Source organism: Glycine soja, chromosome 12 (assembly GCF_004193775.1).
Source record: "Glycine soja cultivar W05 chromosome 12, ASM419377v2, whole genome shotgun sequence".
In the NCBI taxonomy this organism is placed as follows: Eukaryota; Viridiplantae; Streptophyta; class Magnoliopsida; order Fabales; family Fabaceae; genus Glycine; species Glycine soja.
Window position 1 is genome coordinate 20,224,174 of NC_041013.1, and position 144,179 is coordinate 20,368,352.

The 144,179-nt window shown below is 37.2% G+C and overlaps 1 protein-coding gene and 2 non-coding genes across 4 annotated transcripts; all 3 read left to right on the forward strand.

Moving 5' to 3' along the window:
- The first annotated feature begins 28,315 nt into the window (after positions 1-28,315).
- LOC114378437 (G-type lectin S-receptor-like serine/threonine-protein kinase At4g27290) lies at positions 28,316-92,721 on the forward strand. 2 transcript variants are annotated; one of them, XM_028337029.1, is made up of 9 exons: positions 28,316-28,525; positions 28,706-28,784; positions 89,116-90,490; positions 90,886-90,993; positions 91,113-91,270; positions 91,343-91,553; positions 91,673-91,910; positions 91,985-92,135; positions 92,219-92,721. In XM_028337029.1, the coding sequence occupies exons 3-9, from the start codon at positions 89,209-89,211 to the stop codon at positions 92,519-92,521; spliced, it is 2,451 nt and encodes an 816-aa protein (XP_028192830.1). In that variant the 5' UTR covers positions 28,316-28,525; positions 28,706-28,784; positions 89,116-89,208; the 3' UTR covers positions 92,522-92,721. The 2 variants fall into 2 exon arrangements, with proteins under 2 accessions (XP_028192830.1, XP_028192831.1); XM_028337030.1 differs by lacking the exons at positions 28,316-28,525; positions 28,706-28,784 and adding an exon at positions 48,201-48,535.
- On the forward strand, positions 70,318-70,424 carry LOC114380634. Its single transcript, XR_003659809.1, has one exon. It is a non-coding gene; the product is annotated as a small nucleolar RNA R71 (small nucleolar RNA).
- A 7,966-nt stretch (positions 92,722-100,687) lies between the features above and the next one.
- On the forward strand, positions 100,688-100,794 carry LOC114380635. The gene has a single exon (XR_003659810.1). It is a non-coding gene; the product is annotated as a small nucleolar RNA R71 (small nucleolar RNA).
- The last annotated feature ends 43,385 nt before the right edge of the window (positions 100,795-144,179 follow it).

A 144,179-nucleotide genomic window follows, 5' to 3' on the forward strand; every position in this document is an offset into this window, starting at 1 on the left:
TTGATAAAAGGCTTTAAATACACTGTGGCTAATTTCTGTATGGTTTTTTTAGGGTTATCATTTACTACTGCTAATTGGCGTTGTTGTGGAAGCGCTTTGATTATATCTTTGAAGCCTCAAAGTCAGGTATTTATATCTTTGATTCAAAAACTAATTTGAAATTGTTGTTGTATGCATTACTGGTATATTTGTAACTTATGCTATGCCTGTCTACATGACCTTTCTTTCATTGGACTAATATGTTCATGCCTCTCTACATGACCTTTCTTTCATTGGACTGATATCTTTGAAGTATTTACTATGATTTAAACTCTCAGAACTTGTTCATTGTTAGTGTTGAATGTTTTTGTAATTTTATCTGCTGCCCTTCTCTATATATATGTTGTGACTGTCACTGCCCTTCTCTCTCTCTTGTATTATCTTTTTTTTTATCAGCAAAATTATAATTTGTATTAATAACTGTGAGTACCAGAGGTACTAAATATACAAGGTAGAAACCAGCAGGTGCCAATCTAAATAGAATACAATAACCCTGCACTGCTACCCTAATCAAAAAATGTTGTTGATAAATTACTAGACCAATAGTTGTAGGGCTGGGCAAAGCCTTTCTCTAGCTGTCTTCTCCGCAAATTCCCTTTAGTTGGGATTGTATCTTTGATCAATCGCCAAGCAAATGTTGTTGGTTTTAAAGGGATTTTGAGCTTCCATAGGTCCTCTAATTTTTCAGACCATCTATGAGCTATATAACGAAGCAACACTGAGACTATGAACTCTGCAGATTATCAACCCCTTCCATTCGCTGCAAGAGTTCCAATATGCTTCAAGCTTTTATCTTAGCTCTATCAGTTCCATTTTCTGACAACTCCTGCAGTGCTTCTTCTGCACCATGTTCTTTCGCTAGTTTTAATTGCAGTGGATCTCCGGTGCATAGTGACCATAAGACAGCAGCAACATTCTCTCGATTGCATGGAGAGCCGGTTCGTATAACCTCAACAAGAATATGAATTGGCTTGGCCTGACCGATCGCTACCCTGCCTTTATGGTGGCTTGCAAGGATTGCCATAATAGCTAGTGCTTCATCTACCATTCCACCCCCAGCATCCTTCAAAAATTGTATCGGTTGGGCTACTATACCAGCTTTTACAACTCTTGCTTTATTTCCCTGATAAATAGATAGGTTGAAGATAGCAGTAGCAGCATCCTTCTTACCTGTAGGAGTACCTTCACAAAGTAACTTTATTAGAGCAGTAGCAGCATCCTCTGAAAGACTGCTGCCACCACATTTCTTTGTTCTACAGTTCCCTTGCCTCTTTGGTAGCTCAATACCGTTGCTTTCACACCACAAAGCAATCAAACTCTTCAAAACATAGTTAGAGGTAAAGGTTGTATGCACAAGTGTCTGTTGTATCTTGGGGCAGGTTCTTCAACACACACACAAAAATACACACACACACAGAAACACACACAGACACACACACACACACAGAAACACACACAGACACACACACACATAGAAACACACACACACAGAAACAAACACACATATATACACAACCACACACCCACACACACACACAGAAACACACACACAGAAACACACACACACAAAAACACACACACACACACACACATACACACACAAAAACACACCCACACACACACACAGCCACACACACACACACAAAAACACACACACACACACACACACACACACACACGCACACAAACACACACGCACACACAGCCACACACACACACACACAAAAACACACAGCCACACACCTACACACACACAGCCACACACACACACACACAGAAACACACGCACACACACAGACAAAGAAACACACACACACACACAGCCACACAGCCACACACACACAGAAACACACACACATAGACCCTCATTAGCCCTATCAGTCCTTCAACCACTAAGTCAAAGAGTAATGGAGCCAAAGGGTCTCCTTGTCTCAACCTTCACGATACACACAGACCCTCGTGATACACACACACACACACACACATATACCCAACTACAATATTAAAGCATAAGCACTCTTGAAAACCAGCATTTGAAATTAGTTACATAAACAACTGCTGATGTCTATATTTGTCTATAATTGAATTTTACCTTCTATATGTTCTTGTATGTGATCAGTGTAATTTTCTATATAAACAACAGTTGTTCATGGTGAGTGAACCTTAGATTCCCCTTTGAGACTGAATGCAATGACTCTTGCGGACAGTTTGCATTAGTCATTGTATTTAGTCTTGAATTGTCTGTTTGGATAGTTTGGGGAGACTGGTATTTTTATGTTACATTCATTCGTGAAGGTTATTATTATTTTCATTAATTTGATTAAATTTCGGTTCAATGCATTTCAAGTTGTTCTCCGAGTGCATACTTGATTATCGGGAAATTCATTTGACCGATGTCATGTCGTGTACTTGGAGACCAATGCGAAATGCTGCCTAAATTTAGTCAAATTTTTGTAAAGAATGGTAACCCTAACGTTTGAAGCTAACATAAAAGACAGTTTTCCTAAATGGGATAGGGCCACACCTATAAATAAAAAAGTGAGATTTTCATGCATGGAATTGCTTAGATGGATCGAAGTTGGATGAATGAAAGTCGCATGAGCCCAGAATATGAGGATGGCGTCAAACAGTTCTTGCAATTTGCTTCAGAAAGAGGTCGACCGAATGAAGAAGGAAAATATTATTGTCCTTGCATCAACTGTTTGAATGGAAGACGACAATTACTCGATGACATACGGGACCATCTATTGTGTGATGGGATTAAGAAGAATTACACGACGTGGATATGGCATGGTGAAGTGACAGACTTGCAGAGTGGGTCCCAATCTGAACCGTTTGATGTAGAAATGGGAGATCGGTTAGAGGACATGATTCGTGACCTTGGACAATAGTCTTTCCAGCAAGCACACACCCCTGTGCATGAAGGATTGCAGAGTGATTCTAAGAAGCCTTTGTATGCAGGGAACAATAATTCCTTAACCCTGTTGTCTGCTGTGTTAGGTCTGGTAAATGTGAAGTCCAGGTATGGGTGGAGTGACAAAAGTTTCACCTCACTGCTTGAGGTAGTGAACAGTCTGCTTCCAGAGGACAACACATTGCCTAAAAGTTACTATAAGGCGAAAAAGATATTGTGTCCGATGGGTATGGAGTATCAGAAGATTCAAGCTTGCCCCAATGATTGCATACTGTACAGGCATGAATTCCAAGAAATGTCCAAATGCCCTATCTATGGGACTTCACGGTACGAAGTGAAGGATGAAGAAGAAAGTAGTTCTGATGAAAACTCCAACAAGGGCCCCCCAACAAAGGTTTTGTGGTATCTTCCAATCATTCCAAGGTTTAAGCATCCTTTTGCTAACGAGGACGACGCAAAAGACCTTACATGGCATGCAAATGGAAGGATTTCTGATGGAATGGTCCGTCATCCGACTGATTGCTCCCAGTGGAAGAAGATTGATGGTTTGTATCCGGATTTCGGGAATGAGCCAAGAAATCTTAGACTTGGACTAGCCAGTGATGGAATGAATCCATATGGCACCTTAAGCACTCAACATAGTTCATGGCCAGTTCTGCTAGTAATTTACAATTTGCCTCCTTGGTTGTGCATGAAGAGAAAATACATGATGTTGTCTATGATGATATCGTGCCCAAGACAGCCAGGAAATGACATTGGTGTTTATCTAAGTCCGTTGGTTGAAGATCTAAGAAAGTTGTGGGATGAGGGGGTTGTAGTGTTTGATGTGTTTCGCAAGGAGACCTTTGAAATGTGTGCAATGCTTTTTTGTACCATTAATGACTTTCCAAAATATGGGAATCTCAGCTCAGGGGTTACAGTGTTAAGGGTCATCATGCATGCCCCATCTGTGAAGAAAACACAAGCTACATACAACTAACACATGGAAGAAAAATAGTCTACAGTAGGCATCGCCGTTTTCTAACACCCAATCATCCTTACAGACGACTGAAAAAAGCTTTTAATGGAAGTCAAGTGCACGATATTGCACCGATAACGTTGACTGGTGACCAGGTATACTAGCGGGTTCAACACCTGAATATTGTATTTGGAAAGACCCAAAAGAAGGATAAAAGTCAGAGTTGCATATGGAAGAAGAGGTCAATTTTCTTTGATCTTCCGTACTGGTCTGATCTTGACATTAGACATTGTATTGATGTTATGCATGTGGAGAAAAATGTATGTGACAGTGTGATTGGGGCGCTCCTTAACATTCAAGGCAAGACGAAGGATGGCTTGAATACTCGTCAAGATCTAGCTGAGATGGGGATACGATCACAGTTGCATCCAAGGTCTGATCGGAAGAAAATTTACTTGCCCCCAGCTTGTCATACTTGGTCGAAAAAGGAGAAGATAAGTTTTTGTCAGTGTCTTCACCAGGTGAAGGTTCCATAAGGATACTCTTCAAATATTAAGAGCTCATGCAACAATTGTTAGCCGTGGCTATACGAGACATCTTGCCAAACAAAGTCAGGTTAACGATAACTCGCCTGTGCTTTTTCTTCCATGCTATATGTAGCAAAGCCATTGATCTAGTCATGTTTGATGAGTTGGAAAATAAGGCCGCAATTATACTGTGCCAGTTGGAGATGTATTTTCCCCCTGCTTTCTTTGACATCATGATTCACTTGATTGTGCATCTGGTCAGAGAAATCAAATGTTGTGGTCCTGTTTATCTACGGTGGATGTACCCGGTTGAGCGATACATGAAGATTTTAAAAGGGTATACAAAGAATCTATATCGTCCAAAAGCATCTATTGTTGAGAGGTACATTGCAGAAGAAGCCATTGAATTTTGTTCAGAATACTTAGAGATGGCTAAACCTGTTGGGCTTCCTGAGTCTTGGCATGATGACAGAGTGGGTGGTAAGGGTTCAAGAGGACTACAGGTGATCACTCCAAGTGTAGAAGATTTGTTACAAGCTCACTTGTATGTCTTGAACAACAGTAATGAAGTTTTACCATACATAGTTAAGCATGAAGCTTTAGTCAAACAGAATAATCCGAAAATGTCAAAGAATTAGGTGTTGAAAAAGCATAACAAGACTTTCTGTGATTGGTTTAAAGATACAATCTTTGCATATGAGAATGCTTCAGAAACATTAAGAAAGCTAGCAGATGGGCCTAAAAGAAATGTTATAACCTGGCAAGGATACGACATAAACAGGTATTCATTTTACACAAAAGCACAAGATGAAAAAAGTACAATGCAGAACAGCGGGGTCACCCTAAGGGCTGAATCTCAACACTTTGCAAGTGTCAATGACGCCAATCCCTGTGTAGCTTCCATCCCTTACTTTGGGTTCATTGATGAAATTTGGGAGCTTAATTATGTGAAATTTACAGTATGTGTTTTCAAATGTAAATGGGTTGACAGCAACACCGGTGTGCGCACCGATGATATAGGATTTACGCTGGTAGATCTAAAGAAACTTGGTTACCACAATGACCCTTTCATCATGGCAGAACAAGCTAGACAAGTGTTTTACGTGCAAGACCCTTGTGATGAAAGGTGGTGCGTGGTTCTGCAGGGCAAAACAGTTGGTGTTAATGTAGAAGATGATGATTCATACATGGACACCTATGTTAGTCCTTTGACCGCTCATATCACTCGTAACGTTGTCGGAGAAGAAGAAGTTGACGACATTCATGCTAATCGAAATGATCATGATGAAGGAGAATTGATTAACATCGTCTAATGTAATTTTCTGCAGAGACAGAGGTCACCAAAGCAAGTAAGTGACAACCACATTTTTCTCTGATTGAGGCATCGGTTTTTTGTTTCAATTTGCCTCCTTAAGACTTCATCCAGCTGATGTTTGTCGCCAGTTTCATCATCCACCACCCTTTTCTTCTCTGTCTTCTCACATTTATTGTTGTTAAACCCATATTTATGCTTTCTTCCCTTCATGTCTTGTTTTATCACAACTTTAGTTGAATCTCCCATCTTCAGCATAGTAGAATCTCCTATCTTATTCTCCAATGACACACTTTGATGGCCTGTATCTCTTTTCTTCGTATGTTCTAGTGCTTCAGCTTCAGAATGCATAGAGCAATCAGAATTTTCCAGTCATCACCAAAGGCTTCTGCATTAGCGTTGACACTCTCCACCCTCTTTGGTTTATGCTTCTGTGTTTTCTTCCGTGCTTCCTCCTTATAATTCTCAGATTTATTGGAGGTCTCACTAGAAGGATCAGCACCAATCCGTGCCTGTTCCTCCTCTACCAGCTCAATATCTTTCCTTTCACCTTTGCTTTTGTAAACTACACTGTAATTTACAAAACAAAAGTTGAAAGGAAAGATATTGAGCTGGTAAACGAGGAAGAAGCACAGATTGGTGCTGATCGTTCTAGTGCAACCTCGAATAAAGCTGAGATTTATAACGAGGAGGCACGGAAGAAAACACATAAGCATAAACCAAAGAGGGTGGAGAGTGTCAATGATGATGCAGAAGCCTTTGGTGATCACTGGAAAATTTTGATTGCTTTATGCATTCTGAAGCTGAAGCACTAGAACATACGAATAAAAGAGATACAGGCCATCAAAGTGTGTCATTGGAGAATAAGATAGGAGATTCTACTATGCTGAAGATGGGAGATTCAACTAAAGTTGTGATAAAACAAGACATGAAGGGAAGAAAGCATAAATATGGGTTTAACAACAATAAATGTGAGAAGACAGAGAAGAAAAGGGTGGTGGATGATGAAACTGGCGACAAACATCAGCTGGATGAAGTCCTATGAAGATCCTCTTCATTCTCAAAGAGGGGAACGAGCAACAATTTGAAGGTTGTACATTCAGGAACTAAAGAATTCAAAATAGCTAGTAATAAGAGGCATTTGTTTTTGGGATTTTCTTAGCAGCAAGAGCGCCTACGCAAGAAGCTTGCACTTGAGGAGGGAAGAATATTTGCAGCTAATGGACAACTATCTTAACTATTTGTCCTTAAGATTTTACTGTTTCTTTTTGCTAATATGTAAATATAAATGGTATAAGGGTATCGCATAAAAAACATGGTCTATATTTACTTCTAAGATTTTTAGGGGTAAAAATGACCATGTCCATAAGCCATAGCCTTATATTATTTATATTTACATATTAGGAAAAAAAATAGTAAAATCCGAAGGACAAATAGTTAAGAAAGTTGTTCATTAGCTGCAAATATCTTTCCCTCCTCATGTGCAAGCTTCTTGCGTAGCCGCTGTTGGTGCTAAGAAAATCCCAAAAACAAATCCCTCTTATTACTAGCTATTTTGAATTCTTTAGTTCCTGAATGTACAACCTTCAAATTGTTGCTCGTTCCCCTCTTTCTTTTCTGCAAAAAAGAAAATCAATATCAAAGAAAACATGGATGAAGTCCTAAGGATGCCATGTACATGTGTATTTCTGAAGATATAGTATTTATATTCCATCAAACATACATTGATTGTTGATTACATGTAATAGACTTTTTATAACATGGTTGCCCCAAATCACAATTAAAAAGCACAACTACCAATCTTTCAGAGTCCTTTGGTTAATTTGTCTTGTCTTCTTATGTGGTGGGGTTTTGTTTAATAATATTATACTTTTGCCTTCCAAAAAAAACTTATGACTGATCCTCGATCTTTTCATTAATCCTATTTTGTATGTTATTGTATAAAAGATCATGGGTTCTCCACCTGCCTCCACTCCTCCTCCTCCTCCTCCTCCTCCTCCTCCTCCTTCTCCTCCTCCTCCTACTTCAGACGCATCGGCTTCGACGTCTGCCATGAAGCGGACACGCAAAGCCTCACGTCTATGATCGTTGTCCACTAGACCACCTCGTGTTGAGAGACCGGTGGTGCATGTTGATCCTGCTACCGGGAAGGCCGACGGTCCCCATAGGAAAAAATTAAGAACATATTTAGGGATTGTGGCACGTGATAAGGTGGACATCACCTACGAGAACTGGAAGGTGGTCCCTACTGCTCAGAAGGACCTGATTTGGGAGGATATTTAGGTATTTCTCTTTTCTTATTTGATTTTGTGTAATTAATAGCCAAAAAATACATTATTGTAACAAATAAACTTTATTCGATGTTGTCAAGCGGAATTTGATATCCCAGAGGCTTCTGACAGTATGACGAAAAGGAAGTTACTACAGATCGTGGGGGAGAGATAGAGGCAGTTTAAATTAGACCTCACGAGGAAATGGGCCCTTGCAGCCGATCAGGACGGTGTCGAGGACACTGTCTGTGACAAATACGGCATCGGCAAGGAAAAGTAGGCCCAGTTTTGCCAGACTCGCAGAGACCCTTCTTGGGAGGTATGTTCCTTGCAATTTAAGTTGTTTTTCATATTAAACATGATGTTGTTATTCTTCATTCTACCCATTTCAAACATTATTGTTTAATTTTTTCAGGATGTGCGCATCAAGGCACAGGCCATCCAGAAGCAGAATACTGCCCCCCACATTTTGTCTCGTGGGGGTTATGATTATTTGGAGTAGAAGCTACTGGCTGAGAAGACAAAGAAGAAGCTGTAGGAAGCTGCATAGTGAGGAAGCATTGATGGCATCATCGACCCTCCATCCCCGGTCAGACGCCACGTGAAGTGGAAGATGGCCCGCACGAAGAAGACAGGGGAGATGACGACTGAGGCCGCAAAGGAAATCACTGAGAAGAATGTAAGTCATTTTCAACTAACCATTACAATTATGTTTGAATATTTTGAGAATTCCATGTACCACTGTGTGCTTTCTGTGCAGGATTCGTTTGAGGAGCAGGCCACACAGGGATCGTTCGTCCCCTATGGACGTCAGGATGTTCTGGTCGCTGCTATTGGACGTCCAGAGCACCCTGGACGTGTCCGTGGTGCTGGAGCCGGTGTCACCATCAAGCAATACTTTGGATCGGCTCCATGGACGTCCCATAGCGCTTCCTCCCTGCCTCCTGACGAATTACAGCAGCTGACCCAGCAGATCAGGGACCAGCTAGAGGAGTCCATCACAGAGAAATTGACGAGGCAGGTCATGGCATCCTTCAGCCAGCTTCAGTCGCAGATGCAATCTCAGGGACTTGCAGTGCCTCCTGAGCCTCTGGTTGGTCCTGGTCCCTCCGGTCCTCGAGTGAGCACAAAGGGGAGTTGTGTTGATCCCTCAGGAAACGATCCTGAGACGGGTGACTCTGACAGGTGCGGCTTATACATAGAAGTAGATCCTGCCCGCCTGGTTGCCATGGGGAGAACTTATGAGGGATCCACTCTTGTTCATAACACTCCTTTGTTGCCTGGCCAAGTAAAGGTGAGTGTGGAGCAGGTTAAAGATGCAGATGCTCCAGTTCCTGTACCCACTGATGAGGTTTCCTTAGTGGGGCAGGCACTTCACACCTTCCTTGCTTGGCCGACACATCTGGTCAAGTCTTTATCACAGCAGGTACTTATTGTCCTTACTATATGTTTCTTCTTTTTAAATTAATTCATTAAGCATGCCTTAAATTTGGCTATTTAACTTTGTTTCATGAACAGGTAGTTGTGTCTCCGCCAAAACCACCTCCGAAGCCCGATCTGGAGGTCGATGATCCGCTTTATCTGATGACATTGACCATCCCAGAGCTTTTCTTGAGGCCTTATTAGGTTAGATGGGATGCCACCGTGTTCGAGGTCGTTAATCCAGATTTCCCCCTGTACATAAAGCACGAAGACCTCTCTGAAATCGCACACGGTGGTCAATGTCTCAGCTTATCAGTGTTACAGTTGTGGATTCTGTAAGTCTTTATATAAAAGGCTTTTAATTACCTAAGTTATGCCTTTCAATTCATAAATATTTAACTTTGACTTAACATAAACAGGCATCTCACTGAAACATGTATGCGAGCGGAGAATTCTGATATCTATGGATTCCTCGAGCCACAGTCCATTCAGAGGTCTGGGCAATCACAGTTTGAATCTGAAAGTTACATAAAGAGTTGGATGCAGAGTTCACAACGCGATGTGTATCTTGGAGCCTACCTAAATAGGTAAGTCACAAAATAACAAAATTTAATTAATGTTTACTAATGTACTAACCCATTTTAGGTTCCACTGCAGCGGACACTGGCAGATGGTGGTCATCCTGCCCAAGGAACACTTAGTTGTCTGGTTTTGTTCATTGCATAACAGGCCAGACAACTACCTTATGGGGATTATTAATAGGTTAGTGTTCTTTTCAATACATTTGCATTGTAATACCTCAACGTACAACACCAGTTTTTAATTGTTACTCATATGGAACAGTACTATCAAGGGTCTTGATGATGCTCCATAGCCTAAATCAAAGGCTTCTACTAGGTGGATTGTCGTCAAGGTACGTCATTTACATAAAACTTCCACTTATATATATTTCTTTATGTGTCTGTACACTAGTTGTTTAATTAATATCCAAATTTCATTATGTATTTAGTGTAATAGACAAAAAGGAAGTACTGAGTGCGGCTACTATGTGATGCACTGGATGTCCACCATCATTTTAGGAACTTTTAGAAATAATTGGGAAGCGGTAAGTTTATTTCAAAGAAAATCGATTTATTTATAATTTGTATTACATTATTAACTTATTATGATTTATTTCATCATGCAGTATTTTAACGATCATAGACCATTGGAGCCAGAGAGATTAAAAGCATTGCGGATCCAGTGGGCACAATTTTATCTCTGAGTTAGAGATCAGGCCTAGGATTTAGGGACATTTTTTAACATTTTTTACATTTTTTACATTTTCTATGTAACATGAACATTGAATTCATTTGATGATTGTTCTTTATAATAAATCAATTATTTGATGTTTATTATCATTAAAACTGCTTGGAAGCAGAATAAAATGTTTATTTGCTGTGAATTGGGCCTTTTGAAATTGCATTTGACAGGTACAATTTTGGGTTTACTGTAAAAATAGAAAGTATATATATAAAAAAAATACTTGAAAACAACATCGGTTATTAACAAAAACCAATGTTAATATCATAACCAACATTGGTTATTTACAAAAACCGATGTCGATATGAAGTTTAACATCGGTTATTATAGAAAACATAGAAAACCGATGTTAACGTTTGTATATTAACATCGGTTATTTGTGTATAACCGATGTCAGCATTTGTATTTTAACATCGGTTATCTGTAGATAACCGATGTCAACTAATGTACATTAACATCGGTTAATTATAAATAACCAATTTGAATATTTGAATATTAACATCGATTATGTACGCATAACCGATGTTATACACAAAGAATTACACCAAATAAGTGTATGCATCATCAACGTTGACATTGATTTTCTAGCAAAACCGATGTTATGGGCATACATTAACATTAGTTTTTTTAGAAAACCGATGTTAAACTAACATATTAACATCGGTTTTACTGGAAAACCGATGTCAACGTTCATCATGCGTGTACTTTTTTTGTTGTTGTTCATTGTGTTTAACATCGGGTATTTAGAGAACCGATGTTGTCATTTGTATGTTAACATCGGTTCTTCAAAACCAATGTTAACATTCATACATTCAACATCGTCACTTTCAACATCGATTTTAGAACCGATGTAGAATGTTCTAAATAATCGATGTTGAAAGTGTATTTTCTAATAGTGATTGATGAAGAAAGATTCAAGTTGAAATATGAAAATACAAGCATGTTAGACATGATTCATCTTCACAAAAGAATAAGGAAAAAGAGATGAAAGCAGGAACCTTATAGGTTTTGTATGAAATCAAGTAGAGAAATTTGCACTTAACTCACAAAAATGAGCAATTTAGCTAAAACCGCATTAACATTTCAATTATTAGGGTTAAATTAAATCTCTTTATACAAATAAATTTTTACAAAATCGTTATATATTCCTTATTTAGGGTAAAATATGTTTGGGTCCCTCAAAAATTTGAAAAGTATTAATTTCATCATAATAATTTCTTTCATAATAATTTGATCCTGGTAAACATAAAATATATTTTTGCTAGTCTTCATTTGTAACTCTATTAGATGGTTCCCTTGACGTAGCAAATAAACTTAATTACTTTCTTTTTGTGTCTTCTCAAGCACACTCAAAAGATATAAAAAGTACTATTATTTCATCTTGTCTCCTAATCTCATGAAAATTGTGAGAAAAACACCCAAATAATGACAAAAAATTACAATTCTTAGGGGTGCTTAGCCACTAGATTGTTTAATTCAAATTTTTTTGGGTAGTTAACCACAACAAATTGTTTTATTCATTTATAAAGAGAAAATTTAACAAATTATGTGTCATACAAAATTTAAATAAAAATCCTTAAATATATTGTTTACTCCATGCAACGCATGAGTCAAAATCTAGTTCTAATACAATTATTAAATTTTGTTACGATAGAAATGTCAAAATCAATTTTCATTAATAAAATATTTATATTTATTACAAATTTTCATACATGATATATACTCTATACATATTTAAATTTATTTACATCATTTTTTAAATGTAAATAAATTTTAATTTTATTAACACTTACATAATCTACCAATGTAATTTAATTATATGATTAATTAGTATAACTCATAAATCATTTTTTTACGATAATTTAACACCTCAATCATTGGAAACATTAAAAATTGTTGTTTTTAAATTGTACATTAAACTATATTAGATTTGTGATATTTTCCTCTGATTTGCATATTAGAATTTTTTTATGGTTCCTAATACTATTCCATGATTTAATTATATAACTTATTAATATAACACCCAATCATTGGAAGCATTAAAAGAAACTGTTTTTTAATGAACATAATTATATTAGATTTGTATATTTTTTTTCTTTGATTTGCACATGATAATTAGCTAATGCATTGTAATATTAGTACCAAAATCCTTGCTGAATTATTTTGTAAATCAAGCACTAGCTCTATAAATGGGGGAGGGCCTCGGAGTAAATTTAACACTTGTGACATGGATGAGAGAGTCATGCAGAATATATTGGTTATCGAGTCGGATGAATTTTAATGGTTGAACCAAATTATCGTAACATTTAATATTTATGGACTAAAAAGGTAAATTTCATAATATAAAAATGAAATTGTCAGCAAATGTAAACTACATCCACTAAACTGACTATTTATCCCAATAAAATTAACTTGTTAACAAACAAAATTCACGTTGCACGCTGGACAACTTAATTGCTTGTCCACTATAGAATATACCATAATAAACCTCAATATTAGTTGTCAAAATAAAAGTTCAATTCAAGTTTTATCAGAAAGTAACATAAAAAGCAAATACCATATTATTATAGTTCAAGTTTAGGTAAAATATGTTTTTTTTTCGTATAATATTTTTCAAATTAGATTTTAGTTCAGAAAAAAAATTCATGTTTTCCTCCTCTAATTTGGTGATACTCCAATTTTGATCCTCAAAGTGTATTTCAAAAGTGTTTTACAATTTTGATTAAAAGTTATCTATAACTATTTTAAGAATAAAAAATGGACCATTTCTAAATTAGAAAGATGAATATAAGAAAAAAAATCATAAAACTAAAGACAGGATTTTTCTTTTTTGGTCGAGCACCAAGAACGAGAATAGATCTGCTTTGACAAATTCTTCCACATAATTTATTTTCCGGTTATGATAGCCATGTGTTTAATTTGCTATCTTATTTTTTTTAATTGTTTTAATTAACTCTCTTTATTAATTCTTGAAAGTTACTTGATATATTTGATAGGATGACTATCCTTATGCCAAGTCATAGAGACTGTAGCTTGAGCAAGACCGAGGAGGATACGATTGACCTGGGATGTTGACACTTGTGGCTTTTGTGCAAGGTACTTAAATAATCTAATGGGGCACATAATGACTTTGATGGTTCTGTTTGATTGATTCAACTATCGTGGAAATATTCAAACATGAAGGACACGGTGCAGACTTGGACGATGATGTCTATGCGCATTATTTTCTTCCATCCTTTTTTTTCCCTGTCTTTTCTAGTTGATTATTGGCACAAAGAAGTCTTACGACGGATGTTAAAGGTGGCTAAAATGGTTCAGCCCAAATTTAATTTAGAAAAATATTTCATATACATTAATTTTCTTTATCCTCAAACTTTTATCTTTTTATTTTGTATTGTACCCATAAGTAAAAATAATGGATATAACATCCTTACATTAACATCAATTTTTTAGAGAATCCATGTTAAATAAAACATGGTGGCATATTGGTAAATAAATCGGGTTGATTAACATCAATTTTTTGAAAAATCGATGTTAACATGAGTTTCCAAAAACCAATATTAACGAATTTATGTTAACGTAAGTTTCTTTAAAAACTAATGTTAACCAACTCGCGTTAATGTCGGTTTTTCCAAAATCGATGTTAACGAACTCATGTGAACATCAATATTTCCAAAAACCAACGTTAATCAACTGATGTTAACATCAGTTTTTCTAGAAAAATCGATGTTGTGTTAGTTAAATTCAATCATCTGTCTCTTTCTCTTCTCGCGCTCATTTTGAACCAGTTTCTTTCTTCCTCTCTCATTCTTGCTCGCACTCCTTCTCACTCTCACGCTATCACTCTCACTCTCACGTACTCTTTGTGGCGGCGTCATCACTGTTCTCTCGTTGTTGTTCTCGCGTCTCCCATGCTATTGTTCTCGTGTTCTCACCATTTCAATTCTCGCGCTTACGAAAGGCTAGTCACTCACTCATTCACCTTAAATTTTGGTGTTGGCACTACAAGGAAAATGACTTATACCTACAGTCAAAATCTATCACTAGAAGTCTAAAATCCGTAGATAGATGTATAATGGACTTTGTCCTACAGACGTTTTTTGTGTCAACTTTGAGGGGGTATACAGTGACAACTAATAGTCTATCACTATATTTTTATCTACGGATATATTTTTACCTACAGTCAAATTTAACTATCACTATAGGTAACACCTACTATTTCAAATGTGTAGGTAAATGATATTAATTTATACCTATAATCTCTAACTGTAGGTAAAAGTCAATTTACATGTACCTACGGTCTTCTGTAGGTAAATGTCATATAATAATAATAAAACTAGTTCCTAATTATACTCTTTGTTGATTATAATTTTTAATTAAATATACATGAGCTTATTATTATGTTGCACAAAGTTAGAGATCTGCTGCAACATGGCCTTTGAAAAGTTACAACAACTTGCTACATACAATTAAATTTTTGTTAGTCTAATTTGTGATTATTGTAACTAGATTGTGTGCTTTTTAACATATTGCAGCTCTTGATCCATTGTCATTGTGAAATGATCTAGCATTAGTAGTGCTATAGAAAATTTTCCAATTCACTTTGCCTTGTTTTTTAGTACCATGTGCATAGTCCTTCCTAAGTGTATATTTTTGGTGCACCATGACCCTCTTTACATGGAGGGAATCATCACTAAAATGTAACAAGTTTCTAAATTTCTAAATGTATAAAATAGTTAATTCAAGTTGCTAGACAAATAGACAAAGTAAAAACCAAACACTTAAACATTTTGTCGCCGGCTCACATCTTCATTACCATCTAAATCATGTTCTTGAAATAACATTTTGTCGCCGGCTCGCATCTTCATTACCATCTAAATTTCAACTCACCTCTAGTTAAGATTGTTTGTAGTTTGATGGTCTTTACTGGTAGAATCATTTGTAGGTACCTAAATTAAAAGAATGTTTTTTCTTTGTAAAGTATCATATCATAGTTAAATCATTGAATAAGTAGAATTATAAATTCATACCTCTTGATCTATAGCTTCTAAGACTTGATTAATTTGTGGATCTTCTGCAAATCATACTTTAAGCACAGCTACAAGGTTTCCAAGCAAATTCTCCAACTTTTGAATTCTATTGTTTGTATAAGAGCTTTGAGATGAACTTGCTTGATGTGGAAGCTTGCCAAGACAACGCACACATCCTCTTTTTTCAAGTCCTTTGACTTTTGAATATATATCATTTGTCCAATTAGTAGAATCTTGGGTGCTTTGTAAATTTTGTGAACTCTCTGCTTCAACCATTTTCTTTTTTAGTTCATCCTACATAAATACACCTTATAAATTATTATCATACATCAATATCCTGAATACTTCAATATCACTAAACAAAACTCATCTCCACATTAGTTATTCCCCCTCACCCCATAACCTTCTATTAGAAAATTGAGCAAAACAAAGAAAAAGTATTGAAATAAAAATTAAAATTCTTACAATTACAATAGCATCCTTTTCAGTAACAATGCTTCCATCTTTTCGAGTTCGAGTGTCAATATAAATTTCTGCCCTAGAAGGTTGCACTCCCTTAGCCTTTGTAGTCTAACATTAGTTAAAAAAATCAATCATCCTATTTGTATTAAGCAATTTAATAATAAAAAATATAAAAAAAGAAAAACCATCTCATGAATCCATCTTGGAAGATTATTAGTTCCCATGCAATGCAAGTCCTCATATTTTGAGCGGTTCCTTTTGTTGATGTTGCTTATTTTCTATAACCAACAAATATAAAAAGTCAATAATAAAAATAAACATATAATATATAATTGTTATGTTAGCAAAAGGTTGGTGACATTGTCATGTATACCTGTCCTTTCTCAAAACACCAATAATGTACTAAATCACGATATTGAGAAGGATCAACCCTTGGAAATGGGATGTGAGCATTCATTTCCTCCTTAGTTTTGCTTTCATCATATCCTTTTGATTTCAGTTCATATTTAAATTGCCTCCATTTCAGACTCATGTCATCAATCAATATTTTCTTTGTTTGTTCAGTTAATTCAGGAACAAATCGAAACTTACTCTATTATGAGTACCATTAACAAACAAAAAAGATCATTTTGTTAGACATTAGAAGACATAAAATTTTACAAGCAAGATGAAACAACACTTATAAAGTTTTATACCAGACCTGAATCAATTCAACCATGTCGGTAATATAGTCCTTATGCATGTCTTTCCAGCTAAGAAAATTGATAGGAGCACATTGGTGTCTCCTTACCAAGCTCCCAATTGCATTCAGTAGAGTTTTCCCTTCCCAACCCATAGGATTGCCCCAATGATCTACTTCAACAAGTATGAATTCTCCATCTGGCAAGTCCCACACATCTAGCATATGTGTATAACCTCTGGTTCTCCTTTTACCTAAATCATTCGTGAATATGACATTTATCAAACACACACACACAGATTTGAACTATATGGAAAAAAGAAACTCACTAGTAAATTTAATCTTATCATAATCTAAAAGATATTCAACTCAAACAGAATTGTACATATAATTCTAACCCAAAAAAACATATGTGTATAAATACCTTTAGTTGAACTTTCACTTGCACTTTCAAGAGAAGTATGAGATCGAACATGACTATCTTCTTGTATGTGTTGTTATGTTTGTGATTGTTGATTTAGTTAATAAACAATCGTGTTATAAATAATTTAATATAAAATAAATAAATTAAGTTAATAAAATCTTTATACCTCCTTCAAATTGTGCATTTTCTTCAAGTATAGAGTTGCTATTTTGGTTCACTTCAGTAGAGCTTTCAATTGATTGCTCTTTTGCTTGTGATTGACCATCATTCTGAATGATATTCAACTTTCTGCGCTTTCCCATAGTATGCTGAATAAACCAATCCAAAAAATAAAATAAAATAAAAATTAGATATAACTACATTATTGACTATGGTTTTTTTAAACACCATGCCAAAAAATAAAAGAAGAATAAAGTAATTACCTAAAATGCGAATTTAGATTGCTTGTAAGCTATTTTTTCACCAATCTCCAATCACCAAGAATCAAACTATTGAGGAAACAACGACACAAATTTTGATAAAAAACGGATAACATCATTATATTGTGAGTGATTTTTATACATAACAAAAAATAAACACAAGGGTAATGAATGATAAGAACAAAAAACTAAAGAAAGGAATAAGAGTATATAAATGTGACAAAATGTTCAATACATGTATACTCAAAATATAACCAAATGTTCAAATAGAACAAATAAAAACAAATCAAAAGAAGTCTGCATCGCTCTCATCATCATCTATATAATTATCATCCTTGTCATGTGGTAAAATGTTCTCCATGGGTATTGTAACTTCAATGATATCATCACTATCATCGGCTTCTGGTCTGATCAAATCATTATGATTTATCTCTTGTAAGACTTGTTCATTCCCTTGATCTGTGTCATTGGATTGCTCATCACCCATATCATATACATCTCTGATTTTAGAATGCACAACAACAAGCCAACCATTTTGTGTTTTATTCTCCACCTAGAATACTTTCTTAGCTTGAGATGCAAAAACAAATGGATCATCACATATATCATTCCCTGTATGTTGCAAATAATTGAAATTCACTAATATCATACCGAAGTTATCAATTTTGCAACCCCTGTTTATATCAACCCAATCACACATGAAAAGTATAACCTTATATTTTCCAGAATAATCCAATTGAATTATATCTGTTAGTGCACCATAGTAGTGGATTTCTCCCTCCTTTGGGTTTTTGTCACTAGAGTGCTGTCTTGCTCTTCCAATCGAGCATCCTACCACAATTTTATTTCAAATGATTAAAATTTTAAATGAATGCAAAATTTAATATTATTGATGCTTCCTAAACTTACTCTTTCACGGAACCAATCTGGAAATTCTTTACTATGAATTTTGTCAACTTCATATGGAGATAATCGACGATTTTGTCTCTTGATAAGATCAGCATGGGCTTTATGTAAAAAAGGTTAGAAAAAGTAAGCATTATCATTGATAGAAAGATATTATACAAATATTCAATAACTAAATGAACATGAAAAAAATTGTATTACTTTCGAAAGTGGTCAACATTGTTGCTATTGAAAAGCACATATCTATGTGCTTGAACCAATGCTTTCTTATCAAGAGAAATTCGAGAAGCTCTTTTTCTCTTCTTCACATTGAATCCAACTTGCTTCTTTCTCCCCAATGGTCTACCTCTAGGATTTAAAACACTTACATTTTCCACAAAACATGAGTCATCATTTCGAGCAGATTGATTAAAATGAGTCTCCACCCTAGATAGATATCTTGAACAAAATATCAAGCATTCATGAGCTAAATATCCTTCTGCAAGAGATCCTTCTAGATGTGCTCGATTACGAACAAATGACTTTAGAGTCAAAAGGAACCTAAAAAGAAAATTTTAGGTTACAAATTAAGATAATATCATTTTACTTTATAACTCTAGAATGTTTTAAAATGATTAAAAAGTATTCATACCTTTCAATAGGATACATCCATCGGTAATGTACAGGACCTCCAACTCTTGCTTCATGTGCCAAATGGATTACCAAATGTACCATTACGGTGAAAAAAGATGGAGGAAAAATCTGTTCTAATTGGCATAATGTTAGAGCTACTTGATGCTCTAGGTGCTCTAAATTACTCTCATTAAGCACCTTGCCACACAACTCCTTGAAGAAACAACAAAGATCGGATATAGCTAAACTCACTTTGTCTGGCAAACAACCTTTCATAGCTATAGGAAGAAACTCTTGCATGAAAAGATGACAATCATAACTTTTGAGACCGGATATTTTGCGGTCCTTCACTTGCACACATCTTGAAATATTAGACAAATATTCATCAGGAGCTTTTATTGTTTTGAGAACTTCCAAAAATGTTTCTTTCTCTTTTGAAGTCATTTGGTAACAAGCTCTAGGAAAATATTGTTTGCCTTTACTTGGGTGCATCTTTGGATGTAATTGGCTTCTAATATTCATATCAACAAGATAATAGTGTGCCTTATCATTGTCCTTTGACTTACCTTCTAATTGTAACAACATCCCAATAATGTTATCACACACATTCTTTTCTATGTGCATAACATCAAGATTATGATGGAGCACACTATGTTTCCAATAAGGCAATGTGAACAAAATACTTCTCTTTTTCCATGGTGACCAATCCCCAAATCCATGATATTCCATCTGTCTCAAAGAAAAAGTTCTACTAGGTAGATCAAGTGGAGCTCTAAACTCCTGGGTTCCATCAAAATCTCTTTTATTGTATCTCCACTTATGATCGGGCTCTAACCAACGATGATGACACATATAGAAAAACTTTCTACCATAACACAACCACTTTTAGTCAATCTCAAAACCACCACATGGACAAGCATATTGGCCTCTAGTGCTCCAACCAGACATATTTTCATAAGCAGGAAAATCATTAATAGTCCACATAATTGTAGCACACATTTGGAATGACTCTTTTTTACATGCATCAAATGTTTTTACCCCAATTTCCCATAATTCCTTTAATTCTTCCACAAGAGGCTGCATATAAACATCAAGGTTCATACCTGGACCTTTTGGACCAGGAATAAGCAATGAAAATATAAAATTAGGTTGCTTCATACACATCCATGGAGGAAGATTGTACGAAATCAAGATAGCAGGCCAAGTGCTATGGGAAATTGCCATAGTTTTGAAAGGATTAAATCCATCAGTAGCCAAACCTAGTCGAACATTACGAGCGTCACAAGCAAAATCAGGATACTGACAATCAAAATCCTTCCAAGCAAATGAATCAACTGGATGCCTCAAGAGTCCATCTTTAGTTCGACCAACCTCATGCCATATCATAGAACAAGCTGTTTTTGGTGATACAAAAAGTCTTTGCAATCTACGTATAAGAGGGAACCAACGAAGAATCTTTGCTGGTATCTTTTTTCTACATTCAACATCATCAGAGTCATATTTCCATCTTGACAAATTGCATTTAGGGCAAATTTCAGCACCAGCCAAATCCTTCCTATACAATATGCATTCATTGGGACAAACATGAATTTTTTCATAAGATAGACCCAACCCTGAAATAATCTTCTTTGTATCATAAAATGATCTGGGCAAAGTATTTTCCTCTGGTAATGCATCACTTAACAACTCTAACAACATCGAAAAACTTTTATCAGTCCACCCATTTAGACACTTTAAGTGATACAAATGTACAAGGAATGACAATTTTGTAAACTTCTTACAACCTTAATAAAGACTTTGCTCTGCCTCCCTTAACATCTGATAGAACTTATCTGAATTATTATTGTCTTCAGATTGTTGAACACTAGGTCCATTCATGAATTCTCTAGAATCTCCATCCTCCATATTTATATTTGTGTCATCACTCTCATTAGTTGCATGCATTGTGAATGCATCATGAACCAATGTATCCATGTCATGATCAAACTCCCCTTCCACTTGGGATGTATCTAAAGAACTAGATGGGCCAACTTGTTCACCATGAAAGATCCAAGTAACATATCCTTTTAGAAACCCATTACTAATGATGTGCTCATAAACATTCATCCGAGAGCGCCACTTGCAATTGACACATTTGGTACAAGGGCATAAAATTTTTCCATCCTTTAACGATTTCGCAAATGCAAAATCTTGAAAATTTAAAACTCCTCTAATATACTTCTCTTTATTAAGAGAATTGTAGTCTATCCAACTTTTATCCATTTGATAAAATAAACTGAAAAAGTAGAATAAAATAGACATAATAAATTAGTGCTTAATATAACTATAAAGTAGAATGACATTTTTCACTATCACTCAATTATGCAAAACTACATCAACTACTACTCACAATTATTTCACTTTTCGTTCAATCAAGAAAAGGAACAAGTAATACCATCATTAATGATGTCATATCATGAAATGCTGACAGTGAAGCAACAAACCAAGGTTAAAAAATGGAAAAGAAAACCCTTGGTCACAAATTTACAAAGCAAGGTTCATTGGTAATCAACAGAACTTTCGTTTTGAGATATTATCCATCCAAGGTAGGTAGTTAGTGAATTGGGAGATGGAATCAGGTATATGCAATGTTATGTGTTGTTTAACTTGCGATTCGGACAGATCGCAGACCTTAATTTAAATGTGACTTATTTCAATGTGGACTTTTTAAATCTAGTCAACGTACTTAACATGCAATGATACAAAGCTCTAAAATTAAAACAATTGAACAGGAGAATAGAAGTCAAAACCATTCAATTAAGCTAATGAGAAGGTACGGGGAAGGGTCATTTACGCACCCTTATCCTTGCATATACAAAGAGGTTGTTTCCATATTCAAACCCATGACCAACCAGTCATCAAGGCCCAACTCAGAAACATTCCCATGCAGCAAGATGTACATCCAATAGAAATCAAGCAAACATTTTTTTATTTAGATGGAAAGACCATAATTTTGAAAAGTACCTGAAATATGATGAGCCCAATGAGGATTGGCTGTGTATCAAACCCAAAGCTTCGATACAGATCTGCTGAATTTCGTACTAGTGTATATCCTCCAAATTGTAGAAGTGTAAGAATCTACAACAATATATCAAAGCATTACAAATAATCTCATAGTCAAATATTGCAATGCCTTTTTCCGTTAAACATTTAATTATAATTGATTTCTTCATTGTATTGATTCAAAAATTTTATTAATGAACAATGTATAAATATATATGTAAATATTTTTTAAACCTTATGACCTGTCCTGAATCCTAATGAATCCCCGAGACTAATTGTGAATATAGGACCCAATGAGAACACTCTATTTAGAAATAAATATAACACATAATAATGAAATAGTGAATTCAAACACGAGATATAATCTAAAATTTTAAGATAAATACTTATGATTTTATTAAAACAAGAATGTGTTTATTTATCTTTACAAGAAAATATGTCAAGGGATTCAAACAAATAAAATGAAAGTGTAAAATATAAAATAATAAGATAAATACATGTTATTTTATTAAAATGAAAAGGTGAATTTATCCACTCTGGTTCATGAATAGGTCCGCTAGTGCTCTAATCCTATACAAAAATATTAATAATTTCTTTGGGGGCCTAGTAGGAGTAACCTTTTCTGATTAATTTATAACCCTTATTCCAAATTTTGGCATACACTCTGGTGTCTAATTCTTTGATTCCATCTAATTAATTAATTGAACCTCACCCGTCAATATCCCTATTCCCGAATTCATTTCATTCTCGTCCATCTAATTAATTAATTCTTTGATTCCATCTGTCAAATATTGCAATGCCTTTTTCCGTTAAACATTTAATTACAAATAATCTCATTGTCAAATAATCCTCAACAACAAGAGCTTGGATCAAGGAACTGAAGCTCAAAGAGAGAGTGTTGACCATAATTCATTCAAATTAATCTTATAAGCAGACCCTGTAATAGACTGATAGGATCCATCTATAGACAGCAGAAGGAAAGACACTTGCAGTCTATATTAATCACGCAAGGAAAAATTTATTGCACAGTATCAAGGTACTCACATCTTTTAATTCAGTATATATTGGTTCAATTAATTTTATGAACCTTTAAATAAATACAGAAGGCACTTTCTGTATGGTTTCTTTCTTTCACTATCCTGGACATGCGTGGGAACAAAAATGGAACACGCAACATCTGGTATGGAAAACAAATATTCATTAAGATGTTATGGTTTGATTATCCCAATAACAAGCACAAGATCATTAACAATGACAAATTCTTGCGTGAGCAAAGTACCAATAGGAACAACCAATCAAAAGCTATATATATTATTTAGATAACCTCAGCATAGACTTCATTATTGTTATTTTTAGAACAAAACATAGGGGCAATTTTTAAAACCTTTTATTATTATTTGTCTTTAAAAATTAAAGTTTCACTTCAATTACATATACTAATAGAGTTATAAGGTTGTTGGACCTGGTGGTTGAAGAGAAAAGCAACAAGTGAAAGCGCTAGGGGTTTGATTTTGTTTTGTGGTTCTGGAATTGACAGATGTCAATACTCCATGATATGTGGTGCCAATAAATGACTCATGTGCCTTTTCATTACTTTTCCTTTTTTAACATGCTGTAAGATGTGTTTGTTAAGAAAGAAGAACAAAAATAATAATAGTGAGCAATAAGATAGGGTATGTATGGTTTTAAACTGCTACTCATTTCGTCTAATAAATTAATACATGTGGAATTCATATCTATTTTTTCTCTCATCGTATTTTACCTCAAGCAAAGACACTCTACTCTTAACATTCCTTCATTGGTTAAAATTACTGAATTTCATATTCTATCATGATCAATCCTTTCCATCTCTATTATTCAAAAGCAGAATGGAATTTCCACTCCACAACTGCACTTTAAGTTCATATATACAAGAAACAGGTCCTTGCTTGAGATATGATGGATAAGAAGGATCTTTTGACGCTGTGTTGTAAAATTACATCAGTTCTACACAATTGAATAACATTTTATTTGTAATATTTCTTAGGAGTTACGATTAAAATCCAAAGGTTGATTTTATGACTGTTATATGTAAATCATTTCAAGGAAATCTCACACCATGACACTAATCTGAAATGGTTTTTAAATATTAGGAAATCTGGACTATTTTATTTACACCTTTATTGTTGCCAATTTTTTATTTAAAACGTTGACAAACAAAATGAACATCACAATCATAGCCAATATATATATTTCGGTGCAACAGAGTATCACTACAAGTGCTCCACTTCAGAATTTAAAAGGTCTACACACGCCAAAAGGAAGAGAAAAAAAAAGTATACCTTAACATTTGTTGCTTCTTTAATTGCAGAAATGATCTTATCTTGATCAGCTAGCTGTAGGTGTCCTACAGTAGAAATTACCACATCGACCTGCTTTATCGCACTCCCCAAACTTTGGTGATCGTATAGATCTCCCTGCATATAATTATAAGGTCAATATCAGTTTAATTGACAGTCTCAGACGTGAGAAAGCGATAGAGGATTTTATTTAACTTACGAAAACAAGATTGACACCAAGGCCTTTGAAATTGAATCAAACAAGTGTTGAACGTTGAAATTGAATCAAACAAGTGTTGAACGTTGAAAATGAATCAAACAAGTGCTGAACGTTGAAATTGCAGAGATAGATACCTGGCAAAAAATGTGAAAAGCAATGAGGAAGAGAGAGGCCCTTGCAAAGAAAGATACCAAACAATTGTGAACCCTAGTAGAGGATAAGAGTGATCTATATGAATAAAGTCATTTTTCCTTAGTAAGGAACAAAATTCAATTTGCTGCATCAGGAATTGTAGCAAGTGATAAAGAATTAGGGCGAGTTACGTACGTTATGTGAAAGGCTAACGCAGAATCGGAACAGTGAGCAAACACGGCGATAGAGTGAGTGGTCGGAGAGAGAGGAAGGGACTGTGACAAAAGATGGAGGTGGCGGCGAGCAGAGAACAAGAGGTGCGAGACTGTGATAAAAGGGTAGCGAGTCTGGTTCAGGGTTTTGAAATTCTGATTTCAACTTTCAAATTAAAAAATAGTTTTACTAAGAAAAATACCTTTTCAAAAAACAAAATAATAATATACAATATGTATGCAATACAATGAATTTCGGTGATAATTCAGATTGCGGGGATAGGTACTCTTTAAAATTTTGAACAATTATTATCTTTAAAATTAATATATTTTATCTTTAAAATTAAAATTAATATATTTTATCTTTATAATTAATATAATTTAAAATTAATATATTTCGGTGATAATTCAGATTTCGGGGATAGGTACCTCAAACATAATTTAAAATTAATATATTTTATCTTTAAAATTTTGAACAATTATTAACTAAAAATTTTGAGATTGAGTATTTACTAAAAAAAAACAAGAGACTAGTATTCAAATTCAAATAGTCTTAAAGAGTTTTACCTACACCAACAATCGTAGGTATAAGACTTTTGAGGTTATACCTACACCAACAATCGTAGGTAGTAATTCTTTTGAGTTTTACCTACACTAATCAACCATAGGCACAAGTTTTTTGGAGTTTTACCTACACAACATAGTTGTAGGTAGAAGTATTTTTAGTTTTAATGAATTTGCCTACACCAAATAATGGTTGGTACAAGTGGTTGAGTTTTACCTACATTAGTCAGTTGTAGGTAAAAGTATTTTTGAGATTTACCTACACTAGTTTATGTCTGTAGCAAAAAAGTGTCCGTAGGCATAGATTATTTTTCTTGTAGTGTGGTAATGCTTGTTTCTCACGTTCTCACTCACTCACGAGAAGCTGGGGCTCATTATTGGTTTTGATGGTGTTGGTACATTATGCTTATAGATGCTTATTTCTTTGTTTGATTTCAATTTGATGGTGTTGGTAATGCTTGTTTCTCGTGTTCTCACTCTCTCATGAAAGGTCACTCACTCATGAGAAGCTAGAGCTCTATGGTAGTTGGTAATGCTTGTTTGGTTTTGATGGTGTTGGTAATGCTTCTTTATTGTCAGGCTCATTCTTAGTTTTGCTTTGTAATTCTTGGTAATGCTTGTTTATATTGTAAATGGACATTTTTGGTTTTGTTTAGTAATGCTTGGTAATGCTTGTTTATATTGTAAGTGGACATTCTTGGTTTTGCTTGGTTTCTATTTGTGTGTGCTTGTTAATGAGACTTTGTATTGGTGTGAGAATTCTAACATAGCCTTAGGCCCCCAAAATAGGAATATCATTGGTATCATATTGTTGGTTGTAAAGATTTGATTTATTGGTATCATATAGTTATGTCAAATGTATCATGCATATTAATGTCATCTTTATATTGTAAATGGAGTTTAGAAATGATGGATGAACATCTACAGAACGGGAAGGAAATGGCTAACACAATGATGAAGATTAACAAAAAATTAGAGAAAATGTTCAACAATGTTCATGTTTTGTTCAGGTTAGAAATTATTTCAAGACTATTCTAAAATATACATGACTTTATATATAACACTTTTTCTTATATTAATTTGCTTGTTAAATGTAGCCTTACGATAAAGTGAGTAGGTCATTTGCTGTAAGATGGAAGGATGAACCTACTTGGCATCTGCTACACTCTAGTGACAGCATGCACTCTGTCACATATAACCAAGATCTAGTGAGCCCAACTCTACTTGCTGGATGGACAAAACTTAGACAGCTATATGGGCTCACTGAAAATCATCAGGTCACCTTGACCCAGTATGGATAGAGTATTTTCCTCCTCACTATTTTTAAAAGTAGCTCTGAACCAAAAGCTTACCTTAAATGACACTCCTTGTACCACCAAGCTCCTAACCTAATCACTTTTAAAGTCTTCCTGATTAAGGACAAGGTGACTTGCAACAATTTGGTAAGTAATTAAACACTCCTCTGTATGTCAAAATTTTAAAATCATATATTTATCTAATATGAATTTTATATTTTATATTAACTTCATGATGTGCCGAGTACCATGTACTCATTTATGAAAGCAGTAGGATTCACTCATCCGAACTTGGAAGGGACTATGGACTGTAGGATAGTTTATAATCATCATAGGAAGACTATAAAAATTGGAAATGGATGAAGGAGTTTTGCACAAACACATAATTTGTAATTAAAGTAAATTACTACTCTAATATATTATCAATTTGTAATTTTTTGTTTATAAGTTATTTTGTTTAGAAATATTTATAACTACTCTTGGTGCATGATATATTGATATACTTTATTTATAACTTTTGTTACATGGCTAATTTTATGTGTTTTTTTACAACTTTGAATGATAAATTGTTATATAAATTAATTACAGGTTGCTAATTTAAAAAACAAATACGATATTTAAAAATAAACCATAAAACAACATTAGGATTTAGAAATACCGCGATTTTTCTAAAAATTGATGTTGTTTACAGACAACATCGGTTAATAACTGATATTAAAAGTCCCTAATAATTGATATAAAAATCTTATTTTCTAGTAGTGACATTTTAGATTTGTTATTCTTTTTCTTTTATCTTGGAACATGGACAAAAACTAATATGTTTGTGTGTCTATGAGTTGAGGAGAATGCAATTAGCGTTTAACTTTTTTGCTCTGTCAAATAACTTTTTAGATTTACCTTGGAACATGTATTTTTCTTTGATTAATGCAGGATTTCAACGTGTTTCCAAACATATCCATAGAGTTGTTTTAGATTGACAAGTGATTTTGAGTTTAAATTTTGAATACATGATTATATTAAATGCTCAAATACAATGATCCTACCTATATGATTTAAACATTTGTCTCCTTCAAAGAATATTTAAAGTTTATACTAAAAACAATTATCACTTTTTTTTCTTTGTTTGTTTTGTCTATCTGTATATTTTTTATTTTCCTTCCACTGAATCCAGCCTACAATAAGGTGGAAGTTTATCATTGTTGTTTACCTAACCCGATCAACTAACCTTCTAGTTTGACTAGTCTTAAGAATAAAATAAATTCAGTCAACAAGCCATTTATTGTCAACAGAAATCATGTTCAGTTTCTTTCTACTTAAAGCAAATCGAGAGGGAGAGTGCTCTTAAAGTTCACCACGAAAAGTTACAAGCTGGGAGAAAGAATAGATGCTTAAAATGAAAGGAAAAAGTTAATGGCCATCATAGCCCAAAAGTTTGATTTGGTCATTTTGGTGTGCCCACGGAAGAGGTAATGTACATCTACTGACAATTATTAAAATTTCGTTATCATTTCCCTCCCAGTATTAGCTTACCAAAATGCACTAAAAAATTTTAAGTTTTGTGTTTCAAACGAAATATCATCCTGTACTATGTTTTACTCTGTTTTGTTATTGATTTGTTTGGCTTCCTACTACATCTTATTTCAAAGTGATAAGAAAGGTTTCAGAATGAGTTTGGGGTTTAGCCCGTTCATCTCAGCTTTTTTTGCTTTCCCCCTTCAGAATCAGGTTTGGATTATTAAAATTTAAATAATTCTTTCTGAAGTCTCATGCTGAAAAAAATGACTATTTTTCATAACGAGAGGAATTAGATATACACTTTAAATACAAGTTAATTTGATCCTAGTTATTGTTAATTACCTCCCTTAATTAGGAAACACAAACTAACTTTTACTAAATAAAAAATGCTATAACGGATAAAGAAAATTTTTATGGGTTAAAATAAGAACTAATATTTGTAGGCACTAAAATATTTACGTGAAACTTGTATTTTAGCAAATTTCTTTTCTCTTTAAACAATATTTTAAATAAAAATAGGATTATTTTCAGTTTTCATTATAATTTATTAATTAGAATGCATTGTTGGTACGAAGACTTATATTATAAATTTATTGACTTTCATATAGTAGCTAATCTAAATGTAATAGTAGAGATTTTTTTTTTAATTTGTTAACCGTGACCAAATTTTTATAATTATAGTACATGAAGAAACTTTTTTTTACTAACCTCAATTAATTCTCTTAATTATTCGATCAGAGAATAATGACAAATGGTGATTGAATTGCTAATCACTAAAAGCAAAGTGACATATATCTACCAACAAAAATTATCACTAAAAGTCTAAAATTTGTAAGTAGATGTAAATGACTTTGACCTACCAAAGTTTTTGGTGTCAACTTTAGGGGAGCATATAGGAACGGTTAATAGTTTGTCACAATAGGCTTTTGTTGAAAAATTACGTAAATTTCTTATAATCAGATTTGTGAGAAATAAAATAAATGCGGACTAATAACACACAAAATTGATAACGAAGTTTAACTAATTATGCCTACGTCTCCGGGCTATTCCAAACCTTTTATTGAAAAGGGAAAAATAAAATAGTGTTTACAAGCACTCAACCCACAACCCATTACACCCAGAAAATAAAAACAATGTTTTCTCTTATTAAAGCTTTTCTCTCAATAAATCCTTTCTCTCTATTACTCTATCTGTTGGAACAATTTACAAAGAAACTAATAGGTGTTATTTATATGGGAAGTAAGAACTTATCTTTCGAACATATCTTTTTCTATTATTTTGCTAACTATTTCTTAATTGGTTTTCCTACTTTTTCTCTCTAAAGAAACAATATCATTCACTTAATTTTTGGGTGGGTTGTACGATCACCTCCAATAATCTCCCACTTGAAGATTAATTTCAATTTGTGTTCAAACCTCAATCAATACAACCACCTTATCTAGTTTGTTATTCTAATATGCCAACTAAAGTTAAGCACAACTTCAACCTGTCAATGGTTACTACTTTTGTCAACATGTTTGCTAGGTTCTTACTAGGATCTTTCTAATTTTTAGCACCTAATCGTCGAGCAAAGATATGATGAAGTGATAACAGAAATGAATGTGCTTAGTTCTAGAATGAAATGTTGAATTCTTTGTTAGATGTATCACACTCGCTATGCAAAACACACTTCTCCTAGATGAATCCCAGCTCTATTAACAGTCTAACTCTTTAATGGCTTTTGTTACTATAACTTACCCAGCCTCTATAGTGGTTAAAGCAACAATCTTTTGTATTTGCGACATCCAACTAGCAACTATATATAGTACCAACAATGAAAATGTAACCAGTGGTACTTCATCTCCGAAGTCTACATCTACGTAGTCTTGTACTTTTAATTCTCCTTTACCAAAGTACAAACACTTTTGCGGTACCTCGTAGATACCTTAAAATCCACATAACTACTTTCCAATGAGTTTTTACCTGGATTTTACATAAACCTACTTACAACTCCCACTGCATGGCTCTTATCTAGCCTTGTACAAACCATCGCATACAAAAAACTTCCAAGGGCTGAAGTATACATAACCTTAGCCATGAACTCTCTTTCTCTATCTGATGTGATTGATCCTTGAATAGGCGACAATAACTAATTAACCAAAGGTGTCCTAACTAGCCTGGCATTTCCCATGTTAAATTTTTTCAAAACATGGTTGATGTACTTTGCCTAAGATAACTACAAAATCCTTTTAGCTTATCTTTAGAGATTTGCATTTCAAGGATCTATTTTGTTGGAGCCAAGTTCTTCATTTCAAATTCTTTTGACAATTATTGCTTCAAACTTTCTATCTCGTCCATATCTAGACTTGGTACGAACATATCATCAACATAAAGTAACAAAATGATATAAATTGATTTAAATCTTTTGAAGAAGCAATAGTGATCAACATTGCACTTCTTGAAACCTTCCTTGTGCATGAAACCATCAAACATCCTTTACCAATGTCTTGGAGCTTGTTTCAAACTATACAATCTTTTATTCAATTTGAACACCATATTCCTTTTCCCTTATTTTGAGAAACCTTCAAGTTGGTGCCTGTAAATCTCTTCATCTAAGTCTCTATGAAGACATCTAGTTTACCCATCCAATTGCTCAAGGTAGTGTTCTTCACTAGCAAAAATTGATGCAATCCTCCCAAGGAGGGGACCCATCACCAGAGCCATTGCTAGGGGACTCCAAGAAGACTAGGCCAGAGATGCAGGAGAAGGCTCTAGGGTTCTCATGAGCCTTAGGATAGATTTTGGACCCATGGGTTAAGGATGAGTCCACTTATATTTGAACATATTAAATTAGGGTTTCATTATTTTTGGGTCTTGTATTTTGGGCTACATAATGTAGGAAGAGTACCCTAGTAATGTAGGATTTTTCAGCCCTTATATTTTAGGGCACCTAGACTAGTTTTTGTATTGGGGGTAGTTTTGTAATTTCATATGCATGAAGTGCATTGTTTGATATGTGTGTTGGGAGAGAAATTTAATTGAATTGGTAGAAGCCCAATTCAATTAAATTTCGGACCAGCCTAAAGGGGAGGTGAGCATTTGCTTGCTACGCCTCATTGCCACATCATATAGTCATACTTTGTGCATGTTCTTCATGCTTTACATGCCTCATGACACCTAAGCACACTTAGTGGAGAATCTTGGACTTGATCTTGGATTAGTAGGCTGAACCATAGCTGAAATTCACTAATCATAATTAGTGATATTTTGGCTCCACAAATTTAAATTCAAATTCAAGTGATATTTGAATAGAAATTCAAATTTCCCTCCAATTTTGTGTGACACTTAGGCTATAAATAGAGGACTTGTGTGTGCATTTTTTCAACTTTGATCATTTGAGAAATTAGACTTCAAAGTTCAGACCTCATTTGAGGCATAAAATTCATGCCCCCCTCTCTCCCTCTCCCTCCACTCATCTTCTCCTACCTTCAAGCTCTTATCCATTGCCTTCTATGGTGGTGAGCTTGTTCTTGACTCATCTTCTCCTTGAAGTGGAGTCTCCAATCACCTTTCCTCCTTCTCCATTCTGCTGTCATTGATCTTTAAGAAGCAAAGGACTCCATTGATCAAGAAGATTCAAGGCCTACAAGCTCTAGATGAAGCTACATCAACAATGCTTATGATGGACCTAATAGTATTTAGCTTCACAACTGGAGTAAGGATTTCAGGGTAGTCAACTCCTTCATTTATTGAAATCCTTTGACAACTAGTCAAACTTTGTATCTTTTGAAGCTATCATATGCTCCTCCTTTATTTACTTCATAAACCAATTTGTTGTGAAGTGCTTTCTTTCCCATGGGTAACATAGATAGTTCCCATTTTTTATTATAGAACAAAGACTTCATCTCATCTTTCATGGCAAGCTAGCTCTTATTTGTTGGCGTGTACTATTTGACATGCTTCCTCATAGTTTCCAAGCTCCTTTCATCAGCCAACAATATATAATTTGGCTATTTCTTGTTAGGTACATAAAGAACATATTAACGCTTTGTGTCCTCCTAAGGTGGAGTTCACATTTGCCTCTGCCTTCACCTCTTGATTTGTTGATGCAATCTTGCATTGATTTTTGTAATGCTCAGTCTTTCCACAGTTCCAATAGTCAATAGTGTTTGAGTTATGGGAACTTCAATGATTCCTGGATTTGGACCTTCTATATTTTGATTTTCCACTTCCATATCCTTTGGTTGAATTTCCTCCTCTCAACTCTATGTAAAACTAAAGAGGTTGACGATTCACCCGACTCTCTTCCATATCCTTTGCTTTCTGGTTTATTTCTTGAGAGAGGTTAATACATTTTCTTTTGATACAAATAATCTTCGATTTGCCTATTCCAAAAGCTGAAGTCCACACCATTGAACTTCTTAATTTTCACCTTTCCTTCTTTTGCAGCCATTACTCCTACTCAAATTTGACTCCCTCTGGATCATTTGTAATAACAAACAAAAATAAAAACCAAGCGCCAATACCAATTGTTTAGAAATTATGCAAATTTCCTATAATCTTATTTGTGAGAAATATAAATGCAGAATAATAACACATAAAATTGATAATGGAGTTTAGCTAATTATGCCTACGACTCCAAACTGCCAAAGACCTTTTATTGAAAAGGAAAAATAAAATAGTGTTTGCAAGCACTCAACCCATAATCCAATTACACTTAGAAAATAAAAATAACATTTTATCTTACTAAAGATTTTCCCTCACTAAATCCTTTCTCTCTCTCTCTCTCTCTTTTCCTGTTAGAATAATTTACAAAGAATCTAATGCATGTTATTAATATGGAAAGGAAGAAGTTATTCTTATCACATTGATTTTCCTATTATTTTCCTAACTATTTCTTAATTGGTTTTCATATTTTTTTTTCTCTCAATGAAAAAACAATATCATTCACTCAATTTTTAGGTGGGGTTGTACAGTCATTATAGGTGGCACTTATAATTTCAAATGTGTAGTAAAATGTATTAACTTCTACCTACAACCTTTGACTGTAGGTAAAAGTCATTTACTTTGTACTTACAACCAACTATAGGTAAAAATCATATATTAAAAAAAATAGTCCCTAACTACGTTCTTTGTTCATTATAAATTGTTAATGTGGATATATTTTATTTTTTCTTTAAAAAATGTAATATAATTGAAAGAAGGATTATTGAAACTTGAAATAGAAGTACTTGAAAAACACTAGATTGGGGGGGGGGGGGGTGAATAGTGTGATGGATAAAAACTTAGTCTTTCGACAACTTAGAAAGATTTTCTCAAATAAATATCAATGGATGATGGAGTTCAAAATCACTTTGAGTTTTGAAAACTAGTTTACAAGACTTGGACACGATAGTGTAGAAGTAAACTATAGCAAATAATTAGTAAAGAAAACACAGAGGTTTTATACTGATTCATCCCAACTCTTGGGCTATGCCTGATTCTCCTTCAAAACTTGAAGGGTTCCACTAATCAATTCTTTGATTACAACCAAGTATTCCTTATGCCACTTCTAGCTACAATGAGTACTCTCTAGGCCCCTCTTGACACTACCCTTAATCCCCCCTGAGATTAAGACCCAAGTATTCTTTGTCACTAAGTCACTCCTGGCTTTCACAAACAATAGATGTTTGAAAGAAAATGTACCCTTATCACTCAAAAAGTGTTTACGCTAAGCTCGAATACAATGAAACTTGCTAACTTAGCAGAGCTAAGACTCACTCAATTCGCTCAAGTTTCTTTCGTCCAATAAAACTAATAGTGTCACAACACTTTGTTCATTTTGACTTAGATTATTCTCTTATGATTCGATAACCTTAACACGAAAAACTTCAAACTTTATAAAGATTTCAGAGCTTTGATCCACTAAGAGATCCCAGCTAGCTATTGTCTAATAGCTTGGGCACTTTACACGAGGTAACTATCATGTAGAGAGAGAGTGGGGACCATAAACACTTTCTACATCATATCTTCAGAGAAGTACAATTTTTCAGTGTTGCCTAGTGCTCAGAGCTGACTTTTAGCATACAAACCAAATATAGTGTGAACAACATAAGACAAAAGGAATTAAGAATATCAAGACAAGACAATTTAAATCTTCCCTTTTATGCATTGTGGCATGAATTGCATATTGAACCTTTGGACATTACTTTTTGGTGATTGCTTTTAGTAATTGAGGAGTGAGTAGTTGTTCTATTGCCTTTGTACCATGAGCTAACTTCTAATGCACTTGTCTTCTTAGGACTAGATATTGAGGTACTATTGTTCAATGGCTAATACTTTGGCTATCATCTAGAACCTTTATGTTCATTCTTTTTGCTTGTATCTCATAGAGATAGATCAACCTATAGCTTAAGCACGAAAGGTTGACACATAAAATTTATACTTTGTTAGCATTAAAACCTTAGGGATTTAGTTGTTTGGTATAATCCAATATGATATGGATGTAGCCAGACATAATAATCTCCCTCATTTTGATGATGACAATTAGTATAAATTTTGATATCAAGTAAAAAATAAAGAGGTTAAAGAGGTTAAAGTCAAGGTACCAAAAGTGTTTAGAGTGCACTGTCACATGCCATTTACTCTCTATTGGTGTATCTGAAGAATATAACTTTGATATACACTAAACTTGTTAAGCATAAGAACATAAAGAGATCTTTCAAAGACATAATCAGAGTAAATATTACATGATCAGAGCAAATATGTTATCATAATGAATGAGCAGATTATGTGGGGATAAATGTGACTCTCATTGAGTTTAATACTTTATGCATGTACCAGAGAATACATATTAATCAGAGCATGAAAAACATATGTGTAGGGAAATTAAAAACATGAAAACACACATACGTGACCACCAGAACACTTGTTTTATTGAAAATATAGATAAGTACAAGTGTTTTACAAATAAAAAATCCTATTCTACTTTCTCCCCCTTTATCATTATCAAAAGATGCAGGTTTGAAGAGAAAAAGAAAATGACTTTGAACATCATAGTCAACCTTTAGTGGACAAAGGTTGAGGAATAGTTGATGGTGACTTTAGTGCGAAGGTGGAGGCGAAAACACGGGATTAGCATTGATGGATGCAGGAGCTACAAGAGGAGGTTGCACAACAATGGTGGGTCGTGGCGGATGTGGTTGGACAAATGGAGGCAGCCTTTGTGGATCAACATATTGGTTTCTATGCATTCAATAAGGAACCTTATTTCCATAGTTTCTTCAGACACACCAGTTGGAGCAAAGGTGGTCAAAGAAGTTATCTTGCGAGGAGTACTGGATGTGAATGAAGATTGTTGAAAAACTCTTCAAATTTGAGCTTCTCCTACTGTTGTTTGGCTTCAAGCCTCTTTCTACATCTCCATCAATTGACAATTGAGTTTTTCTTGTTTCCTCTGAAGTTCAACTGCCATTCCTTGATTGAGAACCCAAGGGTTCTGATTAGGAAAGAATGAATGCCCTTTAACTGAAGGAAACCTTGCCAAGCAGTTACAATTGCTCTTCTCATTATAGCTTCGGAATACTTGTGCAAGTTAAAGACAAGCCAAGAGAAAAGATGAGGAGTATCATGGATGGGGAGTTGATAGAACTCATTATCTATTTGTTTCCATAGGAAGCACATTTATCAATCATTGAATATGTAAATCTTGGTTGGATGCAAGATCTGCACCATGCGCATATGATTGGAGTTATCTTCCTTGTCATATTTTGAGGTGGATACAAGATGAGAGTTTTCAAACATGTCTTTAAAATAAAAGAGAAAGGCATCACTTTTATCAAACTCAGCATCTGGTTTCAAAGCAACAATCTTCATAGTAATATCCCTTGTGAAGTACTTGTTCCAATCACAAGGAACAGGACGAAACGCAACAATGTCCTTTGGGCTTGGATGAGGCATTGGCTTTGTGTGAGGAGGGACCTTGCCTCTTTTCTTACTTAGGTCTGATGGTGGCAACCTTGGAGCAACGGGATCAGACATGAACTTTATGGTAGTGGTGGGTTTGATGTGAATGTCAAAAGGATAGCTTGGCTAATGATCAGTCAACTTGCATTGTGTCATAATCATCCCAACATTATATATGTCATCCTTAGTCAAAGGAAGCGCTTGATGGCCATAGATTAAAGGAACAAACTTGGATAGGGGAGTGAATAGTTGAATGTGCTTTGGATGCAGAAAAAGTGCCAGGAAATCATCAGAGGATGGATTGATCTGTTGGGCATCTATCTTGCGAAACCATCCAATGATATCCTTATCATAGGGTACTTTTTCTTTGCAAGCCACCAATGAAATCTTTTAGACATTCTTGCATTGAGCCACGATAGATGAAGGGTTGGATACCTTAAGGCGAAGTCGCTTCCATGTTGGTGGATCCAACTCAATTGAAGTAGAAGCAGCTTGATAATCAAGATGGGTGGCTGGAAGACATGTAACCTCTTCTTCTTCAATATCTAATGGAAACTGCATCCAATCCACTAGAGGTTGGAATTCCATGTCTAGTCTTTGTTGACTATTGTATGTATTCTAAAAAAGAAAGGCCACTGGAAAAAGCAGCTTGGCAATGTCTTCACCAATAAGGTTGTTGCGAGTGGTCCTTGATGGTGGAAGCGATCAAGGTGTATTGGAGATGGAGGTGCTTCATTCTGAACTTTGTCATCCTTATTGGTAGTGGACTCAGTTCTTTTCTTTTTCCTAATATTGATAGTCTTAGTCCTTTGTAAACTCTGTTCAAACTGGTGAATAGTTGAAGTAAATTCATGTATCGGTGGAATCTCAGATGGTGGAGGATTATTGGTAGCATCAGCAACAATGGAGGATTGCTCACTCTCTGAATGCTTAGGCCTTTGGGCTCCTATCTTCTCTCGCTTGCTAGTATGAGGTTAAGTAGGAGGAGGAACCTGTTGTGTTTGTTTCACCTTCTTCACTTGAGGCAATGAGATTTCATCTGAAGGTGGTGCAGATTTATGTTTCTTGAAGACCAAAGCCTGATCATCGTCACTATTAGTCTCACTGAGTGCCCTTAGGCATTTAATAGTGGACAATGGCTTTTGCTTCTTAGGTGTTGGCCATTTGGACAATGAGCCATGGCACCTGCTACCTTTGGAGCAATGAGAATGAGATGTGGACGTTATTGAGTAGTTGTAGCCTTGGACGAAAGAGCATCTATCTTCTTCTTGGTTCTTTGCTCAGCTTGAGAAATGGCTTCAGTAGTGTCCACTCCTTCTTCTTCTTCTTTAGTAGCTTTCTCCCAAACTATGTCCAGCTGGTCATCTCTCCCAATGTTATGTCCAAAATTTTGATGAATTTCATAGAGTACGGAATCATCCACCTAGGGAGTTTGTCACAATGAGCCATCATCTACTACCCTCATCTACGAGATGTTCTCTTGGCCGAAGGTTTTATGCTTTGGTAGAAACACCCTGTCTAGGTAGATATTGTCTTGTACATGAGCTTCAAATACCTTAGTGAGGACAACACTATGGTAGATGTCTTTCCCAATGCTCTTGTCCTACATCACTCCACTTGCAAAGTAATTGAAGAGAATCTGGGACAAGTCAAAGGGAGTGTCCTCTATAAGATGGTACAAAATAAACTTATGGGCATTGAACGAGAAATACTTTGAGCTCTATTTGTGAATAATTTCCTTGTTGACGATCTACCGAAAGATTTTGAACTTGCTCAATAGGAATTCGTATTGCCTTGGGGTCTTAGCCCAATTGGGTCCTCATAAGGAGTGCCCAATGTGGTCTTCTAGTTCATTTCCCAGTTGTTCATGAACTTTGTGCCTTGATGCTTACAGCCAATGGCTTAAGCAATGGTCTCAATAGATAGCTTTACTTGCATGCCAAGTACTCTTCCAGTAAAGTAGCCTCCAATGAATTCATTTTTGTACACCTTGGTAGTCTTCCAAAAGTGGGGGATGAGTTTAGGAGCCACCACCGTGGGGTCTTTGAAGAAGTGATGGATGCCACATAGCATGAAGTGGGCTTTGATCAAGTAGCCATCATTCTCCAAAGATTCAATGTCAAAGAAGTGTTCGACATGAACTTTGGGTTCCTTGTCCTTCATTGTGACTTCCACAACAAGGATAGTCATGGGTGCATGTCTTGTGATACGAACAAGGGATATGTTCTCGGAGGAAGCAGATGAAGGGTTTTTTTTTAAGTTAGGTATGGCTTGAACAACTTGTGGTTCATTTTGTTTCTTAGCAATTGTTAGGATTTCTGGAAATTTCTAAGTTTTTGAGAGAAAGACAAGGTGCAGAGACGTTTTTGAGAGAGAAAATGTAAAAAGTTTATAGAAGTTTTATGGTGAAAGGTCGTAATGATGGGTGATGGTGACGATTAAGTGTTTAGGTGAAGAGAGAGAAAGAAAATATAGGGTGAAGTTGAAAATAAATGGGCCTTTTCAAAAAGGATCCAACCCGCTTTAGGTGACTCAACACAAGTGCACTCAAAATGCTAAGTTTCACTAAACTTGCATCCAGGATCACAATCCATATATTGGACCCATGTGTGTAGTGCACAAGTACTGACTAAGCTCATTGAATGATAGGTCTTTTGGATGCTTAGTGATGTGTTAAGGCTTCACACATGGATTTGAGACTTTATTCCACAGGGAACATGCCCAGCCCTTCTCTTACATAGATTAGTTTGTCCTTAGTAACGAGTTTTGCAACTAAATCAGAAAGTTGATCTTCTATAGATACAGAGCGTAATTCCACAATACCCTTCTGAACATGATCCCTCATGAAGTGATGTTTTATTTCAATGTGTTTGGAACATGAATGCATGATGCGATTTTTAGAGAGATATACACTACAAAAAAACATGATGTAGTGACCAACAACTTTGCTCGAAAAAGTGTTAGCAACCAAAATAGTGACCGAATTCTCTCCATCCCAAATACCCTAGTCACCAAGGCCTTAGCCACCGAATTTCTTTTTGGCCGATGTTTAGCGACCAACATAGTCGATCCCTAGAAAATAGAAATCTGGTTACTACACATTTGGTTGCTATTTTGCTTGGGACCAATTCAAAAATTGAAACTCACAATTCCTAATTCGGTCGCTAATAAATAATCAAATTTTAAATCTAAAATAAATTAAAATAACATTTGGTCACTATCAAATAATTAATTTTAAATATTAAATAAATTTTTAAAAAATTATTTCGGTTGCTATTTTGGTGGCTAAGTTTATAATAAAATACATAAAAAAATATAATTCGGTCGCTAGTTAATAATTAATTTTAGAATAAAACTGCAGTTTAGTTGCGAATTCGATCGCTATTTAATTTTAAATTTTTAAATATAAATTTAATTAAGAATACAATTCGGTAACAAATTTGGTCGCCAAATGAAAATATGCTATATTTTTTGTTTTTTCATTTGTTAATTTTGACTTGCTTAATAATTATCGACTGTAAATATAATTTTTATTTAAATTGTATAATCAAACTTTTCAAAGTGGACATTCATAATGAGTAAATATATCTAATAACAAAGTTCTAATTTACATATTGATAAAGTGCAAATTCAAAGTTTTCAAAGTTTAATAAAATGCAATGTTAAAGTTTAATAATGTTCAAATTCATAACTAACATGGCATAATAAAACTAAAATAAAAAATAACCATGAGTCAATGGTCCTTTCAAATGTCATGAGGACGATCAACCTGAGCATCATTAACATGGTGTTCAGTTCCATCCACTATGGTAGTTGATGGACTAGGAGCTAGCATGATAGACTGAATATGCAAGTGTTGTAATATACACTGCATTTGCTCATTTTGTTGACGAATTTGCTTATTTTGTTCTTGCATTTGTTGTCGCATCTCCTAACTTTGGTGGTCATGATTCTCTATTAGCTGCAACATCTTTTCCTCAAGTGTCTTCTCCTTATCTACCTTTGCCAAAAGCTTAGCATTCAATTTATTAATTGTCTCATGTATTTCCTCTAGAATTATCCTTTAGTTAGTTTAATCATGGAATTTATTTATGTGCTTGATGAGTTAGTTCTTAAATTTATAGATTTGTAATTAGTTAGTCCTTTTAAGAAGCTAAATTGAGATAGAAAAAGGACTAACATGATGCAGGTTTAAAATAATGAGACAAGAAAAAGATGCTCAGAAAGTGTTTTGTCGCTTGTTAATGAGGCAAGGGTACAAGAGTGTGTGTGTCGCCCAGTTGAGCTTGCATATAATATAATATCTTCCTACATTTCATAAGCTTAATATTAATACATTAACAATAGTTATCCTTCAAAACCAAGCACAAGGAGATTTCTTTAAGCCATGAAGAGTCTAATAAAGTTTGCAAAATAGATCCAACACTCCTTAAGCAACAAAACTAGGAGGTTGCACTATATAGATGATAGATCTCCTGTTTGAGTTCACCATGAAGAAATACGTTAGTGTGTAGCTAAAATAAAGGCTAAGAATGCATGGCATCATGGCTAGGAGTAGATGAACAAATACAATGGGAGAAAATGTGTCAACATAGTCTTGATCATAATCTTGACTAAACCTTTGATTTAACCAAGATTCATAGTGTAAATTCTCTTACCATAAACCAATGGTTTGTGATGCAATCCTACCCCGCAAGGGCATTGGATAGAAAACTCCAAGTAGATTGGGCCAGAGATGCAAGAGAAGGCCCTAGGGTTCTTATGAGCCTTAGGGTAGATTTCGGGCCCATGGGCTAAGTACGAGTCCACTTATCTTTGTAAATATTAGATTAAGGTTTCATTATTTTTGGGCCTTGTATTTAGGGCTCCATAATGTAGGTAGGGTACCCTAGAAATATAGGATTTTTCAGCCCTTGTATTTTAGGGCACCTAGACTAGTTTTTGTATTAGGGGTAGTTTTGTAATTTCACATGCACTAAGTGGATATTTGATGTGTGTGGTTGGAAATAAATTTAATTGAATTGGTAGAAGCCTAATCCAATTAAATTTTAGAGGGGGAGGTGAGCATTTGCTTACTACACCCCATTGCCACATCATATAGTCACACTTTGTGCATGTCCTTCATGCTTTTCATGCCTCATGACACCTAAGCACACTTAGTGGAGAATCTTGGAATTGATCTTGGATTAGTGGGCTGAACCATAACTAAAATTCACTAATCATAATTAGTGAAATTTTAGCTCCAAAGTTTGGCTCCACAAATTCAATTTCAAATTCAAGTGAAATTTGAATTTCCCTCCAATTTTGTGTGACACTTAGGCTATAAATAGAGGTCATGTGTGTGAATTTTTTTCAACTTTGATCATTTGAATATTAAACTTCATATTCCAAAGCTCATTCGGAGCACAAAATTTCGTGCTCTTCTCCCCCTCTCCCTTCATTCATCTCCTTCTTCCCCCAAGCTCTTATCCATGGCCTCTTATGGTGGTGAGCTTCTTCTAGACTCATCTTCTCCTTGAAGTGGCGTCTCCTCTCTCTCTCTCTTCCTTCTCCATTCCGTTGCCATTCATTTTCCAAGAAGCAAAGGAATCCATTGATGAAGAAGATCCTAGGCCAACAAGCTTCAATGGAGCTTGCATCATGTGGTATCAGAGCATCTTCATCTAGGTGATGTTCTTTTGCATCCTCTATCTTTTTGTTCGGTGAATTCTCTTTAATTCCTTGTTCTTCATCTTATTCTCCATGTATATCCTCCATTGTCTTGTGGTTTGGTACTGTTTAGAGTAGATTCAAAAAAAATAAACCGATTAAATCTTAGATCTACACTTGTTCTTGCATTTCCATGGTTCAAATTTTGTAGATCTACTCTTGAATCTTATTTTTGTGTTGATTTTAGGTTCTATCATTTTTCATTCATAATATTCTTGTGCTGAACCTTAGATCTAAATTTTCTTCCAAAATATTGATTAGAAAAAAAAACACAAAAATCTAAGTGTTAATCACTTAATCCATGTTGTCTTAGAGTCATGTTTAGTCATAGTAATTGTCACATTATGTTCTAAGTTTGTGTTGAATTTTTATTTTGTTGATTGAATTCTAGATACATTTGTTCATGTATTCTTGTCATTCTTAGCCTATCTTTTGAATTTTGAGTCTAATTCATGCATGTTATTTAGTTCATAACATGTTCTAAATCAATTCCTAGAAGTAGTCTTGTTCTTGAACTTGTTTTTTGTTTTCTAAGTTTCCTACATGATGCCTATGATGAAGTTGAGTTGTGGTGCTGAGTTGTGGCTGGATTTGTGAATCAAATAAGTCTTAATGATGCAATCCTATCCCGCAAGGGCATTGGGTAGAAGACTCCAAGTAGATTGGGCTAGAGATCCAAGGGAAGGCCCTAGGGTTCTCATGAGCCTTAGGGTAGATTTCGAGCCCATGGGCTAAGTATAAGCCCGCTTATCTTTGTAAATATTAGAATAGGTTTTTCCTTCGTTTGGGCCTTGTATTTTGGCCATTCTAGTAGTATAGGGTTTTAGCCCTGTATTTCGGGGCATTTTGAGTAGTCTTTGTAAGAAGGACTTTTTTTTTTGTATTTTCATATTTTTTGTCATGGGGGTGAGCTTAGCTATTATAGGGGGTGTGTAGCTAAGTTCTAGCTTCTCATCTCAAGGAGGTGAGCTTAGCTATTAGAAAGGTATGTGTAGCTAAGCTCTAGCTTCTTTAGGAATCTTCTTAAGGAAGCTTCTCAAGGAGGTGAGCTTAGTTATGAGAGGTGTGTGTGTAGCTAAGCTCTAGCTTCTCAAGGAAGTTTTCTCAAAGAAGCTTCTCAAGGAAGTTTTCTCAAGAAAGCTTCTCAAGGAAGCTACCTAGTCTATAAATAGAAGCATGTGTAACACTTGTTGTAACTTTGATCAATGAGAGTCTTGTGAGACACAACTTAAAGTTCAACTTCTCTCCCTTTTTCTTCCTTCAATTTCGTGCTCCCCCCTCTCTCTTTCTCTCCCTCTTTCTTTTCCTCCATTGAAGCATCCTCTCCAAGCTTCTTATCCAAGGCTTATCTTGGTGGTGAAGCTCCTTCTTCCAAGGCTTATTCCCTAGTGGATGGCGCCTCCCCTCTCCTCTTCTCCTTTGTCTTCCGCTGCATCTCCATGGTGGAAAATCACCATTAAAGGACCTCATTAAAGCTCAAAGATCCAGCCTCCATAGAAGCCCCACAAGAAAGCTTCCATCACTTAAGCTCTCTTGAATTGTGTTATTCAAGATAATTGAGCATAAGCAAACACAAATTGTAACTATCCAAGCCTTAAGCAACATAAACACTACTCTTGATTTCTAGGTTGAAATCGCTGGTGCTGGCAGCTTGAACATACAAAATTGTATAAATTACTGGGAATTGGTCACTAAGATTTGTGAGCCGAAATTTTTACTGAATTTTCTAGACATCTGGAAAAAAATTATAAAAAAAGAACCAAGCGATTTGGATTAAAGGAAAAAATAATAAAAATCACACAAGTTGGCAGAAAAATCAGTGTCCAAGAAAAAAAAAAGTGAAAGGGAAGTGTGCATGTTGTTTTGGCTCAAAAATTTGTTCTATAATTGGTGTCTATTTTATACCAATCCTAGTTCTGAAATTTAAATTGAAAATTATTGTGAAAACAAGTGCCAAAACTAGATGTTTCTTGAGTCTTTTTTTTTTAGTTTTTCTACTCTACTCTAGAGCCATTCTAGGTTTCTCTTTGAGTCCTAGCTTGCTTTTTTGTGCTTTTCATTGCTTTAATTGTTGAATAATACTTGAAAATTTGTCTTGTTAAAACTCTATTGGTTTAGCTTTCATTTCATTTTTTTTGGTCTTTGGTTATTGCTTGTCTCTTTGTTTCCTTGTTTGTGAGTTGCCATATAGGGAATTGGAAAGGAGGATTGGTGCCATATGTTGAAGAATTTGAGTCAAGAAGAAAGGGGCCAACCACCTTAAGAGCTATTGGACTAAAAAGCACTTCAAATTGAGTGAAACACTAAAGAGAGAATAGCCACCACAATTGAGGACTTTTTTTTTTCTTTGTAATTTTGTAATTGGCAATTTGCTTTGCTTTCAAATTTTGTAACAAAAAGGCCTTTCATTGGAAGTAAGTTGGGAGCCTCCGCTAGGTCACCCTACTTCCATTTGTGTGTAATAATTTTAGGCAATTTCCCCTTAGGATAGTGAGTGTTTTGTTGGGAACCTTAAATGAGGTCATCCAAACACTCCTAGGATCCGCCTAGTTTGCATTTCTTGCACTTTAATTTCTTGTTTATTTTCATAGCTTATTTCCTTTACCCTCCATTGTCAAACCGCCTAGATAGCTTGCCTTTTACCAATTAGTTTTTACCTTATCTTTCACACCTCTTTTAGTGTTTATTTTGGCAAGTTTCAACCATAGTTTCTTTTACCTTTTTTTCAAACCCCCAACAAGAAAGAACCATAACTTAGGAACCAACATGAGTCTTCATTCTTCATCTAGTGTTAATGGTGAGGGTTCTACTCCTAAGTACCCCACTGTATAAGATATTAGATGAGTTGAGATCCCTTAAGTTGTGGAAAGAAAAACAAGAGAGAAAAGAAAAAGGTAAAAAAAAGAGTGGAAGAAATAAGTCAAGATGAAAGAAAGAAAATAAGAGAGGAAGAAAGAAGAAAAATAATGAAAGAAATGAAAAGAGAAAAACATGTCTCCTATAGTAGTCATAACTCTTGCAAGAGCCTAAGTGAAGAACTTCGTGACTATTATGAAAGAAGGCATAGGTCACATCTTAGACCTCACTCCCATAGGAGAGAAAATGAAAGAAAGCCTCAAGAGGTTAACATTAAACTCCCATACTTCCATGGGAAGGACAATGTAGAGGCTAATTTAAATTGGGAAATAAGGATAGAGCAACAACTTAAAAGGAAGTCTACTTCAAAATCTTATGGCTCTCACTCTTATCCAAAGAAAGACCAAGGTCAAGGAATCTTAGGGGTGAGACCTTCTAAGCCCAAAGATGATAAGGGGAAGACAATAGAAAAGCAACCCCTTAAGGCTAGTATGCAAGAGAAGACTAGCTCCGTGAAGTGCTTTAAATGTCTTGGAAGAGGACACATTACTTCTCAATGCCCCACCAAGAAAACCATGATTATGAGGGGCCAAGACATTTATAGTAGCCAAGATGAGGCTACTACTTCACCTTCCTCTAGTGAAAGTGAAGAAGCAAAGGGGGGAGAATCTAGTGAAGAAATCTATCCCCAAGAAGAAGGACAACCTTTAATGGTTAAGGAGGAGTGTAAGGAGGTAAGTGTCTCCTCCAAGAGGTTAGCTAAGAAGGAAAGACATTTTGATATAAAGACAAATATTAAAGAAATTTCCCTTCTTAGAAAACCTCCACATTTTCTCCTTTGTAAAAAGACACTTGTTAGCATTGCCACATCTCTTAGGTTTGAGTTTATTCCTCAAGTAAAGGAGTTGTTGGATGAGGGTTTGGTTCGCAAGAGATTAAATCCTTGTGCTTTGTTGGTGCCCAAAATAGGTATTATTAGGCACCAAATCCCTAAAATAGGTGGTGTGATAAATGTTTTGGGTGGTGCAACACTCTTTTGTAAAATCACTCGTGCACCCAACATCTTCATGATTTGTGTACATAGGGACTCATTAGGTAGGTTTGTTCTTATTTTTAGTTTCAATACAAACTTAGGCACTCATATGGGACACCTTAGGTTTGTCATACTTTTTGGTAGGAATAATAAACATGAAAATACAGAAAAAGGTATGTTCTAATGCTTTACTTTTCTTAATTTTTTAAATTGTGATCAAGGGGTTCCCGTGAACCCTAAGAGAATAAAGGTCATTCCTGAGTGGCCCGCTCCACCAAGTGTAAGAAAAATTTGGGGCTTCCAAGACTTAACAAACTTTTACAAAAGGTTTGCCCCATATTTTTCTATACTTGTAGCACCACTCATTGAGTTGGTGAGGAACCATGTTCCTTCATGGGAAGATGCCCAGGAAATGAGTTTTCAGACCTTACCTTACTTCAACATACTAAACACCACTAATACATATGTTTTTGTTCTTTTTACAGGTGTTGAGGAAAAAAGCCCAGAGTTTCAAGAACCTCGGGATTTGAGGTCAAATCCTTTTCAAGGGGGAGGGAATGATGCAATCCTACCCCGCAAGGGCATTAGATAGAAAACTCCAAGTAGATTGGGCCAGAGATGCAAGAGAAGGCCCTAGGGTTCTTATGAGCCTTAGGGTAGATTTCGGGCCCATGGGCTAAGTACGAGCCCACTTATCTTTGTAAATATTAGATTAAGGTTTCATTATTTTTGGGCCTTGTATTTAGGGTTCCATAATGTAGGTAGGGTACCCTATAAATATAGGATTTTTCAGCCCTTGTATTTTAGGGCACCTAGACTAGTTTTTGTATTAGGGGTAGTTTTGTAATTTCACATGCACTAAGTGGATATTTGATGTGTGTGGTTGGAAATAAATTTAATTGAATTGGTAGAAGCCTAATCCAATTAAATTTTAGAGGGGGAGGTGAGCATTTGCTTACTACACCCCATTGCCACATCATATAGTCACACTTTGTGCATGTCCTTCATGCTTTTCATGCCTCATGACACCTAAGCACACTTAGTGGAGAATCTTGGAATTGATCTTGGATTAGTGGGCTGAACCATAACTAAAATTCACTAATCATAATTAGTGAAATTTTAGCTCCAAAGTTTGGCTCCACAAATTCAATTTCAAATTCAAGTGAAATTTGAATTTCCCTCCAATTTTGTGTGACACTTAGGCTATAAATAGAGGTCATGTGTGTGAATTTTTTTCAACTTTGATCATTTGAATATCAAACTTCAGATTTCAAAGCTCATTTGGAGCACAAAATTTCGTGCTCTTCTCTCTCTCTCCCTTCAGTCATCTCCTTCTTCCCCCAAGCTCTTATCCATGGCCTCTTATGGTGGTGAGCTTCTTCTAGACTCATCTTCTCCTTGAAGTGGCGTCTCCTCTCTCTCTCTCTTCCTTCTCCATTCCGTTGCCATTCATTTTCCAAGAAGCAAAGGAATCCATTGATGAAGAAGATCCTAGGCCTACAAGCTTCAATGGGGCTTGCATCAGTTTGCCTAGAATGAGAGGAATTAAATGCCAAGTAACATTAGCATGAAGTGCAATAATTTGTCCATCATTTCCTGATGCCACCTTAGGAAAGTAATAAAAGAACAATATGGTGAAGACAAATGAGAAGAGAGAAAGTAGGTAACGAGTTAGTAGGAGTCTTTGCCTCTTTGGAGGAACATCATCAATAGTCTAAGTCCTCTAAGAGTGACCATGATAAACTTGTAAAGGAATAGAGGATGAAGACAACTCACATGCCCTTGGGTAACCTTTTTTATTAATAAATAATAGAACACTCTTTTATCATGTCTCTCTAATTTTTCTCTCATTATTAACATGGTATCCAAGTGTGTGTGGACCTACAGAATCTTCTTAGTATATTCTTACATTCTACAAACCTAATATAAATATGTATCAAGTTTCATAAATTCAAGGACCAACTACTACATTTAACTGCAGATAAATGTTAGCAATTTTGGGTCATACATACATACATACATATATATATATGTGTGTGTGTGTGTGTGTGTGTGTGTGTGTATCACATAGTTGAATGAGTTAGGGCCATTATATTATTAGCCAAAATATTAAAGTGGTCTAATCAATATAAAATTATGGCTAAGGGCATATATGTCATGAAAGGCTAATTGTGTAGGTACCATTAGTGATATTATAATTTGATGAGGGGCTAAATTATAATTATTAAATTTGGGGTAACTGATGGCAGTTACCAATATAAGAGGTTATGGTCCCCATTTGTAGAGAGAAGCGACAGGCGTACATTTTCACTTTCTTTTTCTCTTTATCCCCATCAGAAGAGAAAATTCAAAGAACATAAAGAGCTCTCTACATTTGAAAGATCATAAAACCAATCTTGATCCTCATCAACCTTTCATCATTCCATTATGGCTAATTCAGGTACGCTTCCACATTTAGTTTTCATCATGATTTTGAGTATGGGAACACAATGGGATTTTATTCATCTTTATGCAGTAATTTCTCTCTCTACATGGATAAAAAGCATGAGGTTAGGATTGATGATTTTCTGTTAGAATCAAATTAGGTTGATTGATTGAATCCCAAAAATAAATTCAAAGAAGACAGAGAACCAAAACAGAGTGTAAAAAGAACTTGCATTTAAAGAACTTGTGGGCTTACAACCCGCAAACAAGAACCAAAATAAATTTAATCTTCTCTAATTGGTTTAACTGGCTATACTTGTCACATGATACACTATACTTTTTAGTTTCTTTCCTCAACAACCACAAGGGATAATTAATACAACTAGGACTAGACTATATTCATGAGCTTGGTTTTTAGATTTGCATAAGGCATCAAATAAAATAAGGAAAATTAGGCATTAGAAGAAATAGCAAGCTAATTAAAACTTAAACAGCTACCAAATCAGACAAATCAAATGCTAAATTCCACAGTCAGTAAAAGAAAGAAAAAGTACCAGTTAAGCAACAAGCGAAGGTGTGGCAAGTGTGTGTGAGGGAGTTAGGGTTTTGCGAGTCAACTGGGAGAGTGTTTGGCAGCGCGAATCTTCAATGGCGTGGTCGGTAGCATAAGCACGGATCTACGATCGCGATCAAGAATGAGGGTGGATCTGCAGTTGCATGGTGGCGTGGTGGTCGCCGGCATCGTTGAACGCAAGCAAGGACTGAGAAATGTGGAGTGTTTGTGTGTTGTGGGTTTGTGTGATGTGTTTTGTTTGTGTTGTGTTTTTTTAGTGTATTTTTACTAAGTGTGTTTTTATTTTTAGTGTGTTTATGTGTTTTTATTTGTACTAAGTTTGTTTTTATTTTTATTAAGTGTTTTTTTAGTCTTTTAGGCTTGCTTTAACTTTAGTAAAATTGATTTTAAAGAAAGCCATTTGTTTTTAAAGATAAAATTACAAAAAAAAGGTGTAACTTTTAGAAAAATTAACATTTATAGGCTGTACACTCAATTATTTTGTCCAACTTTTAATTTAAAAGGAGTTTTTAAAGTATAAAAATGAAAAATAATAAACAACTTCTGCTTATTTTTAAGTTCTAATTTTTTATTTTAACTTATAAGTAGCTTTTAAGCACAAAAAAACTTAAGCCAAACAAAGCATAAGGCTATTTCGATCCCCTAAATGAAAGTTATAATTTAATTATTTTTATTAATTATTATAACTTAATTATAACTCAATTATATTTATTAATTTTTCTTAAATTATTTTATAACTTTATCAATATAATATTTAATAATTATTTTTATACAAGATAATTAAAAATTTGAGCTTAACATGTAATATATGAAATTAAAAGAAAAAAAAACTCGAGCTTAACTCTTTTACATAATCAATTGAGAGTGGTATCTCAAAAAAAAAAAGGAGGTTAACTATGCATCACACGCAAACATACACTAGTATCTTAATTGTTGAGCTTTGGTTATTGTATATGTTACACTAAAGTCATATATTAGGCCTTATTGAGTTTCAATAAATCATTAGTGCATATGCATATATTACACTAAAGTCATACAGTGGATCTTATTGGGTTTCAATTACACTAAAGTGATATTAGGCCTTGATTGAGCCTTATTGAGTTTCAATCAATCATTAGTACTTATGTTACACTAAAGTCATATTGAGAAGTGGTAAATGCATAAGTTACACATTGAACCTTAATAAATCATTATTGGCCTTGGTTAATGAATATGTTAAATTAAGACTTAATTGCAAACTTCGTTCCCCTACTTTTCCTATTTCACCAAATCGATTCCCCTATTTCTTTTCAATTCACTATTTGAGTCCCCCTATGTTTTTTAATTCACTAGTTGAATCCCCCTATATTTCAAAATTCATTATCTTAGTCCCCATAGTTGATTTTAATTGTTGACTAATTATTCACTGTTAAATTTAAACATTGTTTAGACTAGAAAGTTGACCAATATTTTCTTAAAAATTAAGAAGTTTTAAAAATGCTTGAAAGAACTAGAATTATGGTCCTTGGATTAATGACACACTCCTTTACCATTACACCCATGTGACCATTTGAATATTTGGTACAAAATACAATATTAATATAAGTTTTATGCGAAAATAGTTCAAAATCCAAAATTTATTCTTTTTTAATTTATTATATTTTAAAATATTATATATTATCTTTTAAAATATAATATATAAGATTAAAATTTTTTTTCACATAAATTAGAATATGTATACTTATATAAGCTTTATTTTATATTATATTTTAAAAGATAATATACAAGATTATAAATATAATAAATTAAAAAATAATAAACTTTAAATTTTGAACTATTTTCCCATAAAACATATATTAATAATATATTTTGTACCAAATATTCTAATGATTACTTGGATTTAGTGGGAAATGAGTGTGTTTTTTGCTTTAAGTACTACGGTTCTAGACCTTCTTCAAACTTTTTTAAAGTTATTAATTTTTAAGAAAATATTGGTCAACTTTCTAGTCTGTCAATGTTTAAAATTTAACCATCAATGATTTTGGGGACTCAGATAGTGAATTAAACAATACGGAGATCGATTTGGTGAAATAGGGAGACCAATTATTTTATTTTTGTAATTAAGCCTTAAATTAAAGTTAATTTGGGCTTTTAGTGAATTCATAAATTACATATTGCATCTTATTGGGTCTTGCTTAGCGTACATGTTGTACTAAAGTCAAATTGGGTCTTCGTTAATGCATAAATTTCACTTACACCACATTGAACCTTAATGAATAATTAGTGTTACACTTATGCTTAATATTTTAAAATACTTAATTTTACAAAATTTGATTATGGCATATTTTCATAATATAAAGGCTATTTATTTATTATAATTTTTAAATAATTATATAAAATGAACAATTATTTTGTATAAAACAAAAATTAAAAGACTAATCATAACAATGATTTATTTATCTTAATTAAATGATGTCAATTTTATTAATAATTATCAAAGTATAATTAAAGATAGTATATAATTATTATGATTTATAAAGTAATGTAAATATTGATTTGTTAATTTAAAAATATTACTAATATATATAGCGATTGAAATAGAGACCAAATTTTTCAATGACCCTTCATTTTAGTTGCAAATTCGGTCGTTGATGCAAGTTAGCCACCACTTATAAATTCGATCGCAAATTTGGTCCCAATTAGCGGCAAAATCTATCTGGTCGCTAATAGCAACCGAATATTTTCAGTTGCTAAATTGCATTTTTCTAAAAATGCTGTGGCAGCAATATTATCACAAAAAATAGGAATTTTACCTTCAAATAAGTTTCAATCCTCAAGCATACTATGCTTTTTCTATCGATAGAACTATTGTTCCTTGTTTCTTGCTCGTCCAAGAAACTAATCATCCACCAATAAAGTCACAACCTCCACTGGTGCTTTTTGTTTCCACTTTATCTCCAATAAAATCTGCATCCCAGTAACCAAGCAATATGTATTCCATTTCTCTCTTAAAACACAAACCAAGGTTAGGAGTTCTAATCAAATATCTAAATATGCGTTTAACAACAGTTAAAGGAAATTCCCTTGGTTCCTTTTAGAATCTAGCACAAAGGCATACACTACACATAAGGTTTGATGTAGTGAGATACAAAAAAGATGCTATCATTCCTCTTTATGTCTTTTTGTCCAGATGCTTTGATTATTCGTCTAATCCAAGTGTATTGGTTCGATGCATAGGGACTTTCATTTGCTTTGCATCGTCTATCTTAAACTTCATTAGAAGTTACTTCACGTACTTTTGATGTATGTATATGCCTTTGTCTCTTTTCTTGATCTGAAGTCCAAGAAATAACTTCAATTCTTTCATCATACTCATCTAAAACTCTACTTGCACAAGTTGGGAAAAATCCTAGCACAAAGAGTCATTAGTAGCACCGAATATGATATCATCCATATATATATCTAGACGATTAAGAATTGACTACCATAATCTTTGCAAAATAGAGTAGTATCTACCTTTCCTTTTATAAAGCCATTTTCAGTTAAAGACGAACTCAAATTTTCATACCAAGCTCGAGGAGCTTGTTTTAAACCATATAAAGCTTTGTTAAGATTGAAAACATAAGGAGGGTAGATAGATCTCTCAAACCTAAGGGGTTGTTCCACATAGGCTTCTTCCTTCATAAGTCCATTGAGGAACGCTCTTTTTACGTTCATTTCATACATCATACCGTGATGAGCAACAAAGGATAGTAAAATCCGTATTTGCTCGAGACAAGCAACATCATAAAAAGTTTCAGTACAGTCTATACCTTCTTGTTATGAGTAACATTTGGCTACAACCCTAGCCTTGTTCCTCACAACCTTACCTGTTTTATCCAACTTGTTTCTGAACACCCATTTTACTCCAAAAGAAAATTTTCCTTTTGGGAGTTCTACAAGCTTTCAGACATTGTTCTTTTGAAACTGGTCCAACACTTCTTGCATTGTTTTGACCCAATATTGGTTATACATAGCATCATCTATGTGCTTTAGCTCAATCTAGCATAATAGTGTTGTATGCTTGAGAGAGTTCCTGGTTTGGACTTTGTCCTTAGGATCACCAATGATCTGGGACTCTGAATGATGTTTCCTCAACAAGCATCTAGTTGGTTCTCTTACTTCTTTAGGTTGATCATCCACTGGTGAGTTGAACGCAAGTTTGAGTGAAAAAATTATGGTGGATACCATTCTGTTCACAAAATTTTTCAAAAAGATCATTTTCAAACTCTTCCCCATGGTTACTTTTGATTGAAGAGATACAAATGCCTTTTTTCATTTTGAATCCTTTTACATAATCTAGAAAAGGAATCAAAAGAATTATCCTTGTGAGTTAGGAACTTGACCCATGTCCATCTAGTGTAATCATCCACTATTACTAGACCATCTCCACATCCAAAGAGGGATGCATTCTTGGTTGGTCCAAACAAGTTAAGATGAAAGAGCTCTAAAGGCTTAGAAGTGGAAACAACATTTTTGGCTTTAAAAGAACTTTTTACTTGTTTCCCTTTCTGGAAAGCTTCATAAAGAGAATCATCTTGATATGACAACTTTGGAAGTCCTCTTACGAGACTACACTTTTGAAGCTTTAATATTAACCTCAAGCTAGCATGATCCAAGCTTCTTATGTAGTATCCAACGATGCTCTTTGATTAAGAGTAAGCATGAAACCTTTTCACTGGATAGATCACCAAGTTTAATCCTATAGAGATTACCTTGTCTTTTAGCTGAGAAGAGTGAAGATTTATCCTTGTTCTGGATGATACACATATCCTTATTAAAGGTGACATTGTATCCACTGTCATATAATTGAATTATGCTTAGCAAATTATGCTTCAAACTTTAACAAGTAAAATATTATCAATAAGAGGATAGGGAGGAATACATACTTTACCTACACCAGTTATCACACCTTCCTGATTCCCTCCGAAAGGAACCACCAGTAATTCACACACTTGAAACTCACAATATTACTTCCTATTTCTTAAGTTTGTATTTCCTATGTACTTGAATTTTACAAGTCCATAAGTTTGAAGGCATTGAAACACACTATAAGGGAGGGTTGAACAGTGTGATGGATAAAAACTTAGTCTTTTGAGAACTTTGAAAGCTTTTCTCAAACAGATATGAATGGACGATGGTGTTCATCCAAGGTGTTTGAAATCATTGAGTTTTGAAAACTAGTTCACAAGACTTGGACACAATAGTGTAGAAGAAAACTATAGAAAATAATTGGTTATATAGAAGTAGTAAAGAAAACACAAAGGTTTTATACTGCTTCACCCCAACTTTTGCGCTAAATCTAGTTATCCTTCAAAACTTGAAGGGTTCTACTAATGAATTTTTTTATTACAACCAAGTATTCTCTGTGTCACTTCTGGCTACAACAAGTACTCTCTAGGCCACTCTTGGCACTATCCTTAATCTCCCCTTAAGATTAAGACCCAAGTATTCTTTGTCACTAAGCCACTCCTGGCTTTCACCAATAATACATGTTTAACAGAAAATGTATTTTCATTACTCAAAGGGTGTTAACACAATAAGCTCGAATACAATGAAACTTGCTAACTTAGCAGAGCTAAGATTCACTTAATTCAATAAAGTTTCTTTTGTCCAATAAAATTGACAGTGTTACAACATTTTTTTTGTTTTGACTCAGATTATTCTCTTGTGATTTGAAAACCTTAACACAAACATCTTCAAGCTTTATATAGAATTCAGAGCTTTGATCCATTGAGAGATCCCAACTAGCTATTGTGTAATAGCTTTGGCACTTTACACGAGACCGTTAGTGAGTAGAGAGAGTGGGGACCATATACACTTTCTGCAACATATCTTCAAAGAAGTATAATTTTCCAATGTTGCCTAGTGTTCAGAGTTGAGTTTTAGCATGCAAATCAAATATAATGTTAACAACATAAGACAAAAGGAATTAAGAATGTCAAGACAAAATAATTTAAATATTTCCTTTTGTGCACTATGGCATTAATTGCATATTAAACCTATGGACGTTACTTTCTGATGAATGCTTTTAGTACTTGAGGACCGAGTAGTTGTTCCCTTACCATTTTACTATGAGCTAAGTGTTAAAACACTTGTCTTCTTCGGACCGGTGTTCATTTTCCCATGTGGTTCCTTTTTCTCCAATTTTCAACAAATATATTAAAGGGAAATGAAACACCGGAAAACACATCAGGTCGTCATGTATTTAATATTAAAATGGAGTGATCCGGGTATCGAACTCAGGGAACTTGCTTATTAGACATAGTTTTATTTAGAAGTAAGGCATTGTTGGAACAAACATTGATAATTGATGGTTAAAAGCAAAAATGAACTAATTCTATGGTAAAAACAATAAATGCAAGTAAGTAAAAGTTGACAACAATAGGAAAAAAGCGTTGGGTCTTTCTAACAAACAAGTTGATGCATATGAGCATATTTCTCTAATTAATCATGTTCTTGTGTTCTATGCTGTAGCCTAAAGTACTAAACCTTGATCCCTCGTAAGTTGAGACTAATTTAACTTAAGCTTCGTCCGCAGATCCCTCTTGTAAGACTAGGCTTAATTTAAACAGCATTATCATCACAACATATTTAGAAAACCAAAACCCCACAATCCATCCCTGGTAATGTAGTTATTTAGTCCTGCTTCTATCAAGTTCTAAGGCAAAACTACATTTCCCAATGCTTAGTCACCTAACAGTACACACAAATGGGTGATCAGGCCAAGAGCATGCAGTAATTAAGTATTGAAAGAAGCATTAAACACACAAAACACAACTAATTAGATATTAAAGATAATTATATCAACTTTTCCTTAGAAATCCCCAACTAAGGTGTTTAGCCAACCATACACAGAAACCCTAACACAAATGAGATAGAGAGTATTGAATAATTGTTGCTTACATAAGAAGGGGTATCCCTCCCCTTCTTCTTGGCACCTCACAATCACTCAAACACTCTCTAATCTTTCAAAGTGATGAACCCTAGCTTCTTTGCTTAGCTGCTGCCTCCAGATCATTATCTCAAATTATGTGCAAAAGTATGCAGCTCTGGTCTCCAAATTCATTGTGTCTGTGTGGTGTACCCTAATTCTGACAATTCAGGCTTAAATAGGCTCTAAAATCGCGATGCCGCGCTTAGCGCAGCTGTCGCACTTAGCGCGAGTAAGTGGATTTGGGCTTAACGCCAATGCTGCACTGAGCTTGGCAAGAGACAAACGTCTCGCTTAGTGAGCTGATCTCGTGCTTAGGGTGTGGCCTTGATTCTTGAGCTCTTCCAGATTCCCCTTGTCACGCTAAGCGCACTGAATCTGCGCTTAGCGGTGGATGCTCGCTGAGCCCACAGGGTCTGCTTAGCGTGACTGCTCCTTTTAGCACTTCAAGATTTCAGTCTCTTTTGACCTAAAATTGTGCAAATTTTATCATTAAATCACATGGGAGATACTCTAAAGACAACCATTCAAACAAAAACAAGATTTATATACAAATCCCTCCAAAATAACTATAAATTGGGGAACTGTACAAGTTTTAGAAAATGGTTTCTATACAAAAGTTAGTCGTATAAGACGACTAACAAACTCCCCCAAATTTACAGATTTTCTTGTCCTCAAGCAAAGAAAGTACAGTTCACTTGTCCTCAAGTGACAAAATATAGTGGTTAATCGAAGTGGTGTTTGTTTCACTGAAAAATTTAATCATATGAAATGAATATCATGGAATGCTTCAATCAATGTCACTTCACAAAACATGCAGCTTTTCAAAGATAGGAACATATGTACTAGAGTCACAACTGAAATAAGCTAGTAAGAATGACAAATATCAAGGAAGGATCATCAACCAAAACCTCACAGTCATTATTTCACTCAAGCACAAGTGTTTAGGCTCATTCCATCATAAACAACTAACACAAGTCCTAACTTTTGCATTTCATCTCATACCATATAGAAATAAACACACAAAGCGAATCCGAAAGGACTTTCTAGGCTTGTAATGAGGTTGGGCTGCCAACAAATCATGGTTTTTTCTTGGATTCAAAAGCTTAGATTCTAGGAGAGCATTCATCCATAGATAAACTTTTACTTTTCATTCATTCCCACCCCAATACTTGCCTCTTTTTAGGCACTTAGCTTCATTTCATTGATTTGCAACATACACACTTAAACACTTTTTTTTGTACTTCCAGTTTTTTTTATATAACGAAAACAGTGTGTATATGCTGCTCTATTTTGACCATTTTATTTCTTACCCAATCTTCGCCAAATTTGGGACAAATTTGTCTTGAACCAAGCTTTTCTGTGGATGATGCTCTCCTACAACCTAAGACAAGGTATCAGGAGATAAAAATGTATAGGCTCAAGGTTCAATCAATCAATCATTCAGCTCAAAACTAGGTGCAAGGGATACCCCACAATCAAACATGGCCTTCATCATCCTCAATTTCATGCATTCAGTCCATACTTAAGAGATTCATGCAAAAATTAGTACTAAATGATAATCGTTTCTCACAAAATTTAAGGATCACACTCTCACCAGGATATGGTTAATGCATTCCTTCATAATCAATCTGACAAACTGACTAACATTTTCAATCATACTACTAATTACATATTTTTTCTCTTCTAATGTCTGCAAGCTTGATCAAACAAAAGCTATACATTCCAATCCACTCAATTCATACAATTTCTCATTCATTTAAACACAAACACTTAATTTCATACAAAATCAAGCCACTGAATATCATATTCAATCAGTTCACAGTTCAATCATGCTTTTGCACAAGCTACTACTACAAAAAAAATAATTGAAATTTAAAGACTGAAATTTAAATAACTGAAACATAAACATAAGATAAACTAAAGTAGAATAATAATAAACTGTTCAAAATGTAAGACAAGAAGATAAAGATCATGTCAATCCACTTGTGGGTGATCCTCTGCATGCTCATTAAGATCCAACAACAGAGCAGTTGGTGGATCCTGAACAATAGGCTACTCTGGATCCGATGCTGGTGCAGATGGCTCCGGATCATCAAGAATGGTTGCTGGAGAAGTAGGCTCCTGAGCTACTGCTTCCTCCTGAGCAACTAGATCAGTCTCAAAGATAAACGGCTCAGGAGGAACAAGCTCATCCTCTGCTACTAGCACAGGCTCCTCTGCTGGCATAGGCTCTTGGGCTGCGGTGGCCTTACCCCCTCCAGAAGGAGAAGGCTGGACTCCTGGCCAAGCCACCTGAGAAAGAAACTCATCCACACTCATAATAGACTACAAGCCGGAGCTCTGTAAGCTCTGCATGATAATAACCTGGCCTTTATGAAGGCTTTACAGCATGGAAAATAATGTCTCAGATGTGAAGGAGGATGGTCCTGTAGGAGGAGCTGGAACAGACAGAGTTGGTAAGGGAGTGGGAGCTGAAGCTGGTATAGGAGGAATATCAGAAGATGAAGGAGCTGCAGAAAGGGGATCTCAAAAGATGGGAGAGCCTCTGACCTCTTCCCCTTGGCCTTGCAAGGCCCTCTGAAAGTCACAGTTAGATCATCAAGATTCCAACAGTTTTTTTTCACATAAGCTACATTAATGGCTGGACTGAAACTCTTAAAAGTAAGTGAATCTGAAGGGACTCCTCTGGCCTTGCACAAAGCAGTGATAAGTGCAGGGAAACCCAGCCTAGAAGAGTCATGTTGAGCTATCATGGAAATATGAGCTGAGATCATATAGCCAACATTCATATCCATCCTCTGGATGATGCCATATATCATCCTAGCCCTGTCAAGAGTGATGTATGAAGTATGAGAGATCGGGGCCAGGTTTAAGAATGAGAGAATGCTCCAGGTTTAAGCAAAGGTAGTCAAATTTTTCCTCAAAATCTTCAGGGGTATCCCATTAGCATTAAGCTCAAATCCCTTCCCTGCGATGCATAGTTTAGCTGCCAATTCCTGAGGATCTGGTCTCTATTCGCTTCCGGCAAGTGCACTAGATCACGCAAGTAGTATAAAACGGTAAGAACCGAGTATTGAACTCTCGGGGAACTTGTGTTACTTGGTAAAGCTATTTCAGTGAATAGGTGTCTAGTATAAACAGAGATGTGTTTACTATGAACCAGTGTGTAAACTAACTATTAAAAGGAAAATCATGTGAGTAATGATGTGTAAAGACACATAGACGACACGTTGGTCTTCCTAATAGATACCTGATGTTAAAAGGATATTCTCTAATAAACAATGCTTATGTGTTCTATGGTGTATCCTGAAATGCTAAACCCTGATTCCTCATGATAGTCTAGCCTAATCCTGATCAAGCATCATCCACCGATTCCTCTTGTTGGACTAAACTCGCCCAGGACCGCATTAAGACAAACATACAACAGCTAGGTTACCGTACCCTGATCCCTCGTGACAATACAACAAACTAGCCATGTCCTATCAAGTTCTATGAATCAGACCAGATTCCACTATTGAATGATCCTAAAAACACATGCATCTACGTAATCAAGGAAAAAGCATGGTAGAAGGAAGTTCTGATAGCACATGGAACACACAAAACATCATTAAATAGATAAAAAAATATTTACATCAAGTACCTACAAGGAAGATCCAACAGAGGATTTAGCTTTCCATAATTGGGAAGCTTCCTTTACAACAACGAAAAGAGAAAGATGAAAGATTGCAGAAATACAAGAAGTGGAGATGTCTCCTCCACCTCTAGGACCTCACAATCACTCACAAACTCATCTCAAGCTCTCAGGAAGGCTTCCACTTCAAGCTCTGGTCTTTGCAGATCTTTACACAACAAAATCTCTCAAACTCTCTGGAACTTGGACCTTTCTCTCTCTAGAACTCTTTAGACATGCAGAAGCTTCAAGAAAAGGCCAAACTCCCTTTCCAAAATCTGATTTCAGGCTTAAATAGGTGGCTTTGTTCGTGCTCGTGCGCTTAGCGCAATTCTGAACCGCTTAGCGTGCATTAGTGAATTTCAGCTTAGCGCGACTTTTCTCACTCAGCAGATGGACTGAAGCGGTGCGCTTAGTGAGAGGGTGAAAATCAGCACTTCAAAGCTTGCCTCATTATCCTGAAATTGAGAGAAAATGATTATTAAACACACAAAATGAAAGTGCTAAGTATTTACTACCTATATTTAACAAAAAGTAATTACAACACTACAAAATAACCATAAATTGGAGGGGTTTGATACAATTTACACAAGTTTTATACACAAAAGTTAGTCGTATTCACCAACTAATAACTCTCCCAAATTTATAGCTTTGCTTGTCTTCAAGCAAATAAAGAACAGTTCACTGGTCCCCAAGTGACAATAACATGCAGTGACTATGTACAAAGGTGTATACAACAAAAATTAATGATTGCATGATAAGAGAATGAAGCAAAATGCCCTCATCCCTTGTCTTTTACAAGGCATGCAGTTATCCAAAGAGAAGAATAAAATGTGACTTGTACAATTAGATGAAGTTAGGCATAAGACAGATATCAAGGAAAGTAGCTTAAACCACAGTCTCACGGCCACTGTTTCACTCACGCACAAGGGTTTAAGTTATTCATTAATAGCAACTAGCAAGAAGTCCAATCTTTGCACTTCATCTCATGCCATAAAGTCAAAAATGTATAAACAGAATCAGAAGGACTTTCCTAGGCTTGTAGTGAGGCTTGGCTACAAAAATTCATTGGTTTTTCTAGGATTCAAAGGCTTAGATTCTAAGAGAGCATAAATCCTAGACTTATCCAAGTGATCTTTTTAATATAGTTAGCTTGCTCCCTAGTTTTTCACTTTCATTTGCTTTTGACCTTATTACAACACATATTTTCTTCGATTGCTTTTTTTTAACATACAACTTATTTGTTGTGTGTTGATGCTTTACCTTCTTCTTTGAATCCCAACTAGTTCCACTCCCCCAAATTTGGGGTAAATTTGCCTTGAACCATATGCTCTCCTAGAATCTAAAGAAGGTATCTGGAGATAATTATTTAGGTTTATGGTTCAATTATTGACAACATCATTCAGCTCACAAAGGGTGCAAATGATACAATTATAATTCAAGGTAAGCTTTTTGGTCAAAAGGCTTGTATATGCACAATCATGGACTTCATCATGTCCCCACTCATACATTTCATTCTAAAATTCAGAGATTGATGCAAAGATTATTACTCAAAGCTAGTCGTTCACTCAAAGTTTAAGTTCACACTCTCATAGGTTTTGGTTCAAGCTTTTCTTTCACAATCAATTTGTCTATTGACTAATAATTCTAATTGCAAGTTCTCATTCTTGTTCTTTCTTTGTCTAACATACACACTTGCTCAAACTCATGAAAAGAAACATAAACTCCATCACAATCATGCATTCAATTCAAAATCACATCATACACCAATTTTCAAAAAAAGATAAAAGTGTTTTACTACCATATCATCAAAATCAAGTCAAACTGTTCCATATGCTTCAAAATGAGCAAACCAACTACCCATAATTAAAACTAGCAGTGTATATAAACATAAAAGAAATACTGTACTGAAACCATAATCATAATAATAATAATAATCTTAAAAGTAAAAGTAACATCAGGAATTAACAGTGTCAACAGTGTCTAAACTAGGGAATCAGTGAGAGCAACAACTTCTCCAGATGGCGACTCAGAAAGATTAGCAACTCCTCCAACTGGGGAATCAGGGGGAATAGCAGCTTCATCCGATGATGCATCGGAGATGATAATCAGAGGTGGAGATGGGGGAACTGCTTCAATCTCACGAGAAGGAGGTGGATTCACCACTGGAGATCGGGGCTCATATGGCATTGGTTCAACCCATGCCGATGCGAGCTCAGAAGGAGCAGCCTCATTGGGTCTCACCAATGGAAGTTGAGATTCAGGCCAGGCTACTTGTTCAAGAAAATGCTCCAAAGTTATGATTGGCCTGTTGTGAGCCAACTCTTGCAAGCTGTGCATGATAATAAGTTGTCCTTTGAATAAGCTCTGTAGCATAGGGACTAAGGTTTGCGGACGTTGGATATCTGGTCCTATGGCTGCTGACTGAGGAGCTAGGATGGATGATGAAGGGATGTCATCGGTTATAGCCCTCTTTCTTGATGCCATCTGTAACTAAAAAAAACTCAAAACTTCTTAGACCAAATTAATTCAAGTTTAAAGACTGAAAAATAAAACTGAAAAAGGCACTGGCGGCTTAGCGAGACATGACCCGCTTAGCTGGCCTTCACAAAAAACACACTACCGCTTAGCAACATGTGGGGTCGCTTAGCGGAAGTTGCAAAAATTCAGCTTCTGCAAAATTGGCTTAGCTGGCAAGTGCCTGCTAAGCTGAACGTCTGCCGCAAGGATTTGCGCTAAGCTCCTTAAAGGCTGCGCTTAGCGGCACCATACAGTTCAGAAAATAAACTAAGTACGGGTTTTGCCGCGACGAAATGTGCTTAGCTAAAGGAAGCTCAGGTTAGCACGTGGCTAGCAACAAAAAATTTGACTAAGTTACCTGGCTTAGCGATTTAGCCTCGCTTAGCCACAGGCACCTCAGCAAGAGGATGAGTGTTCATCCTCAAAAGATGAACTCACTTAGCGCGGTAAGAGCACTGATCGAGGCCGTACCCGAATCAAATAAACATGAAAATGCAGTAACTAGGAAGTGATCCTAGGTTGTTTCCCAACGAGCAGTGACAAGCCAAATGTTCATAATATACTTGCAGTAACAGTAACGATGGGGGGGGGGTTTGGTTGTTTGGTAATTAAAGAGCAGAACAAATAAAATGGAATACGAAACTACTAATATTAAAAACGGGTTGTATCCTCTGATTCGGAAGCCACTCTATTATCCTGGGTTATGGAGAATTCGTCCCTAACAGTCAACCACTTAATCCAACCCTATTTCAATTTACTAAGCGAAAATCAACTTAGGGTTTTCAATACGTGATTAGGCACCACATACACCAATTAGCCCTTCATCCATTAAGCATGAACGCAAGTTAGGCTCAGAGGCAATTAATCGAACACGAAGCGTGCACTGATTAATATTAACGAAATTGGGATAACTGGTGAAGGGAAAACTGCCAGGAAACCACATTACAAACGAAACCTCAAAGAGAGTTGGGCTTCATCCTCAAAAGGAAACAACACCAGAAAATCTAGCCTTCCATGGATTCAAACAGAAAACGCAAATGAAGCATGAAGCAGAAACGTAAATGAACAAGAACGTAAATGAACAGAAACGTAAATGAAAGTAGAAGAAGAAGCAAGAATGAACTCGTAATTAGAAGCAGAAAACGGAAATTTGCATTAAGAACGAAAACTGTAACAAGGGAACAGAAAAACGTGAAAACCTAAAACCAAAGCTCTGAATAATGAAAATAGCATAGCAGAATAGAATACCCTGCACGAATCCCAAGGCAGCTATTTAAAAAGAGTCACTCAAAGTCACTGGGCCCTATTACAATACTCTGGCCCAAAACGAAATAAACACTGAACAACATAAAATAAAATTGCGAAATTTCCTAATTAGAAATTAACTAAGGTAAGCGCTGCTTTATTTGCCCTCTTCAAGTCCACAACCAAAATCCGGATTAAGCCCAATGTTTCATTAATTCTTGAAATTAGATTAAAAACATCAAATTAGCTAAATGAGCCCAAATAATAAAACTGCCTAATTAATTGACAATTAAGACCAATCAATAATTAAAATGGTGCAAAAAGGGTTTAGAAAATAGAAGAAAATGACGGCACATCAAAACCCCCCATACTTAGCCTTTTGCACTCCTGGGCAAAATGAAACAAAGAACAAAATCCAAGGATATCAAACGGAGACAAACAAAAACATTCACATATTTCTCAATGAACATCAAGGAATGAAAGGAATGGGTAACATCTAACATAAGGAGATCCAAAAAGTCAAGACATTCATGAAAATCATCCAAGCAACCCAATCATGGCAAAATAGTTAATCAGCTCAAGAATGAAAAGTGATAAAGCCTCACAAGATATACACTCTATCTCTCAAGTGTCTAGGCTACTATTTACCCTCAAAGCACCCATGAAAGCAAACACCACATAAACTTGGCAAGATTCTAAAATTGACAATCAACCCATAAACACAAGCACATGAGGATCAAAAGGTCTTTTAAGGTTGTAATGGGGCCAAGGACAAGGTATGGAGAAATATGGAATAAGTGGCTAAATCCCAAAGGAATAGAGGAGCAAAGGGGAATAAGTGCATATTAAGAAAAAAATAAGAAAATAAAAAGAAGATAAAAATTAAACATGAAGAGTAGAACCAAGAGTTTCATCATTCTTGTGCCATTTAAGATCTTATTCACTCAACTTTATTGCTTTTCTTTTTCTTTTTTCGATTTTTTTTTTTACTCTTTAGCCTTTGAGAAACAACATTTCATTCAACATGTCCAACATTTAACCAATATACAATGTACATCAAGTATGGCCCAAAATACATCGTGAAGCATAGCCAACAAAACAAGTTGTCCAATGAAACAAAAAACCCCCCACACTTATTCCCAAAACAATTCCAAAGCTCCAAAATTCCTTAAGGATATGGTAATATCATGGTTTTTCACTTAAGGCTTGTAGTGAGCTTCAAAACAAGGAAAAGGAAACAAGGCTCAAAAGGGCTATCAAAGGAATTAATTCAAGGTAAGTCCATTTGGCTAGAAGCTTATAAGAACAAAATTGCCTTAATCATTTCCAAATATGCATGTGAATTAGGACGCATCAACAAGAATCAAGCCAAGGCTATTGTGCAAGCAATCAATGGGGCAAAACACACCAAATGATTATAATGATGGATGGCTCAAATTCTCACAAAGGTAAAATCATCACTTTCAAATTGAGCTTTCAAAACTATCATGACATGTAGAGAAGAATCAAGGATTTCAAGTCACAAAATGTCAAGAACTTTTATTTTCAAAACAATTACCCATTTCTTGAACATATCCTATAATTCAAAGAAAAACATGCAAAGTCGTACGTGCACACGAAATTGACCCAAAATATTAAACTGAAAATCCGACGAAACTAACAACATTAACAAATTAACACAACTAACAAATTAACAAAACCAACAAAACTAGCAAAACCAAAGAACACTCCCCCCCCCCCCCATACTTAAACAACACATTGTCCTCAATGTAGCACAATTAACAGATTAAAAACAATTAAATCATCAAAGAGAATCGGACAAGTGTAATAAAAGCAAAGAAGGAGATAGGAAAAGAAAAACTCCCTAAGTCATGGTGGAGGAAGAGTAGGGTGGAGTAAGGAAGTCTCTTCCACCACTACGTCCACTAAAGAAGGTTCGTGAGGAATGGCTTAAGTCGATGTCCGTTGACCTTGAAGCTCTTGTTTGTGGAGTCGCTTTTGATCTCAACTGTACCATAAGGAAAAACATTAGTAACAACAAAAGGACCAATCCACTTAGACCTCAACTTACCACTCATGAGTCCAAGCCTAGAATTATACAATAACACTTTTTGCCCAACCACGAAGTCTTTTTTAACTATCATGCTATCATGGAACTTCTTGGTCTTTTCTTTGTAGAACTTGGCATTCTCGTAGGCTTCTAGGAGAATTTCATCTAACTCACTCAGTTGCAACTTCCTTTCCTCGCCAGCTTGATCCATAGAGAAGTTGCAAGTCTTCACTGCCTAGTATGCTTTGTGCTCAATTTCCACTGGAAGATGACATGCCTTTCCAAAGACAACCCGATAAGGAGACATTCCTATGGGTGCTTTGTAGGCAGTCCGATGTGCCCAGAGAGCATCATCAAGCCTGGTACTCCAATCTTTCCTGCTTGGCTGCACAATCTTCTCTAGAATTCTCTTGATTTCCCTGTTAGAAATTTCTGCCTGTCCATTAGTCTGGGGGTGGTATGGTGTGGATACCTTGTGGACCACCCCGTACTTTTTAAGCAGGGCATGCATTGTCCTGTTGCAAAAATGGGTTCCTTGATCACTAACAATTGCTTTAGGTACTCCAAACCTGCAAAACAGATTAGACCTGACAAAGTCTGCGACAACTTTAGCATCATTAGTTCTAGTGGGCTTGGCTTCCCCCCATTTTGAAACATAATCAACTGCAAGGAGAATATAAACATAACCAAAAGAGACAGGAAAAGGACCCATGAAATCTATACCCCAGACATCAAACACCTCACAGAATAGCATAGGTTGTTGAGGCATTTGTTGTCGCCATGTAAGTGTATTTCCTGCTCTCTGACACTGCTCACAAGTGTTGCAGATCTTCCACGCATCTTTAAAGATGGTGGGCCAATAAAAACCACAATCAAGCACTTTGCGAGCTGTCCTTTGAACACCCAGATGACCTCCCGGTGCAGAAGAATGACAGAACTGCAGGACTGAGTCAGTCTCATGATCTGGAATGCACCGGCTAATGACCTGATCACTGCACAATTTCCACAAGTAGGGGTCATCCCAAATAAAATGCTTAGCATCACTTTTAATCTTATCTTTTTGGGCCTTAGATGCTAAGGGAGGAAAAGCAGAGGCAACTAAATAATTGACAATGTTAGCAAACCAGGGAGTAGAAAGAGAGTCAGAAATACTATACAATATATACAAATGATCATCCGGGAAATCATCCCGAATAGGTGAATCTGCATCAGAGACACGTTCGATCCGACTCAAATGATCAGCAACTAGATTTTGTACTCCAGTCCTATCACAGATCTCCAAGTCAAACTCTTGGAGCCAGAGCATCCATCGGATCAACCTAGGCTTAGAATCAGCCTTCTTCAACAAGTACTTTAGAGCTGCATGGTCAGTATAAACAATAATGCGAGTACCAAGCAAATAAGATCGAAATTTTTCAAGAGCAAAAACTATGGCTAGAAGCTCTTTCTCAGTAGTAGTATAATTTTCTTGGGCAGCATCTAAAGTCCTAGAAGCATAATATATCACCCTGGGCAATTTATCAATTTTCTGAGCAAGGACAGCCCCCAATGCATAATTTGATGCATCACACATAAGCTCAAAAGGGGCTATCCAATCGGGTGCCTGGATGATGGGGGTGGTAGTCAACGCTCTTTTGAGGCAATCAAAAGCCTCTTTGCATCTGTCATTAAAGTCAAACTCCACCTCCTTTTGCAACAAGTTGGACAGTGGAAGGGCTACTTTGCTAAAATCCCTTATAAAGCGCCTGTAGAATCCTGCATGACCAAGAAAAGATCGCACCTCTCGCACACAAGAGGGGTAATGCAATTGTGAAATAACAGAAATTTTTGCAGGATCTACTTCAATACCCTTATTGGAAATAATGTGGCCTAAAACTATACCTTGCTCAACCATAAAATGACATTTTTCAAAATTTAGAACAAGGTTAGTTTCAATGCATCTATTCAAAACTTTTTCCAAACTATTCAAACAACCATCAAAAGAGGATCCATATACAGTGAAATCATCCATAAACACCTCTATGCAATTTTCTAAAAAATCACTGAAAATACTAATCATGCACCGCTGGAAGGTACCAGGGGCATTGCACAGGCCGAAAGGCATCCTCCTATAAGCAAAAGTGCCGAAGGGGCAGGTGAATGTGGTCTTTTCCTAATCCTCAGGAGCAATAGTAATTTGCATATAACCAGAAAAACCATCAAGGAAACAGTAGTGGGATTTACCTGCCAGGTGTTCAAGCATCTGGTCAATGAATGGCAGGGGAAAATGGTCCTTTTTGGTAACCTGGTTCAGCCTCCTATAGTCAATGCAGACTCTCCAACTGTTCTGCACCCGAGTAGGAATCAACTCCTCCTTCTCATTTCTGATCACTGTGAGGCCAGTCTTTTTCGGGACTACCTGGACGGGACTCACCCATTGGCTGTCGAAGATAGGATAAATGATTCCAGCTTGCAAAAGCTTGGTTATCTCCTTCTTCACTACATCAAGAATCACCGGGTTGAGTCTTCTCTGTGGCTGTCTTACTGGTTTAGCTCCATCCTCTAAATTTATTCGATGCATACATGTGGATGGGCTAATACCAGGAATGTCCGCCAGGGTCCAGCCTATAGCCTTCTTATGCTTCTTGAGAACTAACAATAACTTCTCCTCTTGCTCATCAGCAAGGGAGGCAGATATAATCACTGGAAAACTCTTGCTATCATCCTAGTAAGCGTATTTTAAATTTGATGGCAGAGGCTTCAATTCTGGTGTGGTCGGCTGGACAGTGGTAGAAGGAGATGGTTTCTTAGCCTTTACCTCATAAAGAAAGTCAGAGGTATGTGTACTTCTTGAAACATGGTTAGTCCTATCTGACTCTATAAAATCAATCTCAAGAGGTAAAACACCACCACCAGGCATGCAATCAATATCACTCTCAGATTCACTCTCAGCATCAAGTTCAGACATATGATCAAGTACAATTTCAGACTCAATGCATGAAGAGTGAGAGGCATGCAGATTAGAATAAAGATCAGTCATGTATTCATCAACAACTTGGTCAATTATTTCAGCACGAAATACAGAAAGATCTTCAGATGGGTATTTCATAGCATCCAGAATATTAAAATGAACAGTTATATCACCAAACTCCATGGACAGTGTGCCTGCATAAACATCTATCTTAGTTCTAGCAGTTTTCATAAAGGGTCTGCCTAGAATTATGGGAACTGATCCTTGAGAAAATCCATCTTCCATATTCAAGATATAAAAATCAACAGGGAAAATCAGTTCACCAACTCTAACTAAGACATCTTCTATGAAACCAACAGGATAGGCAACACTTCTATTAGCTAAATGAATTACCACATCAGTTGACTGCAAGGGACCTAGAGATAGAGAATTAAAAATCGACAGAGGCATAACACTAACAGAGGCTCCTAAATCTAGCATGGCATTGTCAAACTTACTATTCCCTATAATACAAGGTATGCTGAATGTACCTGGATCTTTGCATTTTTCAGGAATTTGAGGAACAGATTTACCAATCAATGCGGAGACATTTCTGCCCATGCTAATTCGTTCACTTCCTTTAAGCTTCCTCTTATTAGTGCACAGCTCCTTCAAGAATTTGGCATATCTTGGAATTTGCTTTATTGCATCCAACAGAGGTATGTTTACCTCTACTTTTCTAAACGTTTCCAAGATCTCTTTCTCTGCCTCTTCCATTTTTTTGTTGGAAACTGCTCTTGGAGGGAATGGAAGAGGGGGAATGTGCTGCTTCTGCAAATCAGAATTACCTGTGGAAGAAGATTCACCTGCACAGAAATTATTAGGTAGATTTTTGTCATCACCTTTTTCTGGAATAGAGTGAAGTTTGGCAGGTTCATTTGCAGATGAGGAAGGTGCTACGGGTTGAGGTCCTTGACACTGCTTTCCCGACCTCAATGAAATGGCACTGACATTTTTGGGATTTTGGACAGCTTGAGAAGGCAGCTTGTCAGAATTCTGGGACTGTTGTTGATTCAATTGGGTAGCTAATTGTCTAATCTGATTGGTTAAGCTCTGAATGGAGGCTCTGGTCTCTTGCTGAAACTGCATGTTCTGCATAGTCATTTGCCTCACAAGTTCTTCGAGGGAAGGTTGTGGAGGGGCCTCAACTGTTGGCTGTTTCTGGGGTTGTTGCTGTTGTTGGATTGGTGGAGGAATGTATGGTCTGCTTGGGCCAGTAGCATTTTGGAAGGAAGGAGCAGGCTGCTGTTGTTGTTGCTAAGGGCTGGACCATCTGAGGTTAAGGTGATTCCTCCATCCAGGGTTGTATCTGTTGCTGGAAAGGTCATAATTGCTCTGCTGTGGTTGATTTTGCTGCTGAGGTTGAGGAGGTCTATTGTAAATATTTGCAGCATAAGCTTCAAGCTGCTCAATTGCTCCAGGTTGCTGCATGGAACGACAAAGGTCTGTATGGTGGTCAGCAGAGGAGCACAAACCACAAACCCTTGCGACAGGTACAGATTTCTGATTCAAGGCCAGCTGGGTTACCAAGTTGACCAACGCATCCAGTTTGCCTTCAAGCTTCTTAGTTTCAGATGATGCAGATGGGTTTGTAGCTACCTCATGCACTCCTCTAATGACTATGGCATCATTTCTGGCGCTAAACTGCTGGGAGTTAGAGGCCATCTTCTCAATTAAATTTCTGGCTTTAGCAGGAGTCATGTCTCCAAGGGCTCCACCACTGGCAGCATCTATCATACTTCTCTCCATATTATTGAGTCCTTCATAAAAATATTGGAGAAGAAGCTGTTCTGAAATCTGATGGTGGGGGCAACTGGCACATAATTTCTTAAATCTCTCCCAGTACTCATACAGGCTCTCTCCACTGAGTTGTCTAATACCTGAGATATCCTTCCTGATGGCTGTGGTCCTGGAAGCAGGGAAAATTTTTTCTAAGAATACTCTCTTAAGGTCATCCCAGCTCGTGATGGACCTTGGAGCAAGGTAATACAGCCAGTCCTTTGCCACTCCCTCTAATGAATGAGGAAAAGCCTTCAGAAATATGTGATCCTCTTGGACATCTGGGGGTTTCATGGTGGAGCAGACAATGTGAAATTCTTTCAAATGTTTGTGCGGGTCTTCACCTGCAAGGCCATGAAACTTTGGAAGCAAATGAATCAGTCCAGTTTTAAGAACATATGGGACATCCTTATTAGGGTATTGGATGCACAAGCTTTCATAGGTGAAATCAGGTGCAGCCATTTCCCTTAGAGTCCTCTCACGAGGTGGAGGTTGTGCCATGTTCTCAGAATGTGCAAAATCAGAATGCTAAGAATCAGAATGCTCAAAATTATAATGCTCAAGATCAGGATGTTCAAAATCACCAATAACAGAATGCACAGATTCACCAGTTATGGAATGCTCAGAATGATCAAAAGGTATAAAATGATGCCTAACTAATCTATGAAATGTCCTATCTATCTTAGGATCAAAGGTTTGTAAGTCAGATGGATTGCCTCTAGTCATACACTACATTCAGCATGCACACAACTAGTTGCCTTGTCATGTAAATAAAGGTGTAGGTTTGAACTACAACTACCCTCAAATGATATCCAAATGACTTGAAATTTTGTGAGCAACCTTATAAAATGATGAGAAGATAGCACAAAAAATTTCAGACAAAAATTCAAAGTCTAACTATGAAAGCTAAAAATGGTAGGTTAAGAAAAATAAGTGAATAAAACTTGAAAAATAAAAAACTTTTGACAGAATCGCTTTTTTTGGACGATGGAGACCTCAGCCGGCCTATGGCAGGCTGCCATGGCATAGGAAATTTTTTTCTACCCCAAATGCATATATAATAATTGCGATTCTGATTACCGGAGCAAAAGTTATGGCCGTTTGAAGTTTTGACAAACACAAAATTTGCTAGTTTTTTGGAACTTTCAAATCTGACCAAACTAAAGGCTCTAGCTATTTTTCCCACAAAATATGGATTAAAAGAAGTTACCACAAAAAAAATTCATCCAAAAATAACAACCCTAGCTACTAAAAAAAAAATCCCAAATAATTCAGCATGGGTGGTCGCTAAAATCCGTCTCTAATTGATTTCTACTACTACTCTGTTTTTCCGCAAGCTGATTTCTACTACTACTCTGTTTTCAAGCACAATCTTCACAGCAAAACACCCAAGACTGAAACAGGGGAAACGCTTAATGGGAAAACTGAAACAGAACACACATTAAACAAAATACCAGGACACTAAACAACACTAACACACATACTAACACAATACTAACAATTAAACATAAAACACGAAAGGATTAAACACACAACACTAGCTAGCTATTATGAACCTTTGGACACTGCTCCCCGGCAACGGCGCCAAATTTGATCGAGGCCATACCCGAATCAAATAAACATGAAAATGTAGTAACTAGGAAGTGATCCTAGGTCGTTTCCCAACGAGCAGTGACAAGCCAAATGTTCATAATATACTTGCAGTAACAGTAACGATGGGGGGGGGGGGGTTGGTTGTTTGGTAATTAAAGAGCAGAACAAATAAAATGGAATACGAAACTAATAATATTAAAAACGGCTTGTTTCCTCTGATTCAGAAGCCACTCTCTTATCCTGGGTTATGGAGAATTCGTCCCTAACAGTCAACCACTTAATCCAACCCTATTTCAATTTACTAAGCGAAAATCAACTTAGGGTTTTCAATACGTGATTAGGCACCACATACACCAATTAGCCCTTCGTCCATTAAGCATGGACGCAAGTTAGGCTCAGAGGCAATTAATAGAACACGAAGTGTGCACTGATTAATATTCACGAAATTGGGATAACTGGTGAAGGGAAAACTGCCAGGAAACCACATTACAAACGAAACCTCAAAGAGAGTTGGGCTTCGTCCTCAAAAGGAAACAACACCAGAAAATCTAGCCTTCCATGGATTCAAACAGAAAACGCAAATGAAGCATGAAGCAGAAACGTAAATGAACAAGAACGTAAATGAACAGAAACGTAAATGAAAGTAGAAGAAGAAGCAAGAATGAACTCGTAATTAGAAGCAGAAAACGGAAATTTGCATTAAGAACGAAAACTGTAACAAGGGAACAGTAAAACGTGAAAACCTAAAACCAAAGCTCTGAATAATGAAAATAGCATAGCAGAATAGAATGCCCTCCACGAATCCCAAGGCAGCTATTTAAAAAGAGTCACTCAAAGTCACTGGGCCCTATTACAATACTCTGGCCCAAAACGAAATAAACACTGAACAACATAAAATAAAATTGCGAAATTTCCTAATTAGAAATTAACTAAGGTAAGCGCTGCTTTATTTGCTCTCTTCAAGTCCACAAACAAAATCCGGATTAATCCCAATGTTTCATTAATTCCTAAAATTAGATTAAAAACATCAAATTAGCTAAATGAGCCCAAATAATAAAACTGCCTAATTAATTGACAATTAAGACCAATCAATAATTAAAATGGTGCAAAAAGGGTTTACAAAATAGAAGAAAATGATGGCACATCAAGCACTTAGCGAGTTCTTCAGAGAACACATATATTCAATGAGTACTGATGAACTCGCTTAGCGCTGCATGCTCGCTTAGCAAGTTCATCGTGTTTTCCAAAAAACGCAGTTCGTTTTCTTGCACTTTTCAAGCCTCTAAAAGGCATATCAAACATGCAATGTTCCCAAAATAATCAATATAGTACAAACGCATATAAAGTCCTAATCTTTAACTACTTCTAGAAAAACTTTAAAACCCTAAAAATCTAAAGCTAAATCTATGGTTTTCTACCCTAAAGTTCAACAAAGTAAAAGAGAAAAGGAAGTAAGGAACTTACTTGTATCGTTGATGCTTTGTGATTGAAAGTAGGCTATGCAAAAAGAAAGCACAGATGCAAAATGCTCAAATTTTTTGTGAGTGAGAATGCAGAGAAAGAGTTTGCAAAAATCTGGCAATTGTGAGTGTAACTGTCGTTACACTCACTTAAGCAGTTTTCGACCTTCTCGCTTAGTAGACCTCTGCGCTAAGCGAGCTAGAGAGACATTTGGTTTCTCAAAGAGGCTGGCTTAGTGGACCCGCGCGCTTAGCCGATGTTTGAAATTCAAAATCAATCAATTTTTTTTAACACAGAGGGCTTGGCTTAGCATGCAGATAAGACCGCTTAGCAAGTTCTACAGATAAAAAAACCTGCAACTCTCGCTAAGCCGGGCTCGGGGTCGGCTTAGCTAAAATGATGCATCTTAAGTACAGAGGAGAGAGTGCTTAGCGGATAAGGAATCACTTAGCGCATACATTGCCGCAAGGAATTCAGCTTAGCCGCCATGACTAGCACTTAGCTCCATGAAACTCAGTTTAGGCCGCAAGGAATTGATCTTGGCGGCAAAAAGTCGCACTTAGCCAAAGAATACAATACGCTTAGCAGTCAGGTCGTCACTTAGCAAAACTCAGATTGAATTGAAATTGTCTTAGCTCAGCCTTGGCATGCTTAGCGGACTAAATCAGCCTCAGATGCAAGGGTTGGGCGCTAAGCGCTTGAGCCTCGCGGCTTAGCGCATGACCAAAGATGTGCTTAGTGTTAGGCTTGCACTGAGCGAAAGGACTGTTTTTCAAAAACTGTTTTCTAAGTTATTTTTCAATCCTTTTTTTCAAGAAATTGAAACGCTTTTATCTAACACTCAAGGATAAGTTGATATACTCCAATGTATAGATTATCAAGCAAGTTCCACATGGTATATGCATGAAAAACAAAGATAACAAAAATGAAAACTGGGTTGCCTCCCAGGAATCGCTTCTTTAACGTCATTAGCTCGACGCATTTACCTCATTGGGTAATATCATGTTTTGGTTCTTACCTCCAAAACCTCTTGACCCACTTCTATTACCTGTAAGCAAGCATTTTGTTCTGGAGCAGGCTTGTCTTCAACAAACAAATCAAAATCAATTTTCTGATCGTCAAAACCCATCTCCAACTTCTTTCTACCCATATAAACTATGCAACTTGCAGTTAACATGAATGGCCTTCCCAATATTACAGGGATGTTAGTATCTTCACAGATATCCATTACCATAAAGTCTGTCGGGAAGATAAAATGTTTCACTCTGACCAGCACATCTTCAATTACTCCACATGGTCTGGTAATGGAGCGGTCAACCATTTGTAAAGTCATCCTAGTGGGCATGATCTCCAACTCTCCCAACCTTCTGCACATGGAGAGTGACATTAAATTAATGCTGGCTCCCATGTCAATAAGAGCTTTCCCACAGTGACGTCTCCAATTGAATAAGGAATAGTTAGACTCCCAGGGTCTTTATGCTTGGGTGGAAGGATCTTTTGAATCACAGCACTACAATCTCCTTCCACTATGATGTTTTCCTGGTGAATATACTTATGTTTCCTTGTTACCATATCCTTCAAGAACTTGGAGTAGAGTGGCATCTGCTGTAAAGCTTCTTCGAAGGGCATGGTTATTTCTAGTTTCCTTGTTACCACATCCTTCAAGAACTTGGAATAGAGTGGCATCTGCTGTAAAGCTTCTTCCAACTTAGTAGTCCTCTAAAAGATGTTAGGCCCTTGTTGGATTGGCATGTTCAAAGGTCCACCCTGGTCTTTGTTGAACTGATTACCAGGGTGTGACCTCCACTGTCCTTGTTGATTATAAGGACCCTGCTGGAAGCCTGAAAATCTTCCTTGGGTATACCCTTGTCCCTGTTGATTTCCCATATAATGAATTTCTTGAGTGTTTTCTTCAATGGGAATACATTGGCCTAGCCTCACCATAGATGGTATAACCTGTAACCTATAAATCAGAAGAATATGAAGGTTGACCAATAGACAGTTTAGTTGGCAACTTACCAAGTGTTTCTATTAAAATATCAAGTTTTTTAGAAAGCAACTTATTTTGTGCCAATAAAGTGTCATGTGATGATAATTCTAACAAGCTTTTCTTTGTGGGTTGATGGGTTCTGTTGCTTAGAATGGCATGATAACTGGCATACATATTCTCAATTAGCTCAGTTGCTTCTTCTGGGATCTTAAGCTTTATTTTTCCCCCTGCAGAAGCATCTAACAATTGTTTGGTTTGTGGTCTCAGCCCATCTATGAACATATTCAACTGAATTGGCTCAGAAAACCCATGGGTAGGAGTTCTTGTCAATAAACCTCTGAACCTCTCCAATGCCTCACTCAGAGATTCATCAGGGAACTGATGAAATGAAGAGATTGCAGCTTTCCCTTCCGTAGTCTTGGACTGTGGGAAGTATTTCTTTAGAAACTTTTCAACAACTTCTTCCAAAGTTTTTAGATTGTTACCCTTAAACGAGTGAAGCCACCTCTTGGCTTCTCCTGCCAATGAGAATGAGAATAGACCGAGTCTAATAGTTTCATCTGGCACACTGGCACTCTTAATAGTATTGCATATTTCAATGAATGTTGCCAAATGTGCATAGGGGTCTTCATTAGGTAATCCTTGGAATAAATTCCCCTGTATTAAATGAATTAAAGAATGCAGGTAGTTGATGTTGTGAGCTTGCACTTCAAGAGGTGCAATGCTAGTAAAGAATTGCAGTACTGAGCTGCTTGAATAATCCTCAAGGGTGATCCTCTAGTGTTGCTCGTTTGCCATGATAGTGGCTTTAGGCAATTGAGTAGCGGATTCCCTTGATGATAGTGAATCAGGTGATAATGAATCAGAAAAATGAGTTTCTTCCTCAAGAATGGATGCAACTGTTCTGTCTTACAGAAGTTTCCTTCTCCTCTAGGCCCTGTTCCTGCTCAATGTAGCTTCAATTTCTAAGTCTAGAGGAACTAAATTGCCTATGGGGGATCTATGCATATAAAATACTAACAGACACAGCAGTTATCCAATTCAATAAGAGAAGACAAATATGAATTGATAACAAATATTCACAGATAATCAAAGAATAACGAATAAAGAATAGGCACCTAAAAATGAACTAAGTTTCCAAATAAAAATAAGTTCCCAGGCAATGGCGCCAAAAACTTGTTCACTTCCAGCGAGTGCACCAGATCGCGCAAGTAGTATAAAACGGTAAGAACCGAGTATCGAAATTTCAGGGAACTTGTGTTACTTGGTAAAGCTATTTCATTGAATAAGTGTCTAGTATAAACAGAGATGTGTATACTATGAACAGGTGTGTAAACTAACTATTAAAAGGAAAATCACGCGAGTAATGATGTATAAAGACAGATAGACGACATGTTGGTCTTCCTAATAGGTGCTTGATGTTAAAAGGATATTCTCTACTTAACAATGCTTATGTCTTCTATGGTGTCTCCTAAAATGCTAAACCCCGATTCCTCATGATAGTCAAGCCTAATCCTGATCAAGCATCGTCCGCAGATTCCTCTTGTTGGACTAAACTCGAACAGGACCGCAATAAGACAAACATACGACAGGTAGATTACTGTACCCCGATCCCTCATGACAATCCGACAAACTAGCCATGTTTTATCATGTTCTAAGAATTAGACCAGTTTCCAAAGTTGAATGATCCTAAAAACACATGCATCTACGTGATCAAGGAAAAAGCATGGTAGAATGAAGTTCTGATAGCGTAGTGAACACACAAAACATCATCAAATAGATAAAAAGATATTTACATCAAGTACCTACAAGGAAGATCCAACAGAGGATTTAGCTTTCCATAACTGGGAAGCTTCCATTACAACAATGAAAAGAGAAAGATGAAAGATTGCAGAAATACAAGTAGTGGAGATGTCTCTTCCACCTCTAGGACCTCACAATCACTCACAAACTCATCTCAAGCTCTCAGGAAGGCTTCTTCTTCAAGCTCTGGTCTCTGAAAATCTTCACAGAACAAAATCTCTCAAACTCTCTGGAACTTGGACCTTTCTCTCTCTAGAACTCTCTAGACATGCATAAGCTTCAAGAAAAGGCCAAACTCCCTTTCCAAAATCTGATTTCAGGCTTAAATAGGTGGCTTTTTGTTCGTGCTCGTACACTTAGCGCAATTCTGAACCGCTTAGTGCGCATTAATGAATTTTGGCTTAGCGCGGCTTTTGTTGCTCAGCGGATGGACTGAAGTGGTGCACTTAGCTGGAAGACCCTTCGCTCAGCGAACATGCACAACTCATCCTTCTTCCAGATTCTTCCTCGTACTTAGCCGAGGAATGATGCGCTCAGCGGATGGCTCGCTAAGCCAGCAGATTGGCTTAGTGAGAGGGTGAAAATCAACACTTCAAAGCTTGCCTCATTATCCTAAAATTGAGAGAAAATTATTATTAAAGACACAAAATGAAAGTGATAAGTATTTATTACCTATCTTTTACAAAATGTAATTACAACACTACAAAATAACCATAAATTGGAGGGGTTTGATACAATTTACACAAGTTTTATACACAAAAGTTAGTCGTATTCACTGACTAACAGTCTCGATAGAGCAAACATGGAGTAAGAAGGTAGCTCTTCCCCTTTCTCTATGATCAGAGGGGTCTTCAAGAAGGTATTCAAAGCATCTGCATCAAATTTCACTAAATGACCTCTAACCCTCACCTACTTAGGTGATTTATCCTCTGGGCCATAAAGGTTAGCATAGAACTCCTTCACAATGGCCACATCAATACTGCCATCCATAAAATTCATCATCTCCTTGTGCCAATTTCTTCTCTCCAACTCTTCAGTGAATTCATCAAACTCTGCGTAATAGAGCATGACATTCCTCTCAGGCAATATTTTTCTGCCGATGACAACAATAGAATAACGATGCAGGCCTCCTGAGATGTGAATCTGGATCTGTCATAGTAGGCCATGGATGTTGAGGCAGGGGCCTTTCTCTTCCTAGAAGCCATTTGAAAAAAATTAGATCAAACAACAGAGTTAAAACAGGGTTATTCAACAAAAACAAAAAAAATAAAATTGAGGACTGGACTAGGCGCTTAGCGCAGCATGCTGGGCTTAGCGCACCTTATGAAAAATTTCTCATGAGCTAAGTGCAACAGACATGCGCTTAGCTTGAAGACACAAAAAATGTTTTTCTGCAGATTCGGCTTAGCACAGCATGCTGGGCTTAGCCTAAATCCATAATTTTAAAACAGTAGAGGACTTGATCTTAGAGCAGCAGGGCACACTTAGCTCAGCCTCACCAGAATGACACTCAGGCTTAACGCATAGGGTGCGCTTAGTCTGATTACAAAAGCTTACAGACAGTAAGAGAGTTGAGCTTAGCGTAGCAGGGTGCGCTTAGCTCAACCTACATGAAACATAACAAGGGCTTAGCGCAGCAGGCTGCGCTTAGCCTTATTCAAAGGTTGAAAAATAGAAGTAAAGTGGCGCTTAGCCTGACTGGTCAGGCTTAGCGCTGATCCAAAAATAAAAATAAAAATTCTAAGTGTCTGAAACACTAGTGACGCTCAGCGCACAGACGCGCTTAGCGTACTCATCGTTCTTGTTCATCAACAGGGATGAACGCGCTTAGCGCGACATGGTCGACTTAGCGTGATCATCTAGGAATCCAAAAATTTAATAGCTGGGATGAACAGGCTAAGCATAGTAGGCGCACTTAGCGCGTTCATCACGATTTCCAGCAGAAACACAGGGTCCTCACCCCTTTTAGTAGCATTGCCCCTAATGGGCTTACAACTCAACCTAAATCCTAAAATAGCAAACCCTAAAGCTAGAAACCCTAAGCAAAACAACAATGCAAGCTAACAAAGCAAGAAATCATCTATCCTAAGGTTCAAAGTATGAAATGAAAATGAAAATGAAGCACTACTTACTTGGATTATGATGGAGTGTAAAAAGAAGCAAGGAAGATTCAGAAAGAAGCTTCAAAGCACAGCAGCAATATGCACACAAGCATAGGTAAGCACAACAAAAGGAAGCAAAAACTTTGAGATGTAAAGGTAACTGCCTATGGCAGTTCTATTTTATTTTAGCATTTTTGTTTGGTGCGCCTAGCGCATAGCTACGCTTCGCATGCCAATGTGACGTTTGAGTTTAAAGCCCATGCGCTTAGCCTAACGTCGCGCTAAGCCCAACTTGAAGTTTCAAATTCCAAAAAGGATATGGGGCTTAGCCCCGCAGGCTGTGCTTAGCGCTTTTTGCAACACAAAATTTTTCTGCAAAATGCGCTTAGCCTAAGATGAAAGGCTTAGTGCACAATCAAGCTTTAACTTCCAGAGAGTAGTTCAAGCTTAGTGCAACAAGCGCGCTAAGCGCACTTCCAAGCATTTCAAAAACAGTAAGGGATTGGCGCTTAGTGCATCCTACTGCTAATCCCAACTCGTGAAAGTTCAATTCTAGAATGGATATGGGGCTTAGCTTAGGACAGCGCGCTTAGCGCTGCTACAATAAATTTTTCCAGAGAAGGAGTGACGCTTAGCGCATCATCTCTGCTAAGCCCACTTCTTGAAGTTCACTTCCAATGGAGATGTTAGGCTTAGCGCAGTGATGTGCGCTTAGTTGAACTATTCAATCAACTAGCCAGGGGTCTAAGCGCTTAGTGCGAGCAAGCTCAGGCTCAGCACATGAAGACATGGCGCTTAGCGCAAGGGTTGCGCTTAGCGGATAGACAACTGAAAAATTTTTCTAAGTCTTTTCTGTCCATCTCTTCACCTAGGCTTAAAAACCCCCTTGTTCACTACTAAACAAGCTGAAAAATTAATCACAATCACAAGCAACTATCCTAACTACATGCAAGAGATACAGAATGAAAAAGAGAAATGGGAAAGAAAAGTTGGGTTGCCTCCCAGTAAGCACTCTTTTAACGTCATTAGCTTGACGCATCATCCTGTTATCATGGGTCCAACAAGGTTCCAACTTCCAGAACCTTCTTCTCTAGTCGCTTTTCCTCTATCACATTCACCTTCAAACAAACATTTTGGTAAGGCAAAGCTTTCTCTTCATGAAACATATCGAAACTGATTTGCTGGTCTTCTATGGCCATTTGTAGTTTCCTCTTCCCCATGTCTACCACATAGCTTGCGGTGGACATAAAAGGTCTTCCAAGAATTAGGGGAATGACAGCATCATCTTCAATGTCTATCACTACAAAATCAGCTGAAAAGATCAAATGTTTAACCCTAACCAAAACGTCTTTGATCACTCCATAAGGTCTTGTGAATGAGCGATCAGCCAACTGGAGGGTCATGCGTGTGGGCATTATCTCTAGCTCTCCAAGTCGCTGGCACATGGAAAGAGGCATTAAATTGATACTAGCTCCCAAGTCTATGAGAGCTTTACCCACAACAACCTCGCCAATGGAACACGGTATAGTACACTTCCAAGATCTTTGTGCTTCGGGGGAAGGATGCGTTGAATGATAGCACTACAATTTCCTTCCACAACTATCGTGTCATTGTGGATATACCGGTTCTTCTTTGTCAACATATCTTTTAAAATTTTGACATAGAGTGGCATCTGTTGGAGAGCTTCTCCAAAAGACAAAGTGATCTCCAGCTTCTTGAAGATGTCAAGAAATCTGGTTAAGTGTCGCTCTTTATCCTTCTTGGAAGATACCAATTGATATGGTACTTCCTTGCCTTCAGCTGAAGTAATCTCTCTCTTTTTCTTACTTGAAACCTCACTCTTGATATTCTTTTTCTCCTCATCAACCTTCTCTTTTTCTTTTTCCTTTTTCTGATTTTGCTCTTTTTCTACTTCTCCTTCTTCTTTTTCTTTTTCTTCCTTCATCTTTATTCCTATTTCACTCTCCTTTATTGGTGCCTCTCTCTCCTATTGGTCATCTTCATCTTCCACAACTTCCTCAAGTTCAATAAAATCATAAACGGGTTCCAATGTCGACTTAACTGCCGACTATTGTTTATATCCTTCCACCTTCTCTTCAGCTCTACCTTCACCAGCTTGAATTGCCATTCTGCTCCTTGTTATTATAGCTTTACATTCTTCCTTTGGATTCTTCTTAGTGTTAGCACTAAAGCTGCTTGACGGCCTATCCGCCAATTGTTTTGCCAGTTGTCCCACTTGGACTTCCAGACTCTTAATGGCTGACTCTGTGCTCTTATGGTTTGACATAAATACCTGCATAAATTGAGCCAGAGTTTCTTCCATTTTTGTTTTTCGATCATAGAGACTGGGCCCTTGTTGTTGTGGCCTATTAGATGAACCACCCTGGTCTTTGTTGAACTGGTTTCTAGGGTGATTCCTCCACTGTCCCTACTGTGAATTATATGGTTGGCCATGCTGAAAACCGGAATATCCACCTGCATTGAAATTTTTCCTTGGCTGATTCCCCATATAATTGACTTCATGAGTTGGTTCTTCATTGGGGATACAACATCCATAACTGTGAGCTCCACCGCAGATGGCACACCTTGCAACCTGCAAAATAGTAGATGGTAAAGATTGTGCAAAATGTATTTGAGTTGGCAACTTACTTAGTGTTTCAGTCAATGCTTCCAATTGCTTGGACAACAACTTGTTCTGTGCCAACAATGCATCTTGCGATGTAAGTTCCAAAAGACTTTTCTTTGTTGGTACGTGGGCTCTATCTCTGAGAATAGCAATGTCACTTACAACCATATTTTCAATAAGATCCATGGCTTCTTCGGGGGTCTTCAAATTTATTTTTCCCATAGCAGAAGCATCTAATAGCTACTTGGACTATGGCCTTAACCCATCAATAAAAATGTTGAGCTGAATCGATTTTGAAAATTCGTGAGTGGGTGTCTTTCTCAATAGACCACGGAATCTTTCTAAGGCCTCACTCAGGGATTCATCTAGAAATTGGTGAAAATAAGAGATGGCTGCTTTTCCTTCTGCAGCCTTAGAATCTGGGAAATACTTCTTCAGAAATTTCTCAACCACTTCATCCTAAGTCTTCAGACTATTGCCTTTGAACAACTGAAGCCACCTCTTAGCTTCTCCAGACAATGAGAATGAAAACAAGCTCAATCGAATTGCGTCTTCAGGCACACCAGCCAATCGAATAGTATTGCATATTTCAATGTAAGTAGCCAGGTGTGCGTATGGGTCTTCATTTGGTAGACCATGAAACAATGTATTTTGAATTAGCGGTATCAAAGAAGGAGGATATGTGATTGTTTGTGCCTGAACCTCTAGCCGCGCTATACTGGAAAAAATTGCGGCATAGTGGAACTTGAGTAATCTTCTAGGGTCACTCTTCTTGGCACTTCAGCAATACTAACTTCTTCAATTAAATCTGTATGAGATTTCCCTGGAATAGGAAATCTAGAAGACGCCTCGGAAGATCGAGGTTCTTCTAGAGTTGCTGCTGCTTCTAAGTCCTGCAAAAATTTTCAAATTCTCTCTGCGTAGCACCTCCTGCAAGTAGCGTTAATCTCCAAATCGATGGGGATCAAATCACCTGCAATAGATCTTCTTTGCATACAAGAGAAATAGAACAACAATTATCCAGTTCAAAAGAACAATAAAATGTGCAGTAACTAAAATATGAACAAAAAGAATCAATGAACCAAAGAGAAAAATATAAAGCAATGCCATAAAACTGAATTGAACTCTTCTAATGAATTAAGTTCCCCGGCAACGGCGCCATAAATACTTTGTTCATTTTCCCATATGGTTTCTTTTTCTCCAATTTTCAACAAATATATTCAAGGGAAATGAAACATTGGAAAACGCACCGGGTCGTCAAGTATTTAAAATTAAAACGGAGTGATCCGAGTATTGAACTCAGAGAACTTGCTTATTAGACAGAGTTTTATTTAGAAGTAAGGCATTGTTGGAACAAACATTGATAATTGATGGTTAAAAACATAAATGAACTAATTCTATGGTAAAAACAATAAATGCAAGTAAGTAAAAGTTGACAACAATAGGTAAAAAGTGTTGGGTCTTTCTAACAAACAAGTTGATGCATATGAGGATATTTCTCTAATTAATCATGTTCTTGTGTTCTATGTTGTAGCCTAAAGTACTAAACCTTAATCCCTCGTAAGTTTCGACTAATTTAACCTAAGCTTCGTCCACAGATCCCTCTTATAAGACTAGGCTTAAGTTAAACAACATTATCATCACAGCATATTCAGAAAACCAAAACCCCACTATCCATCCCTGGTAATGTAGTTATTTAGTCCTGCTTCTATCAGTTCTAAGGCAACAGTACATTTCCCAATGCTAAAGTCACCTAACGGTACACACAAATGGGTGATCTGGCCAAGAACATGTAGTAATTAAGCATTGAAAAAAGCATTGAACACACAAAACACAATTAATTAGATATTAAAGATAATTACATCAACTGTTCCTTAGAAATCCCCAACTAGGGTGTTTAGCTAGCCATACACAGAAACCCTAACACAAATGAGATAGAGAGTATAGAATAATTGTTGCTTACACAAGAAAGGGGATCCCTCCTCCTCTTCTTGGCACCTCACAATCACTCAAATACTCTCTAATCTCTCAAAGTGATGAACCCTAGCTTCCTTGCTTAGCTACTACCTCTTTGCTGCCTCCAGAGTACTATCTCAAATTCTGTGCAAAAGTATGCATCTCTAGTCTCCAAATTCATTGTGTCTATGTGGTGTACCCTAATTCTGACAATTCAGGCTTAAATAGGCACTGAAATCGTGATGTCGTGGTTAGCGCAAGTAAGTGGATTTGGGCTTAGCACCAATGCTGCACTGAGCCTGGCAAGAGACAAACGTCTCGCTTAGCAAGCTGATCTTGCGCTTAGTGCGCGGCCTTGATTCTTGAGCTCTTCCATATTCCCCTTGTCACGCAAAGCGCGCTGAAGCTGCGCTTAGCGGTGGATGCACACTGAGCCCACAGGGTCCGCTTAGCGTGACTGCTCCTTTTAGCACTTCAAGATTTTAGCCTCTTTTGACCTGAAATTGTGAAAATTTTATCATTAAATCACATGGGAGATACTCTAAAGACAACTATTGAAACAAAAACAAGATTTATATACAAATTCCTACAAAATAACTATAAATTGGGGAACTATACAAGTTTTAGAAAACATTTTCTTTACAAAAGTTAGTCGTACATGACGACTGACAACTATACGTTGTGATAGTATTGTCCAACGACTAATACTTTGGTTATCGTCCAAAACTTTTTTGTTCATGCTTTTTGCTTGTTTCTCATAGAGATAGATGAACCTGTAGCTTAAGCATGAAATGTTAACACATTAAATTTATACTTTGTTAATATCAAAACCTTAGGGATTTAGTTGTTTGGTACAGTCCAATGTGACTTAGACTCAGCCGAACTTAACAAAGTTAAGACATTCATATGCATGGTTTAGTATTTAATTTATAGCCACTGACAAGATCTAGAATATCAATGCATTTCCAATCAAAGAATTCTCACATATTCATCACCATCTAAACCATGCATGTACCTGAAATAATAATATCACCTATTAAGAATAACATCACTAATATCATTAACCAATATTCAACAAAATATAAGAATTTGTATTTCCAAAAAAAATCTAAATAGATGAATTTATTGGTTAAATTTAAATAGGGTGATGATAAATGATAATTTTATAAATATAGACAAGCAAGCAAGAAAGACAACAATGGAAAACTCCCTTATCGATACATGTGAAGAATTTATGAAACAAGTAATTAAGCATTTGATATAAATTACTTCATGAATCATGATTGATAAAAAATTAACCAAACATGAACCACAAATCACAATATAATAATAAATTTAAAAGAGGAATGATTAAATTATACCAATGTAATTTTGATAAATTATTACACTGTTTAATAACTTCTAATTGGATAATATTTTTTTAAAACCCACCATTGGATTGAAAGTTTATTTCACATAGATTATATATACAAAATTTCATATTAATTCAAAATTATTTGCTATCTCATTCGTATAAATTAAACTTAACGTAATATAATTTTTTTCAATATATACTAAAATATGAATATTTGGTTGCTTTCTTATTATTATTTAATTTTGACAAAATTTGATACAGACAATCTTAATAATATATAGATATAGTTAATTCAATGGTCTGATCAATAAAAATCACGTTCTATATTAAATTATAAAATAATATAATAATTATTTAAGTTATGCCAGTGTAATTAATTTGATCCCAACTTAATTTAAAAATATAAAAATAAGGAAGTGTTCTTTCAAGGAACATATAATATATACATGTGCTGTGGAAGTTATGCAAATTTCTTTTACCTTCACAAAATTGATTATAGGAGCTCTTTAAAATGCACACGATCACGTAGAGTCTCTTTTGTAAGTTAATCTATAATAGGCCCTATATGACAATTCAAAAAAAAATTAAATGAATTTATTGTTTAATTCAATATAGATTAAATGTTGTTTTAAGAGGTCATAGTTCGTTCGATGATTCCTATTATTTTATTTTTCAGATTCTTTGAAAAAAAATCATATATGTTTTAAAAAGGCAATGCTAATACAAGAGAAGGATGACCCCTCAATTGTCCTCGAAGAGACAAAATTCCATATTTAAGAAAATATTGTCCTGCAATGTCAACTAGCTAATAATTGATTATTTAAGAATCAGACAACTTTCTCATGCATACATACCATTTAACCGAAACCCAATATAATGGAGAAAACTATTAGATCCTAACTTAGAGAATTTGATTAGCCCAAAAGTAGGGTAAGAATAAACACTGTTTTTTTAAAAAATACCTTGTTAGATTGGGCTGTAAACACTATATTGAACTTCTGTTGCATAAAAGGATAAATATAAAAGAGAATTTACATTTTGCACCCCCCATTTCTTATTTTGCACCTCCTAAAAGACTCCTACTGACAAAAATACCTCTTTATCAAGCACCCTCATTGGACAACGATTATTCTAGAATATAATACTTTTTCAGAATAACTATTCTAAAATATAATTTTCATATTCTAAAATACCTACTCCAAAGTAGATTTGCAAAATACTTATCATATTTCCGAGTAGCTATTTCGAAATACTATTTTCATGATTTGAATTAGGATAAGTATTATGCAAACCTACTGATAGTTATGCCTAAATACTAAAAAATATATTCTAGAATAGGTCTTCTTGAAAAGTATCCTATTTGAGAATAGTCATTCCATCCCGCACCTTCCCGCTAAACAGCTTTCACCATCGTGCCATCTTCGTCCACCGCTGCGTGCACGACCACGATGTCATTGCCTGTGACTACCATTAAGTCATAATAGCACTGTTGGGGCCACCCCAAAACCATCAAATCCAATTTCAACCACAACAGGGTCAACACATTGCAAACGAGTTCTATCGTAGAACATGTTGAAGCAGATGAGGTTGAACTTGATGTATGGATGATGCAGGAAGAAGCCAGACTCAGTGTCACTGTGGAACCCATTTTGTCTAATTACTACAACACTTCCTTTCTCTATCACAAGTCACTACAAACCGCGTTGGCCAATCACCTTGCCATCAAACTTAGCAACACAAGCCTTCCAAGGGTTAAGAATCCCAACCCTTGCATCTCAAAACTTTTCACCCCTTGCAAGTGGCTACAAAATCTGAACTCAACAGTCTCTCTCGCACAACACAAGAATTGGAATGGAAGAGGGAGACACAGGGAAGTGGATGGCGGCACAGCAAAATAGTCATTCCAGATTAGGAGTGCTAGGTAATAGGGTATTTTTGTTTACTGGAAGTCTGGAATCTTTCGAGAGGTATAGGATATAAATGTCACATAAAAAGCCGAGTTTGTGAATTGCATCCATAAGAAGGCTCAATGATATTATGAATATTGTTACCTACCAGAGGAGCGCATTATATTTAATAAATACCTTATTCTTATTAGGATCTTTTCTTTCAAAATAAAATGTTCTTTTCAAGGACAGTTTGAAATTAAAACCAAGCAAAACATAATTAGTTTATTATTATTATTATTATTTTATTGGTACAAAGTAATTAATCTTTGTTGGAATCCCTCATCTTAATCACAGTTTTTTTATCCACCTAATTTTTTTATTAAGAATATCGAGTGTAATACTATCTGGACCAACAAGATTTTTGAAGATAACCCACATTAATTTGATAAAATTTGATTCAGTTTGGATTAATTACTCATTTCAAGAGCTTTACTTATAAAAAATTTCAAAAATATATTAATAAATAGAATATGTAAAAATTATGTTACACTATTTTAAAAAAAGTAGGTGAAGCGTCAGGTTCGACATATATCTAAAACTAAACTAAACTAAGTGTCTAAGTCCCCCCTCCCCCCACGAAGAAAAAACAGAAACATTCAAAATAATAAAAATAATTCATTTGAACCAGGCTAGCTCAGTTGAATTTGTAGGTCAATTCAAACTAACTCTTATGTTTAATAGATGATGTATAATTAAGTTTTTACCATTTATGCATAAATTGACTCATAAACGTAAATACGTGATATGTTTTCCATAAACTATTTTTTTCATTTTTTCTCATAAAAGGTTTACAATCTTCTCATAATAAATAAATAAATAAAAGGTTTACAATGTATATTTTTTAAACAAAACCCTTCATTTTTTAGTGGATAAAAAAACTCTTAAATTTAATCCTCGTCAAAATAATATTCATTAAATTAAGGCTATTTTTGCAAAAACTAACGGAAAACTAAAAATTTATAATTGAAAGTTAAAAAGCTCACTAAATTATAAGTGTCTGATAAAACTAACTGTTGAAATAACTTAAAAATATAAAAAGACAAACAAACCAGTGTTTTAAAAAATATTACTTTAAAGTTTTAAAAACTAGAAGTTATTTAAAAACTACTAAAAAAACTTGTTTGACTAGTTAGAAAATAAAATTAAAAATTAACTAAAATGTGTTACGAACATAAATTAAATCTAAAAATATTGATTTCAAATTTGTCCCTAACAATGAAGGGTTAGAAGAATCCTACAAGTATAAAGTGGTAGAATGATAGGAGACATTCTCACTACTGTCCAAAATGTGAATGACATGATGAAATTGTTAGCAGAATCCCACCGAAAAAATTACGGTGCATGTCTAAACTAGGGAGGCATAAGTTCTTCCCAATATATGTTTTTAATTCCTTTCATTAACGATATTTTGTTAATTAATGATCTGACAAATGAAATGTCACCTCACAGTTCTCATGTCTTTAAAACATTAGCTATCACTTCATCCTTTGAGCATCTCTAATGGAATAGTTTAATTTGAGTTCTTAATTTTTTTAGTGAGTATCTTACTGCTGCATACAATTTCAGAGTACTCATTAATGTTTACTTTAAGATAAAGCTCAACTTGACCTTTTAATTCAGTTTTAGTAAATCCCATTTTATTTCTCTGACTCACACAAGAACCCCCACTTATGATAGATTGTTAAACCCTATTTAGAGAATAAACTGCATGTACAGTCATTGATTCAAAAACAACAGATGACATTGGTATCAAAATCAGGTTCATGTATAACAAACTTTGATGTTAGTTACAATTTCAAATATTAATTTTCTAATGAACAGTCGTTGGTGTACTTTATCCTCTAAAGAGCACTCCACTTATAGTCACACAACCCTTTTACAATGAACAAAAAGAAAAAAACCAAGATTTAAAATTCTCTGTCACTCAGTTATGGCCAATTTTATATGCATTCATCCTCCCTAACGTATTACTAGTTGCAGTCTTGCAGAGAACAAGGAAACTGCCATCTTGCTTATACAAGTCGAGTTGCTGAAAGTTGACGTTTCAGAAGCCAATCGTTTAATTTTAACAAAATGGTGGACAACTTCAGAATGTTGTTTATTTGGTTCTTATTATTCTCGTACTTGAGAAACTCCACTTCTTTGGACAGTTTAGCTCCGAGTCAATCTATCCGAGATAGTGAGCGATTAGTTTCAAAAGAAGGAACATTTGAAGCAGGTTTCTTTAGCCCTGGAACTTCAACAAGACGATACCTGGGAATATGGTACAGGGATGTGTCTCCTTTAACAGTGGTGTGGGTGGCTAACCGAGAAAAACCAGTTTATAACAAATCAGGAGTTTTAAAACTCGAGGAAAGAGGGGTTCTTATGATTCTTAATAGCACCAACAGCACAATTTGGAGGTCCAACAACATATCAAGCACAGTAAAGAATCCAATTGCACAGCTCTTGGACTCAGGAAATCTTGTGGTGAGAAATGAACGGGATATAAACGAGGACAACTTTTTGTGGCAGAGTTTTGATTATCCGTGTGATACTTTTTTGCCAGGAATGAAGTTGGGATGGAACTTAGTAACTGGTCAAGACAGGTTTCTGTCATCTTGGAAAAGCGAAGATGACCCTGCTAAGGGAGATTATTCTTTGAAACTTGATCTTAGAGGATATCCAGAATTTTTTGGATACGAGGGGGATGCAATAAAATTTAGAGGAGGCTCGTGGAATGGAGAGGCTTTGGTGGGCTATCCAATTCATCAACTCGTACAACAACTTGTATATGAATTTGTGTTTAATAAAAAGGATGTGTATTATGAATATAAGATCCTTGATAGATCGATTATCTACATATTTACATTGACCCCATCAGGGTTCGGCCAACGTTTCCTTTGGACAAATCAAACGAGCAGTAAAAAAGTTCTCTCTGGTGGGGCAGATCCGTGTGAAAACTATGCTATATGTGGTGCAAATTCTATATGCAATATGAATGGTAACGCTCAGACATGTGATTGCATCAAAGGATATGTTCCAAAGTTCCCTGGACAATGGAATGTATCATATTGGTCCAATGGCTGTGTTCCAAGGAATAAATCTGATTGTAAAACCAGCAACACAGATGGCTTGTTGAGGTATACAGACATGAAAATTCCAGATACATCTTCATCATGGTTCAATAAGACCATGAATCTTGAGGAATGTCAGAAGTCTTGTCTGAAAAACTGTTCTTGTAAAGCATGTGCAAATTTGGATATTCGTAATGGAGGAAGTGGCTGTTTACTTTGGTTTGATGATCTGGTTGATATGAGACAATTCTCTAAAGGGGGACAAGACCTTTATTTCAGAGCCCCTGCATCAGAGCTAGGTACTCATTATTTTGGTTCCTTCGCTTCACTTTCCTTTTCGCTATTTGTTTAATTTGCATTTTTCTAAGGGAAGTGGAGAGAGTAGACTGGGGCAGTTTGAACTACAAAGATGTGTTTCTCAAAACAATTTGATATGGCAGGCCATGCTCATACGGAGTTCATGGGAATTGGAGAAAATGAGGGTTACAGTCAGGGAAGTTTTCAATGGTGTTCGTCAGTGGTTACAGGGCATCTACACTCTAGATGACTATCATTTATCTCAGATTGTACTAGTGAAATTGAATAAGCTAAAACATTTCTCAAGAAATCAGTCACTTACGTCAAGTTAATTCTGAGTTGTCAATCTTATAGGTTTTTATTAACCTCATTCTGCATCTATCATAACATGTTGCAGTTAATAGCCATGGGAAGAACTTGAAAAAGTTGCTAGGAATCACAATTGGTGCGATTATGCTTGGATTAACTGTTTGTGTTTGCATGATATTGATACTCAAAAAGCAAGGTAAATTTTGAGTGGAATATTGATTTAATATCCAATATATGATAGTAGGTTTATCTATCATATATGTGCACATTGTGAGTGCTATAGTGCTTATGTATTGCTTTCTTCTAACCTGTCAGGGTTAGCAAGAATAATTGATAGGAATCATTTCAAACATAAGCTGAGAAAGGAAGACAATGATTTGTCAACGTTTGATTTCGCAATCATAGCGAGAGCCACTGGAAACTTTGCAAAGAGTAACAAACTGGGAGAAGGTGGCTTTGGACCTGTATATAAGGTGATATGGGAAACCTGTCACAGGTGTTTTTTCCTCAAAATGTTTCTAACAATTGTAGATGTTGCTTTGCAGGCAAGACTGTTGGATGGGCAAGAGTTTGCCGTTAAAAGGCTTTCAAATAAATCAGGACAAGGGTTGGAGGAGTTCAAAAATGAAGTTATGTTGATTGCCAAACTTCAACACCGTAATCTTGTCAAGCTCATTGGTTGCAGCATTGAAGGAAAAGAAAGAATGTTGATCTATGAGTACATGCCAAACAAAAGCTTGGATTACTTTATTTTTGGTTCGTGGCTTTACAAATTATACTAAATCATCTGTGTGAATCTTCCATTTCTTTACTGTAATTTGTGGAATTATGGACACCACAAGTGATATTATAATCATATGTACTTAACTTACCAGATGAAACTAGAAGGACAATGGTAGATTGGCCTAAGCATTTCAACATTATCTGTGGCATTGCTCGAGGAATTCTTTATCTTCATCAAGACTCTAGATTGAGGATTGTTCATAGAGATCTGAAAACCAGCAACATTTTACTAGATGGTAATTTCGATCCTAAAATATCGGACTTTGGCTTAGCTAGAACATTCTGGGGAGATCAAGTTGAGGCAAACACAAATAGGCTGGCTGGAACATAGTAAGTTCTTTTCTAGATCAATATGGACTATAGGATTATTGTCTCTTAATTTACTTTTAAATTTTTTATTTCAGTGGTTACATGGCTCCTGAGTATGCTGCTCGTGGGCAGTTTTCAATGAAATCAGATGTCTTTAGTTATGGTGTGATAGTGTTAGAGATTGTAAGTGGCAAGAAGAACAGAGAATTTTCAGACCCAAAACACTACCTTAATCTTCTTGGACATGTAAGCATGATGATTTAACAACATTCTGGTAAAAACATATTTGAATAGTTTCTGACTCACCAGTTTGATTCTCACTATTTTAGACATGGAGATTGTGGGCTGAAGAGAGGGCATTGGAACTACTGGATGGAGTGTTAAAGGAAAGATTCACACCTTCTGAAGTCATACGATGTATACAAGTAGGCCTGTTATGCGTGCAACAAAGACCAGAGGATAGGCCAGACATGTCATCAGTTGTTCTAATGCTTAATGGCGAGAAATTATTGCCCAACCCAAAGGTTCCGGGTTTTTACACAGAAGGAGATGTTAAACCTGAATCAGATTTTTCACCCACAAATCGCTTCTCAACTAATCAAATTTCAATCACAATGTTAGAAGCAAGATAGAATATTAAGGCAATAAAAAGGACAAGATTTCCCTTCCATTGTGGGATAAATGGATTATGAAAACGCATTGAATTAGTGAAATAGCTTCTGTTTATAATTTATTCTATTCTATTACTTATGTACTTCCTTGTATTTGATGTTACCAACTCCAGTTTTATATCTGTTTGTCAAGGTATGAATTGAAGGTATTCAGTGTTTCATATGGGGTGGAGGGATGGATAACTAGATCATTTTTGTCACATCCAAATCAGTTATGTAATGATTATGCTTATGAGAGCTGCAATAACAGAATTATCCCAGCATGAAAATGCTTGAAAAAGGGTAAACAATAAAAAACCTCAATGATTGGAGTAGTGGAAGTTATCTATAGATGGATATGAATATTTAACAGGAAGTACCTGTTAAAAAGCATTAATTCGTTGGTCAAAGGATCCATTTCTTAATCTAGGATATTTGACATTGCAAGCATGTGTCACTTCCGTCCTATTCATCTATGCGGTGCCATTCGCTGTTGTTCACTAGGTTTTCATTGACAATCTTATGAAAGGAACGATTATAATTGATTGCAAGCTTTACTAAGTTTTCATTAATCATCTTGTAGGTTACTTGATGACTGATTGTTTATAAAATGACAAGGAAAACTAAACAAAGGTAGTCTTTCACCTAATAACTATGTACCTTTCTATATAAAATGTAATGGACTCTTACATAGACTTAGAAAAGCTTTTGCTGACGATAAGTGAGGCTAACATGATTAAGGATAATCTAGTCTGTTCCTCATGATTTATATAGTAATAACTAAAAACTAACCTGGACTTATATTTAAAATTACCTTACCATTTGAGACCAACCTGTGAACTCTCTAGTACCAATTGAACCCAAAGTTGATCCCAAATTCTGCAGTATTAAGTGAACAGCCAGAACGAGCCATCATAGCCGCAACAACTTATCTTTGTTGTCCTCCACTGCGGTGAACATCTACTCTCACCTTTGTCCCCAAAGGGCCCAAATCCATCTCCTTTTGTCAATGAATCTCATGCTAATACCCTGTTCCTCTGTTACATTTTTTTGTTTGTTTGAACTGAACATAAAGATTATAATTAACCATGGCTTCATTCTCTTCATTATTCAATCAATCTTTCTGTGAAAACAAAATTTATTCTATGAATCATTGAAATATAAAATTTAAACAATGACCAATGATGATAATTAAGAATATTCTCTTCAAGATTTTGTTGATAAGAATTTATTGAATAGACAGGCAGGGTTTACCTAGGGGTGTATTAAATTAGAATTTTAAAAGACTATTTCAGCATGAAAATTGTTTTGAATTTTTATAGAAATGTAATGACTTTTAAGATTTTTTAAAATAACTTTTATGATTAATATTTTGGAGCTTCGATTTCAATGGATTTATAGTATGAGAAAACGGCTAGGTATCCATTTAAGAAAGCCAATTTGACATCCATCTGATACATGGACCAACCTTTGTTACTAGCAGCAACTACAATCATCCTCACTGTCTCCAGGAGCAAAGACTTCATTGTAGTCAATTCCCTTTTTTTCGAAGAAAACCTCTTGCCACTAGCCTAGCCTTGTACTTAGCTACATCCCCATTTGGCTTATGTTTGATCTTGTATACCCACTTAACACCTATGGCCTTCTTTCCTTTTGGAAGTTTGACTAACTCCCAGGTCCCATTCCCTTCAATTGACTGCAGCTCTTCCTTCATTTCTTCTACCCATTTTCCTTCCTTGATGGCTTGAGCAAAGGAAAGAGGCTCAACACCAGCAAATAGTGCAATATGCACTACTTCATTGGGCGGAAGTTCACCCTCATCAGTGACAGTGTCATCAGTGTGTACTTCAAAACCCTGAAGTCTTGATAAGGAACCCTGGTTCTTTTAGGCCTATTGTCTGTTGTCACCTCTGGGTTTTGGTCAATGTGAACCAGTGTCTCATGATCTGCAGTTTCATAGTCACTAACTGATTCTGAAGCAGGCTCATCAATCTTGAGTTCCTGCTTCCTTGAGCCAGTATCTTCAGTGGTGCTTTCCCAATTCAGGCTTCTACATTCATCAAATCACACTGATCTGGAACATGCTTGAAACATAAGCATCCAAACACTCTTAGGTGCTTAACACAGGGCTTACTTTCACTCCAAGCTTCTTCAGGTGTCACATTCTTTAGCCTCTTTGTTGAACATCTGTTGAGCAGATAGGCTGTTGTTGACACTGCCTCACCCCAAAAATCCTTTGGCAAGCAAAAATTCCTTAGCATACACCTGGTCATGTTGACTATGGTTCTATTGAGTCTCTCAGATACACCATTGTGTTGTGGTGTATATGGAGGTGTGATCTCATGAATGATACCCTCATCCTCACAGAACTTCTTGAATTCATGTGATGTGTATTCACCACCACCATCTGATCTGAGTCTCTGAATCCTGTTTCCACTTTGTGTTTCTACCATCACATTGAATCTTTTGAAGGTGAGAAACACTTCACTCTTCCTGCTTAGCAAGTAGATCTACACCTTTCTTGAGTAATCATCTATAAAGGACACAAAATATGAACTACCCCCTAGAGAATCTTTCTCAAAAGGGCCACAAACATCAGTATAGACCAAATTCAAAAGTGATGAAGACTTAGTTGGTATTTCAGTATTATAAGACTTCCTCGGTTGTTTGGATTCACAACAACAGTCACAAACTTTACTTGGTTGTTGTACATTAGCCATTCCTGTAACAATTTTATTATTACTCATCATACTAAGTCTTTTAAAGTTCAAATGGCCATACCTCTTGTGCCAAAGCCAGCTTTTAGAGTCTTCAATGACTGAAAAGCACTCTTGATCCTGCTAAACTTGTATTTCAGTCTTAAAGGTCATGTTGCTTGACACCGGTACCTTGACAATCATCCTACCCTTATGATAAAAAAATTGCATATGGTGGATATACTCAGTTGAGCGATACATGAAGATCTTAAAAGGGTATACGAAAAATCTACATCGTCCTGAAGCATTCATTCTTGAAAGGTACATTGCATAAGAAGCTATTGAGTTTTGTTCAAAGTAAATTGAAAATGAGAAACTTGTTGGGCTTGTTGAGTATCATCATGATGAGAGAGTGCGAGGTAAAGGTTCATGAGGATTTAATGTTATAACTCTAGGTCTAGAGGAATTGAATTAAGTGCATTTCTATATATTGAATAACACTAGTAAAGTTGTGCTAGACATAGTTCGCCATGAAGGCACAGTGAAGGAAAGTAAGCCAAAAATGACAAAGAATAGGGTGTTTAAAGAGCATAACAAGACCTTCCTAAATTTGTTTAAAGATGATGTCTTTAGTGACGATAATGCTTCTGAAACATTTAGGAAGTTTGCAGATGGACTAACTAGGTAGTGATTCGATATCGATAAGTATTATTTCTACACCAAATCACAAGATAACAAGAGTACAATGCAAAATAGCCGAGATAGTCATAAGGTTGAATCCAAAAACTTTTCTACTGTAAATGATTGTTTGGCATCCATGCCTTACTTTGGAGTCCTTGAAAAATCTAGGAGCCTAATTATGTTAAATTCACTATTTGTGTTTTAAGTATAAGTCGGTTGATATCAACGTCAGTATGTAGAATGATGATTTTAGATTTGCTTTGGTAGATCTTAGGAAGGTAGGTTATAAGATTGAGCCTTTCAACATAGCAGAACAAGCTAAATAGGTGTTTTATGTCCAAGATCCTTGTGATAAAAGGTGGTTAGTGGTTCTATATGGAAAAACCATTGGTATTAATCTTGATGATGGTGATTCAACCCTTCATACATGTCACACTCCTTTCTCAACACGCATGCCTACCATCAACGGAGAAGATGAAGTTGATGTCATACATGCAAATTGTAGTAAATATGATGAAGGAGAATTAATTAACATTGTATAATGTAATCATTTTTTATACATACTTGTTTCATATTTACAATTTTATAACTTACTATACTTTTTAGTTGACTTTAATTAATGTTGCTTTATAACAGGCACATGAAAAAAGAAGATGGAACTCAATAAACCAAGGGGGGGGGGGGGGTAAAGTGGTTTTTAAAAAAAATGTACTTTTAAAACCAGTTTAAAAAACTTCTTTTGTATGTACACAAAAACCATGAGTAAAGATAGACACCACCTAATCAATCTTTTATGCAAAACATTGCTTACTGAGGAGGTGTTCATCTTGAACTCAAGAAAGTGACACAACTCACTTATCACAAAAGATCTTCATAATCAAAAGATTTGAAGGTGAGTTACTTCTTCTAAGCACTTTTCTTCTTTTTTTTCTTTTACTAATATAAGCACATGACTTCAACTCATTCAGTAGCTAAAAGAGTTATTTTCAAGAGTGTTATGACATTTATTTGAAGACAACACAAGGTGGTTATTTATAGAGAAAATAGTTATGATGTAATTGATTAAATAATCTTTTTAATCAATTAAAGTATTTTTCCCAACATCTAGAAATATCTTAAGAGTAGAAGCAAGATATCATGATGTTTTGATGATGCCAAAGAAAGGTGCTTCTCAAGTTTAATTCATGACAAGACTTCATGAAAATTCAAGATAAATGATCAAGTTGATCTCTAGAGTCTTAGGAAGAAGTTTCCAAATTGAAAAAGCAAAAGGTTTGGCCAAAGAATTTTATCTAAATCATTTTAAATTGAGGTTTACTCTCTAGTAATCGATTACTAGAGGATATAATCAATTACCATTGGCTAATATGCTTTCTGAAAAGGTTTTAAATATTTGCGAAAGCATGTAATCGATTACAAAAGGCTTGTAATCGATTACTAAAGGTTTTGAATGTTTTAAAACAGCCATAAGAAATCAGAATTTAAATTTCAAGTTGTGTAATCGATTACAGTAAGTTGATAATCGATTACCAGTGTTTAAATACTCAAATTTCAAATGAGAAGAGTCATTACTCTTCAGAAATAACTGTGTAATCGATTACACCATTATGGTAATTGATTAGCAGTGAGGATTTTCGAAAATAATTCCCAATAGTCACATCTTTTCATTTAACTTTTGAATGGACATCAAAGGCCTATAAATAGGTGACTTGGGACACAAATTTCCTCAGAGTTTTTACTGACCAAAAAGTCTTATCCTCTCAAAAGAACAAATTGTCTTATCTTCTAAAAATTCCTTGGCCAAAACACTTGCAATTCAACAAGGAATTATTTGACTGCTTCATTGTACAATTTGTCTCTTACAAGAGAGATTTCTTCTTCTCTTTCTTCTTACTCAAGAAAAGTGATTAAGGGACCGAGGGTCTCTTGTTGTAAAGATATCTGAACACAAAGGAAGGGTTGTCCTTGTGTGGTTCAGAGATTGTAAAAGGATTTTACAAGATAGTGGAAATCTCAAGCGGGTTGCTTGGGTACTAGACGTAGGCACAGGGCGTGGCCAAACCAGTATTAAAACTAAGTTTGCACTTTTGTAGGAGAGCATCATCCACAAAAAAGCTTGGTTTAAGACAAATTTGTCCCAAATTTGGGGGAGTTATATGTCAAAACAAATTTGTCCCAAATTTAGGGGAGACACTAGGTAAGAAATAAAATGCTCAAAACAGAGCAGCATATACACACTATTTTCTATATATATATATATATAAACAAAAAAAACTGGAAGTACAAATAAAAGTGTTTAAGTGTGTGTGCTGCAAATCAATGAAATGAAGCTAAGTGCCTAAAAAGAGGCAAGTATTGGGATGAGAGTGAATGAAAAGTAAAGGTTTATCTATGGATGAATGCTCTCCTAGAATCTAAGCTTTTTGAATCTTAGAAAAACCATGATTTGTTGGCAGCCCAACCTCATTACAATCCTAGAAAGTCCTTTAGATTCATTTTGTGTGTTTATTTCTGTATGGTATGAGATGAAATGCAAAAGTTAGGACTTGTGTTAGTTGTTTATGATGGAATGAGGCTAAACACTTAAGCTTGAGTGAAACAATGACTGCGAGGCTTTGGTTGATGATCCTTCCTTAATATCTGTCATTCTTACTAGCTTATTTCAGTTGTGACTCTAATGCATATGTTCTTATCTTTGAAAAGCTGCATGTTTGTGAAGGGAATTTGATTGAAGCATTCCATGACATTCATTTCATATGATTAAATTTTTCTCTGAAACAAACACCACTTTGATTAACCACTTTTTTTGTCACTTGAGGACTAGTGAACTGTTCTTTCTTTGCTTGAGGACAAGCAAAACTGTAAATTTGGGGGAGTTTGTTAGTCGTCTTATACGACTAACTTTTGTATAGAAAATATTTTCTAAAACTTGTATAGTTCCCCAATTTATAGTTATTTTGTAGGAATTTGTATATAAATCTTGTTTTGTTTGAATAGCTGTCTTTAGAGTATCTCCTATGTGATTTAATGATAAAATTTGCATAATTTCAGGTTTAAATGAGGCTAAGTCTTGAAGTTCTAAAAGAAGCAGTCGCGCTAAGTGGACCCTGTGGGCTCAACGCGCATCCACTGCTAAGCGCAGCTTCAGCACGCTTTGCGTGACAAGGGAATCTGGAAGAGCACAAGAATCAAGGTCGAGTGCTAAGCGCGAGATCAGCTCGCTAAGCGAGACATTTGTCTCTTGCCAGGTGTTGGATTTCCCCTACAGTTACTTTTTGGTCCACTTTTTTCTATACAAATATGTTCAAGGGAAATCCGGTTTGCAGGAAAGCGCACCGTATCGTCAAGTATTTAAAATTAAAACGGATGAATCCGAGTATCGAACTCAGGGAACTAGTCTAAGACAGGGTTAAATTCAGAAATAAGGCATTGTTGAAAGAAACATTAATAATCGGTGATTTAGAACAGGATTAAACTAAGTCTAGGCTAAAAACAGTAAAAATGCAAGTAAGTAAAATTGACAGCAGTAGGTAGAAGTGTTGGGTCTTTCTAACAGACCAGCTGATGTGTATAAGGATGCCTCTCTAATCAATCATGCTTTTGTGTTCTATGTTGTAGCCTAAATTACTAAACCTCGATCCCTAGTTAGACTGAATCAATCCAAGCTTTATCCTCAGATCCTTCTTGTTGGACTAGGCTCAATTTAGACAGCCCTCCTAGGTTTAGACTAACTTAAACTAAGCTTCATCCTCAAATCCCTCTTATTGGAGAAGGTCCACCTGCATGGAAATTTTTGTTAGGAAGCTTTCTCTTTTATGCAACTATCTCATCCTCTTTTTCAGGTGTAGAATAAAGCTTGATAGGTTCAGGTATAGGTGCTGCTACTGGTGGAGGCACTTGGATTTGGTTGCCAGACCTCAAGGTGATGGCACTCACATTTTTCGGATTTTGCACAGTTTATGAAGGCAATTTGTCAGAATTTTGGGACTAAGCTTGATTCATCTGAGTAGCCATCTGCCCCATCTAATTTGTCAGACTCTGAATGGAGGCTCTTGTCTCTTGCTGAAATTGCATATTCTGGATGGTCATTTGCCTCACTAACTCTTCTAAGGAAGGTTGAGGAGGAGCCTCAGTTGCTGGTTGTCTTTGTTGTGATTGCTGCTATTGTATTGGAGGAGGAACATATGGCTTGCTTGGACTAGCAGCATTCTGAAAAGGAGGGACAAGATGTTGTTGTTGTGGAGGACTTGTCCATCTTAGATTTGGATGATTCCTCCAACCTGGATTGTATCTATTGCTTGAAAGGTCATAATTATTCTGCTGTTGTTGGTTTTGCTGCTGAGGAGGTCTATTATAAATGTTTGCAGCATAAGCTTCAGGTTGCTCATTGACTCCAGATTGCTACAAAGAAGGACAAAGATCTGAATGGTGATCTGCAGAAGAACATAGACCACAGACTCTTGCAATAGGTGTAGATTTTTGATTCATGGCAAGCTGGGTTACTAGGTTGACCAAGGCATCAAGTTTTCCCTTGAGCTTTTTATTTTCAGTAGATGAAGATGAATCTGTGGCCACCTCATGGACTCCTCTAAGAACAATAGCATCATTTCTTGCACTGAATTGTTGGGAGTTGGAAGCCATCTTCTCAATCAAATTCCTAGCTTCAATAGAGGTCATATCACCAAGAGCTCCACCACTGGCAGCATCAATCATACTCCTCTCCATGTTGCTAAGTCCCTCATAGAAATATTGAAGAAGGAGTTGCTCAGAAATCTGGTGGTGAGGGCAGCTTGCACATAATTTCTTGAATCTTTCCCAGTATTCATACAAGCTTTCTCCACTAAGTTGCCTGATGCCTGAAATGTCTTTTCTGATGGCAATAGTCCTAGATGCAGGGAAGAATTTCTCCAAGAATGCCATCTTAAGGTGGTCCCAGCTGAAATAGACCTGGGAGCAAGGTAGTATAGCCAATCTTTTGCCACTCCCTCCAGAGAATGAGGAAAAGCCTTTAGAAAGATATGATCTTCTTGGACATCCGGGGGCTTCATGGTGGAACAAACAATATGGAACTCCTTAAGATGTTTATGAGGGTCTTCACCTGCAAGACCATGAAACTTGGGCAGCAAATGTATTAGTCCAGTCTTGAGAACATATGGAACACCCTCATCAGGATATTGAATGCACAAGCTTTCATAAGTGAAATCAGGTGCAGCCATCTCCCTAAGAGTCCTCTCACGAGGTGGAGGTTGAGCCATGTTCTCAGTATGAAAATTAGTAGTGGAATGCTCAAAATCAGAATATTCAAAATCACCCTCAACAGAATGCTCACAATGCACAGAATGACTAAGTTGCACACTATGCCTAACTAATCTACGAAAGGTTCTATCTATTTCAGGATCAAAGGGTTGTAAATCACCTGGATTGCCCCTAGTCATGCATTATATGCAGCAAATAATGTGTTTCTCAACAAGCACCTAACAAGGGGGTAAAACTACAACTATACTCAAACGATATCAAAATGACGTGAAACTTTGTGAGGAACACCCTAAAATCATGAAAAGATAGCACAAAAATTTTCAGACAAAAATTCAAAGTCTAACTATGGAAACTGCCTAAGGAAAGTTTAGAACAATAAAACTTGAAAAAAAAAAACTAGTAAGCAGGCGATTTTGGCTAGTTAGAGACCTCAACCGAGCTCCGCTGGGTTGCCACGATGAGAAATTTTTTTCTACCCCAAATACATATATAATAATAGTCATTCTGATACCCAAATTTGATCGAGGTTGTACCCGAATCAAATAAACATTAAAAATGTAGTTTCTAGGAAGTGATCCTAGGTCGTCTCCCAATGAGTAATGGTCAACCAAACGTTCATAACAAATAGTAATAAAACAGTAACGAATTGGGCGGGTGGGGGGGGGGGATTGTTTATTTTTGTAAATTAAACAGCGAGTAAAATTGAATTAGAAAATATCATAATTAAAACACGTTGCTTCCCCTTGATTCACAAGCAAGTCTCTTATCCTAGGTTACGAGAATTTATCCTTTATCAGTTCAACCACTTAATATAACCCTAAATTAAATTATTAAGCGAAATTTAACATAAGGCATTCATTTGTGATTAAGCAACACATACACCAATTAATCATGAACGATCGTTAAGTATGAACGTAAATTAAGCGCAGAGACAATTAATCAAGCACTAAGCATACATGGATTAATAGCAACAAATACAGAGTAATTGGTGAAGAGGAAAAACTGATCAGAATTTAATAGTAACAATTGAACCTCAAAGAGAGCTGTGCTTGATCCTCAAGAGAAAACAACGTTGGAGACTTAGCCTTCCATTAATTAGTAGAAAACGAAGAAAACTAGAATTATTCTTCCAAAACGAAAAATAGACTAAAACGAATTGAGAGTAGCACTCTAAAACTAAAACGAAAAAGAGAGAGAGAAGCCTAAAACTATAAACGAAAAAGGAGAGAGAGCCCCCTAAAACTAGAACCTTGGTTTTGTTATATAGTTCTCAGCCCCAAAGCTTACAAATTTGTTTTAAGTCCAAGCCCATAAATAAAATAAAATATAGATAAGATAAGATCTAGATGAAATAATATCTAGATGAGATAAAATCTAGATAAGATAATATAAGATAAGATCTAGATGAAAGAAATAATATCTAGGTGAGATCAAATCTAGATAAGATAAGATTTGGTAGAATAACATTGTCTGCTCTTTTCAAGTCCAAGCCCAATTCCGGATTCAAGCCCAATTGCTTATAATTCTCCTGAAATTAAATTAAAAACACAAAATTAGTCCAGTAGGCTCAATTGATAAAACTGCATAATTAAATTGACAGTTAAGGCTAATCAGTAATTAAAAAGGTGACAAAAAGGGTTAAGAAATAGGAGAAAAATGATGACACATCAGTTAGGCTTCCAACAAATCATGGTTTTTCTAGGATTCAAAAGCTTAGGTTCTAGGAGAGCATTCATCCATAGATAAACCTTCACTTTTTCATTCATTCACATCCCATACTTGCCTTTTAGTTAGGCACTCAGCTTCATTTCATTATTTTGCAGCATACACACTTATTAATTTCATTTGTACTTACAGTTTTTTTTAACACAATATACACAAAGACATTATGTCTATGTACAAAAATAGTGCGTGTATGTTGTTTACTTTGACCATTTCCATTCTTACCCAATGCCTCCCCCAAATTTGGGACAAATTTACTTTGAACCATGCTTCCTATGGATGATGCTCTCTTACAACCTAAGTCAAGGTAGCAGGAGATAACACTATATAGGCTCAGGGTTCAATCAATCAATAATTCATTCAGCTCAAAGTGGGTACAAGGGATATTTCATTCAAGCACATGGTCAATTTTTTGGCTAAGTGGCTATCACAATCAAACATGGCCTTCATCATCCTTAATTTCATACATTCAGTCCATACTTTAGAGATTCACGCAAAAATCAGTACTAAATGATAGTTGTGTCTCTCAAAATTTAAGGATCACACTCTTACTAGAATACGGTTAATGCATTCCTTCACAATCAATCTGACAAACTGACTAACATTTTGAGTCATACTTCTAATCACATGCTCAGTCTCTTCTAATGGCTACAAGCTTGATCAAAATAATTATCTAATCATTCCAATCCATTCAAATCATACAATTGCTCATTCAAATCATTCTCAAACACTCATTTCATGCAAAACAATCCACTGCATATCATTTTCAATTAATTCACTGTTCAAACAAGCTTTATAGTACAAGCAAACAACTTAAAGTGCTAAAATTTAAAGAACTGAAATATAAAAATTGAAATTAAAATGACCGAACAACAATCATAAAATAATTGAAAATAAACTAAAATGTTCAAGATGCACAAATTTAAATGTCCCGCTCTTGTGGTTGCTCTTGTGCATGCTCATTAAGGTCCAATACTTGAGCATCTAGTGAATCCTGAGAGATAGGCTGCTCTAACTCAGGTGCTAGTGCAGATCGTGTGGCATCATCAGGTGTGGGTGCTGGGGATGGCTCTGGGATCTGGTCTGTAGAAGCATCCTCCTCCTAAGCCATGTGTATACCTGCATCAAAATAAAAAGGCTCAGGAGGGGTGGGCTCATCATCCCCCTCTGCTGTTGCTATTGCTGGCTCCTCAGAAGCAAGCTCTTGGGCTACAGAGGCCCCACCCCCACTAGAAGGGGAAGGCTGGGCTCATGGCCAGGCCACCTGCGCATCAAACTCATCCATGCTCATGATGGATGGCAAGCCCAAGCCCTGAAGGCTCTGCATGATAATGGACTGCACCCTGTGGATGCTCTGGAGCATGGAGTGCATCATCTGTGGTGTAAAAATAAAATTTGGTCCTACAAATAAAGGAACTAGAAGAACATATGTAGATGCAAATGGGGCAGCTGGAGCTGAGGAAAGGGAAACCTCAAAAGATGGGGGAGCCTCATACTTCTTCCCCTTGGCCTTGTGCGGCCCTCTGAAGGTAACTGAGAGGTCATCTAGGTTCCAGCAGTTTTTCTTTACATAAGCCACATTAATAGCTGGACCAAGGCTCTCCAATGTCAATGAATCAGAAACGACTCCCTTGGCCTTGCACAAAGCAGTGATTAAGGCTAGAAACCCAAGCCTAGAAGAGTCATGTTGGGCGATCAGAGAAATTTTAGCTGAAATAATATAGCTCAGGTTCATATCCATCTTTAAATGATTCCATGAATTAACCTGGCCTTGTCTAATGTGATATCAGAGGTGTGAGAGGTAGGGACCAGGTTAGAAAAGGAAAGAACACTCCATGTCTAACCAAGCATGGTCAGATTCTTCCGTAAGATCTTTAATGGCAGTCCATCAGCATTTAACTTGAATCCCCTTCTAGGGATGCATAATCGAGCTACCAGTTCCCGTGGTTCTGGCTTCGAATGACAGAACCTGGAGTAAACTAGAAAGTTCTCCCCCTCCTCAAGTATCACTGGGGTCTTCAAGAATAAGTTCAAGGTGTCTGCATCGAATTTCACTAAACGACCTCTCACCTTCACCTGCTTAGGTGGTTTATCCTTAGGGTCATAGAGGTTTGCATAAAACTACTTTACGATGGCCACATCAATAGTGCCATCCACAAAGTTTGTCAAATCCTTATGCCAGTTTCTACACTTGAGTTCTTTAGTAAATTCATCGACCTCAGAGTGATGGAGAATGACATTCCTTTCAGGTAAAATCTTCCTAGGTGTAGAGGGTGTCTTCCTTTTCTTAGATGTCATCTGCAAAATATAAGACATAACACAAAGATTAGTACAGGTTATTTTCACAAAAACAGAAAAATAAAATTGAAATTTTGATTGGGCGCTTAGCACAACATGCTGAGCTTAGCACGCCTTGTGAAAGTTTACTTAGGCGCTAAGCGCAGCAAGCCGATGCTTAGCTCGAAGACACAAAAAATATTTTTTTTTTTGCAGAATAGGTTTAGCACACAGCTGAGCTTAGCCTAAGTCTACAATTTTCAAAACCAAAGAGGGTTGGAGCTTAGCGCAGCATGCTGGTGCTTAGCTCAGCCTCAATCGAATAACACTCAGGCTTAGCGCACAGGGTGCGCTTAGCCGTACTAAAAAAACTTTAAAAATAGTGATGGAGTTGAGCTTAGTGTAGCAGGGTGCTTAGCTCAACACACAACAAGGGCTTAGCGCACAAATGCGCTTAGCCTTATTACACAGGAAAACTGACAGAAGCAAAGTGGCGCTTAGCCAGACTTGCTACGCTAAATGTCAGAACACTGGTCCCTCTTAGTGCATGGATACACTAAATGGGCTTATCACTTAAGTTCATCGGCAGGGATGAACGCGTTTAGCGCGACATGGTCCGCTTAGCCCGTTCATCTGGAAATCTAAAATTTTAACAGTTGTGATGAACAAGCTAAGCGCACGGGTGCACTTAGCGTGTTCATTGCGATTTCCAGATAGAACTTCAGGGGTCTTCACCCCATTTCAGCCACATTGCCCCTAATGGGCTTCTAGGTTACCTAAATTCCTACATTGACTAACCCTAAAAGTAATAATCTTAAGCTAACAACAACAAACTAAGAAAAACAAGAAGTCATCTATCCTAAGGTTTGAAGAATGAAAAATAAAAATAGAAATGTGCTAACTTACTTGGATTGTTCTTGAGATGAAGTAAAGATGATGCAGAGAAGCAGTACACACATAGTAGAAAGCAAAAGAATTTGTTCAAGGTTAATAGGGTGTAGAGGTTTGGGTGCAAAGGTAGCAATCCAAGTACCTCTTGTTGGATCAAGTGGCCTCAGAATAATTTAGAAGGGGGAGGGGTTGAATTAATTATTAATGAATCTTTACTAATTAAAAATCTATCCTTCTTAATGTTACTAAATTCAATTAGGCTTTTACTATAATGTTAAGAAAATAAAGAACAGAAATAGAAACTTAACCAAAAGTAAAAGCGATAATTAAAGTGCACAACGGAAATTTAAGAGTGTAGGGAAGAAGACAAACACAAGAGTTTTATACTGGTTCGGCAACAACCCGTGCCTACATCCAATCCCCAAGCGACCTGCGGTCCTTGAGATTTCTTTTCAACCTTGTAAAATCCTTTACAAGCAAAGATCCACAAGGAATGTACCCTCCCTTATTCTCTTTGTAACGGCCAAGTGGATGTACCCTCCACTTGAACTGATCCATAAGAGATGTACCTTCTCTTGTTCTCAGTTAGAACAACCCATATAGATGTACCCTCTACTTGTACCACAAAGAATGTACCCTCCAATGTGTTAAGACAAAGTTCTCAGGCGGTTAGTCCTTTGAAATCTTTTTTATAAGGGAAAAGGAAGAATCAAAAGAATTCTCAGACTGTGTCGTTTCGAATTCTTTGAAAAAGGGAGAAGGGAGACACAAAAGAATTCAGACGGTTAGTCCTTTGTTCTTTTGGAAAAGGGATAAGAGAGACACAAAAAGAATTCAGGCGGTTAGTTCTTGGCGAATTCTTTTTGGCAAAGGGAGAAGAGAATGAAAAGATATAGCGCACTCTTGTTTTCTGTGAAAGAACAAGGTTTGGAAACCAGAAAACTTTAGAAAGCTTTTGGCAAAGGAAGAAGAAGAAAGATATCAAAAGGTTATCAAAAAGTTGTGTGTAAAAGTTGTAATTATTAATTGTTCTTTAAATGCAAGTCAAGGTCTTGCTTTTATAGACTCTTCATGTCTGGTCAAGAAAACCATTGGAAGAGTTATAACCTTTAGAAAAACCTGAAAATCATTAGAAGAGTTACATCTCTTGATTTTTATTCAAAACTTGTCACTGGTAATCGATTACCAAAACCATGTAATCGATTACTCAAAGCATTTTATGAAAGGATGTGACTCTTCAAAATTGATTTTGAATTTCAACGTTCAGATACACTGGTAATCGATTACCAATATCTTGTAATCGATTACACCATTTTCAAATCAATTGGAACGTTGAAAATTCAATTAAATGCTTTTGAAATCAAACTTTGCCACTGGTAATCGATTACCAGAGAGTAAAAACTCTGGTAACTTAGAAAATTTTGAGAAAAACTCTTTTGAAAAACAAAACTGTGCTATGTTTGTTTTGTGAAAAATCTTTTCAATACTTCCCTTGTGAAGTCTTCTTGATTTCTTCTCTTGAATCTTGAAATCAAACTTTTCTTGATTCTTGAATCTTCTTGATTTCTTCTCATGAAACTTGAAATTAATCTTGATCTTGAACTTGTTGACTCAATCCTGAAATCATTCTTTGGGCTTTTTGTCATCATCTTTGTTATCATCAAAACTACTTGAATCAACTTGATTCATCATCATGAAGTTTCATCTTCATGAAGCTTGCTTCTACAATCTCCCCCTTTTTGATGATGACAACCCTGAAATCAAGAAACACATACACATTCTTTTTCCTAGTCGATAACTCACTTAATTCTCCACATTCTCCCCCTTTGTTTTTGAGTTTAAGCTTCTCTTGAAATGAAGTTATTTAATTATGTGAGTTCTTGATTTAATCCCTATTTTCTCTCCCCCTTTGGCATCAATAAAAAGCCAAAGTGCATAACAAATATAAAACATACATAAATGACTAACCATACATGACATTCATTGAGAAATCTAAACCAATCATGAAGCAAAAACATGAATAACCCAATTATAAACCACATAGTCATATAACATAATTCATAAATGTTTAGTCATACTAAGCAAATAAAAGAAATACTAAATGTTCAAATGTCATAATAATATAGCCAAATACACGGCTAGAAATCAAAGTACTCATAATTTTAAAATTAAAAACTAAGATGGTGGTGGTGGTGGTAGATCAAAGCATGTGCGGATGTAAGAGACATCTCCTTTAACCTTGGTGATCCTTGAATCCATCTCATCGAATCGCATGTCCACTTGTAACTCCAAAGCATCAAACCTTTCACCAACAAAGGTTTGAAGACCATCAAACCTATCCAAAATCCTTTGAAGAAGAGAGAAATCTTCTCCAACTGGTAAGTGTCCTTCTTCATCAATGGGTTGAGCACCCTTTTTACCCAAGAGCCATCATGCTCTTTACGGTAACCAAAGGATGCAATCACAGCGGCACCGATTAAGAAGGATCTCTTGATTGGAACATAAGGTTCAGAATCAAGAGGGATGCTCAAGTGTTGAAGGAAGAGAGTGACTAGGTGTGGATATGGCAATGGAGCATTTAATCGCAATACATTATGCATGCGATATCGAACTAAGTATGCCCAATCAATTTGTCGGCCTTTATGAAAAGCCCACATGACAATAAGATCTTCCTCAGAAACCTGTGCAAGGTTTGAAGATCTTGGAAGCAAAATACGCACAATGAGATAATGAAGGATGCGGCTTTCAAAAGCCAATGAACCGGCAAGAAGCCTTCTGGTCATATATGCTTGGTTGGTGCAAACAAACCGGTGGGCATCATGCACAGAGAAATCAAACTTCCAATCATCATTCAGTGAACCTTCAAATGGTACACCTTCACTAGATAATTGGGTCAAGTCATAGAATAGGGATTGGTCAATGACCATTTTTATCCCATAAACTTCAGAAATCAAAGTGCCTTCTTGAATTTCTAGGTTAGAATATAAGGCTTTAACTAATTCAGTGTAAACAAGAAATTTTAAAGACATGAAAGGAATGAGATTGGAGTTTTCAAATGACTAAATGCATTCAAAACTCTCATTGGAAAAGAAATCCATGTCAATGAATTTTGGATCGATAATGGAACGAGAAGAGAATAGATTTGTGTACCGTATCTGTTGTTTTTCCATTGAGAACAGTGAGGAAGAGGAAATGGAGGAGGGAATTTGCGTTTCTTGAGTCTCGAAATGTCGTTGGCTTCGACTCGAGGATCCTTTGCACTTCTTTGATGGTTACACCATTTGAGGAAGTTATTTAAAATTTCAATCGGTTCAAATGAAAGAGAAAGAAAAAAGATAAAGTTTGGGCTTTGTGGGGAGTGATTTGGACAAGAATTGAGTGAGATATGGCAGAAAGAAGAATTGGGAATGAGGGTTTCGCGAGAGAATGAAGGGTTGCAGTTTTCAGATTTTTAAATCTGAATATACAGGAGCAGGGACGCGTTGTAATCGATTACAATATTTGGTAATCGATTACATCCTTCTTAACTACTTGTAATCGATTACACTATTGTTGTAATCGATTACCAGAGAGCATTTCAGCCAAAACTAAATGTTGAATGACTTTTAAGGGAAAAGGGATTTGAATGGATATCAAAATATTTTTTTTAAAAGAATATATAACATTAAATTTTGAAAACACTTTATGGAAGAACTTTAATCAAGTAATTCACATATCACATTCAAAATCATGCATAATTATTTTTTTAAAAAAATATGTATACATTTAATTATATCAAAATAATCAACACAAAAAATAATGATCATAGACATTATCAAAATATTTAAAAGAAGACTTCATGCTTTGAGAAAGGAAAAATAAACTCAATCAAGAACATATAAACACATACTTACAATTTCAATCAATCAAGACAAACAAACAAAATTTTGTTAGTCATCATAATCAAATTAATTGAAAGGAAAATTTCAACCAAAATAAATTTTAAAAGAGAATGGTTTTGATGTTACCTTTTTCATGATTAAAGTATCAAAATCTTCAAAGATGGAAGTCATTCTTTTTACTTTTGTGTATAATTTTCTTGAGAGATGTTCTCATCGCTTTCATAGTCCTTGGTTAGAAGGTTGATCTCTTTCTATGAACCATTGGATGAGTCATTGTCATCCCATGCAATGTAGGCCTTCTTGGTCTTTCTTTCTTCATACCTTTTCTTATCACATTTCTCAGGCCATTCCTTATTTGAGGGACAATTTGCTTTGATGTGGCCAAGTTGATTGCATTTGTAGCATCTAAGAATTTGAGAATCTTCTTGAGATCTTTTTCTATTTTGAAGATTTGTCGCCTCTCGATTCTTCTCTTCTTAACAAATTTTTGAAACTTCTTCACAAAAAGTGAGAAGTCTTCTTCATCTTCTGATTCTTCTTCTTCATTTTCTTCTTGCATTGATGAAGAGGCTTTAAGTGTTATGCTTCTTTTCTTTTTGTCGGTTTCTTCATTTTGATTTAGACGTTGGAGTTCCATTTTATGTTCCTGCAATTTTCCAAACAAAGTAGCAAGAGACATAGAGGAAAGATCTTTACTTTCAGAAATAACACTTACCTTGGGCTGCCATTCCCTACTTAAGCATCTTAAAACTTTATTAATTAGATCTTCATTAGGGAAGATTTTTCCTAAAGAGGCAAGATGGTTAACTATATGTGTGAATCTTTTTTGCATACTATGGATGTTTTCATTAGGGTTCATCCTAAACAATTCATATTCATGTGTAAGGGTGTTGACTCTAGATCTTTTCACATCAGTGGTGCCTTCATGTGTAAGTTGGAGAGTATCCCACATCTCCTTGGCATTTGTGCAATTTGACACTCTAAAATACTCATCTATTCCAAGGGCTGAAGTAATAATGTTTTTGGCTTTAAGATCATACTGGATTCTTCTCCTATCTTCTTCTGTCCACTTGTCTCTAGGTTTTTGTGTTGTGGTGCTAGTACTTGCATCTACTACGGTGGGTATGTAAGGTCCTATTTCTATTGCTTCCCAAATGTTTAAATCTATGTCTTCAATGAAAATCTGCATAGGGGTTTTCCAATAGTGGTAACCCTTACCATTGAAGATAGGTGGCCTATGGATGGAATTTCCTCCAGGAAACAAAGAATTTGAAGAGGCCATTAATCTTGAAGTGGTTAAACTTTCTACAAGATACTTGCTCAGATACCACTTGTTGGATCAAGTGGCCTCAGAATAATTAAGAAGGGGGGGGGTTGAATTAATTATTAATGAGTCTTTACTAATTAAAAATCTATCATTCTTAATGTTACTAAATTCAATTAGGCTTTTACTATAATGTTAAGAATTTAAAGAACAGAAATAGAAACTTAACCAAAAGTAAAAGCGATAATTAAAGTGCATAGCGGAAATTAAAGAGTGTAGGGAAGAAGAAGACAAACACAAGAGTTTTATACTGGTTCGGCAACAACCCGTGCCTACATCCAATCCCCAAGCGACCTGCGGTCCTTGAGATTTCTTTTCAACCTTGTAAAATCCTTTACCAGCAAATATCCACAAGGGATGTACACTCCCTTGTTATCTTTGTAAAGACCAAGTGGATGTACCCTCCACTTGAACCGATCCAAAAGAGATGTACCCTCTCTTATTCTCAGTTACAACAACCCAAGTAGATGTACCCTCTACTTGTACCACAAAGGATGCACCCTCCAATGTGTTAAGACAAAGTTCTCAGGCGGTTAGTCCTTTGAAACTTTGTGAAGGGGAAACAAAAGATATCTCAGGCGGTTAGTCCTTTGAAATCTTTTGTTTAAGGGAAAGGGAAGAATCAAAAGAATTCCCATACTGTGTCGTTTTGAATTCTTTGTTAAAGGGAGAAGGGAGACACAAAAGAATTCAGGCAGTTAGTCCTTTGTTCTTTTGGAAAATGGAGAAGAGAGACACAAAAAGAATTCAGGTGGTTAGTCCTTGGCGAATTCTTTTTGGCAAAGGGAGAAGAGAATGAAAAGATATAGCACACTCTTTTTTTTTTCCTATGAAAGAACAAGGTTTTGAAACCAGAAAACTTTAGAAAGCTTTTGGCAAAGGAAGAAGAAGAAAGATATCGAAAGGTTATCAAAAAGTTGTGTGTAAAAGTTGTAATTATTAATTGTTCTTTAAATGCAAGTCAAGGTCTTGCTTTTATAGACTCTTCATGTCTGTTCAAGAAAACCATTGGAAGAGATATAACCTTTAGAAAATCCTGAAAATCATTGGAAGAGTTGCATCTCTTGATTTTTATTCAAAACTTGTCACTGGTAATCGATTACCAAAACCATGTAATCGATTACTCAAAGCATTTTATGAAAGGATGTGACTCTCCACAATTGATTTTGAATTTCAACGTTCAGATACACTGGTAATCGATTACCAATATCTTGTAATCGATTACACCATTTTGAAATCAATTGGAACATTGGAAATTCAGTTAAAAACTTTTGAAATCAAACTTTGCCACTCGTAATCGATTACAGGAAACTGGTAATCGATTACCAGAGAGTAAGAACTCTGGTAACTTAGAAAATTTTGAGAAAAACTCTTTTGAAAAACAAAAATTGTGCTATGTTTGTTTTTTGAAAAATCTTTTCAATACTTCCCTTGTGAAGTCTTCTTGATTTCTTCTCTTGAATCTTGAATTCATTTTCTCTTGAATCTTGAAATCAAACTTCTCTTGATTCTTGAATCTTCTTGATTTTTTCTCATGAAACTTGAAATTAATCTTGATCTTGAACTTGTTGACTCGATCTTGAAATCATTCTTTGGGATTTTTGTCATCGTCTTTGTTATCATCAAAACTACTTGAATCAACTTGATTCATCATCATGAAGTTTCATCATCATGAAGCTTGCTTCTACACCTCTGCCTTTGTTTTTTAAAAACTAAAATTCATATGGCATGCTTAGCGCTTAGGTGTGCTTAGCGTGTCAACGTGACATTTGAGTTTAAAACCCAAGCACTTAGCCTAGCCTTGCGCTAAGCCCAACTCGAAGTTGTAAAATCCTATAAGCATTTGGGGCTTAGCACAACAAGCTGCGCTTAGCGCTTTCTGCAACACCAAATTTTTTTCTGCAATATGCGCTTAGCCTGAGGTGTGAGAGTTAGTGTACCATCAAGCTTCAACTTACAGAGAGTAGTTTAGGCATAGCACAACAGGAGCGCTAAGCGCACTTTCAAGAGTTCAAAAATCGTAAGAGATTGGCGCTTAGCGCCTCCTGGCCAGCTAAGCCCAACTTAAAAGCTCAAGTTACAAAATGGATCTAGGGCTTACCGTAGGATAGCACGCTTAGCGTTGCTACAATGAAATGTTTATAGAGAAGAAGTGGCGCTTAGCTCATCATCCACACTAAGCCCACATGTTAAAGTTCAATTACCGCAAAGATATGGGGCTTAGCATAGTGATGTGCGCTTAACTGAACTATTTAACCAACCAATCAGGGGTCTGTGCACTTAGTGCGAGCATGCTCGGCTTAGCGCGTGAAGACTGAGCGCTTAGTGCAAGGTCTACACTTAGCAGATAGACAATTGCAAAAAAAAATTCCAAGTCTTTTCCTGTCTATCTCTTCACACAAGCTCACAACCCCTTGTTCATTACTAAACAAGCTGAAATTAATCACAATCACAAGCAAGATATCCTAACTACATGCAAGAGGTAAGAATGAAAAATAGCAAAGGGAAAGAAAAGCTGGGTTGCCTCCCAGTAAGCGCTCCTTTAACGTCACTAGCTTGATGCATCGTCCTGTTATCCAGGATCCAGAAGAGTTCCTACTTTAAGGATCTTCTTCTGAGGTCTCTTTTCCTCCATCACATGCACTTTCAGATAGACATTTTGGCGAGGTGGATCTTTGTCCTCATGGAACAAATCAAAGCTGATCTTCTGATCTTCTATGCCCATATGCAATATCTTCTTCCCCATGTCCACCACCCAGCTTGCAGTAGACATGAATGGGCGACCAAGAATGAGAGGAATGTCAGCATCCTCTTCTATATCTATGACAACAAAATCAACTGGAAATATAAGGTGTTTAACCTTCACCAAAACATCTTCAATAACTCCATATGGCCTTGTGATGGAGCGGTCAGCTAACTGTAGGGTCATGCGTGTAGGCATTATCTCTATCTCTCCAAGTCACCGGCACATGGAAAGAGGCATTAAATTGATACAAGCTCCCAAGTCTATGAGAGCTTTGCCTACATCAACCTCACCAATATAACATGGTATCGTGACAACTCTAGGATCTTTGTGCTTGGGTGGAAGAATGCGTTGAATCACAGCCCTATAGTTACCTTTCACAAAAATTTTGTCACTATGGATGTAGCGATTCTTCTTGGTTAACATATCCTTCAAAAATTTGGCATAGAGTGGCATTTGCTGAAGTCTTCTCCAAATGGCAAAGTAATTTCCAGTTTCTTGAAGATATCAAGAAATCTGTCCAAATGTCACTCTTTATCTTTCCGGGAGGGTACCAATGGATAAGGTACCTCCTTGCATTCAACAGGAGTAGCCACTTTCTTCTTTTCTATCTTAGCCTCACTCTTGCCCTTCTTCTTTTCAATCTCAACAACCTTCTCTTTTTGTTTCTCATTTTTCAACTTTTTTTCCTTTTCTTCTTTTTCTTTTATTTCTTTTTCTTTTTCTTCCTTCTTCTTTATTTTCTCTTGACAGTCTCTTATTGGTGTCTCTCCTTCTCATCACCTTCTGCTTCCTCAACAATTTCTTCAAGTTCAACTAAATCATCAACCGGGTTAAGTGCCAGCTCAACTGTTAGCTATTGTTTATGTTCCTCCATCTTCTTCTCAACTTTTCTTTCATCCACATGGGTTGCCATTCTGCTCCTTGTCACGACAGCTTTACATTCTTCATTTGGATTTTTCTTAGTGTTAGCACTAAATCTGCTTGATGACCTATCCGCCAACTGTTTTGCGAGCTGTCACACTTGGACCTCCAGATTCTTTATAGCAGACTTTGTGCTCTTCTAGTTAGACATAGAAACCTGCATAAATTGAGCTACAGTTGGTGCACTATTTTTAATGCTTGATTTTACAAATTCTTTTAACCTATGCAGCCACTCAAGGATAACCTTGGTATTTTTATACCTACTTTAGTTCACATCTACTACATTTCTTATGAAAGATGACCATCCAAAATTTGTTGTTAGCACCAATGGGCATCATGTAAATTTAATTAGTGGATTCTTCTCATTCTAACATAAGTGAAGAAATATATTTTTTATATCTAATAATGCATGGAATATAACTCTTTGATATCCTTGAAAAAAGTTGTGGTAGAAACTATTGAGAAGGATTAGTAAGTTGCTCTAAACCTAGAATTATAGAGAAATGAAAATGATATTTTGTGAGAATTGTTTTTCAAAAGAATACTCAAGTACATGTCTTTTAAGTCACATGAGATATTTCCCATTTTATTAACAAATATAAAATGAGTAATATGATTTCAAATTGTAGTTTTTTTTCGTAACATTTTCTATTCAGAAAGACAATTTTTTTCTATTATTTTTTTTCCTCTGGAAATTTACTAAATTATTTGTTTTTTCATTACTCTTTATTTACAATCTTGGTCTTCTGAGTAGGTTTGTCTTTATGATATGTTTGCTCAGTGAGGAGTCTTGTACTCTCATTGGATTTTTATGAGACACCATTTAAAGCATTGGGTGAGGATATAAATGGTTATTCAATCTATGTAGGCAATGGATCTAGTGACATGGCTTAAGTTGATATATGCACAAGTATCCAAAATTCATAGGACCATTGTCATAAATTTAAGAACAAACATTATAGACTATACCATTGTTTAACTTGTTCCCATGTTATACACTGGACTATTTTTCCTTGATATTTTGTATCTTTTGTTTGTGAGTGAATATTTTGGACACTATTTACTTGATTGAAGTCTTTTTCGTTCTATAGTTTATTTCAATATTATAAGTTTTAGATACATGTTCAAGTTTTCAAAATCAATAAATGGTTTTTAAGATAATTAAAATGAAATGAATATTAAAAAAAATTTAAAACTACACCGGTTCAAAAGAACTATCATAGAAAATTTAACATTAACATCGATTTTTCACAAAATCATCGTAGGAGAGACACTTTCTATGACAGTTTTTTGGGAAAATGATGTTGAAGTTGAATTTTCTATGACGGTTTCTAAGAAAACCAATGTAAAATTAGACGTAGTAAAGGCTTTTATTGTAAAAACATAACAAATTACACGATGGTTTTAAAACAACTGTGGAAAATAGACAACTTTCTACGACTGTGGTATCGCTAAACACCATCATTAGAGGCCCCAACAAACCGTCGTGGAATCCCTTATTATTAGTAGTGGTTTTAGATATATTTCTGAAAGGTTTTCTTGTCTTAAGGATTTAACTTGAACTAGTTAACAGATGAATAAACAAAATTAGTTCAGAAAGAGAAAATAAGGTTACGCACAATGATATTTATACTAGCTCACCCAAACCTTGGGCTACATCCTGCCCTCACTCTTAAAGATGATATTTCACTAACATAACCAACCACTACTGAACCAGTAACCACTGGATTTCAACAACCTTCTAGTACACCCACTGGACTTCACACCCAGCTTCCATTAGACCAACAACACTATTGGATTTCAACCTTGCCATCCATTGTTGGACTTTCAATTGAAAAGAGGTTACTATGTTTGGATTGCACAAATACAAATCTTCACCTTACAAAGGGTTTCCACTCAAGAAACTATAGTCTCTCATTTTGAGGTGGTCATTCTGAGGAACCTCTTTGATGAGCATTTTGATGAGTGAATAGACAATTTGGTCCCTGAGATTGTAACCATTTTGCATATTAGTCCCTAACTTAATTTTAAATTCAAAATAGTCCCTATCTTTACATAGTTTTTGCAAAATAGTCCTTGTCGTTAAATTCTCATGTGATGTCATTAGTGAGGTGCATTGGTGGAAATTTAGTGCCACGTAGACTGTCCAACATGGCACTAAAGTCTGCATTTATAAATCATCTCTCATGCAAGTTTGCTTCTTCTTCTTCCCCAAATAAATTAGGGTTTATGAAGTTGCTGGTTTCTCACGCTGAGTTGCTTCTTCTTCTTCTCCTCTGACGCTCAGTTGCTTCTTCTTGTCTTGCTTGTAACTACCCTTTGCTTCTTCTTGTTCACTTGATTTCTCCATGTCTGCAAGTGGCAGTTGTTGTGCATTTTCTGGTAGTTTCATTCGGCAATGCCACCATGGAAGACATGCAACTATTCGAACTGCAATAACAAGGAGGAACCAATGAAGGCTATTCTATACTTGTGCATTGCCCCAAACAGACCTAGATAACTGTCAATTTTTTCAATGGCTTGAAGAAGAAAACCAAGTTTCTAATTTTTCTTCTATCTCAAGAGAAGCAATAGTAGTGGTTGATTTGAGGCTACAAATTGAAGCTTTGTAGAAGAAAATGAGAAATTTAACAAACATTGTGTTGTTAGGTTTTTCATTTTTAACTGTAATGTTAGTTTTAGGGGGAATGTATTTTAGGTAAAATGTGTAATAACATCTTTTGATATTGTAATTGTAGTAGGAAGAAATTTGTTGCTACTGTCAGTTACCCATTTCAATTAAATATAATTTGTTGCTGAAATTTGCAGTTTATTAAATATAATTTGTTGTTGTATAGCTTTTTGAAGTTATTGAAGTAGCCCTAAACCAGGTGGTCCTACTCCAACTCCAAATCCAACAGAGTGTATAATTTATAAAAGAAAGAGAAGAAACATGACATTAAATCATGTCGTTATTTTCAAATGTCAGCAAACACATCCTAATCCAGAGACTAAAAAGGCTCAGCCATAATTTCATTTGACATACCAAAGCATGGTAGTTAGAAGCAATTGTTTAGCAGGCCATAATGTTTACATCATTTCACGTACCAGTGAAGCTTTCAAAATATACAACTACACATCCTAATAACAAAATACAAGAAAAAATGGGTCTTTAGATTTCTTCATTCTTTATACTGCATCATCTTTATCAGCAACCTTCCTTTGTTTGGCTCTTGTTATGTTTAGCTTATTCCTTGCTATTGGTGGAACAATAGTTGCAGAGACCTACATGCAAATGCCAAACATGAATAAAACTTGTAATATATAAAAATAGAGTGCTGCAACAAATTAGGTTGAGATAAAAATACATTGTTGTGACAAATATTTACCATCAACTCCATGTCACTATCTTGTGACCAATTAGGCTGAGATACATTAATCTCCACCAGATCTTGTTGAACATGAGCAGCAACTTCTTCAGCCTCATTCAAAGCTTGCTTATCTTGAGATAGTAGGTGGTCATCCTCATTTGAAGTTGGTGGTGCAACATATTTCTTTGGCCTAATAGGAACTCCAATATTTTTGTAGCTTCTGATGTTATGATTGGTTTGGTCACACCTTCTAGATGTAAAGTTAGGCAATTTCCCCTTTAGCCTATGTCCTATGACATTGTCTTCATCTACAGATCTCCTTCTATTTTTCTTAGGCCTTCCTCTTTGGACCTTTTTATGTGGTGGAACAGGTTGTGCATACTATGTCTGGGCCCAATATTGTGGTCCTTGGTCTGGTTCAATAAAAATGCAGGTATGTCTTATTATAAGCCTCTATTGACAGCCACTCATGACATATGTCCTCAAGTGCATGTTCATTCAGCTAAATTGACCTCAACCTTATTCCCCCACATGTGGACCTCATATCTAAGGCCCATGCTATCACCACACCAAATTGGAGTCCATCGATTAGCAAAATGAATCTTTTTTTCTAGTCTTTTGTACTGAACTGGACATAATGGTCCAAGCTTTCCAGAAAGTTTAACCTTGCGGGCAGCCATGGTTCTCATGATGTAACTTCTAATTTCTTCAAGCATGGTGATAATAGGCTTGCACCTATACTGCAGAATCCTGGAATTGAATACCTCACATGTGTTGTTGCATATGTTGTCCACTTTGGGCATTGTACTGAAATGGGCTTTTGTCCATGCTTGCTTGGGCCATTTATTCATGTACTCCCAAGCCTGGCAGTTGATTTTCTTCAAATGGGCCATATGGCCTTCAAACTCAGCAATAGTAGTGGTTTTTTCACATTGCTAGACAATTCCTTTAAGTTCTTTGCTTTTCCATTGCTTTGTAAAATTTTTCCAAAGATGCAAGGCACAAAATCTATGAGGTGCAACAAGCATGACGTCCTGTAAAGCTGGAATAAGTCCCTGAAAAATGTAGCAGTGTAGTAAATACTTTTGGACTAGTCCCTAGCTTATGTCATTAACTTCAATTAAATACCCAACTTATGATAATAATTGAAAATCACACCATGTTATACCTTTTGCATGTCTGACATGAAATCCCATCCATTCTGTATGTAATCCCTAAGATCTTCATGCAACAAAGTTAAAAACCATTTCCAATTTTCTTTGTTCTCAATGTCCACCATAGCATAAGCAATAACAAAGATGTGGTTATTGCCATCAACCCCAACAACGGAGAGCAAGTTTCCTCTAAATGCACTCTTTAGGAAACATCCATCTAAACCTATGAATGGTTTACATCCAGCAACAAACCCCTTTTTACCGCTAGCAAGACAAATATATAGCCTCTGAAATTATGGTGGACCTTCTGGACTTGGCATTGTGTTGATCCAGGATTGCTCCTCAACAACTCATGTGCATAATCAAATACTTTGACATATTGTTTCCTCTCATTCCCTTCCACTAGTTGCTTTGCTTCTTTCATGGCTCTCCACATCTTTGTAACTTCAATGTGAACTCCAAACTCTTGCTCGAAATAATCCAAAGCTTCACCACATTTAAGGGTTGGCTGGATTCTGAGTTTTCCCTCAAGTTTGCTAACCACCTACTCTCTATTTGCTTGTTTGTTGTTCACTTCTCTGTAGCAATTATGGTTATGCTTAAATGACTTTATCTGAAAAGTGTTTCTAACTTCATTCTTTGCATAGTAGATCTCCCAATCACAAGATGCCTTCTTGCATTTTGCTCTAGCCCTCTATTTATCATTCTTCTTCCACTTGAACTCCCTGCCCATGAATATGCTATCTCCCTCGAGGCAGATTTAAATTCATCCAAAGTACCAAACTCTATCCCTAATTCCATCTTCTATTGACCAAATCCACTACTTTGACTATATTGAGGATAAACTTCAACATCCTCATCTTCATCATCACTACTAATGGGGATTTTCAGCTCCTCTGAATGATAACCATCTCTCTCAACTTCAACTTCATTCCTCATACAAGAGAAATCTGTAAACCACTCATCACTGTCAACTTCCTTTTCCTCCTCATCACCACCAACATCTCTCTCTTCACCACCATCATCTCTCTACTCACCAGCATCAGCATCCCTTTGCTCACCAACATCTCTCTGCTCACTAGCATCAGCATCCCTCTGCTCGCCAACATCTCTCTGCTCACCGTCACCAACCTCTCTCTCTCCACCACCAACATCTGCATCAATGGTGATCAAGTAAAAATAAATCATATTAATTAATTATGGTAACGATGTTGGACCAAGTACAGATGAATTAAAACTTACCTTCCTCATGGCCAGCAATAGGTACATCATCTAAATCATCCTTATTCTCAACAGCTTCTGGAATTGGATGACATTCCAAGTACAACATCTGTGGGACTTCTAAAATTGGATCTACTTCATGATGAAAATAAACATTTATCTCATTCTCATTTTCAAAAGCATCCCTCACTAAGTGTAATATATCTCCATCAGTTGTACAACTCCTTAACCCATGATTAAAATCTAAGTCATTATCAATCAACCAAAAACAATCTCCTATATTGCTATACTTCTTACAAGCTTTCACCAGATCATATAAGATAAATTCATTCATCCAATCTGCAGATATATCCTCCAAAATGTCAAATTCTCTGCCTATATATTCAACCTTTCCATCACTGGCACAGGAGTGAATCTTCCTCCATGGTGCAATATTAAAGTTATATTGTCATCCATTCCTCACAATCAGAAACCACAAACATTGCCATATATTAGGAAATAAAAAACCTAACTCAAACTCAAACATAGGCACATCACACAACAACATGCAATGTCATCTATAAAAATAGAGCATCATCAATGAAAATAATAAAGGACCATAAACCTCCCTACGAAGCGCGTAGACAATGCAAATGAAAACCCTTGAACATATAAAACCCCAAATGAATCCACCAAAACAATGAAAATGAAAATGAATGCAAAAAAACCACCAACCTGACTGCCAAGCGCGAAGACTCACAATCACCGACAAAGGGAATGTAGTGGAGGGAAGAACAAACTGCAAATAGTTAAAAAACCCTACAAGCAGTAAGACAGTGAAACTGCGTTGTGGGGGAAAATGCGTTTACTTCTTTTTTGATTGCTTTTTAACCTAAATTTTCCTAATTTCGCAATTCAGTCCTTGTCACATGGGATTGCTGACTTGGACTCAAACTTGCCACATTGGGTTGCTTACATGGACTAAGGTTTTCCAAATAGACATTTGACTAATGGAGGAAATTACATTTTAATAGGAAAGACTTATTTGTATAACGGATGTAAAGATAGGGACTATTTTGAATTTAAAATTAAGTTAGGGACTTATATGCAAAATGGTTACAATCTCAGGGACTAAATTGCCTATTCACTCGCATTTTGATGCAACATCAGAATGGAGATTATGATGTTAGCTGAGAAAGGATAAATGTTAGACAAGTGGCCTTAGATATCTTAAGAAGGGGGGGTTGAATCTTATTACAAACTATTTCCCTAATTAAAATTCTATTTCACTTTCTATTCAAGTTACAAATTCCCTTAATAATGAACTTCTTAAATATTGATTCAAATAGAACAATTTGAATAATAAATATAAAAAAATAATAAATAAAGGAGTTTAAGGGAAGAGAAAGTGCAAACTCAGATTTATACTGGTTCGGCCACACCCTTGTGCCTACGTCCAGTTCCCAAGCAACCCACTTGAGAGTTCCACTATCTTGTAAAATCCTTTTACAAGTTCTAAACGCACAAGGACAATCCTTCCTTTGTGTTTAGAATTCTTTTACAACAAGAGACCCTCGGTCTCTTAATCCCTTAGAGAATTAGAAAGAGAAGAAGAATGAATCTCTCTTGAAAGAGATAGATTTTACAATCTGAGCACTCAAATGATTCCTTAATGAATTGCAATTGAATTGGCCAAGGAATTCTTAAGAGGATAAAACGATTTTGCTTTTTGAGAGAATAAACACTTGTTGTTCTGAAAAAACTCTTAGCAAATTCGTGTTCTAAGTCACATATATATAGACCATTGGTGGTCATGTAAAAGCCTTTTGAGAAGTTGTGACTCTTAGAAATATTTTTCTGAAAATCTTGTCTGGTAATCGATTACAGGATTTGTGTAATCGATTACAACTTTCAAAATTTGAATTAAAACGTTCATTAACTGCTGGTAATCGATTACCAATATTGTGTAATCGATTACACAGTCTAAAATTTGAATTCAAATATTTAGTAGCTGTTGTAAAGCATTTTTAGCCACTGGTAATCGATTACAGAGTAAATCTCTTGAAAAACACTTTTTAACTTAAATTACTTGGTCAAACCTTTCGCTATATCAATTAGGAATTCCCTTCCTAAAATACTAGTGATCATCTTGAAGTTGTGGCTTGTATTCTTGAATCTTTGTCTTGAATTTAAACTTGAAAATCCCATTTGCATCATTTGCATCAAATCATCATGATCATCATCAAAACACCAAAGGCATTTGCTTCTACAATAAATACTTAAAGTTGATCCTTTTTTATGAAGATCAACTGATATGTCATTCAAAAGTAGTTAAACTTCATCATTCTTAACAGAACTTCAGATCACAAAGTATTGTGAAGAAGAATGCTTCATAAAAACAAAGAGAATGTATAGTTGCTAGTGTGTTAGTATTCCATCTAAGGTTTAGATTGTGTAATGTCTTTAGTCTTCCATTCTAACTGTCATACCCTAATTTCGTCCGGGGACCATGTGTTTGTTGGGATGCGACCCTCGCTTGACCACTTCGAGGTACTTGACACCCATCGTTAGGCAATCCATGAAGTTTCGCGACATGTCGGGAGTTGAAAGGAAGTGTTAATGTGCAATCCGTAAAGTTTCGTAACATTTTAAAAGCCAAAGAAGGGATGATTGCATAACCCATAGGGTTTCGTGACATTACGGAAAGAAAACAAGTATCGTTACATAATTCGTAAAGTTCCGTAACGTTACGGAAAAAGAATCAGCAAAAAAAGGGCAGAGGGGAGTGTATTTAGTAAACAGGGGTGTACAAATAGCAATCAGGTCCACTTGGGCCTTCCAGGATCTTCCAACAGAAGGCGGTGCCTTCTGGTGGAAGCAACCCAGCTCGCCTGGGCGAGCTGGGTGACAACCACCACCCTCTTTTCCCCTATAAATAGGGGGAGGAGGGCAGAACAAAAATGTTTAACCCTCTTGATATCTGAGAATTCCTTAAAATTAGTGAGAAAAATTGTTTCCGTGAAGAAAATCTAAGCCGAGGTGCTTCCGTAACGCTTCCGAGACGTTTCCGTGGGTGATTTCGCGAAGATTTTCCACCGTTCTTCATCGTTCTTCATTCGTTCTTCGTCGTTTTTCAGTCTTCAACCGGTAAGTTCCCGAAATCTAACTTTTCAATTCATTCTATGTGCCCTTAGTGGTCCCCACTTGTTTCGTGTGCTTTTATTTTTTTTTCATATACTTTCCATACCCCCTTTTGACGTGCTTTAGTCATTTATTTAAGTCATTTTCTCGCCTAATCAAAAATCAAATAAATTTCCACCGATCATTTGAATTGTAATCTCGTTTAATGACTGTTAAAACAAAATCTAACCGGTCATTCACGCTGTAACCTCGATTAAACCAAAAAAAGCAAAATAATAATAAAATAATCAAAATATCTTTGAATAAAATAATAAAAAAAATTAATCGGACGTTTTTCTTTGGAAGTTTCCTTGGATCGATTGACTAATAACCAAAGTGAAACTAAGGCTAAAATCAACTCACAAATCCAGCTTTGTCCGCAAAAATCACTAAAAACCGTTTTAAGGTCCAACGCCTTAAACGGTCCTATTCGCTTTTATCGGTTAACATGGACCGTTCAAAAGCATAAAATCAACATGTAACTTTACCGCTTTTTCAAGAACTACGTAGGTCTTATTTCCTCATCGCAATTGAGGATACGTAGGAGCAAAAGTCCCGCTTTTGTCGACCACCCCAATAGATCGTTAATGGTCCTACGCCTTAACGTTTCTCTTCTTTCAAAATCAAAAGATTGTTTAATGGTCCAATGCCTTAAACGACATTTGTTCAGTCAAAATATATCTTGCAAAAAGGATAAAAACAACTTAACCAACGTTTAGTTCTCAAAGAACTACGTAGGTCTGATTTCCTTATCACAATTGAGGAATACATAGTGTCATACCCTAATTTCGTCCGGGGACCATCCGTTGTTGGGATGCGACCCTCGTTTGACCACTTTGAGGTACTTGACATCCATCGTTAGGCGATTCGTGAAGTTCCGTGACATGCCGGAAGTCAAGAGAAAGCATTGTAGCACAATCCGCGAAATTCTGTGACATGCCGGAAATTAAAAGGAAGTGGTAGTGCATAATCCTTAAAATTCCGTAACATTCCAGAAGGCAAAAAGGGGATGATTACATAATCCGTAAGGTTTCGTAACGTTACGGAAAGAAAACAAGTATCGTTACAAAATTTGTAAAGTTTCATAACGTTATGGAAAAAGAATCACAAAAAAAAGGCAGGGGTGTACTTAGTAAAAATGGGGGTGCAAATAGCAACCAGACCCACTTGGGCCTTCCAGAAAATTCCTCCAGAAGGCGGTTGCTTCTAGAGGAAGCAACCTAGCTCGCTTGGGCGAGCTGGGTGGCAAGCATCTCCCCCATTTTCCTATAAATAGGGGGAGAAGTGAAGAGGAAAATTGTTCAGCCCTCCTGGTAATTCGACAATCACTTGAGATTAGTGAAAAAAATTGGTTCCGTGAAGAAAATCCAAGCCGAGACGCTTCCGTAATGTTTCCGTAATGTTTCCGTGGGGATTTTCGCGAAGATTTTCAGTCGTTCTTCACTCGTTCTTCATCGTTCTTCGGTCTTCAACCCATAAGTTCTCGAAAGCGAACTTTTCAATTCATTCTATCTACCCTTAGTGGTCCTCATTTGTTTTTACGTGCTTTTATTTTCATTTCCTTTACTTTCCGTACCCCCTTTTGACGTGTTTTAGTCATTTGCTTAAGTTATTTTCTCGCCTAATCAAAAAATAAAATAAATTTCCACCGATCGTTTGAGTTGTAATATCCGTTAATTTCGTTTAAAATGAAATCCGACCGCTTGGTCATGTCGTAACCACGTTGGAAACCAAAAAGAGGTAAAATAATAATATAATGATAAAAAATATCTTCTAGTAAAATAAACCAAAAAAAATCAATCGGACGTTTCTCTTTGAGATTTTTCTTAATCGAATCAACTAATAACCAAAGTGGAACTAAGGCTAAAATCAATTCATAAACCAAACTTTTGCCATCGCCTAAAAAAGCCATTTTCAAAGGTCCAACGCCTTGAAATGGTCTTTTCCGCTTTTATTAGTTAAGTGTAGATTTCTAAAAGCCTAAAATCAAAATGTAATTTTATTACCTCTTTCAAAAAATAAATAATCGTTAATGGTCCAATGCCTTAATGTCTTCTCTCTTTTCAAAAGAATCGAAAGTTTGTTTAATGGTCCAACGCCTTAAATGACCTTTCATTCAATAAAAACATATCTTGCAAAAAGGATAAAAACAACTAAACCAAACACTTTGTTCACAAAGAACTACGTAGGTCTGATTTCCTTATCGCAATTAAGGAATACGTAGGAGCAAGGGAAACACCCTCGTCGACCGCAAAAAGATAAAAAAATATAAAAAGTACAAAAAGAAATAGAGACGTAAAAGGGAACATAAAAATTGAAGTCATGTTTGCACATTTAATTAAAGGCTGCCGTCTCTTATGACGGATGCGTGGGGTGCTAATACCTTCCCCGTGCGTAAATACAACTCCCGAAACTTTCACACTTACAGTTCGTAGACCACGTCTTTTCTGGTTTTTCCGACGTTTTCCTCGAATAAACATTGGTGGCGACTCCGCGCATTTTCCTCCCTTGGAAGACGCACCCACGAGCCCCGCGTCGCCCTCCCACCGTAAGGTAGGTTGCGACAGTTGGCGACTCCGCTGGGGACTGTTTTTAGAGAGTCAGGCCTTCTGATCTTGTGCAATATCATGACTTCCTATTTTGTCGGTTTCCTTTTATTTTTCTTACATTCTTGTATATAAATTTTTTATGCTTTTAGTATGCTTTTTAAATGTATGCATGAGATAGATGTTTATTCATTTGATGCACACAAATACCAACACTATTTGCACACACGGTGAGTTGAAAAGGGGCCCTTTACCCGGGTCCATGGGAACTGTCATACCCTAATTTCGTCCGGGGACCTTTGCTTGATGACATGCGACCTTTGTTTGGTCCTTGTAAGGTGCTTGGCACCCATCATTAGGAAATTTGTGAAATTCCGGGACATGCCGGAAAACAAAAGAAAATATTGATGCACAATCCGTAAGGTTCCGTGACACACCGGAAATCAAATGGAAGCATCGTTGCACAATTAGTGAGGTTCCGTAACATTCCGTAAGTCAAAAAGGGGATGATTATGTAATCCACAAGGTTCCGTAACATTACGGAAAGAAAACAAGTATCATTACGAAATTCGTAAGTTTCCATAACTTTACGAAAAAAGAATCACAAAAAAAAAGGCAGGGGGGTGTACTTAGTAAAAATGGGGGTGCAAATAGCAACCAGGCCCACTTGGGCCCTCCAGAAGATTCCTCCAGAAGGCTGTTGCTTCTGGAGGAAGCAACCCTGCTCGCCTGGGCGAGCTGGGCGGCAAGCATCTCCCCTATTTTGCTATAAATAGGGGAGGAAGTGAAGTGGAAAAGGGTTCAGCCCCTTAGGCACTTCTCTCTCTTTCGAATTTGCTTGGAAAAATTGTTTCCGTGAAGAAAATCTAAGCCGAGGCGCTTCCGAAACGTTTCCGTGAGGAATTTCGTGAAGGTTTTCGACCGTTCTTCGACGTTCTTCATTCGTTCTTCATCGTTCTTCGATCTTCAACGGGTAAGTAGCTCGAACCAAGCTTTTCGATTCATTCTATGTACCCGTGGTGGTCCACATTGTGTTTAGTGTATTTTTATTCTCGTTTCATTTACTTTTTATACCCCCTTTTGACGTGCTTAAGCCATTTTATTTAAGTCATTTCTCGCTTAAACTAAAAATAAAATAAATTTCCACCGATCGTTTGAATTGTATTATCCGTTAACTTCGGTTAAAATGAATTCCGACCGTTCGGTCGTGCCGTAACCACGTTGGAAGTAAAAAAAAAAGAGGTAAAATAATAATATAATAATAAAAAAAATGTTTTTTAGTAAAATAAAGCGAAAAATCAATCGGACGTTTTCTCTTTGGGATTTCTCATTCTTAATTGAATTGACTAATAACTAAAGTGAAACTAAGGCTAAAATCAACTCGCCTAGTCAAGCTCGTCCATAAAAATAGGTTTTGAAGTTTATCATTTAAATTTCTTACTAAGTAAAAATGGATCATTTTCAAGGTCGAACGCCTTAAAATGATCACCTTTTAAGTAAAAAAGAATCACTTGATAAAAAAGAACTACGTAGGTCTGATTTCCTCATCACAATTGAGGAATACGTAGGAGCAAAGGGAAACACCCTTGTCGACCACAAAAAGAGAAAAATATAAAAAGGGTATAAAGGATATAAAGACATAAAAAGGGAACATAAAAATCAAATTCACGTTTGCACATTCGATTAAAGGCTGCCGTCCCTTGGGACGGACGTGTGGGGTGCTAATACCTTCCCCGTGCGTAAATACAACTCCCGAACCTTTCACTTAAAAGTTCATAGATCGCGTCTTTTCCGGTTTTTCCGACGTTTTCCTCAAATAAACGTTGGTGGCGACTCCGCGCGTATTCCTTTCGTGGAACACGCATCCCGCGAGTCACGCGTCGCCCTCCCGCCAAAGGGTAGGTTGCGACAGGAACATAAGGAGTGGAAGTGAATCTGTGGTCATGCTAGGTCTCCGACTTGCTTGATAACAGTGAACCCTCATCTAGAGTTTTTCTCTTTGATAACATATTGTTGCTAGTAGTCCCTACTGCCGCAATATGTTCTTCGAAGGGGATGATACCTCTAGAGACTGGGAATTATCACTAAAAGCCGTTTAGTTCCTCCCGTTTAGGTCCCTAAAATAAGGGCACGAAGCAAACACGCTGCGTGTTTTGTTTTTAAAACACTGCCATGCATATAACCTAAATGTCATGTACGCCTTTGTTGTATGATTATTTGAGGATATTGCCATGCTGTGTGCATCCCCAGTTGCGCTTTTGCGCATCTGCATCATGTTGTCACGCATGCGTTGTATGTTGGTCTTGTCTTTTGTCACGAGAAGCCAGAAGGTCCATATCACCTTCTTAATGGCACGCATGGGGCACTGCACCCCCAAATGCGCAAGTAAGAAGAGATAATTTTTCGGGCCCTCGAGTCCGTAAATGCATTCATATCTTGCATCGCATAAGCATCTCTTCATGGCATCATAATGAACATATCGTTCCTGCATTTGTCCGTTATCATATTCCAGCATCACATTTTGCATGAGTCATTGCATCATCATGCATATACGTTCAACATACTTTTTGTTCTACAAACTGCATACCTTTTGTTTTCATGTTCGCTCATGCATGATCCTTGCATTTTCCTCTGCAAAACAAAAACAAAAAGGGAAGCATGAAAATTCATGATGCATTCTTAGTTGCATATACTCCGTACCATGAGCCAACCATGTTGGGATCATAAACCCGTTTCACTTAAAAACAAAATGATTGAACATGGTACCTAATGCATGGTTAACTAGGAAATGATGTTTCTTCGGGCATCTCAATTTCATAATTACATTTTCCATGCATAGCTTAAAGTATGCCCGAGTCATTCATCCTTATGAAATGTTGTTGAAGTATTGGCAATCAGAATTGTCATTCCTTGGATTATAGGGTTGAACCAAGCTCATGCTTTTACGAAAAGGTTCATCAAGTCAAGTTGAAATATGGAAGTAATCATCTTGCAAAAATTGGGGCAAAAGATGGATCGAGTTACATCACTGCTTCGTCTACTGCCAAACACATTTAGGATTGTTGATGTCCTTGTTACTTCCAGTTTCACCTTGACAAAGATGTCATGGACCATGTTGAAAATCTAAATTGATTCAACCCCATGTCCTGCATAAAAATTCGCAATACTATGCATCATTCGCATACATCCGTGCTTTTCATTGGTTGCATTGCTCGTTGCATTCTTTCCTTGAAAAAAAAGAACTTAATCATTGTTATAAAAAAGAAAAGAATACGCTTTACGGTGCCCTTACCGAACCCGTGCTAGAGCTAGAGTAATGGGTGAAGTAGAGGAGGTGCATGAGCAGATGAAGGCCGACATAGAGGCCATGAAAGAGCAAATGGCCACAATGATGGAGGCCATGATGAGCATGAAGAAGATAATGGAAGCCAATGCGGTTACAGTTGCCGCTACCAGCACTGTTGCTAAGGTGGACCTGCCCCCCCATATGGCCTCAACCAAATAAATCATCCAACCCCAGATATGGTAGGTCTGGAAGGCAAAGAGTTGGGAGGTATGAGCGGCCCTCATTTAGTTCAAAAAACAAGCATGCCTTCCCACCATATGGCTTGCCTCCCAACTATGCACCACCCAATGTGGCGTACACTCTCGGTGAGGATGTTAATAACTCCACTCCCATACTCATTGAGAGCCGACAACCTCATCATGCACATGGGGGACACATATGAAATACCCCACCACAATCTAGCTGACTTCGAGCCTTGCCTCGGATATGCCACAGAAGGGCAAGTAGTTGGTGGTATACTCCTGCAAAACACTTTGGAGGACCCTCGATTTCGCCCCCAACCACAACCCTTGCATTCTACAGCAGGTAAAATCCCTCCTATTATGGAAGGAATGGGAAAAGTTGGATCAGCTAGAGGAAAGGCTCAGGGCCATTGAAGGAGGCGAAGATTATGCCCTTGCTAACCTAGAAGAGTTGTTCCTAGTACCCAATATCATCACCCCTCCCAAGTTCAACGTGCCGGACTTTAACAAGTACAAAGGGACTACTTGCCCCAAGAACCATCTAAAGATGTATTGTCAAAAGATGGGGGCATACGCAAAAGATGAGAAAACTGCAGATACATTTCTCCCAAGAAAGTCTTACTAGGGTAGTTGTTACCTGGTACACTAACTTGGAACCTTCTCGAGTCCATTCTTGGAAGGACCTAATGGTTGCCTTCGTTAGGCAGTATCGGTACAATTCTGATATGGCTCTGGATAAGATGCAACTACAAAGCATGTGTAAGAGGGGGCACAGATCTTTCAAAGAATATGCCCAAAGGTGGAGGGATCTGGCAGCCCAAGTGGTTCCCTCAATGACGGAGAAAGAAATGATAACAATGATAGTAGACACATTACCAGTGTTCTATTATGAAAGATGGTGGGTTACACACCTTCAAAGCTTTGCGGATTTGGTCTTCGCCGGGAAAAGGATCGAAGTGGGTCTGAAAAAAGGAAAATTTGATCATCCTACTTGGACGAATGAGAAAACTGGGGCAAATGAAGAGGGTGAGAATGAAGGAGAAACCCATGCTGTGACTGCCATTCCTATACAGCCAAGTTTCCCACCAGCCCAACAATGTCATTACTCAGCCAATAACAACCCTTCTCCTTACCTACTACCCAGTTATCCATAAAAGCCATCCCTAAATCAACCACAAAGCCTGTCTACCACACTTCCAATGACGAACACCACCTTTAGCACAAATCAAAACACCAACCAAGAAATGAATTTTGCAGCGAAAAGGCCTGTAGAATTCACCCTAATTCCGGTGTCCTATGTTGACTTGCTTCCATATCTACTTGGTAATTCAATGGTAGCCATAACCCCTGCTAGGTTTCCTCAACCTCCATTTTTCCGAGGATACGACTCGAACGCTACATGTGCATATCATGGAGGAACCCCAGGGCATTCCATTGAGCATTGTAGGGCCCTGAAGCGTAAGGTGCAAAGTCTAATTGATGCGGGCTGGCTGAAATTAGAGGAGAATCGCTTGTGAATCCTAACATTGACAAACGACACCACACATGGGGCAGTTTTGAAAGTTGTTGTTAGATGTCTCTAATGACTCATCAGGATTTTCAAGTTTATGCCATTATTATAAACCACAGTTACAATGCTAAATAATATGGATAAAATGGACATCCTTGTCCCTCTTCCTCTCACAAACACATCTTTGCTTATTCAACTTCCACTGGAATGTGGGTGCAAGCCATTGGTTTGTTTGCTCAAGCGACATGCGCTCCTGAGTTTGGACTTCCAAGACCGTTCAATCAAAAATTACTCGTGCTACACATTCGGTGAGGGTGTTGTAAACGACGAGTAAAGCAAAAAAAAAGTTCAAAAAGAAAAAGAAAAAAACATTTGATTGACTGTGTTTTCAAGTAAAAATATAGACATTCATGTGAGCTCATTTTATCATTCCTGAAAGTTTGTTGTCCTTGAAAGTCCTTTTTGAGAATCAGTCGCTTCTTTCATTCTTCCTTGCTATAAGGTTGTGAAAAGCAAAACAACGATGGTTACCTCAGAGCCCTACAATGGGGCAATGAAAGGCACCATGCATAAACCTCAAGCGATCCTAGGGGCAGATTAAAAGTTCTCACCCAATAGGTTCCCTACTACAAGGTCATGACGAAAGACAACAATTGGTACCTCAAACTCTTACAATGGGGCAATGAGGAGCACCGTGCATGAGCTTCAAGCGAACCTAGGGGCAGATCAAAAGTTCTCACCCAACTATGTTTTTTTAAACAAAAAAAAAGGGGGGGGACAAACCCTGAAATTTCAATGGATTGATTAAACATCAAACGACTCCATTGTCGTCACTCCAAAATGGTCTAGTGACTAAATCAAACAGAACACACACTTTGAGGGAGTTCCCGGAGAGATTTGTAAAAGATAGGATAAGGTTGCATGAATTATCGCCTCTTTCAAAGGGACAATCAATATGTGTTTTCCAAAAAAATTAAATCAAAATCATAAAATAAGGAAATAATGTCATGAACATTGTACAACTTTCCTTTACATTGCATTGTTTCATATGAAGTCCGCATTTACCAAATTTCACAACAAAGGTTTCATGCATCTGCATCCCTAAAAATCATGTTAACTGCATAGATTTCCTACATCTAATGTCCAATCTTTTGAATTTGGGATGACCGGCCCTCTCGATGAGTCGATCTCTTGCTTTCTCATAAGGGCGGACCCTTGGGTACTAGTACCTATCTTCTTCAGAGGACTACACATCCTCACCTTCAAAGGACTTCACGTCCTCACCATCAGAGGACTAGATGTCCTCGCCTTCAGAGGGCTGCACGCCCTCACCTTCAGAGGACTACACGTCCTCACCTTCAGAGGACTGCACGTCCTCACCTTCAGAGGGCTACATGCCTTCACCATCAAAGGACAACACGTCCTCGCCTTAAGAGGGTTGCACGCCCTCGCCTTCAGAGAGCTGCACGCCCTCGCCGTCAGAGGACAATACGTCCTCACCTTTAGAGGACTGCATGTCCTCACCCTCAGAGGGCTACATGCCCATACATTCAGAGGACTATACATCCTCGCCTTAAGAGGGCTGCACGCCCTCGCCTTCAGAGGGCTGCACGTCCTCGCTGTTAGAGGACTATACGTCCTCACCTTCAGAGGACTGCATGTCCTCGCCCTTAGAGGGCTACACGTCCTCACCTTTAGAGGGCTACACGCCCTCGCCATCAGAGGACTGCACGTCCTCCCCTTCGTAGGGCTACACGCCCTCACCATCAGAGGACTACATGTCCTTGCCTCCAGAGGACTACGCGTCCTCGCCTTCAGAGGACTACACATCCTCTCCTTCAGAGGACTACACGTCCTCGCCTTTAGAGGACTGCACGCCCTCGCCTTTGTAGGGCTACACGCCCTCCCCATCAGAAGGCTACACGTCCTTGCCTTCAGAGGACTATACGTCCTCACCTTGAGAGCACTGCATGCCCTCGCCTTCAAAGGGCTGCCCGTCTTTGCCGTCAGAGGACTGCACGCCCTCGCCTTCAGAGGACTGCACGTCCTCACTTTAAGAGGGCTACATGCTCTCACCTTCAGAGGACTACACGTCCACGCCTTGAGTGGGCTGCACGCCCTCGCCTTCAGAGGGCTGCACGCCTTTACCGTCAGAGGACTATACATCCTAACCTTCAGAGGACTGCATATCGTCACCCTCAGAGGGCTACATGCCCTCACCTTCAGAGGACTACATGTCCTCGCCTTAAAAGGGCTGCACGCCCTCTCCTTCAGATGGCTACACGCCCTCACCATCAGAGGACTATACGTACTCACCTCCAGAGGACTACACGTCCTCGCCTTCAGAGGACTACACGTCCTCACCTTCAGAGGGCTTCACGCCCTCGCCTTCAGAGGGCTACATGCCCACGCCATCAGAGGACTATATGTCCTCGCATTTACAGGACTACACGTCCTCGCCTTCAGAGGACTACACGTCCTCACCATCATAGGGCTACATACCCTAGCCTTCAGAGGACTACACGTCCTCACCTTCAGAGGGCTACACACCGTCGCCATCAGAGGACTGCACGTCCTCCCCTTCGTAGGGCTACACGCCCTCACCCTTTAGAGGACTACACGTCCTCGCCTTCAGAGGACTTGCCGTCCTCGCCTTCAAAAAACTACACGTCCTCCCCTTTAGAGGACTACAGGTCCTCGCCTTCAGAGGTCTACACATCCTTGCCTTAAGAGGGCTGCACGCCCTCGCCTTTAGAGGGCTGCACGCCCTCACCGTCAGAGGACTATATGTCCTCACCTCTAGAGGACTACACGTCCTCGCCTTCAGAGGACTACATGTCCTCACATTCAGAGGGCTTCACACCCTCGCCTTCAGAGGACTATACGTCCTCACCTTCAGAGGACTATACGTCCTCACCTTCAGAGGACTATACATCCTCACCTTCAGAGGACTACACATCCTCACCTTCAAAGGACTACACGTCCTCGCCTTCAGAGGACGACACGTCCTTACCTTTAGAGGGCTTCACGCCCTCGCCTTCAGAGGGCTACACTCCCTCGCCGTCAGAGGACCATACGTCCTCACCTTCAGAGGACTACACGTCCTCGCCTTCAGAGGACTACATGTCCTCACAATCATAAGGCTACATACTCTCGCCTTTAGAGGACTACACGTCCTTACCTTTAGAGGGCTACATGCCCTCGCCATCAGAGGACTGCATGTCCTCCCCTTCGTAGGGCTACACGACCTCACCTTCAGAGGACTACATGTCCTCGCCTTAAGAGGACTACACGCCCTCGCCATCAGAGGACTGCACGTCCTCCCCTTCGTAGGGCTACACGCACTCACCTTTAGAGGACTACATGTCCTCGCCTTAAGAGGACTACCCGTCCTCACCTTCAGAGGACTACACGTCCTCCCCTTCAGAGGGCTTCACGCCTTCGCCTTCAGAGGACTATACACCCTCGCCATCAGAGGACCATACGTCCTCACCTTCAGAGGACTACACATCCTCGCCTTCAGAGGACTACTCGTCTTCACCATCATAGGGCTACATACTCTCTCCTTCAGAGGACTACACGTCCTCACCTTCAGAGGGCTACACGCCCTCGTCATCAGAGGACTGCACGTCCTCCCATTCGTAGGCCTTCACCTTCAGAGGACTTCACGTCCTCGCCTTAAGAGGACTACCCGTCCTCGCCTTTAGAGGACTACCCGTCCTCGCCTTCAGAGGACTACACATCCTCGCCTTAAGAGGGCTGCACGCCCTCGCTTTCAGAGGGCTACACGCCCTCGCCGTCAAAGGACTATACGTCCTCACCTTCAGGGGACTATTTGTCCTCACCTTTAGAGGACTATACATCCTCACCTTTAGAGGACTACGCATCCTCACCTTCAAAGCACTATACGTCCTCACCTTCAGTGGACTACACGTCCTCGCCATTAGAGGACTACACGTCCTCGCCTTCAGAGGAATCCATGTCCTCCCCTTCAGAAAGCTACACACCTTCACCTTCGTACGACTACACATCCTCACCGTCAGAGAACTACACTCCCTCGCCTTCAAAAGGTGACATGTCCTAAACTTCAAAGGGCTGCACGCCCTCGCCATTAGAGGGCTACGCGTCCTCACTTTCAGTGGGCTCCATATCCACACCTTAAGATAATTTAAGGTCCTTTGCCCTTGAATCCTTAACCGAGACTTGCGCTCCCGATTAACGGGCCAGTGGTTTCCTTTTATCAGTTTCTGGGCCACCCCCTGATATTGGAGGGCGACCAACTGTGCAAGCCGAACCAGAGAGGGAGGCTATCACACAGCTACTATGCATACAGGGGCAGGATTTCACTTGTGCCGCTGCAAAGAGATGAGTGCGGATCATGCGCATCAACATGACCACTCTTACACGGATATGGATGACATTGCTACTTAGCAACATTCTGCCCAACAACCACAATATCGATCTCCCCCTGCAGAAGTATCAGTTGGTCTGTGCCGTCCCGACATAAATAGGTATGCATTATGTCCAACTGATTTTTGATGCCATCTATTATTTGTAGGGGTCGCGCCCGCAAGACACCCAGTGGACCCAGAGAAGTCCAACAGGGTCCTGGGGTTTCCAACTCTGATTACGAGCCTCTGTCATTTTTACGGAGTGTTTGTCACCCCCAGCAAGGTCATCAAGCCCCCTATTAACCGGGCTTTCATCAAGAAGTATTGCGCCCCCCAGGCAGGCGCAGGGCGAGACACCACAACAGCCTAGGGATGGCTGGCAGCGGGCAATAAATGCACCGCCACCACCTCTAGAGTTCACCTCAGCTCATCCACAAAAAGGTTAGAGTGTTGCCTACAACCCGTGGTCGACCAGCAGGCGACCAAGTCCAAAGCCAAAGATAAGCAAAAGTACTAGGTCCGTGACTGAGAAGTCATCACGCACCCAGCTCAAGACGTTAAAGAAGCGCTACTAGGAGGCAACCCAATAACTTTTAAATTGCTGCTTGTTATTTGATCACCTTTTGTTTCTCGAGTCATAGTAGGACACACCTAGTTGCTCATGATCCTAGGAATTTAAATAAAACAAGCACAAGCTCGGAAGGTAGTCATACCTCACAAAATATATGTATGTGTGTTTAGGTAGTGAAAATACCTTAGATATGCATGTATGTAATTTAGGTAGCAAACAACTACCTCACAAAATATATATATGTATGTTTAGGTAGCAAGATACCTTGGATATGCATGTATGTAGCAAAAAGATACCTCACAAAATATATGTATGTATGTTTAGGTAGCAAGATACCTTGGATATGCATGTATATAGCAAAAATACTTCACAGAACATATATATGTATGTTTAGGTTGCAAGATACCTTGGATATGCATGTATATAGCAAAAATACCTCACAAAAATATACATATGTTTAGGTAGCAAAATACCTCATGAAAAAGAAAGCAACAAAAACAAAAACAAACAAGAACAAAAATATATCTTTCGGCTAAAAAGCCAACATGCTTTTGAAAAGAAAATAACTTGCAGCTTTTCTTTGAAAAAGATTCACCGATCAAAACCAAGGGTTTTTGTTCAAAAAATGTGTATACACCTGAAGGGTGAATGCTGTAAAAATTTTCCCGAACGCCCAAAAATAGACTCGGATGAATGGATGAATTGATAAAAGAACATATTGTGGAAACACTGGGTTGACTTAAATAGGGAAAATGAATCCTGAGCCCTAGTGTCACATAACCATAAAAACTTGATGCTTGAGTGTCCACATGGGTGCATGCATGACCAGTTTTGCATAAAATTTCCTAATCATCATTGTTGCATGTGTATCATGGAAATAATGTGGGGCATCCCCTTTATTCCCGAACCGCTGGCCAAACCCTGACATATACTATGTCCAGCCATTCTACAAGCCTTGAGCCAAAATCCCAACTTACCATAATCCTTGACCCAGGGTGAGAATGTCAATCCTTGCCCTCAGAAGAAAACAAAGAAGGAAAATTCCCAATCAAAGAGTGAGAGAAAGCAAAAGAAAAAAGGAAAAAAAAGAAAATTCCCAATCGAAGAGTGAGAGAAAGCAAAAAAGGAAAGAAAATTCCCGATCAAGGATCGGAAGAAAACAGAAGAAATATGCAGAAAGGTCTTTGGACCAGACAATATCTGAACAATACATAATTGTCACCAGGTAAACAAGAAAAAAGAAAGGAAACCACGACCTAAAGTGGTCCTCTCCCTTTGATTGCCAACCCAAAATCTTGTGCGTCGATGGCTTGTTCACCTCACACTAAACAAAAACAGAAAAGGAAAAGGCCAAGAACACTCAAAGCCACATTCCCCACAAGAAACAAACCGTTCCCAAGAAAAAGTCCTATTGATCCATGATGACGCATGTAATCTTTGATTTGATAGGAAATGATTTGCAAAATCAAGTCGTGACATATCTATGGTTCGGAATTAGGATAAAACACTTACCTGTGTGAGATTGATACACTTTGAGTGATTTTCTTTTATTTTTGTTGGACCCAGTGTTTCCTCTAAATGGTCATTTAGAAACGAAATGCTAACATCCAAAATCTCATTTATGGTTATGAGAAAATTTCATCAGCATACTTTCCTTCCCCGATAGACACATCATTTTTCATCCAAAAAAAAGTGTATGTTACTCTGATCAGTTGGAAGTTTTGTCTCTTTACTAAAGCATGTTCGCATTTTAGTGAAGAAAACACCAAGGCTATTTTAGTTTCACAAGTTATCCAAAACTACGTAGGTCTGAGTTCCTAATAACAAATTGAGGATATCTAGGAGCAAGAGCCTCCTCGCTTTTGTCGGCCGCCCTACAAATCTCTGTCATACTGATCCTGAGGTCATATGACATGCGAAGACAAATTATGGTCATTCCGCACACATTTTCGCCATCCAGAGGTGATCATGTCTGATTGCACGAAGAGACATATTATGGTCATTCTGTGCCTTTCCATCTAGGGACGATTGTGTCTGATGGCACGTAGAGACAAAATATGGTCATTCTGTGCCCTTTTGTCATCCAGAGGCGGCGAGCCCGATGACATGCAGAGACAAATTATGGTCATTCCACACCTTTTCGCCATCCAGAGGCGATCATGTCCGATGGCACGCATCGACAAATTATGGTCATTTTACGCCTTTCCATCCAGGCTCGTTCGTGTCCGATGCCACACAGAGACAAATTATGGTCATTCTGCACCCTTTTGTCATCCAGAGCGGTGAGCCCGATGACATGCGGAGACAAATTATGGTCATTCCGCACACCTTTTCGCCATCCAGAGGCGATCGTGTCCGATGGCACACAGAGACAAATTATGGTCATTCTGCGCCCTTTTGTCATCCAGAGACGGCGAGCCTGATGACATGTGGAGACAAATTATGGTCATTCCGCACCTTTTCGCCATCCAAAGGCGATCGTGTCCGATGGCAGGCAGAGACAAATTATGGTCATTTTACGCTTTCCATCCAGGCTCGCTCGTGTTCGATGGCACGCAGAGACAAATTATGGTCATTCTGCGCCTTTCCATCCAGGCCCGATCATGTCCGATGGCACGCAGAGACAAATTATCGTCATTTTGCGCCCTTTTGTCATCTAGAGGCGGCGAGCTCGATGACATGCGGAGACAACTTATAGTCATTCCGCACCTTTTCGCCATCCAGAGGCGATCGTGTCCGACGACACGCAGAGACAAATTATGGTCATTCTGCGCCTTTCCATCCAGGCCTGATCGTGTCCGATGGCACGCAGAAACAAATTATGGTCATTCTGCGCCCCTTTTTCATCCAGAGGCGGCGAGCCCGATAACATGCGAAGACAAATTATGGTCATTCCGCACATCTTTTCGCCATCTAGAGGGGATCGTGTTCGATGGCACGCAGAGACAAATTGGTCATTCTACGCCTTTCCATCCAGGCCCGATCGTGTCCGATGGCACGCAGAGACAAATTATGGTCATTCTGCACCCTTTTGTCATCCAGAGGCGGCGAGCCCGATGACATGTGGAGACAAATTATGGTCATTCCGCACCTTTTCGCCATCCAGAGGCGATCGTGTCCGATGGCACGCAGAGACAAATTATGGTCATTTTGCGCTTTCCATCCAGGCTCGCTCGTGTTCGATGGCACGCAGAGACAAATTATGGTCATTCTGCGCCTTTCCATCCAGGCCCGATCGTGTCTGATGGCACGCAAAGACAAATTATCGTCATTCTGCGCCCTTTTGTCATCTAGAGGCGGCGAGCTCGATGACATGTGAAGACAAATTATGGTCATTCCGCACCATTTCGCCATCCAGAGGCGATCTTGTCCGATGGCACATAGAGACAAATTATGGTCATTCTGCGCCTTTCCATCCAGGCCCAATCGTGTACGATGGCACGCAGAAACAAATTATGGTCATTCTATGCCCCTTTGTCATCCAGAGGCGGCGAGCCCGATGACATGCGAAGACAAATTATGGTCATTCCGCACATCTTTTTGCCATCTAGAGGGGATCGTGTTCGATGGCAAGCAGAGACAAATTGGTCATTCTACGCCTTTCCATCCAAGCCCGATCGTGTCCGATGGCACGCAGAGACAAATTATTGTCATTCTGTGCCCTTTCGTCATCCAGAGGCGGCGAGCCCGCTGACATGCAAAGACAAATTATGGTCATTCCGCACACCTTGTCGCCAACCAGAGGCGATCGTGTCCAATGGCACGTAGAGACAAATTATTGTCATCCAGGGGTAGCGAGTCTGGTGATAAACGCGCAGAGACAAATTATGGTCATTCTGCACCCTTTGTCATCCAGGGGCAGCGAGTCGGGTGGTAAATGCGCAAAGACAAAGTATGGTCATTCTGTGGCCTTTGACATCTAGGGGCAGCGAGTTGGGTGATAAACGCGTAGAGACAAATTATGGTTATTCTGTGCCCTTTGTCATCCAGGGGCAGCGAGTCGGGTGATAAACGCGCAGAGACAAATTATGGTCATTCTGCGCCCTTTGTCATCCAAGGGCAGCGAGTCGGGTGATAAACGCGCAGAGACAAATTATGGTCATTTTGCGCCCTTTGTCATCCAGAGGCGGTGAGCCCGATGACATGCAGGGACAAATTATGGTCATCCGCACGCTTTTGCTATCTATAAGACTCGATGCCTGATAAACGCGTAGAGACAAATTATGGTCATTCTGCGCCCTTTGTCATCCAGGGGCAGTGAGTCAAGTGATAAACGCGCAGAGACAAATTATGGTCATTCTGCGCCCTTTGTCATCCACGGGCAGCGAGTCGGGTGATAAACGCGGAAAGACAAATTATGGTCATTCTACGCCCTTTGTCATCCAGAGGCGGTGAGCCCGATGACATGCAGAGACAAATTATGGTCATCCGCACACTTTTGCTATCTATAAGACTCGATGCCTGATAAACGCGTAGAGACAAATTATGGTCATTCTGCGCCCTTTGTCAACCAGGGGCAGCGAGTCGGGTGATAAACTCGCAGAGACAAATTATGGTCATTATGCGCCCTTTGTCATCCAGGGGCAGTGAGTCGAGTGATCAACGCGCAGAGACAAATTATGGTCATTCTGCGCCCTTTTTCATCTAGGGGCAGTGAGTCGAGTGGTGGGCAGAGACAAATTATGGTCATTCCGCACACCTTTTTCTCCATCTAGACACGATCATGTCCGATGGCATGCAGAGACAAATTATGGTCATTCTGCGTCTTTTGTCATCCAGAGGCGGCAAGCCCGATGACATGCGGAGACAAATTATGGTCATCCGAGCCTTTTGTCGACCAAGAGGAACAAATTAAGCAGTATTAGGATGATGTTGGTCATTCAGTGCTGATCATTTTCTAAATTTTTGTAGGTGCCGCTGGCGGGGATATTGACCGGCCGAATGGTGTTCTGCTCGAACGAAATTAGTGTCTTATCTTTACTTCCCTTTTATCTCCAATAAAAGACAAGTAAAGAGGGGCAACTGTCATACCCTAATTTCGTCCGGGGACCATCTGTTTGTTGGGATGCGACCCTCGCTTGACCACTTCGAGGTACTTGACACCCATCGTTAAGCAATCCGTGAAGTTCCGCGACATGTCGAGAGTTGAAAGGAAGTGTTAATGTGCAATCCGTAAAGTTCCGTAACATTCTAGAAGCCAAAGAAGGGATGATTGCGTAATCCGTAGGGTTTTGTGACATTACGAAAAGAAAACAAGTATCGTTACGTAATTCGCAAAGTTCTGTAACGTTACGAAAAAAAGAATCAGCAAAAAAAGGGCAGAGGGGGGTGTATTTAGTAAACAGGGGTGTACAAATAGCAATCAGACCCACTTGGGCCTTCCAGGATCTTCCAACAGAAGGCGGTGTCTTCTGGTGGAAGCAACCCAGCTCGCCTGGGCGAGCTGAGCTTGCCTAGGCGAGCAAGGCGACAACCACCACCCTCTTTTCCCGTATAAATAGGGAAAGGAGGGCAGAACAAAAATGTTCAACCCTCCTGGTATCTAAGAATCACTTAAAATTAGTGAGAAAAATTGTTTCCGTGAAGAAAATCTAAGCCGAGGCGCTTCCGTAACGCTTCCAAGACGTTTCCGTGGGTGATTTCGCGAAGATTTTCCACCGTTCTTCGTCGTTCTTCGTTGTTCTTCGGTCTTCAACCGATAAGTTCCCGAAATTGAACTTTTCAATTCATTCCATGTGCCCTTAGTGGTCCCCACTTGTTTCGCGTGCTTTATTTTTATTTCATTTACTTTCCGTACCCCCTTTTGACGTGCTTTAGTCATTTATTTAACTCATTTTCTCGCCTAATCAAAAATAAAATAAATTTCCACCGATCATTTGAAATGTAATCTCGTTTAATCACTGTTAAAACAAAATCTAACCGATCATTCACGCTGTAACATCGGTTAAACCAAAAAAGCAAAATAATAATAAAATAATCAAAATATCTTGAAAAATAATAATAACATAATCAAAATATCTTTGAAAAAAATAATAAAAAAAATCAATCAAACATTTTTCTTTGGAAGTTTCCTTGGATCAATTGACTAATAACCAAAGTGAAACTAAGGCTAAAATCAACTCACAAATCCAGCGTTGTCCGCAAAAATCACTAAAAACTGTTTTAAGGTCCAACGCCTTAAACGATCCTTTTTGCTTTTATCGGTTAACATGGACCGTTCAAAAGCATAAAATCAACATGTAACTTTACCGCTTTTGCAAGAACTACGTAGGTCTGATTTCCTCATCGCAATTGAGGATACGTAGGAGCAAAAGTCCGGCTTTTGTCGACCACCCCAATAAATCGTTAATGGTCCAACACCTTAACGTTTATCTCCTTTCAAAATCAAAAGATCGTTTAATGGTCCAATGCCTTAAACGACATTTGTTCAGTCAAAATATATCTTGCAAAAAAGATAAAAACAACTTAACCAACGTTTAGTTCTCAAAGAAGTACGTAGGTCTGATTTCCTTATCACAATTGAGGAATACGTAGGAGCAAGGGAAACACCCTTGTCGACCACAAAAAGATAAAAAAAATATAAGAAGACATAAAAAGCGTAAAAGGGGAAAGATAAAATAAATTGAAGTCATATTTGCACACTTGATTAAAGGCTGCGATCCCTTGTGACGGACGTGTGGGGTGCTAATTCCTTCCCCGTGCGTAAATACAACTCCCGAACCTTTCACACTTAAAGTTCGTAGACCACGTCTTTTCCGGTTTTTCCGACGTTTTCCTCGAATAAACATTGGTTGCGACTCCACGCATTTTCCTCCCTTGGAAGACGCCCCTGCGAGCCCCGCGTCGCCCTCCTGCCGAGGGGTAGGTTGCGACACTAATGTTACACATCAGTTATTTCCATGGGCAACTTTAGCTTTCAACTTCTGCATCTTCAAATGTGAATGGCATTCACTTTCTTATGTACCTGTCATACCCTAATTTCGTCCGGGGACCTTTGCTTGATGACATGCGACCATTCTTTGGTCCTTGTGAGGTGCTTGGCACCCATCATTAGGCAATTTATGAAATTCCAGGACATGCCGAAAAACCAAAAAAATGTTGATGCACAATCCGTAAGTTTCCGTGACACATCGGAAATCAAATGGAAGCATCGTTGCATAATTAAGTGAGGTTCCGTAACATTCCGTAAGTCAAAAAGGGGATGATTATGTAATCCGCAAGGTTCCGTAACATTACGGAAAGAAAACAAGTATCGTTACGAAATTCGTAAGTTTCCGTAACTTTACGAAAAAAGAATCACCAAAAAAAGGCCAAATGGGGGTGTATTTAGTAAAATGGGGGGTGCAAACAGTAATTTTCGAATCTGGGCCCTTCTAGAGGTTTCTGGGCAATTTCTTGCTTAAGGTTGAAGTAACCTAGCTCGCCGGGCGAGCTAGATGGCCACCACACCCCCCGTTTTGTTGAAAAATGGGATTCCGGGGCTTCCGGGACACCCGTAATGCTTCCGTAAAATTCCCATAACTCTAAATAAGCATAATTAACTTAATACGGGTGAGACGGAAGAGAAAAAAAGAAGAAAATCAAGTCCTATATGCTTCCGTAAGGCTTCCGTAACTTTTCCGTAAATTACGAAAGAGGGGGGGTGAACTTATCAAATTTGGGGGGGTGCAAATAGCAATTTCGAAATTGGGCCTTCCAGAACGTTTTTTGAAGCTGGGTTGCTTCTGGAGGAAGCAACCCAGCTCGCCTGGGCGAGCTAAGGTCGCCTGGGCGAGCTGGGCGGCAACCTCCTCCCCCTTTTTCCTATAAAAAGGC

Coding starts and splice junctions, on each gene's coding strand:
- LOC114378437 (XM_028337029.1), top strand. CDS start 89,209: ATGGTGGACAACTTCAGAATGTTGTTTATTTGGTTCTTATTATTCTCG. Junction 90,491..90,885: donor AGCCCCTGCATCAGAGCTAG/GTACTCATTATT, acceptor AACATGTTGCAG/TTAATAGCCATGGGAAGAAC. Junction 90,994..91,112: donor ATTGATACTCAAAAAGCAAG/GTAAATTTTGAG, acceptor CTAACCTGTCAG/GGTTAGCAAGAATAATTGAT.